Source organism: Marmota flaviventris, chromosome 15 (assembly GCF_047511675.1).
Source record: "Marmota flaviventris isolate mMarFla1 chromosome 15, mMarFla1.hap1, whole genome shotgun sequence".
NCBI lineage: Eukaryota > Metazoa > Chordata > Mammalia > Rodentia > Sciuridae > Marmota > Marmota flaviventris.
In genome coordinates, this window is record NC_092512.1 from 2,689,291 (window position 1) to 2,811,186 (window position 121,896).

The 121,896-nt window shown below is 58.3% G+C and overlaps 3 protein-coding genes across 6 annotated transcripts; 1 reads left to right on the top strand and 2 right to left on the bottom strand.

The window, feature by feature from the left end:
- Window positions 1-37,782: 37,782 nt before the first annotated feature.
- Window positions 37,783-41,922, bottom strand: C15H8orf90 (chromosome 15 C8orf90 homolog). Its single transcript, XM_071602385.1, has 2 exons — window positions 41,856-41,922; window positions 37,783-38,249 (listed from the first exon to the last, which is right to left on the bottom strand). The coding sequence occupies exons 1-2, from the start codon at window positions 41,920-41,922 to the stop codon at window positions 37,783-37,785; spliced, it is 534 nt and encodes a 177-aa protein (XP_071458486.1).
- Window positions 41,923-47,561: 5,639 nt separating this feature from the next.
- Window positions 47,562-108,689, top strand: LOC114102825 (maestro heat-like repeat family member 5). Its single transcript, XM_071602404.1, has 30 exons — window positions 47,562-47,641; window positions 57,196-57,377; window positions 58,238-58,383; window positions 58,903-59,031; window positions 63,553-63,712; window positions 64,455-64,507; window positions 73,315-73,422; window positions 73,699-73,815; window positions 74,343-74,468; window positions 75,440-75,592; window positions 76,133-76,255; window positions 76,940-77,019; window positions 78,002-78,137; window positions 78,883-78,978; window positions 79,934-80,038; window positions 81,265-81,400; window positions 81,679-81,848; window positions 84,842-84,991; window positions 85,644-85,798; window positions 97,856-98,015; window positions 99,288-99,469; window positions 104,071-104,208; window positions 104,555-104,669; window positions 105,386-105,529; window positions 106,420-106,596; window positions 107,106-107,261; window positions 107,767-107,889; window positions 107,973-108,075; window positions 108,222-108,296; window positions 108,589-108,689. The coding sequence occupies exons 1-30, from the start codon at window positions 47,562-47,564 to the stop codon at window positions 108,687-108,689; spliced, it is 3,879 nt and encodes a 1,292-aa protein (XP_071458505.1).
- A 2,512-nt stretch (window positions 108,690-111,201) lies between these two features.
- Window positions 111,202-121,560, bottom strand: Ptp4a3 (protein tyrosine phosphatase 4A3). Of its 4 annotated transcripts, none has more exons than XM_027950774.3 (6): window positions 121,475-121,560; window positions 117,866-118,770; window positions 115,245-115,337; window positions 113,473-113,603; window positions 112,712-112,786; window positions 111,202-111,680 (listed from the first exon to the last, which is right to left on the bottom strand). In XM_027950774.3, the coding sequence occupies exons 2-6, from the start codon at window positions 117,968-117,970 to the stop codon at window positions 111,563-111,565; spliced, it is 522 nt and encodes a 173-aa protein (XP_027806575.1). In that variant the 5' UTR covers window positions 117,971-118,770; window positions 121,475-121,560; the 3' UTR covers window positions 111,202-111,562. The 4 variants fall into 4 exon arrangements, with proteins under 4 accessions (XP_027806575.1, XP_027806585.1, XP_027806601.1 ...); XM_027950784.3 differs by having other exon boundaries at window positions 117,866-118,064; window positions 121,475-121,493; XM_027950800.3 differs by lacking the exon at window positions 112,712-112,786.
- Between the last annotated feature and the right edge of the window lie 336 nt (window positions 121,561-121,896).

Genomic DNA, 121,896 nt, shown 5'->3' on the forward strand with positions numbered 1-121,896 from the left:
AGCCAGGGGTCACCTCCACTCCTAGCCTGACCTGGTGGCTTCCTCATCACAGGACAGTCCCCTCTAGTGGGGACTGCCTGCCGAGGACAGGGCGGTCACCTAGGTGTTCACTGCTTGGGTGGATGAAGGACGGGCCCGGTGTCTTCAGCTGCCTACCTGAGCCCTGCAGGGAGCTGCTCTGCCAGCCCAGCCGGGGACCGTGCACCCCTGCAGGATGTCCCAGCCTGAGGGCACACAGGCTCTGTGATCAGGCAAGGTCCCCAGACAGCTGGCAAGCAGGGAGGGGCACCAGGCCCTATTCTGGACGGAGCTGGTCACTGGGGGGTGAGAGGAGTCTCTGGGTTCCCTCGAGAAGCCCCTGGGCTCAGAGGGCCACCAGGTTAAGGAAGGGGAGAGAAAGCGGTCAACATGGAGCCGCGCCCCTTTCTGGAAGGAACCTTCAGCTCTGGCCAGACACAGGCCTGGGAGATGACCACACCGCGAACAGCCGACTGCACCCCCATCTGGGGTCCACTTGTGCAGCCTGTGACCCCTTCACACCTCTCACAGCCTTGGTTTCCCGTCTGTGAAAGGGAGGAAACCTCGCTGTCCAGCCCCTGCCCGGGCTGGGAGGAGTGGCTATGCCTTCTGCCCCTGGGTGCTGGACGTGCCGGCACCGCCCACTTCCAAAGGGCCTTCCTGGGACCTGAGGATCCAGCCTCCTCTCCACCTTGGCTCAAGGCTACAAGGTCAGGAGGATCCAGAACCAGGTCCCTGACCCCAGTCTCAGGCCAGAGCTCATGTGCCTCCTGGGCCACCCCAGCCCCCAGTGCTCCCCAGGGAGGCTGCAGTATCCCCTGACAGCCTCCAGCCAGACCTGCGTGAAGAGATGGCTGGGCAGACACCAGCTCCCACGCTCAGGACCTGTCCAGGCATATTAAATGGTCAGTAAACTTAATACCAAGAACAAGTTTTAAATTGATCAAAGTTTATGACCAGTGCTGGCCGCATAATCAGCGCACCACTGGGCCCTGTCCTCCCTGCCCAGCCCCCACTCGCACTGGCTTGTGCTTCTCTCAGGCCCCTGCAGAGCTCAGTGCATGTGCTGGACACCACAGGTTCCCTGGACGGCCCCAGGAGCCTGCCACCAGCTCAGCACCCTGAAGGTGACGGGGGTCACTGGCTCCCCAGGGATAAAGCACTCCACCTGCAGCACCCGATGTGAGGGTGGTGTCTGGACGGTGTGGGGGAGGACGATGCGCTCCCGGCAGCCGCCCGAGGGCTGCCTCTGCAGGCGCCAGCCCTACACACTCCAGCCCTGCAGCCCTGCACACTCCAGCCCTGCAGCCCTGCACACTCCAGCCCCGCACACTCCAGCCCTGCACACTCCAGCCCTGCAGCCCTGCACACTCCAGCCCTGTACACTCCAGCCCCGCACACTCCAGCCCTGCACACTCCAGCCCTGCAGCCCTGCACGCGCCAGACCTGCACACTCCAACCCTGCACACTCCAACCCTGCACACTCCAGCCCTGCAGCCCTGCACACTCCAGCCCTGCACACTCCAGCCCTGCGTGCTCTCAGCTGCCACCAGCAGGGAACCCACTCCCGTTTTCCAGGAGCACCCGCCAGGGGACAAGGGGCTTCCTATGAAGGGGACAAGGCCTCTAGCACCTTCCCTAAAGATTTTGTGATGTGTCACTCAGAGCCAGGCCTGTGCTGGGCCCTGGGGGACGGGGCTTCAGACCTGTCAGTTTCCTAAGGGAGCCTTGGGCCAGCTGCGGGCAAGATGGCCCAAGGCAAGGCGGCCTAGAGCAGACCCTTTCAGACGTCCTGGTGTCTTCCAGCCCCCGTGGCTCTAGGCACTCCTTGGCAGGTGAAGGCATCACTCCAAACTCTGCTGTGTGCCCTGTGCTGTGCTGGGCACTGCTGCCCTGTCTCAGGGGACCTCAGTCCCCAGCCTGAGATGCGCCCACAGGGGGCATGGGCTGCCCACCCCCAGAAGTGAGTGCTCAGGAGGCCGGGTCCCCTGGGCCACTGGGCAGGCCTGTGGGGCAGGGGGAGGCTGCATGCACGTGTGTCCTCCCTCCCGTGCCTTGTGGCCATCGCTTGTCCAGAGGTATTTATACCCAGGCCTGCACTGGAGCTTCTGATTCAGACCATGGCATGCTGAGCTGCACTCTGGGCTGAACAGATCACATGTCCCCAAATCCCAACCTACGGCTCCACTCTGCTTCCAGACCCTCCCCTCCTCAGCCCCACCCTGTGGGACATCTCACAGGCCACCACCTCCCTGGGAGCGAGCCTCTGGGCACTGGGTTAGCCCACCGCCCCTGCCAGCCCTCCCTCCTCAGCCCTCCCAGGTCCTCTGGGATTCTGCCACACGTGGCTCTCATCACCCACGGAGCCCAACCCAGCGTCCTCTTCACAGGTGAGGAGGGCCAGGACGGGCACAGGTCACTGCCAGGCCCCAGTGCCAGACGTGAGAGTCTTCATGCCCTACCGTGGACAGCAGATGGGAAGTCCCCAGGGGCCACCCGAGGCAGGGTGGAGCCTGCAGGCAGGCTGGAGAGGTGGCCAGTGGCAGCCTGGAGCTAGGGATAGCCCTGCAGGGTGCATCTACCAGGAGGATGAGCCCAGGAAGCAGCTGGGCCAAGGTCCCAGTCCACCCTCCGTCACAGGGCCTCGGCTTCCTGCAGAGTGGGCTGAGGGGCCTTCGAGGCCAGGCACCATTGGCTGGTGCTGGGGCAGCCAGGTGCCCACTCCTTTGTCCCCTCTGAGAGCCCCGCCCAGCCACCACCCCCTAGCCCTCCTGGCAAGCCCAGAACCACAGCACATCCAACCCCGTGACCCCATGGCGTCCCAAGCTCCCAGGACACGGCACCTTGAGGACCCAGGAGTCCACCGGCACTGGACACCAGGCTGGCACGGTGTCTGGCCCTGGCCCTGGAGGGGGCTGACTGAGGGCAGCGTGAGAGCCCCATGCAGAGAAGGCGCTTCCCACCTGGGCCTCCCAGCCAGCCCAGCAGCGCAGCAGGACACATGGCGCCACTCAGGGGGTGGACTGGCCCAAGGCCAAGCTGCCAGGAGAGGGTTTCTGACCCCTCTCCAGGCTCACCACAGCCCCAGCACCACCAAGCCTGCTGCACCTTCCCTGAGACCCCTGGGTCCCAGCGCCAGCCCCTCCCTGCATGGGCATCTGGCCATTTTCCACGGCTTCCCAGCCTGAGCTGTCCAGCCCGGGCTGGGCCTGCTGCTCTCTGGGACACTAACCACCGCAGCTCAGCTGCCATCTCCCAAAGCGGGATTCCGTGGGGCTCCAAGGAGGAATGCAGGAGAACCGCTCCTCCTAGAGGTGACTCGGAGGGCACCTGGTCCCCAGGTCCTGCCTGGGAACAGGGAGAGAATTACAGCCCTGCTTTATTAGGACACATAAATGTCCTCCATGTTTGATGCCCCGGCTGCCACCACGCGGTCATTAAGAGGGAGATCATATTTCTTCCTTCTTCCCACGGGTCCCACTCCGTGTGCACATGGCAGCAGGCTGCCTTCTGACACGGCTCCTCTAAGCAGAACTGCCAGGAGCCAAGCCCACCCACGTGGCTGGACGCCAGGACTGACCACGATGCAGGGCAGTGACCTGAAGCCAGGAGAAAGAAAAGGCAGCGTCCTGTGTCCCCTCCCAGGCAGCTCCCCACCGCAGCCCGCTGTTCCTGAGGGCTTGGGTGAGCAGGCAGGTGAGAGGCGCTTTCTCTGTGGGGTGCCATCTCTTCTGGGCCAAGTGTCCATGCCAGATTCCCAGAGGAAGAAACCAGGGTTTGGAGTTCACCCACCCAGGCCACCCAGGCAGAAGCCATGGGAGAGCTGGCTCCTCGTGGGACTGTGGACTCAGCACACGGCTGGTGCCAAGCAGGACAGTGGCGGTCAGCCTGCGCCTGCCCCACCTCAGTTCCTGCTGCTGAGGGTCTCTTCCACGTCAGCCTTGCTCATCCTCAGCCAGGCGCGGGGTCCCACCCTACCCCAGCTTTGCAGATGCAACTGCGGAGGTCCAGGAAGGCAAAGGGCAGCCCAAGTCCCCCCGGGGATGGACACACCTAGACCGTGTCTCAGGTCTGCCCTGGGCCCTGCTGTGGGTCCAGGGCTGACCAAGTCCAGGGTCACAGAAGACTTGGGTTCTCTCCCTCAGCCTGTGATTCTCCACTGAGCTCGTCTCAGGAGTGTCCCTGAGGGACACGGGGCTGGCATCTGTCCACACACACAGGAAGAAATGCCCTGAGCCCCGGGCCTCATCAGCCCGGCTTCCCCGAGAATCCTGAGCACCTCCATATTGTTTGGTCAGCTTTTCACCACCGCGACCCAAACACTGGCAAGAACCATCTGAGGAGAAAAACTTTATTTGGGGGTTCATGGTGTCAGAGTCTCAGTCTATAAGTGGGCCACTCCATTGCCCAGTGCCAGCATGATGCAGAGCCCCAGAACAGAGGGCCCAGCAGAGGACAGCAGCTCGACACGGCCACCAGGAAGCAGAGAGAGCGCCACTCACCAGGGACAAAACGTCTACCCCAAAGGCACGTCCCCGGACCACCTCCTCCAGCCGCACCCCACCCATGTACAGCTGCCCCCAGTTAATCCTGTTAGTGGGTTCATGTGCTTCTTGGGTTAAGGCTCTCATAACCCAGTTGCTTCACCTCTAAACCCTCTTGCGTGGTCTCACACATGAGCTTTGGGGACACCTCACCTCTGAACTATAACAAATGGCTCATGGGAAACGGAACAGAGAAGCTGGAGATGCCTGGGAGCCAAGGCTGTGCACTGGCTAAGGAGGCGGGAGCCCGGTCCAGAAATGCCCTTGCAGGGCTGTGGGCACCTTGTCCATCTCAAACCCCACAGCGGCCATCCCAGCAGGAAACTGGCCTCTGAGCCGCCTTCCCCCAGCCTCTCGCCGCTCGGAGTCCAGCATCCGGTCCCTTTCCCGAGGCTGCCAGGGGCAGGGTCAGTGCACATACTCTCCTCCCTGGGCTGCTTCCACGTGTGGACCAGGGAGCACCTCTCCTTCCAGGTGAGCCCAGAGTGGCCCCAGGTCTGCCCCGCCTGCCCTCAGGGGGATGAGGCCTCCACAGTGGCTCACGGGCAGTAACCACCTTCACAGTCCTGGACCTCAACCCAGAGCCTGGCCTCTGTAAGAGGTGAAAGAGAGGCACCCAGACGCAGGACCACGGTCCGGCCAGGCCCTGCTGCCGGGGGCATGTGGTGAGAGCTGCCCGAAGCCTCCATGGGAGAGAATGTCCCTTTGACAGGGTGACAGAGCCTGCTTGTTTGACCTTAGAAAGGTTTGTTCTGCCAGGAGACGATTTTCAAAACCCCAAGGGAGGCCAGGACACAGCTTTTAGAAGGACTAACACAAGCCCAGGCCTGACCTTGATGCCCAGCCCCAGCCAGCTTGGGGAGGGACACAAGTCCTCCAGCAGGAGCTGTTCAGATACCAAGCACTTTACCTCTGGAAACTATCAACTCACAGAAAACCGAGATCACCTGATCCATAGACGGGGACACTGAGACACAGAGAGGGTAAGTGGGTCTCCTGCGGTCACACAGTAGTAAGTGGAAGAGCCAGGGCTTGGACTCAGGCTCCAGGCTCCAAGGCCCAGAGTCTTGTCATACTGCTGAGGACAAAGTCCAGCGACAGAGCGGATCCAGCACTGGGACCCTGGACCCCGCCTGTTAGGTGTCAAAGCACCCTCATCCACCAGGGGCCAGGAGCACACCACGCCTGCAGTCGGCAGGCCCCGAGACCCCTGTGGGGCACGTGGATCTTGGGTCCAGGAACGAGGTTAACTTCAGAGAGATCTCGGAGCCAGAGGCGTGGGCCCAGGACTCTGAGCAGCCTTGGGGACAAGGCGGGAGAGAGAGGGCAAGCCCAGGACTCGGAAGCAGGGAGGGCAGAGCCCGCAGTAGAGGGGGGTCCTGCCCCCTCAGGCAGAGTCCCTCCAGACCCCCCAGAGCAAAGCTGTGGTCACAGCCAGCTCCATGGACCTCAGGAGGGACAGTCCCTGTTGGGGCCATATGCCAGGCAGGCTGCTGGACACAGGGGCCACCTGCCTGTCAGGCCTGACTGCCCAGCGCTGTACCCACAGGCCATGGATGGCCCCTGGGAGCCCTTAACCCCGCCACTCGAGCTCTGGAGGGGCTGAGGGGTCTGGCTGCCCCTCTCTCCGCACGGAAGGCCAGGAGCAGGGTGGAATGGGAGAACCCTCTCCTTCAGAAACAGTGCTGCGTGCTCCCCTCGCCCCACCAGCACCCTCCCCTCGCTCTGTGGCCCGACAGACAGCACCGAGCTCCGACTGAATGAGAGCCAGCAGCCTGGAGAAGGTCCAGCCCTCCCCGGCCGGCTCGCCCCGCCGCCGTCTGAACTGCAGTGGGCTGCTCCCCCGCAGGCGCCTCAGCTGCCTGGAGAGCGTGCTTATGTCCCTGTCTGGGGGACACTCCAAAAGTCCACCTGCAGGACAGGTCTTCTCTCCAACCCAGCCAGCCCTGGAAAGCACAGGCGGCACCTGCAGGCGGCGGCCACCTGGGCCTCGCCCAGGCCATCTCCTCTGCAGAACGTCTCCTGGCCACCAGAACAGCCTGTGCCCTGCTGGGGCTCTCCGTGGCCCAAGCAAGAGCCACCACCCCTCCCAGGTCCCCGAGCACCGTCCTCGTCACATCACTGCTCTGACTTGTTGGGTTTCGAGGTTGGTGTCCAGCTCAACCAGTCCATGAGACAGTGCCCGACAGCTGCCAGCCCTGGTGCACAACAGAACCGGCCAGGGACCCCCGAGCCACTCCTTTGGGGTGGTTAGGAGGGTCTGGCCCACTGTCCATCTGAAGGAAGGCCCCACGTGCATCTGCTTATGGTGAACACTCGCCCCCACCTCATTTTCCTAAATAGATTCTTGGCTGGGACCAAAGAGACCCTCCAATCAAGCTGGAATATTTTTAAATGTAAAAGACAAATTTAGAAGTTACATGTGTGTCTCAGGCTAACGTGGAACTCACTGACAATATGCCCAGCACCACTGAAACCCTCAGCTGAATTAACTCTTCTGATCCCAGACAGCCATCCTGGGAGGGGAGGTGTCCTAACATCCTCACGACAGACGAAAAACTGAGGACAGAGATTGAGTGGCCTGCCCAAAGTGGACAGTGAGCCCTTCCCCACTCCCCAAATAGTGGTCACCTCAGCAATCTGCCCCCGCCCCATCCCACCTCGGCTGGCTGCAGCCAGGGCCCCAGGAGGGGAGGCAAGGCTGACTGGCAGGCCTCCACCCACCCAGGAGGGACTGCAGGCCAAGCCCCTGTAACTGCCCATTCTCGGACCCTCACAGCAACTGGCCAGAGGGCAACTTGGAGGGTGTGAAGGAATGAGAGCTGGCTGGATGAGGTGGTAGGTGGAGGGATGGGTGGGTGGACTGACGGATGGATGGACAGATGATGGATGAACACATGGATGGATGGATGGATGGATGCATGGATGGACGGATGGAAGGATGGATGGATAGATGGGTGGATGGGTGGATGGATGCACAAATGGGTCCTTAGAAGAAGAGTCCGGCCAGCCCAGGTGGAGTGCTAGGTGAGCCGTCATCACCCTGCTAAGCTTGGTCCCAGTGGCTGCTGCGTGTGTGTGTGCACACTCATGCACTCGTGTGTGGTTGGTGGAGTAAATGTGGAAATTAATCACGCTTTGGGCCTCATGTGAATCGTCTGGGGATTAGTTTGCTCCTGCTCCGCACACAGGCCACATCTCAGTCGTCAAGGGCAGCATCAGAAACGTCAGACGTGTTTCCCTGGGAGCCCAGCTTGGGGTGCCAGCTAGGGCCCCGCCAGACTCCACCGTTTGGGACTCCGAAGACACCCAGGGCAGGGAGGGGCCTCGCCTCTGAGTGAGCCAGGCTGAGTCTGGGTCACCACCCTGCGCCACTGTGGGGGTACACAGCTGTGGCCCACAAGGACGGGCCTGGTGCCCACATGGCCTGTGCCACCATGTAGGTGCCGAGTGCTCAGGACCCCAGGGCCTGCCTGATGCCGTCTTGAAGTCATTAGTGATGATTTAACAGGGGCCTGGAGTCTCACCTTGCAGTGGCCCCCACATCCACGGCTGACCCTGAGGAGGGGCAGCTACAATGGGGGCCGGGGTCAAGCCCACCTGTCCCAGCAGCGTGACCTCCAGGGCATCGGCCTCTCTGCCGTGACTCAGGCACAGCCAGGTAGAACAGCAGCCAAGGAGAGGCCCGGCCTCCTGCCCGGGGCCGGGAAGCCGCAGGCTCCCGTGAACAGCCTCCTGCTGGCTGGCCGGGCCTGCCACTGGGCCTGTGCTCAGGCCCTGGCTCTGTCCTCGTGCCAGGAGAGCAAGTGTGTCCGGGAGTGACAGATAACACCATTAAGGAGGCCGAGCAGCTCCATCCTTCCAGAGGAGAGAGATGAGGCTGTCAGGCGGCCCGAGCCTCCAGGCCGTGATTAACGCCATCAGGCGACACATGGGCTGCAGCGGAAGGTGCCAGGAGATGATTGCTTACAAAATGTACCAATTACCTTCACACCTTCCTGCCTACCCTGCCGCCAGGCAGGGAAACACATCGGCTGCCAGCTGCTCCAGCCTGGGCTTGGCCAGGGCCCTGTGGCCGGGCCACCTGAAGGGTCCAGGTGGACCATCCTGTCCCCACAAGCCCACGGGCAGCTTAGGAAGTGGTGTCCTTGTCCAGGCAAGCATTTGCTGTCTGAGCAGGCATTGGGAAGGTACCAGAGGGTCCCAGGACCCGCATGGCAGGAGCTGTACCCTGCAGGCCAGACGACGGGAGCCCTGCGCTGGGCACGGGTGACCGGCCACCTTGGCCACCCCAGAGCTAAGCTGTGCCTGCACGCAGGTGGGCGTGCACGTGCGCCCTGTCTGCAGGCGACCCGCAGGTGTGGAGTGCTGGGGGGCGGGGGCGTGCCTGCCTCTCAGTGTGCCTAGACGCGTGTTGAGATGCACACACACGTGTGCGTGCGTGCATACGCATGCTCAGGCTCACTTCCTGCACCATCAGGCCTGGTGAGCGTGAGGGGGCAAAGGGAGGTGCTGGTGCGCAGGAACCTCCAGAGGGGGCACCTTTGCTGGATCATGCCTGGGAAGGTGCCCAGGACAAGGCCAGGAGAGATGGAAACCCACCAGGGGAGGGCATGGGGCAGCCAGGTGGCCATCTGGGGGCTGCCATAGGACAACTGGGAGCAGGTGCACAAGGGGCTTGACTCAGGCCATCTCCACTCAAAGACGCTCCCCTTTGGGTCCTCCTAGGCCAGAGCAGTGCAGCCCCCACCTGCCCACCCACCCCCTCTGCCATTGTCGGGGTGGCAGCACTGGGCACAGCAGGCAGAGATGAGTCCCAGCAGGGACAGGTGGGCACCACACTGGCCACCCTGCACTGTTAGCAGGGCACAGCTGGCCACGTGGAGGAAGCTCAGCTGACGACATCCCTCCCCAGAGCTGACCTCTAAAGGAAGGGTCGGGAAAGTCAACTCCACAGCCGCCGACACCAGTCACTGAGTCTGGGGACCAGTCCTGTGAGCCCTGCTGTGGGATCCCCACCCTGCAAACACCCACCTGCGGCCAGCTCCCGGCCAGCTGAGAGCAAGAGCTCCTGACAACACGACCCAGGTGGAGAGACGCCAGAGGTCGGGGTCTGGGGCGGGTCCTGGGCAGAGTCCTGGCCACCTCCGCAGGCTGGTAACTGACTTCTGCCTGCCTCAGTCTCCCCCACATGGAAATGGGCTCAGCAGAGACCGCTGCTCAGGACCACTCGCCTCTTGTGGGTGTGGCCTGTCATGGGCAGCTCATCCCCTGCCCTGCAAAGGAGTGGCCTCTTTCCCCCAAGCCCAGTCCAGGCCTGGTCACCCTGTGGGCTTCTGCCCAGGGGCCACCACCCCAGGAAGTCTTCCCCGACTGCCCTGCTGTGCCCTTCTTTCCTCCGGCTGGGCAGAAGGTCTCGAGTCCCACACAGAAGCTGCGGGCTGGGAAGGAGCAGGAGTCTCTTTCCAGCCCTTTGTGCGGTGAGGTGGTGGGAGTGTCACCAGCCTGCAGAGGGCCTAGACTGCGCACAGGTGGAGGAAGCTGCATGCCCACCTTCGCCTGCCCTGGGACACAGGGCTCCTGGCTCTCATGTCTTTGGACTTTTACTGAACTTTACCAACAACTCTCTGGGGCCCCAACTTATGAATAGCAGATGGTGAGATTTCTCAGCCTCCCAACCTCAGCCAATTTCTCACAGTAAAATTCTATATCCCTGTCTAACTTTCTATTTATCCATCCACCTATGCAATCATCTGTCCAACCATCCATCCACCCATCCATCCATACACACATCCAACCATCTGTCCATCCATCCATCTATCCAATCATTTATCCACCCATCCATCCATCCATCCATCCATCCATCCACCTATCCATGCATCCATCCACCCATCTATCCATCCACACATCTATCCATCCACCTATCCATCCATCCATCCATCCATGTACACATCTATCCATTCATGCATCCATCCACCATTCCACCCATCTGTCCATCTATCCCTCTACCCAACCACTCACCCATCTAGTCATCCATGTACCTATCCATTTGTCTACTCACCCATCCATCCACCTGCCCATCCAGCCATCCCTGCCTCCATCCGTCTGTCTGTCTATCTACCTATCCACCTGCCCATCCATCCATCCATCCATCCAATTGGTGCTATTTCTCTAGAGAACCCTGGCTAACACACACCCACTGACAGGTGAGAAACTGAAGTCAGAGGTAACCAGGTAAGACCTCCAGTAGCAGTGACGTTAGTCAGACACTGAACCATGAGCTGGCTGCACAGCCTGCCTCAGGACCTGAGGCTCCGAGCATCTCACAGGCTGGCATGACGTACGTGGCAGAGCTTGAGGGACCATGGGCAGATGGTGCCAGAGCCTGGCCTCCAGGGGCAGCAGCCTGCTCCCCACACTGGTGGAGCAACCGCCTCTGGCCTCAAAGCCTTATCTCCCTCCAGCAGCTGTGTCTCCCCCCACCCCGAGCAGGGCCCAGCCCACACACACCCAGACCCATCAGAGCACTGTTCAATAGATTGGATTGAATTTACAGCCAGCAGAGGCAAGCGGCCTGCAGGTCATGGAGATGGGACATTTATCTTTTTTGACTGTTCTTGGAATGTCAACAGCAAATGTTAAGATGAATAAAAATATTCCCAGAAAAACAGGGGAGCAGCTCTCCAGGGATGGACTCTTGAGAGGAGGGGTGGAGAAGGGCCCCGGAGGAGCCAGGGAGTGGGGCAGGGGAGCTCCCAGCCCAGCCCTCCCATGGCCACATGATCCCTCCCATCCAGGTCCCAGGACGCCCAGGAGGAGTCCAAAGGCAAGCAGTAATGGCCGAGAGGAAGGGACCAGGAGCCCCAGGGCCCCTGTGGCTTGGCTCTGCAGTGTCCCCCAAGGCTCACGTGTTGAAAGGGGGTCCCCAGTGCAGCAAGGCTCAGAGTGGGTGCTTCGGCCGTGGACTGGGTCTGTTGGGCTCTGACCTCCTCGGATGCTTTGGTGGATCTGATCCATAGAGATGATGACCAGGAGGTGACCAGCCTAGAGGAAGTAGGTCCCTGGGGTGCCCGGGACGGGCCTGTCTTCTCCCCCACCCCTGCTCTCTCCCCCAACCCTTCTTGGCCGCCATAGCTGGGTGCTTTTCTCGGCCCCACCTTCCACCGCGGCCTTCCTCCCTATTTCTGCCCTGGAGCCAGCCAACCATGAACTGAAACCATGAGACACAATGCCCCTCTCCTCCTCTAAGCTGTCCTTGAGAGGTATCTTGTCCCAGCCACAAAAGCAGACTAACACACCCAGCCAACTGCCCCCCAGTGTCCCACCCACTTCCACAGGCAGCAGCGAGTGCCAGGGAACTGACCCCCCAACTACCCACACACTGCAGGCTGGTGGCCCGCCCGGCTCCTGGGAGCTCCGAGGGGACTTAGGTGCCTGTCCCTCAGGATGGCAGCTGCCAGGACTCCACACCTCTGCAGGATGCCCTCCCTGTGGCATCAGCTCCTGACCCACAGGTTTCGTCACCCAGAACCTACGAAAGTGACCTGACTTGGAAATGGGGTCTTTGCAGGCCCAGGAAGCACAGCAGCGTCAGCTCTTTCTACAGGTGGCCCTGTCCTGCCTGGGAGCCCCAGAGTCACCCCCTCCCACCCTGGCTGTCCCTCACCCCGCACTGGGCAGGGGTCTTCCCAAATGCCTATCTCATCCTGCCACGCCCCTGACAAACCTCCTACAGCTTCCTCCAAGACCCTCGCACAGGAGCCCCGCCCTCTGGTCATTTCCCCTACTCCCCCGAGGAGCAGGACAGGCCTCCAAGGCAGTGGACAGGCCTCTGGCAAGGCCCTGCAGGGACACTGGCGGAGAAGCCCTGTGGTGTGACAACCATCCCAAAGCCAAGGTGCTGGGAGCAGATGTCCCTCTTCTGTCCACAGCCTGTGGGTCGTGGGTCGGGCAGGGCTCAGCGGCTGACTCTTCTGGGGTCCCCAGGATGCCGCCCAGCTCAGCAAGCGGCCCACGGGCTGCCGGCCTCACTCCGCCCTGGCCCTTGGCCACTGTCCACAGGCTCCGGGGGTAGCTGGGCCGCAAGCTCATCACCCTGCAGGCCAGCCTAGGGTCACACATGGTGACAGTCTCTGGGTCCCCAAGCTACAAGATAGGGCAAGTCCCAACTCTCGGGCCCATTCCAGTATCTTTTGTGCCATATTTGCTACTGTCCCATGGACCAAAGCCAGCCCAGGGTCAGGCCCAGAGTCCCGGGTGGACAAACAGACATGGGGACATTTGAACTGAGTGGGCCGAAAGGAAGAGGTGCACAACCTGAGCAACCATCCACAGCATTCCTGCACCACACAGGGACTGCAGCGACACCAAGATCTGCCCACTGTGCTGACCTTGTATCTGCCCTTACACAGAAATACGATGCCCCACTCCCACCCAGCCCTGACAGAGTGGGGACCTCTAGCTGGGTGGTTATCAGACTGCTTTCCCAGATGACGGTTTGTCTCCCTGGCTTATTCACTCTCTGGCCATCGAAGCCAGCCATCGAAGGCCACACAGGTCACCCCAGCTCCTCACCACAGCCCAGGGGACTTGCTCAGGACAGGAGGTTCTGAGACGGGCAGCCCCGGTGGCCCTTCCCCTGGTACCGTGACCCCCCGCCCATGCTGGAGCCCCGCCCCTCACCCGACGCTCTGCCACCTCCCCAGCCAAAGGCCCCGATTCATGGTCCGGGGCAGTGTGAAGCCTAGGTCCCTAGTCAAAGCCCAGGCCCTCGGGGCAGAAAGACGTGGGGGCGAAGCCGCAGACCTTGTGCTTGAACCTCATGGCAACGGAGGCCGGTGGCCGAGGGCATCTGCCCAGAGCCATGGGATAGAGGCTCAGAGCCTCCGCCACAGGCTGGTCTTGAGGCCACGTCCTCAGGGCCACCAATCCAGGGAGCCCTCCCTGAGCTGCCCATCATGCTCAGCTCTTCCGTGCAGTGGTGGCCTCACCTGAGGGGCCACGGCTTCTGAGCCTGTGTCCAGCCTGAGAGCCTGGCTTTCCTAGCCCAGCCTGTGGCAGGACATGTCCCCTGGGCAGCACCAGCACTCTCATCTGCATGTGGGCAGGACCCCCCCTCTGCTGGCCCACAGGCAGACACAAGGACCTAGACCATGAGAGGAGAGGCCCTGTGGGCCTGGACAGGAACACAGGAGCTGGGCAGCACCAGTGAGGACCACAGGAGGGGGCCCTGCAACCAAGTCCCTGTGCGTCGTCACGCCTGGTGCTCAGGCCGAGATGGACATCCCACCGGGAGTGTGGCCTTCCTCTCCCAGGGTGGTGGCTGTGCGGGGCCTTCCTCTCTGCTGCACACCCCCACTGCCCTCCACCTCCCACCATGAGCTGGGCAGCATGAGGCTCTCGAGATGCGGCAGCCCGAGCGCAGCTCTCCAGGACCAGAAACTAACCTGAACCTCTTTCCTTACAAATGGCCCCGTCTCAGGTGCCCCATTACAGCAACGGAAAACGAGCTCCGACGGGTGAGAGGTCACACGATGAACCGGAGTCGGCCTCGGCTGTGAGGGAGGACAGCCGGCAGGGACATAATTGGCTGGAGTCACCATTCCTTACGTCTGACTCCAGGCAGGGGAGCAAATTTGCTTTGAAGTTTCTAATAATGATGCAGAAAGACGGGGCTCTTGTACCTCTGTCGGGCTGAGCCGGCTTTGAACAGGACCCAGGCTGCCTGCGCTCAGGGTGCCTGGGCAGGTGGTGGGAGGACCGGGAGCCCAGGCAGATGGCAGAGGTGTTTGTTGAGGGACTGAATGACTGAGTCTCTTCAAGGGTTACCACCCCAGATCCTGGAGTGACCGTCCCCTCCCGTGGACAGCAGGGCATGCTGCCTGGCCAGCCCAGGGGTCTCTGTCCCTTCCACCCCCATGAAGGGTCCTGGGAGCCGTGGCCATGGGGGCACGGCCACAGGCTTCGTGGGAAGTGCGGGGAGGTGGCCACAGAGTGGGCCGTGGAGCTGGAGGGCGGAGACCCCTGGCTGGACAAACGCCTGGCGCTGCCCCAATTTGTTGTGAATAACTGCGCAGGTCACCCTGGAGCCAGGAAGACACATGAAGCCATCCTGCGTCTCCTGTGGAAATGAGGCAGGGTTAAGTGGGGACGGCCCCAGGGAGGACGAAGTGCTGTGGCCCACTTACGGTGGCCTGCTTACGGTGGCCTGCTCACGGGGCCCCTGGGGTCTCCTCCCCTGTCGGGAGGGGAGGCAGGTCTGCCTGCTCTGCTGGGGGACAGAGGAGTGGCAGGGCGGGTCCTCGCTGTGCAGCACTGGGCTGGGGGTCTCAAGGACAGGAGCCCCGGGAAACCCCCCAGAAAGGAAACAAAGAGGGACCAGAACTGGAACCCCGTGGCCGAGGAGTGGGAGCTGGGCAGGGCCCTGCTGGAGCCCGGGAGGGGAGGACCTGCAGGTGGGAGAGGGCCAGCTCCCAGGGCTGCCTCCGGGCCCGGCTGCGGGGCAGGGAGCACAAAGCTGGTGGTCACACAGCCCCCTGGGCCCCTGCCTGCCTCTCTGTGCCAAGGGCCACAGCCTGCGGATGCCACCAGGGAGCCCACGCCATGCCCTCGGGGGTGAAGTGGGTCCCCAGCTGCCTCCTTCCAAATGTCGGTTTTGGGGGAGGAGCACTGGCCTTGGCTGGCCCCCGAGAACACAGCTACCCTCCCGGCCCTCCCCAGCCCAGTGCCACCCCTCTGCAGGGACTGCAGCGGCAGGACAGGGAGTCCCTGCTCTCAGCCCACCAAGGGAGTGAGAGGCAGGTCCCCTCCTGCTGAGGCTCAGAAGAGCCAGCAGCTGGCTCTGCGGTTCCCTCCCCTTTCTGTCATCTGCAGGCCTCACTGTAACGCCATATTGCAGACGGTTAGGGACCGAATGTGGTCCCCATACTCACACGTTTAGCCTGACCCCCAAGACATGGCACCAGGAGGGAGCTTTGGGTCAGAGGTCGCACCCTGCAGAAGGGGCCTGGGAGACTCCTTGCCATCGCACAGGAAGCACTCTCCCCAGGCAGCCAGTCTGCCTCCACCTTGGACTCCCACCTCCAGGACCATGGGGACAAGCCACCCGCCTGTGCGTCCCTTGCCACTGCGCCCGACAGACTGACACCAACTCACAGTGGGCTTTGCTTGAGCAAGAAAGGGGCTCCTGAGAGGGCTGGGCTGGGGGTCCTTGTTACCCCAGCCACCTAGCCAGGCGGGGCATGCAGGGGAGGCCGAGCGCCGGACGCGGCCTGCACGCCTGCACCCCCTCAGGCCTGGTGACAGCGGAGGGGTGCAAGTTTCTCTCCTCCCATTTTTCAGATGAGCAAATGGAAACTCCACAAGGGGAAGTGACTCCCCGGGGTCCCAGGGCTGCATGGGACACAGCAGCTGCTGCAGCCCCTTCCTCCACGCCCACCTGCTGCAGAGGGTCCCCTCACCACCCAAGCACCAGGCCCCTGGAGGGCTGCACCCCGGGCTGGCCCAGGCGGTGCTGCAGCCTGGCACTCCCCCCAGGGCTGGGCGTCCCAGAACCAGGCCCTTTTGTGCCTCCCTCCACCATTAGCTAGATGACCTGGTCTGTGGGCAGCGACCAGGACTCAGTGGCACCACTGAACCACCTGAGGGCTTGGGAGGGGTCCCTTCCTGAAGACCCCCCTCAGTGTGGGAGGCAGGCGAGGAGAGGGTGTGTGGGGGCCCACAGGTGCTCAGGGCAGGTGAGCCCAAACCTGCGGGGAGCAGACAGGCCGCAGGGTCCTTCAGAGACCAGGCGGCCCCACAGAGACTGGAAGCAGGGCTGGGGCAGGCAGGGGAGGTGGGGCGCTGGGGGCTCAGGCTCTCTTTCAAGGTGAAGCAAGTGTGCTGAAATTAACTACTGCACCGTGACTAGCCAAGGTGAGACGTGGGTCACAGCTCCATGAACCTGGCTTTCCTGGGGCCGAGCTCAGTGTGCAGGCAGTGGCTCTCCCAGGTGGGCTGGCTCCCCAGGGGCTCCTGGGCAAGTCTCTCAGGAGCTGTGGCCCTCTCACCTGACCTTGACACCTCCCCTCACCTCCAGGCCACCAAGGGCACCATGGGTCATTCCTGAACATGAATAGCCACCTCAATGCCTGGAAAGAAAAAGGTTAGGGAGGGGAGGGAGGGAGAGAGGGAGGGTGGGAGGGAGGGAGAGAGGGAGGTGGGAGGGTGGGAGAGAGGGTGGGTGGGAGGGAGGGAGAGAGGGAGGGAGGGAGGGTGGGAGAGAGGGAGAGAGGGAGGGAGGGAGAGAGGGAGGGTGGGAGGGAGGGAGAGAGGGAGGGTGGGTGGGAGAGAGGGAGGGAGAGAGGGAGGGTGGGAGGGAGGGAGGGAGAGAGGGAGGGTGGGAGGGAGAGAGGGAGGGAGGGAGGGAGGGAGAGAGGGAGGGTGGGAGGGAGGGAGAGAGGGAGGGTGGGAGGGAGGGAGGGAGAGAGGGAGGGTGGGAGGGAGGGAGAGAGGGAGGGTGGGAGGGTGGGAGAGAGGGAGGGAGTGAGGAAGGGAGGGAGGGAGAGAGGGAGGGAGGGAGGGAGGGAGAGAGGGAGGATAGGAGAGAAGGAGGGAGGGAGGGAGAGAGGGAGGGAGGGGGTGGGAGAGAGATAGGGAGAGAGGAAGGGAGAGAGGGAGAGAGAGGGAGGGTGGAGAGAGGGAGGGTGGGAGGGAGGGAAGGAGGGAGAGAGGAGGGAGAGAGTGGGAGAGAGGGAGGGAGGAAAGGAGGGAGGGAGAGAGGGAGCGAGGAGAGAAGGAGGGAAGAAGGAAGGAGAGAGGGAGAGAGGAAGGGAGGAGGGTGAGGGAAGGCCGGCCTTCTCTGAGGGGCACCGTGGCGGACTTGCGGTGGACTGTGTTTGCTCCTTCCTCCTGATGGCATCAGCCTTGGCACACCAGCAGGGGAAGCCAGAGCCCCTTCAAACAGGGAAGAAAGCTGCAGGGCCCGTGGCCTGGGGAGCTTTCCTAGAAGAGCCATCTAGGAGGCTTGGTGTCCCAGGCCTTGGTGTGGCAGGACACGGGTAGGCGAGCACTGGGAGGGGGCTCAGTGGGCGGCGGGGCCCGCAGCACCCACGCAGGACAGCGCCAGACAGCGCCATGCCTGGGACAGGGGGCAGCAGGGCAAGCCAGGAGCTGGTGGCCTGTCCTCATCTCCCCCTGGTGAGGACTTCCGCCTGGACTTCTGTGACCTCTCCCTCAGCACCGTCCTTTCCCTCCGCCAAGGAGGCAAAGACACACTCTTCAGGGGAGGGATTCTTTCAGACTCTGGCATCCATTCCCAGCGCTGGGCAGAGCTGGGCCGCTCCTCACAGGGCCCCTCTTCCCACCCTCTCTGGGGCAGCTGTGGCTCTCGCTGCCCAGGGCCTGCAGAAGCCCCAGGCCCTGGCCCCGAGCTGGTGTTGGATGGAGACTGCAGGGTGGAGGGAGGAGGGCGTCTCCTCCCACTGGATGGGACCCAGGAGACCAAGGTCAAGGCGGGAGGCCTTGCCAAGGGCAGGTGCAGTGTGTCCTACATGGGGCAGATGAGGAGGAGAGGAGGACCACAGAGACAGGGAGGCCCCCCAGGAGGGGTCAGGTAGGTCAGGTAGGGAAGAAAAGCGATGGAAGTCACAGCCTCGCCACTGGAGGGCACCGTGGGACTGAGGGAGGTGCGTCCAGGCAGAGGGGACCTTCCCAGGCACCGGCTGGCTGGGTCTAGGGATGCTGTGGGATGCTCCCCACCAGGCGGGAGGACCACAGAGGCAAAGGTGCGGAAGTGGACTGTGGTGAGACAGATGGAACAGGGCACCTGGGGTGGACACCGGGCAGGCTGCACACATGGCTCCCCGCTGCCTCTGTCGGCCCCTCCAGGAACCCCTCCCTGAGCCTCCTGGGCAGGAGCGTGGCGGGGGGCCTGGCATTCTATCAGCACACACTTGGTGGCTGCCCTGTGCCCCGGAGAGACGGAGGTGGCTCCCGCGGGCTGACCTGCACCCCACAGAGACCTGGCACCCGGGAGGAGACCAGCACTGCACTCCTCTCTCACCCAGGCCACCTGAGCTTCCATATCAGGACGTTCCTCAGGCTCCTCAGGGACGAATGTCCATCTACCCACTGGACAGGAGTGCCAGAACTCAGTGCCCTGGTCCCCGAGACCTGCCCAGGCCTCCCTCCGGGCTTCTGCTGGCTACTGGTGAGCCTCATGGCCCTCAGTGGGGGGATCCGCCACCTGGATCTCTGCTGTGCCGTCACAGGCTCTTCTCCCTGTCTCGGTCTTCACAGGGCACCTGCCTCTCTGCGTCCATGTCTGAATGTCTCTCCTCCTGGGAGGACTGCAGCCCCTGAGGACCAGGGCCCACTCCAGTGCTCCAGCAGTAACTCACTGGGTCTTCAAGATCTACTGCAAAGCACACTCACGTTCCAGGCCCAGGGGAGCACTTGTGGGCAGGGGGCCACCTGTGAAATGTGCGTGGACCTGATCGGCACTGAGGCCATCGAGTGGGAAGGTCTGGTATCTGGGAACTCGCAGTGGCACTCCTGCTGGTGGGATGGCCTGCCACAAGGTCGCACAACACCGGAGATGGTCACGCCACACCAGAGATGGTTGTGACGTGACCAGTTAAGAGCCAACAGCCTGCCTGCCCCCACCCACGTCCTGTTTTTCATGAAGGAGCAAGCACCAGACAAGACCCCTCCCACACTGAAGCCCATACCGACCAATCCCCTCTGCTCTGTACCGCCACAGATAAAGCAAGCGCGGGCTCCACCTTCGCTAGAAGCTGCACGTCTCTGGTCAGTTGACCTGTCACTGCCCCCCGTGCTGGACTATCTTTCTGTGTCCTGTGGTTAGTTCATAGTACTGTTTTCTTAGCTTTTATTTCTCAGCCAGCCCATCCCTCTGGAGGGGAACCCTTTTCTTCACCCACGAGGGACATGTGCAAGACGTAAGGCACTGTTCAACCCAGAACAGCCCGTGCCACCCACGGGGCAGCTGCACCGAGGGCTGTCCAGCAGATGTGTGTCCACGGAGTAAGGGGCACAGCTCTCACCCCCGTGCTGGAGTAGCCCAGGCAGCTCACCTGAAGAGCGGGGTCTTCTTGTCACGGCGTGGAGAGGCGGGCACTGGGGTGGCTGCCCGCAGCCCTGCAGGAGGACACCTCCGGCCCTTCCCCTGCCGCTCTTCCCTGCAGGGAGAAGGAGCCAGATGCGGACCCTCCAGGCAGCCTGTAGGCACATCACGTCCCAAACAGACCCAAACCTCCGGAACACCCCGCGAGCGCCAGGGCAGTCAGAGTGATTTATTAGCTGCCAGGAACTTTCCATGGTCCTAATGCGGTGTTTAGAATCCATTTAACTGGGCAACAAAAACATCCAGCACCAGAAATGGTAAATAATTATCACATCTACTGGGCTTTTGAAGCCAACTCCGGCTCGTCCCCTCCACGCCGCTCCAGGGCCACGGCCAGTGCTTCCCCCTCCATTTGGAACAAGTGCCCAGTTCATCAAAGAGAGCGCTCCCTGGACTTCAGGGAGGGACATGGAGGCCCCTGCAAGTCTGCGATTAGAGCACAAGAGGGAGGATGGAGGTAATTAATTTTTTTTAACTTTAAATTTTTTTCCCGTTTCCTCATCAGCTCCCGCAAACCCGCATGAATTATATCTGCTTATGTAAATAAAGCTAACCAGTGATAACATTAATTAGCAGCATAAAACTTTGGCTCATCCGGCTGGAGATAGCAGATAGTTGGGGAGAGGATTAATTTCTATTTTAATTAGAAATGTGCGTTTTCAGCCTGTGGCCTCCAGCAGTGAAAAGTGTCAACGTCCAGGGGCAAATGCTAGCTCCTTCCAAATGTGGTAGCTTCCAGAAGGGCCTTTGGGACACCTGCCTCCAAAGGGGATCCAAAGCCAGCACAAAGGGACAGGAGGAGAGATCCCTCGGTGGAGCTGCTGGACCCGCACTCGCTGGCTGCGCTAGGGGCCTGCCCAGCCACCCATGCAGAGCCGCGAGCGCCCGGTCTGAGCTGCAGTGTGTCTGGGAAGAGGGGCAGGTGGGCCCGTGGGCAGGCATTTGTCTCTAACAAACTTGAAGCCAAAAGAAGCCCCGGGGTGAGAGGCCGGCAGCACCCTTGGGTGACACCTGGAGCCCGGGCCTGGAGCCTGGCCCGCAGAGGTGCAGCTGGCCGGCCAGTCCCATGCAGTGACTCGGAGCCCAGCGATGCGGGCGCCCTCTGGGGCTCGAGAAGCTTGTGGGCCTGGGTGTGTTCCACCAGTGCACGCATATGTGCCGTTGCACAGGAAGGAGAGCCATGGCTTGTGCACAGTGCGTGTCACGGGCTGAGTGTGAGTGGGTGATGTACGCTTGTGACCTTGCACATGTAGCACAGGGCCTGACAGGAAGAGCAACAGATGTGGAATGCCTGTGTGCGTGTGCACATGGGGTGTGTGTGTGTGTGTGTGTGTGGAGTGCCTATGTGTGGAAGGTGCGTGTGCATGGAGTGCCTGTGTGTGTGCACGGCAGTGTGTGTGTAGAGTGTGTGGTGCCTGTGTGTAGGGATGTGAGTGTGTGGAGTGTTGACTGGACTCCACCCGATGCAGAGGGCTGTGGGACGCACTGAGGCAGGGCAGTGGCAGACCTGGAGCAGAAGCTAAGTGATGTAAGGACCCCTGTCCCCTGTGTCCCCTGCAGGAACAGCGTGGGCAGGAAAGTGCTGTGGGCTGAACTGTGTCCCTGAATCCCCGTGTCCGCCCACACCCCTGCACCTCAGAATGTGACCATGTTTGGGACCTTCAGTGGGGTAATGAAGGCAGGGTGAGGTCCCCAGGCCCAGTCTACGGCATATGTCATGTGGCCCCAGAAAGCCCACTGTGAGGTCTCCCCGCTCCAGGGAAGAAGGAGCAAGTGCCCACCCGCAGGGCCACGCCGCCACTCCTCCCAGCCCACTGCCCACCACCGAGGTCAGCCAGGGACGGTCCCAGCATGCTCTGCTCTCATATGTGCACACCCGCGTGCGCTGGGCACGTGCACAGCCTGAGTGAGCGTGGCGGGTGCAGCACACCGTGTGGGGACAGAGGCCGGGGGCCTGCTCACCTGCATTCACACCCTCTGGCCCTGTCCTTCCTCCTGAAGAGCAGGGTGAGGCTGTCCACCTGAACACCATCCGTGAAGACTGGGTGCCAAGCGGCCCCCGGGGGAGGCCAGTCCACGTCAAGAAGATGGCCCTGCTCCCTTCTGCTGGGCACCACCCAAGACCAGGGCCTCTGGGAAATGCCCTGCCTGCCTGCACTCCCTGAGACCCACCCTCAACCCCTGTGGCCCCCCATATGACAGGGCCACACGATCCAGCTGGGACCAAAGCTCTCGAGTGCTCCCACAGGACCAAGTCACCCCTCTGCTCTAACGCCTTCTGGGGCTCCCCACTGCCCCAGCAAGGAGACAACAGATGTGAAGGGAGAGGCCACTGGGAACCTGGTAGAGAGTGACCGAGGTTCCTCGTCTAGGCTGAGAGACGGCACTGTGGCCAACCAGCTGTGGCTGACGAGCAGTCTGCCAGGGGCCCAAGGGGGACAGTCTGTTTGTCACCTGGGAAACCCTGTTCTCAGGCTAGGAGCAGAGCTCCTCAAGGGTCCCATCAGCCACTCAGTGAGTGTGCATCTGGCACCTGCCCCAAGCCAGGGATGTAGGGATGTGAGTGTGTGGGAACTCGCTGTGGGGTAGGGAGGCTAAGGACTCAACGGGGTCCCACCGGGATGGCAGCCACAAGAAGGGCCTTGCTTTGTGCCTAGGGGACTGTGACGCCCCTCCTGGAGCCACCAGCGCCTGGCTGGGACCTCCCTCCACTGGCTTGCACTGTTCTCTCCCCGGTGAGGGGCGCTGAGCCTGCCCACAGTCTGTAGCTGGGCAGCTCTGACCCCAGGGCATCCACTCCACCCTGCAGCTCGAGGATCTGCCCTGGCAGCTGAGAACGCCTGTCCTCTGCGGCTTCAGAGGCCTGGCAGCCCCTCGGGGGCGTCTGAGGTCAGCTCAGCCCTGGGTCAGGTCCAGGGAGGCAGGAGCCCTGGAAGGACTGGAGTCTGGGGCCACCCTGTCACGAGAAGGCTGAGGACAGCCGTGCACAGTCCCTGTGTGACCTGGTGCTCCGTTGGTATGAGGTCAAGGGAGAAGTGACCGTCCGGCTCTGCCCCACCGTGGGCGAGGAGGCCAGCCACCAGGTAGCTGTGAGGGGACAGCATGCGCCCCTAGAAGCTTCTCTGCCTCTGCTCCCAGAGCAGCTCCCGGCTGCCCCTCAGCAGCTCCTGGGGGGCTGGAAGGAAGCCCTCTCTGAGCAGCCAAGCAGAGCTTCTCCAATCGCAATTCACGTCTAACTAGGTTCTGAAGAGGAGGTTGGCTGGAACTGCAGCAGGTGTGAGCCAGGGTAGACAGGAACAAGGACTTTCCAGCCACCCGTGGGACCCAGTAGGCAGAGTCCAGAGTTGGCCTCAAACGCCACTTGGGTCACACAGACATTGACCCTCTGAACTCCGAGCCCTGCCCAGATGGAGATAGGATACCAAACATACACCTCTGGACCTGAGATCCTGAAGACCAGTGAGGGTCACCGGGAGTCGCTGGGCTCCACACAGGTGCCCAAGGAACATGAGCCCCACACCTTGGCCCCTGTGGGGGCCAGGCCCTGTTCCTAAGGCTTCAGATCCAACCACCTGCCAAGGCTAGTTCCCCATTTCACAGATGAGAAAACTGAGACACGGAGAGATGAACAGAGAGGGAGACAGACCAAGCAGGCTGGCTCAGCCACACCCTCTGTGCCAGGAGGACAGACAGGAGGGGTGGAGAGGGGACCTCGATGGTCTGGAGCCAGGCCACCCCAGCTGGGCTCTGAGGGGCCCTTGGAGTGAAGCCCAGGTCCCAGGGAAACTGAGGCCTGCAGCAGCGCACAGCCACCGTGCGCAGAGGGCCAGGCCCAGGGGAGGTGCGCTGGGGCCAGGAGTGAGCCAGAGAGCGCGACTGACCTCAGGTCAGAAGCAGAGCCCCTCCTGGGGTCAGGCGGCCCGTCCACCTCTGGATTTCCTCTGTCGGACCCAGCGGTCACCGGCCTCTCGGGGTCTCTCAGGCAGGTCTTTGGGGCGACCTGAGGCTGACAAGGAGCAGCTGGCCTGCAGTAGGGCCCAGCCCGGCTCCCAGTGGCCCTCTCCACGGTCCCAAGCCCCGCTGCCCCAGCTCAGTGGCTCCGCGGCCCTGCCCCTCCCGGGCAGCAGGTGCTCCCAGCCGGTTGGATCCAGAGCTGGACTGTTTGTGCAGCATGTTCCACATCCCAGAGTGAAGAGCTGCTGGCTCTGACATCCAGGGACAAGCCCACCCGGCCCCGCCCTGGTGGGAACGGGGGACGTCGCCTGAAAGTGGATCTCAGGCACAGACCCACCTCAATCCCCAGGAGACAGAGGCTCAGGGCCCGCTCTGAGGGCACCCAGGTTACCAGTTCACTCTGCCCATCAAGACGAGGCCGGGACAGGTAGTGGTGACCTCCGCAGCTGTCGCCACGCCCATGTCCTGGGCCCCCACTCCACGGCACAGAACCCCCACGTGCTCCTGGCCTGGGGACCGGCAAGAGGAAGAGGAGCCTGCCCACAGGTCCAGGGTCAGGCCAGCTCACAGGGCTGCAGCCGCCCCCCTGCCTGGCCACGTTTGCCTGGAGCTCCAGTCAGTGTGGGGAAACCTGGAATCCAGGGGGTCCCCAGGACAGGCGCTGGGGACGGTCGCAGCAGAGCCCCTCCCTCGGGACACAGGGTGTTCCCACTGCAGGCTGAGCCCTGCCCCCCAGCTCCCCGGCTGCCTTTCCCCCTCAGGCCAGCCCTGCAGCCCCCTCCTTGTGCCCCCACCCAGCTCAGCCCTTCCTCAGTCCATCCACCCAGCCGCCCCCTCTGCAGCGAGTGGCCAGGAGAAAGCAGTCCCCGTGACCGCAGCCGGGACGCCAGCTCAGGCAGCATCACCTGAGAAGAGGAACAGACGCTCGGGCCTGAGCTCCGGGCAGGCAGGCAGGGCTTAGGGAAGGCCTGGAGAGGGCACCAGGCGGCCCGTGTTGTGCCAGGCTGCAGACGGGCCACACACAGCACCAGGAGACAGCGGGTGGGGTTTATGGGGCCTGGGGAAGCCCACCAGAGATCAGGGATGCCCCCAGCAGAGTTCAGTGCCAACACACCTCCGTCCCTCTGCATGTCACCAAGCAGGGCTTCTGCCTCTTGGAGTATGGGCCAGTGGCGGCCAGCTAGACAAGTGGCACTCAGCTTTTCCATAGTGGCCTCAGTTCTGCCCACTAAGAGGAGTTTCATAGCTTGGGCTGCAGAATCAGCAACACCTTCAGCACCAGCTGCTCAGTTAGCTCCTGTGACCAGCCTCCAGGGGCGGCTGTCCTGGTGCCCATGCAAGAGAGTAGCTTTCTGCAGAGGACGCTGCTTGCCAAGAGAGCCAGGGTCCTTCCAGGTGACATGTAGTTGGACTTTCTGGCCCAGGCTTGCTCTCATCATTCCCTAACTCAGGGAGGTGGCCTTTTACTGTCCTGCTTTCTTTAGGGACACCTAGGGAATGCACGACCCGGCTGGAATCCTTGCTCACCATGCAGCCCTGGACAAGTCAGGTCCCCTGAGCCACAGCCTCACCCTCTCCAAAGCACACAGATAAGGTGGCCAGGAGGAGTGTCATTCCCAGCCAGGACTGTGGCGTGTGTAGAACCTCTACCCATGCTGATGGAGTCACAGCAGTCCCCGTTCCAGACAGAGATGAGAAGCCAGGGACACGGAGGACTCATCCAGGCTCTGCAGCAGCCAGGGCAGCAGTTCTCAGAGAGGTCTCTTGGACACCATGGCTGCCTCCCTTCGTGTCCAGGACCCAGGCCCAGGAGGGCTCAGGGGCAGCAGTACAGCCAGGGCTGTGGCCATGTGGGGGACAGCCCTGGCACTGTCACCCAGGAACGGGTTGCTAGTGAAGCCTGGATCTCAAACAACGGCACAAGAGCTCCCAAGGACCATGCCCTCACCATGTGTAGCAGGTTCCCTGGAAGCTTCGGGGGAGAGGGGTGCAGCCACCTGCCAGGGTCTAAGGAGGGCCAGGGGAAGGGGCGCCAGGCGGCCCTAGGTTGCAGAACAGTCAGGACCTTCCCTGGGATGTTCCACTCCAGAAATTCAAGCCGGCATATACTCAAGGTCAAGATTTAATAAAAAGCATTCTGTACTTTTACAACCCAGGTCACAAGCCAGAAACAGTGGCACACACCTGCGGTCCCAGCCACTCAGGAAGCTGAGGCTAGGGGATCACGGGTTCGAGGCCAGCCTCAGCAACTTGGGAAGACCCTGTCTCAAAGCAAAAAAAATAAAAGGGCCGGGGAGCAGCTCAATGGTAGAGCCCTCGCCTAGCATGTGTGAGGTCCTGGCTTCAATTTTCAGAAACAGTCCTGTGAGAAGCTGGCTGCCTTGGGGTGCTGTTCCTGAAGATCCCGCCTACCTACAGCACAGGTGGGGCCCCGCCTTGGAGCAAACTCATGCCGCAGGTCATTGCCTGGTTCCTCTGGCACCATCTGTGCCAAGCCCGACTAGTGAGACAGACAGCACCGAGGATCATCCTGGACGGCTCTGACCTTGCAGACCACCTGCAAGCAGCTCGGGGCATCCCAGGGCTGCACAGATCGCATTTGAGAGGTGACACACCAGGTGAGCTCCATGAGGCAGGGGTGACCCTGGCTGAGCCAAGCCCAAGTAGGTAAGGGCCCTGAAGCACCTCAACTCCACTCCAGGGACCATGGGGTGTGCGAGCCAGGGCACAGCAGGCGGGGCCTCTCTGACAGCGCGACTGCCTCCAACCGCGGACCCGCAGGTCCAGGGTGCAAGAAGCCAGCAACCGAGGGCTAGGAGAAGGGCCACAGAAGCCACTGGTTCAGTCTCACATTCATCTGACGTACAAGATCAGATCACCCATGCCAGCCACCCTAGAGGGAAGAAGGGGGCCAGGGACATTCTGAAGGCTGGGGAGGACCTTGGGGTGCAGTTTAGCAACGTGAGCTTCCTACTCTGGTCCTCAGGAGCCATTGAAAATTCCTGCACACAGAAGGGCCACTGCAACTTCACCTTGTTAGAAATCCTGGGGTGCCCCAGGAGTCACACAAGTGGGAAGCAGCTCAGCAAGGCAGACGCTCCTCTGCAGGAGGGCCAGCGACCGAGAAAACCAGGCAAGCAAGCGCACCTGGGCGGGGGGCCACCTGCTTTTATCCCTAACGCAGGGTGCCCCTGACCTGTTGGGAGGAGCTGATTTTAAAACTGGGGACGGTAAAGGGAAGGGCTGTGGTTACAAATGGCTGCGATTGGATCTCACGTCCCAGTTCCACCTAAATACCATATTCTGAAAATGGACCACTGACTTCTGTTTCTCACAGTCCATTTCAGGGATAGAAACAGCACTGACAGCCTGGTGCCCGGAGGACAGGTGGGACAGCCTGCCTGGGGCCAGCTCGGACGGCTGACGAGGGCGCTGAAGGCTGTCCAGATCCCAGGCAAATCAGTGTCACTTTTTGAAAAATGTAACTAAAGGACTTGTTAAAGTGTCAATTACACCATTTACTGCAGTTTATCTTTGGGCAAAAACCCATAAATATGACACTAAAATACACAATTTGCATAATGTTTTCATTAATTCAATATTTTCACTATTGCCACAAAATGAGAGTGGCAGATTACAACAGTAAGGACCCCCGGAATGCCCACTGGTAGTGAGGCGCGCCTCCTGATGACAGGAATGAATGTCACTCTGTGTCCCCCAAGCCCAGACAGTTGTCCTGCTGGACTGGCAGCGCCTAACCACAGGGGTCCAGCAGAGCAGCCAATCACAACAGCCTGCTGATCCAACAGCAGCTGATTGGTCCAGGGTATGACCACATGACCAAAATGGACCAATCAGGGCCCTTCCCAGGGAGTCTTGGAAAAACTTTCAATTGGACCTTGGGAGCATTTCAGCCTTTTCCTGGTGGAGCAGACCCTACCTTGCCCAGCAGAGAAAGGATGAAGACCATGTGCCTAGGCCGGCAATGGACGCCAACCAGCTGGCCTCAGCTCATGACTGGGACACAGGGAGGGCAGCCTTCCCGAGGGTGGGCTGGGCTGGTGGCACCCCTCTGTCCCCAGGGAAAACAGGTCACTCCCAGATGGGCCTCCACACACCCCTGCACACCCTAGGAGGATCTGCAGAGGACGCGGGTGTCACTGCATTTTTCTGTCTGCATCTTTGTAACCAGACAATCTGCCACATACCAGCCGAGTGACCCCAGATAAGTCCTTTCATCTCCTAGAGCCACCGCTTTATCACTCTTGAAAAGGATGAACATGGCCTTCATTCTCCCCTCTGGGCTGGGCCTCATCCTGAGGGCTCGTCCAGCTGCCCACAGATCCTTCCCAGGAAAGGGCTGAAAGTCTCCCAGGACTCCCAGGGAAGGGCCCTGACCATGCCTGCAGGGTGTGGAAGGACCTGTAGCAGAGGGCATGATGGTCTCACCACCCCTCCCAGCACTCTGGCCAGACCGCCTGGTCCTTGAGGGGCGCTCACTGGGAAGTGGCCCCATCTTATGGACTGAACTTGGGAAGAGGCATCTCCACACACACTGGTGACCAGGGGCCGTGTCTCAGCCATCCGCCCACCCAGCCGTTTTCCGTGAGGCCCACAAGGTCTTCCCTGCAAGCTCAGACTCACCACATTAGAGGTGCCAGCTAAGGTGCTGCGATCATCACTGAATGTCTAAGGACCTTGTCGGTGGACATGACTGAGGCTTAGTCCATGGCTGGGATCAAGGCTCAGATCATGACCAGGAACTAGGCTAAGTTCACAGCCAGAATCAAGGCTCAATCTGTGTCTAACAAGTCATGGGGCTCAGTTGAAATCATGGCTCAGTTATGACCAGGATCAGTACGTACCTGGGATCAGGGTCAGACTACGAGCAGGGAAGGGGCTCAGTGTTGTACAGAGTCAGCACCATCCTGTGACTGGGAAATGAAGGTCAGCAAGGGTGGAGCCTCCCCACACCCCGCGCAGCTCAGTGTCTGAGTTGACTGTCAGGGCAGTGTCTGCAAAGGGCATCCTGAGAACCTGGCTGTCACTTCTGACGGCAAACCGCGCTTGTTTTGCCTGGTTGTTTTTCTCCCTCTCCCTACTCTCAGCCCTGCCAGGCAGCAGAGGAAGGTGTAATTAAAAATCAGGTTTGTTAACATGAACACGACGTACATAATATTTAAAACATCCGAGCGCCTTTAACTCGCTACCAACGTGCATTTGCTCATTAAGCAGGAATTTTTTTTTTATGGCAGAAACACTGCAAATAGCTCTTATTAAAATGCTCAAAACACCATCTGGTCCTTCGCCCAGACTCCGGAGCGTGGTGGAGGTGGCCCAGCCTGCCTGCAGACCTGCAGATCCCAGGGTGGTATGGCTGTCCACCGGCTCCTGAGCGTCCTGCGTCCCCTCATGCAGCCTCGCACTCTTCCCCCTCCTTCCCCACAGCAGAGATGAGGACAGGTGGAGAGGCAAGAGCGCTCCTGGGACAGCTGGCTCACAAGGGGACACGCAGGCTGTGAGCCTGAGGCGTTCTGGTGGGGGACCCAGGATCTCTGGGAGCAGGGGGGGACAAAGGGGCTGGGCAGCTCACAGCTAATGCAGCCAGAGCTGGGACTGGGCCGTCACTGTCTCACTTGGGACATTCACCAAGGGACACCTTCCCTGGAACTCAGTGTGTTGAGCAGGAGCTCACCCATCAGCCAGGAGGCTGGGGAGGGGCTGTGTGGAACATTTTGTGAACATACATCCAACGTACCAGGGTCCTCTGGGAGGGGCCCACAGGGCCTGTGACCTCCCTCTGGGGACCTGACAAGTACCCTGGAGGGGTGGCAGAGTTTTGTGTCGTGGCCACATCTGCTGGCCCTCTGGGCTCCAGAACTGCTGGCGGGCAGCATGGCCAGCAGGGCTGGGAAGCCTCAGGGACCGCTCTGCCCCGCAGACTCCTGCACCAGAGGAGAGGCCAGTGGGACCCTCCCTGGGTCTCTTGCTCCGCCCTCAGTGTCCCTTGCTCTGCTCCTCCTCCACCCCCGTCCACTCCCCACAGACTCCCACCACTCCTGGCCCCCGCTGCCCAGGCCTCCTGCCAGGACAGATGCGCTAACAGAGAAGGACACCCCTCACCCAGGCCAAGGTCAACCCTGGGCTGGACTCCATGGAATGCAGGCTGCCAGGGCCCTCCCACACCCATAGCGACATCCCCAATCAGGGCACGTGTGCAGCCAAGCTGAGAAGTCACCTTGGGACCCTTCTCCACACCTCCCTGGAGGCAGCCCCTGTCCACCCGGCAGCACTGGCACACCGCGGGGCCTGTCTGCCATCTCCCCCGAGGGGGACGATCGGAGTCAGTGAGGGCAGGAGGAGGCTGGGGAGACTCTCAGGGAGACCTGGCAGGAGCACAGGGAGCAGGAGCCTGCAGGGGACCTCAGAGCAGCAGAACTTGGGTCAGAAAGCCCAGGCCCCAACCCAGTGGGACTAGTTCAGGTTGGAACCTTGGGCAGCCTCAGCGTCCTCCTCAGTAAAGTGGGCATGAAATGACAGAGCCGCGGATGCAGAGGCTGCCAGGCCCCATGGAGCTTCTAAAACTGTCATTTATGTACAGAGAAAGTGGCCCAGGCACCCATGGGCGCACACGCACCCATGTGCACTACCACACGCACTTGTGTGTGCACAGCAGCAAAACCACGAGCATACTCATGCCCATGCAGGTACACGTGCCCCGGCCTGCGTGTGCATGACACACACAGACACGTGCACACGTGTGCACACAGGGTGCTTGGCACTCCACACTATTGTTCTCCTGTCCCTTTTTCCCTCTCATGTGTGGCCTCAGTGTTAGCAGACGTCAGGGCGACACCCTGATTGCCAGAGAGAACGTCCAAAATGCCAGTTCACAGCTGGATGAATGAAAACACGGGAACATGCTAAACTTCACGGCTTGCAGAAACCCTCGACCTCCCGGCCACCTGTCCTCTGGGTCCTGTCCGGGAGCCAGCCCCAGAGCCCACAGGGTAACACCCACCGGTAGAACCCCAGCCTCGTCTCCCCAGACGGCTCCGCACTCCCCACAGACCACCTGAAAGCCCGCCCAGGGCCCCCCAGCCTGGAGATGCTGAGCCTGGAGCCCATCCTGGCTTGAGGGGTCCCAGGGTCCCCTCCCCAGCCCCTTCCCCAGCAGTAAGTGGCAGCGCTTAGAAAGTGTCAACTTATTCCCAGCTGTTGTTGCCAAAAAAAGGAAAGATGAAAAAACTCTCCGTGGTTTCAAGGAAACTCACAACAACTGCAGGGAGACGAGGACGTGATGGATGTGCTCATTTCCCCAAATACTCGGCAGAGGCCAGGGGCCGCCCATCTGTCATCCGCTTCCTGGAGAAGCCGGCGGACCCCGGGGGGCTGGCGTTGCTCCTCCTCGGGCCACTCGGGCTTCCTCAAAGGAAACCGTCTTTTATTTCTCTTTATTCCCAGGAATAATGGCTCTTGACATAAACAGCTCCGCTAGCAATTAGCCGTGATTAATGTGGAAGTCTGCAGCAGGGGCGGAGGGGCCGCGAGGCTCGGGCCACGTCGCACACTCATGGCTGTGGCAGAACGCGCGGTGGGTTTACTGGGGCCAGGAGGGAGCTCCGGGGCCTTTTCCAGGGCTTTCGGCCTGGGACTGGGCTAACAACGATGGCAGGGCTGGGGTCAGAGGGCTGCGGCCCACAGGGGTGGCTCCTCGCCCGCGCACACACACTGGCCCACAGAACACGCAGGAGGCCCACGCCCTCAGCAGCTGGGAGGCCTGGCCAGCCTCAGGGCTGAGCCCAGACAAGGGCATCTGTAACCCACAGAGGGTCCTTCGAGGGCCCTGCCACCGCAATCCCAGATGGGAGACTGGGAGCATGGCCAGGCAGGGCGCCCTCAGCAGGGGCTTAGATCAGCACCAGAAACTGCCCGCCATCGCTGCAGCCGCACTCCCTCAGCTAGGAAGTGGCCAGGCAGGGGGACCCACTTGGTCTGGGGCTGTGGCTTGCTCCTGCATGCCCGAGCCCCACAGCCACTCTGGGGCTCAATTCACCAACTCTAGGAGGGCCTTTAGGAGACAGCCTGCCTGTGTCCCCATCTGGGCAGAAACTGCACGGCCTGAAATAAGCCACCTCTCCTCTCTCGGGCCCCTATCTGTCCCCAGGTTCCTGTTCCTCTCCAGAGCCGGGAGCATTGAGGAGGTGGGATACCAGTTTAATTCAGGGCTCGTTAGTGCCCGGTGACTCAAGGGCCTGGGAGCTCTCCCCACCCCAGCCACAGCCCAGCCACGGGGGCCTGAAGTGGGGCTCAAAATCCCTGCCAGGACGGCTCCTCTTCCTCTTCCAGAAGATAAGAACCCACCCTGGGCCAAAGGCCTGTGGGCCACCTCACAAAGGAGATATCGACGGCCTGCCTAGACCAGGGGCTCCAAGGGCACCTCTCCTGCGGCCACCCAGCGCCTCAGCCACCAGCACAGGAGCCCTCCGACCTCACTGAGCCCGTGTCCCCAGCATCTCCTGCAGGCCTCTCGGGAGCAGCCTGCAACAGTGCCCAGGACCCGGCCTCCCCTCAGCACTGGCCAGCCTTGAGTGCCCTGACTCCTCCCTCCCTCCCTCTGAGTCCATTTTAGCTTTCAGGAAACCACACTGGCTCCAGCTTCCCACAGCCCCCGAATCCTTGCCTTCTCCACCATCCCTGCGCCCCACAGATCCCCAGCGGGCTCACCTGGATACTGCATCAGCCTGGCCCCCTGGCCCTGTGTCCAGCCAGGGTAGCAGTCCGTCCTCTGGACCAGCATTCTCGGCCTGGCTTCGGCCACCTCCTCTCTGCCTAAGCAGGCTTGGAGACATTTCCCCCCTATTTGGTCCCCCGTGAAATTTTATTCCCACGGACACCGCCTGCGTACCTGTGCTGCCTGCTGAAGACACAGCGTCTCTGAGGGCCGCTGCTCCCTGGGGCGATGTCCCTCGGAAGGCGTGTCCTAGTGCGTTAAGGGCCTCCCCAGGTCAGGGGCAGTGGCACACCCCGGCTCCGGACTTGGCTCCATTCACACCTGCCTTTGCTGCTCCCTGCCACCTGGAGTCCCCTGCCACGGGTGTCCCCAGCCCTCCTTCCTCTGAGGGCTCTGCTCAGACCCCCTCCGGAGCCTGCCAAGAGGCCTGATCCTGGACAAAGCTCCCAGGCCTGCACCCGAAGGGCAGGCCGGCTCAGGGACTCTACAGAGGGGGACCTTCCCCCAGGCAGGCCCAGGGACGGGGAAGCCACACCGATCCCTCCTCCCTGTGGCCACCCTGCCCGCTCCATAGGCTCACAGCCCCTGCTTTACAAATGAGGAACCTGAGGCACAGAGCAAGGAAGTGACCTGCCAGAAGGGCCCAAGCTGGCCAGTGCTCTGGGGCACCTGCTGACCCTCTTGCTCGTTTCCCACAAGGACCAGAGCCTCACGTGTCTAGGCCCCACTTCACAGCAGCCCAGCCTGCCGGGGCCTGCGTCAGTCAGAAGAGGCTGGTCACGGGCAGAGGGAGAACCCCCAAAGCCTCAGGGGCTAACTGCTCACTCGTACTGTAGGCCCCATCCTGGGCCAACCCTGGCAGGGGGACAGGGGACTCCATGTGGCCACCAGGCTTTGGCCCAGAAGCGACAGGTATCATCCATACCCACATCTCACCTACTGACCCCACCCAACCTCAGGGGTGGGGAGGGGTGGCCCTGCCTGGGGAGCCCCATAAAGGGGAGCAGGACCTGGCGACTGCTCTGTGCACTGCCCAGAGCCCACAGGCCATCCACACCTGACCAGCACCTGGGCCTCGACCTTGGTATGAAGGTCTTGGTCCAGCAGCTGTGTGGCTGGTGTCCAGTCCCTGGCCTCGTTCTGGCCCTGCAGCTGGCCCGAAGATGAACACGGCTTTCATCTGGAGGTGGGGGAGGGACGTCAAGTACGTCCTCCCAGCAACTCAATTAATCCTCCATCAGAAAGTCTAACACAATCAATTTGGGGAGCCGATCAACATCATAACACAGTAATTAGGAACAACTTTCAACTCTGGGCTTCCTTTGAAGATTGTAATTGCAATTAATTAAACATCCTCATCGCTCCTCGGAGTTCATCCCGAGGAAACTGAAGGGGGGGGTCCCTGAACCCTGTTCCCAGCAGCTCAGGAATCAAAGGGGGGATCTGTCTCCTTTGAATACCAAAGATGTGAAGTCACCTGGGGCAGCTACGCAGTCGGAAACAACCAGCTCAGCTTCTGCATCCACACCCGACTCCTGCCCCCCAGCTCTGCCGGGGGTTCCCCAGCCCTCCACTCTGCAAGGTGACATGCCCAGTCACAGGGCACATTCAAGAAGCAATAGTTGAGCACCTGCTGCCTGCAGTCCCATGTGGCTCCTGCAGCACTGCTGCTCTTCAGGGATGAGACATGGTGAAGCTGGGTCTTCTGAGGCTCAGCCAGGGAAGGGCAGGTGGCCCAGGAGGAAGAACGGGACCCTGCAGGGTGGCTCCTCTCTCTGAACAGAGGAGGGCAGTCAGCCCAAGCAGAGACAAGGGGCTAGCAATGGCCACTGTTGACAAAGCCCAGAGTGGCAGGTGTCCAGCTCATCACCCCAGCGGTCTTGCCAAGTGCAGACCACTCCTCAGAGGGGCCCAGAGGCTTGTCCAAGGCTCACAGCTGCTAACAGGAGGAGCAGCACGCGCTCACTCCAGAGCCCTCGATCCGAGCCCAGGGACATCAGGGGTTGGGGAGAAGCCAGTGGCTCAGAGCTCCAGGAAGAAGCTAGACCAGCCTGCCGGGGAGGCAGAGTGGACAGTGGAGGAAACTGTTGCCCTCTACCTGCTGGGCTCTTACTGTCCCAGCAGGCCCAGGGGCCTCACCCACGTCCCCCACAACCCCAGGAGCCCAAAGAGGCTCTGCAGTTGTGCTCTAGGACTCTGGAGGCCTAAAGAAGCCATGGAGGCTGAGGGTCATGGAGCAGGAGGTGGAGGACCCAGTGCCCAGCCCAGTTCTATTGTCCTCCCAAATCTGGGCCGCAGCCATTTGCCCACCTCGGACACCAGGACCCAAGGTCACAGCCAGGCCCCGGGGCAGTAGCCACACTATTCCAGCCTGGAGCGCAGGCTTGGTGGGAAAGGATGGCAGAGTCCTCTGGCTAGCCAGTGGGAGGAGGGTAGGGTGCAGGGTCACCTCCCAGAGCCAGGGGCTGACGAGGAAGGTCCCTCCAACATGGAAAACGGATGTGAAGTCTTATTCCTATGCTCCCAGACAGACAGCAAGAGACTTGAAAGCCAGGCAGCTGCACGAAGCACCAGCGCTGGGGTGGGGTGAGTACCCCAGAGCGGTGACGGAGGAGCTGAGAAAACGCACGGTGAGCATCCCGGCAACCACAGCAGAAAGGGAAACAGGGGCTCCCGGCTCTCTGTGTGAGGAGAACAGGAGGAACGCCCAGGAGTGTGGCCCAGGCCCTTGTCCAAGGAGCAGTGACAGGGTGTCGTCTCAGAGCCCGCCCACCCCACATTGGAGAGCTCTGAGAGGCTGGGGGGTCGTCTCTGAACCCAACACCTCAGCACCAGACCCCGCCCAGTACAGACACTGGACTGTGCTCACGCAAAGTCCGAGACCCCATCCTGTGACCAGCTCGGACCTCGCTGCTCCTGGTGAGCAGCTGTCTAAGGCGATGTCACCGAGGTCCACCCCGGGGCCACGCTGCCCAGCCTCTGGACTGTGCAGACACAGCCGGCTTCCATCCTCCCACTTTGTGGCCACACAGTGTTCTGGGCCTTACTGTCACAATCCATCCGAGGTCCTCCTGCCCTTGCCACAGGGGTTGCTCAGGCCACACAGGCCTACACCCCGCACTGCAGGCTACTCCTCGGGCCACGGCGGTCAGGTCAGGGATAGGCACGTGACCAGTCAAGCAGGGGGCTCCTGGGCTGGCAGAATGTGTGGCTGCTCCTTCTGAGACAGCTCATGGAAACCAGGGACTTTGTCCTTCTCAGAGGCCAGGGGAGACTGTAAAGGTGGGAAGTGCACCAGCCACATTGCCACTGCGAAGGAAGCCATCAGACTGACTGCCACAGCAACACTGACTGGTGGAAGGCAGGGCCTCTGTGACAACCTGGAACCCCTGGATCAAACTTTCCCTGAAGCTCATGTCATTTCTAGACATTCCAGTTTCCTGACTCATCCAGTCCCCCTCATGCTTGAAACCAGGGGGAGCATCTAATAATACACTTGCTCAATCTGCTCTGGGCCCCCAGACCCCTGGCTCAGGTCCTTTGTATCTTGGAGCACCCTCCCCTGAGTCCACTTGACTGCATGTCCTTATCCCCCCATTCCTAGCTTAAAGGCCACCTTTTCCAACAGGTCCTGTGAAACAGGCTCTGCGCCTGTCCCTTTCTTCACAGCATGTACTACATCTCCTTCTGTTTAGTTTTCTATCTGATACTCGGAGTCTTGGTGGCCTGCACAGATGCTTCTCGTACCAGTGGTTGTAAAGGACCAAGGGTTTTGTTTCCAACCTGTCACAGACCCATGCCTTTGTGAACAACTTTAAGAATAAATTTCTAGGAGAAAAAAAATGAAGAAAACACGAAATGCAAACCCCGAATTTTTGCTATTACACTCTATAGTCACAAAATCACTCTATCAAATGGTTGTTTCTAAGTGCCCACTCACACCGCTGCTGTCTAGGGAAGTGGGGGCTCGATCCCCAATCCCCTCCAGGCAAGCCAGCCTGCAGAAGAGCTGTTGTCCCTGGGAGGCCCACCCCTTGGTGGCAGGATTAGTGATTATATGCGTGCTTCCTGTCCCTAGGAAGTCTGGCTCTGAGGCCACCTCTCCCCTCCCCAGTGGGGCTGGCTGCTGGCTGTCCAGCCCACAGGTAACCTGCTCCTCCCCTGCTGTCTCACTGTCCTGCCTGTTTCCAAGGAAGACCTCCCAAATAAACCACTTGTACTGAAATCCAACTCTGGGAGCTGCTGCTGTGGAGCCCAGGGGTCTCATAGCACAGAGCCTGTGGTGCCTGATGTCATGCTTGCTGCTGCCCCATGGGAATCAAGTGCATGGACACCATTACAAGGGAACTGTTTGGGCATCCCTACAGAATCGAAGAGAGGAGTCCACAGGTGGAAGGAGCCCAGAGCAGGGGCTGGGGTCTCTGTGGAGGCCCTGACAGCAGAGGAGGAAGAACAGGAGACTTCTCTTCCACAGCCCCAGGCCTCCTCCTGCAGAGATGAGCATTCCCTCTCAAACCAGTTCTCCAGCAAAACCAAGCAACGGTTTGGAAAAATCTTTTCTCACCACCACTAGGAAGCTATAAATAACTGTAACTCCTGGATTCCAAGAAAGAAAAGAAACAGCTCCAATTCCACTTGCCTCCAGCCCTGGACTCACCCCCACACCTAGAATCCACACTCCCCAACCAGTAAGGAGACTGGTCCTTCCCTAAAAGCCTTCCTGCTCCTTGTCCTGCAGGTCAGAGGAGGAAGCTACAAACAGGGTCATCAGTTCCTGCCTCCAACCTGCCCAGAGTAGAGACAGGCCCCTGCCTGGTACTTGTCACCCACAGAGGGAAAAGCACCCAGGATGGTGACCCGGCCATCTGTGCCATTCCAGGCTCTGTGAATTCTCTCTGATCGCCAAGGAGGGACCCTCTCTCCAGAGCAGAGGCAGGGTAGCAGGGGACCAGCAGGCCTAGAAAGGGCCAAGTGAAAGCATCCTCCTTGCCACATCCCCCCACCCCATCCCCAAGCGCTGTCATGGAAACCGGAAAGCTGCCTAACATCTACCCACAACAGTACTGCTCTAGATCCCAGAGGTGGGCACTGGGGGTGGGCACTGGGGCTGGCCCCCACGCCCCTCCTCAGGGTCCTCCTCCCTCCTCCCGTCACTCCCTGCGGACCAGCCTGCCTCAGGGACCATTGCCACCGGGCTCTTTCACTCTCCCCGCGTTTGAGAGCCACTTGGGTTTCCCGTGGGTTTCCGGTCCCACCACAGACCACTCTCTGGCCTGGCCGGGCCTAGCCTCAGCTAGGATGCAGTCAGCTCGCGCTGGCTCCACCCGCCTCCCCGGGCGCAGCTGGGATGGCGCCTGCCCAGGTGTGCACGGAGAGCACTCGGGGCTGGTGGGAGAAGCGCACTTTATTCACTCCCGTGGGCCGCGGGGGCTCGCCCAGCCGGGACGGCCGGCCTCGGGCGGGAAGGCGGCGGGGCCCGGGGCCAGCAGCACGAGGCCGGACGGCTGACCGGCGCCCGCGCTGGCGTAGCTGAGCGCCAGCTGCTCCAGGCGCCGCTTGCGCGCGGCCGCCTGCGCGGTGGCGTGGAGGGGCCGCAGCAGCGCGGGCGGCGGCGCGCCGGGACCCCGCAGCAGGAAGTCGAAGCCCGCGCGGTCCTGTGGGTCGTAGAAGAGAGGCCCGCGGGCGGGGTCGGGCCCCGGCGGCCAGGCGAACGGGAAGGGCAGCGTGAAGTCCTCGGTGAGCACGCGGATGGCGAAGTCGTCCTCCTTGCCCAGCGCGCGGTAGGCGCGCCCGATGCCGCGGAAGTGCGCCTCCCAGAGCTGCGCGTCCCCGCCGTAGATGTCCGGGAAGCGGGGCTCGGGCGGCGCGGCGGGACCTGCGGAGCGGAGACAGTGAGCGCAGGCCAGGCCGGGGCAGTGACCGCGGCGCAGTGGGCGGAGCTGCGGGAGGCCAGGCGCCGAGGCCGGAGAAGCTGGGAAGGAGCCACCTGTGAGGTGGACAGGCAGACCTTGTGGCTGGGCAAGGTGAGGGCCATGCGGTGGCCCAGCTAACAACGCCAGCGAACCGTGAAGGGCAGGAGGGAGCTGTGGGCGTGCAAGAGTCTCTGCCACTGTTTTGTGTACAGAAGGTTCCAGATGGGAAAGAGGCTAGTTTGGCCAGCCTGACCATGCAGGGACTCCAAACAGGCACAGGATATTGGGTTCACCTGCAGGCGTGGCATTTGGGGCAGCAGGAAGTGGCCACTCAGTTGAAAGTTTGTCCTGGCTGCTTTGAATACAGAGTGGACTGTAAGGGCCCTGCCTGGAGGTCATGGCAAACCAGGTGAGGAGGAAGTGGGTACCCAATCCAGGACAGGTAGAGGGAGGTGGGAGGAGCCTGCCTGACAGCCTGCTTCTCAGCCTTGACACAGCTGACCCTGGGACCTCTTGGGACAGTCAGGTTGGAAGGTCCCAGGAGCAGGTCTAGATCTCTGTGGCTTTATGTGAGTCAGGTGGATCCCAGCAGATCTATGAACCCCAGGACCCACTCTCAGAGAGTAATGTGTGCGTGCACATGGCACTTGAGGGGTTTTGGTGGCCACCACCCTGGAAGCCCACTCATGGTCTCTAGAAGGCAACCCAGGTCACTGCCCATGGTCCACATGCTGTGGGAGCTGCTGGGCCCAGCACAGGAGAGACCCCTTCATCTTTCTCTCAGTTGCCTACTCATGAAATGTGCTTTGCTCTGGGGACAATGAAGTGGCCAAGGCAGCCCTGGGTCCTCCTAGAACACAAATGGATGAAGCCCTATGTGGCTCCAATCTGGACCCCCAGGCCTCCTCCCAGCATCCCTAGGAGACGGACAGGAGTCCAGGCCCAGAGGCACAAGGAGGCTGAATCAGGAGCCCTGGGCTGGACAGTCACGGTCCACTATGCCACACCCAACTCCAGAGGCTGATTCGGATTCTCCCACACACGGATACTTGTTGAGCACCTACTGTGTGCCAGACACCACTCTAGGCACCAGCTGCAGCCACAGCGACACTCAGGTGTCCTCCTTTCTGCCCTTGAGAGCCTGCACAGCCTTCTGGGGGCCTGTTTCCCTTCTAGAAGAGGGTGACTACCACGCCTATCCTGCTGCCTTGCGAATGAGATGGCATTGGCCAACCTGTCCCAGCACCAGAAGACACATTCCTGCGTCGGCAGCTGGGACAGCATCATGGGACTGTGCCAGGACCCTCCAGCAGGAGCAGGGGAAGGACCACCCAGAACCCTGCCAGCCCAAGGCTCGGGGTCTGCCTCTCAGCACCACGGACAGCTCCTGCAGGGCCATGCCCAGAGCTCCACCCCTCAGGGCCAAGCTGTAGCTGTCCTGTCCACCTGGCACCTCCTCTCTGCAGGCTTCTGGCAAAGTGGTTGGAGGCCCAGGGCTGGGGGCCACTGACCTGGACTGCCATTCGGTACCAGCCAGTGGAGGGGGAAGCCGGAGGAGGGGCTGTGGGTGTTGCTCTGGGTTGTGGTGGGAAAGGCTTTGGAGAAGGGCCAGGTGGATGGGGCCCCAACGAGGGGAGAAGGGCACTGTGCTGCCCCCTCATCACAGCCCTGGGGCACAAGGGGAGGGCCTGCATTTCACGGTGGGTCTGGGTTGTTTTGCAGTGGGTGGAGGGGTCAGGATGGCAGAGGCAGGATACTAGGCCAGGTGAGAGGGCTGGGGAGGGTGGACTGAGAGTGCCCAGATTCTGAATTGTCTTGAAGCTAGAACCAGCTGGACCTGCGGGTGTGGGAATGTGGGGCAGGGGGAGTGTCAAGAGCAGGACGCTGACAGCCTCAGCCTAGGAGGCAGGAGGCACTGTTTACTGAGATGGGGATATGCGGGGGGGGGGGGGGGGGGCAGGTTGGCCAGGGAGTCAAGTTTAGACTTGGGCGGGTTGGTGCCCTTAGATGGGCAGGGGAAGAGGGGCAGCAGCGTCTCTGAGGCTCCAGGCTGGAGATGAACCCTGAGAGATGGCATTTGCAGTCATGGAAGTGGGTGAGATCACCAAGTGGGTGAGCGGACAAGAGCCTGGGCCCTCTGTCCTTCCCAGGTCAGGGACAGGAGCCAGAAGGGGACTTGGAGGGGCAGTAGTGCCAGAGCATGGGGTTCTGGAGGCCAGAGGGGGCTGAATCATGTGCTGCCAATGGGTGACGTCAAACGAGGCCTGAGAACTGACCTCGGATTTAGCAGTGGGAGGCTGTGAGTGACCTTGACGGAGCTGTGTTAAGGAAGTGCTGGAAATTGAAGCCTGATTACAGTGGGTTCAAGAGCAAATGGGGGAGATCTGGAGGCAGCAGGGATGGCAACCTTTTCAAGGAGTTTTGCTATAAATGGGGAGCAGAGAAATAGGGCAGCTGCTAAGAACGCAGTCAGGTCAAGAGCGAGGAGGCACAGCAGCGGGCTTTCATGTTGATAGGAGCCGAGTGGAGAGGACAGGCCCCGAGGGGGGAGCCACCCAAGGCAGGAGCAGGGAGGGAGTGGGGGCCTCGGGATGTTGGCCTTGCAGGGAGCAGGCGGGGAGGGCAGAGCCAGGGCACCCGGGGTGGGAGCCTGAGTCTTCCTCTGATGGCTCCAGTTTCTCAGGGAGACAGGACGGCGGCCAGCAGCTGTGCTGAGGAGGGGCCCAGAGAGAAGGTGCCAGGCTGTTGCTAGGAGAGGGAGGCTGGGCAGACAAGGACAGGCAGGGAGCCGGCCTGGCAGAGGCACCCCGCAGGCTGGCCATCAAGAACAGAAGGTGAGAACCCCGCTCTGCCAGCTGTGTGGGCACAAGCAAGGATGGGCGGGCTTTGGGGGTTTGCCAGACAGGTTCAGGAAAAGGAGAGTGCTCCTGGCGAGGGAGGTGTGCGAGGAGAGCAGGCGAGCCAGCGGGGGTGGGAAAGAGGGTGGAAGCCCAGGGCCCTCTCCTGCCCGGCAGCTGGAGCGCCTCTAGGGGCAGGGGCTGGACAGGAGTCCCAAGACAGACAGGGAGGAGTGAGCCTGGTGCAGGTGAGGCTTGACCAGGTCGAGGTGGGGGGCACAAGATCCTCGGGAGACATAGCCAGGCCCCGAACCAGCCAGCGGAAGGGGAGAAATCCACAGTGCCAGGAGAGAGGCAGGGCCAGTGAGCAGTGGCCTGGAGGGTGGCCGGCCACCCCTCCCTGTAGCTAGGGCCTGATTCCAGAGGGCCTCAGGCAGGGGGAGTGGGGAGAACCTGGCTCCTGCAGGCCAGGGCTTCAAGGGCTGGAGGGGAGCAGCCCCCTCCCCTGGGAGCACTGCTGGGCGGGGGAGTGGGCTCTGGGGAGATGGAGGACCACCTGAGAGGGTGGGGTTGGTGCCCCACCCTGGCCAGGTCCTGCTGCACCGTCCTTTGTGACTTGGCAGAGACCCCCTGCTGGAGGGGAGGCGAGATGCTGCTTTTGTCTCCCATGACCCCAGATCCCAGGTGCCACTGTCCCTGTCCCCATCCTCCACCCTCCCCCGAGCATCTCACCTGGAGTGGCGACAGGGGGAATGGGCAGGCCTGTGGGGCTGAGGTCCCCAGAGCAGGGGGAAGCCATGTCAGCAGCAGGGCTGAGGCTTCTGTTTATCTGGCTGCCCAGGAAACTGGGAGGGGGCTTCTAGGAGGAGAGAACCTTCCATTTAAAGGGGCCCCGCCTGAAGGTGGGCCCTCGGGGGTCAAAGGGCGTCATGGCCTCAGGGGCACTGGCCTCTCTGTGGGCAGCCTGCCCTCCCTGCCCTCTGCAGGGCTCCTCTCAGGCCAGCTCCTCATGCTCATTTCTCCTCGCCACACCCCGCAGAGTAAGCTGCTGGCCACCTGACCAGCATCAGCCCTGCTCAGGGGCCATCAAGACCCACCTGGCCTCAGAGGCCTCTGGGCTGGCCCCACAGGCCCTCCTAGGCTGGTGGCCCCAGGCCCTCCCTTCCTTGTCCATGTCGGCCTGGCTCCACATCTCCAGCCTGTGCATGTCCCCAGGGCAGCCAAGGCCTGCTCTAGCCATGATTAGCCTGCCCCAAACGTGCCCATCCATGAGTGTCCCAGGACCCAGGAAGCCAGCCAGCCGCTACCAGCTTCAGCAAGTCTAACAGTGCCCACGATTGGGGAGCCTAGGCCCCTGGCCTCAGCCCATGGGGTGTGGGTTCCCCCAAGTGGTGGGAGAACAGGGCCTGCCACCACCCGGGGCTCTGCGTGCCTGCATCTCCACACCTCTGTGAGCAGCCTCCCCTGCGAGACGAGCACACCCGCACCCTTGGGTTCCTGCTCTCACTGCGCCCCCATGGAACCCTGGCCTGCTCCATACCTCAGAGCCCAAGGGCCTGGCTGGCCTTCCACGGAGCTCCCCTCGCTGGGTCTGGTCCGCTGTGCTCCCATGGGCTCCCACGGGCACCAGCCCCCACACAGCCCCATCTCTGGTCTGGGGCCCCATAGCCAAGGGCTGAACCAGGTGACCCGCTCCAGCACCCTTGGCTGAGGTTCCTTGGCTCAGGCCAGCCCCAGGTGGAGAGGGAGGCCATGGTGCCCTGTGAGGACCCTCAGCTGCCTGTCTACTCACCCCTGGGAGCCCCTCAGGAAGGCCTTCACCACCTCCTCTGGCTCAGCCACCATGAGAGGCTGAAATCCCTCTCCAGACGAGCCCAGCCCACCTCCCACTTCCATCAGCCAATCTGGGGCACAGGAAAGGAGACCCAGCAGAGGCTGGGGCTCTGGGTGGACCCTCGCTCACTGGGGCTGGGCACCCACCTCACGTCCCTGAGCCTCTGTTTTCCCCTCTGTGAAATGGGACTGAAAACAGCCTACCACAGGTTAGCAAGAAAATAAAGGTACCTTGGAGAAGGAACGAGACAGCAGACACAGCTGGAATCCACCCTGGTCAGGAAGCACTCCCAGCCTTGAGGACTGGCTCCCCGGCCACCTCCGCCTCCCCCACCCCCACAGGTCTCTGTCCCCGCACGCACGAGAGGACAGGGAGGCTGAGACAGGACAGGAAAACGCTCAGCCAGGAAGTGCTGGAGCCATAGTGGGGCCTGGGCCCCTGTCAGGGCCTCAGCAGAGACAGAAGGAGGCCGAGAGCCCCAGGGAGCCAAGGTCTGCCAGTGCAGGCCAGGCCGCAGGCCAGGCTGGGGATGTCCACGGTCGTTGTTTTGGGTTTGTTTGTGGAGAGCTGCACTTAGGTGCCCAGTGCACAGACAGAGCAGTGTCGGGCCGCCCATTCCCAGGACCGACACGTCCTGAAGCCACGGGTCCATGCCTCTGGCGGCAGCACCCCCTGCCCACCCCAGCTGGGCATCTGCCACTGCACACTCTGCTTCCAGAAGTCAGCTGGCTTTAGACTGGCCCTCCAGTGGGCCAGGCCATATGTCCACTGCAGCCCGTCACCCCACTTGGCACGTCCTCCAGGTTCCACATGCTGGCAGCCTGGGTGGTCCCTGGCTTTAGGGCCAGGGGGTGCTCCAAGCCGCGTCCACGCCTGGCTCTGGGTCCACGCTGCAGAGAGCGTGGCCGCTCTGCTCTTGGAGAGTCTGATTTCAGTTCTTTCGGATGCACACCCAGAAGTGAGATCGCTGCATCAGATGGCATTTCTATTTTTAATTTTTTGAGAAACCTCCGCACTGTTTTCCATATCAGCTGCACCATTTTACATTCTCGCCAACAAGGTGCGAGGCTCCCTTCATCCTCGCCCCTTCGTCTGGCTTTCTGGTGGTGGCCTTCCAGGGGTGGGAGCGGACGTTCCTCGGGGTTCCATCACAGGTCCCAGTGAACACTGACACCTGTCCCCGCACCCATTAGCCCCTTTCTCCTTTGCAGAAGCATCTGAGTCCTTTGCCTGTTTGTGGCTGGGCTGCGTGGTCCCCGCTGTGGGCTGCAGCAGTTCCTGACCTGTCTGGCCGTTGACCCCTCTCCAGGTGCAGGGCTTGCCCATGCCTCCTCCCAGCCATTTGTCCACTGTCTCCTTTGGTGCAGGAGCACTTCAGATCCGTGTGGTCTCCCAGGTCTATTCCTGCCTTTTCCGCCTGTGCTTTGGGTTTCACATCCAAAACATCGTTGCCAAGGTCAATGTCAAGCAGCTTCCCCCCCCCCCCCCGTTTTCCTCTAGGAGTTTGACAGTTTCCGGTGTTGGTTTGAAGGCTCGGGGAGGGTGCAGGTTGGTCCACTGGATGCTTATGCCCCTGAGAAGGGAGGCGCTGGGGTGGCAGCCAGCTGGAGGAAGGGCCCAGGTGCATGCCATGCCCCTCCTGTCACCTGTAGTCCATAAAGTCTCCGCTGTCTCACCTTCCAGGCAGGCCCAGCACAGCTGCAGGGTGTGGTGGCCGGGTGTGGTGGCACCTACCCGTATTCCCAGCTGCTCGGGAGGCTGAGGCAGGGGGATGGCAAGTTCAAAGCCAGCCTCAGCAACTTATCGAGGCGCTAAGCACCTCAGTGAGACCCAGTCTCTAAATAAAATACAAAAAAAGGGCTGGGGTTCAATCCCCAATACCAAAAAAAAGAAAAGAAAAACACTATGGAGGCCCAGAGAACTTGGGGTGGCTTCAAAGGGGAGGTGGCCTGGGCTGGGGTCTCTAGGGGAAACAGGAAAGTCCAAGGAGTTTCCTTAGGAAGGCACAGGTTCCAGGAAGAAGGCACTGCCCAAACAAGCCCCGAGAGCAGCTGCCTGAGCCTGGGGACCCCAGGAGTTGGCGAGGGCCTGGGGCAAGGGTAAGAGGGCTGCCCTGGCCTGCGTCAGGCCGCCTCCTACTGAAGGTTGGCCTGTGCAGAGGTGTGGCAGTGGGACCAGTGTCCAGACCTCCAGGCCCAGCCTCAGGCAGCAGGATGCCGGGTGCCCATACCCAGGGTGCCTCTCTACTGGTCTCTGGCTGGAGGGAATGCGGCTGGAGAGAGCAGGTCGCTGCAGGACCTTGGGGCTGGTTAGCAGGCTCTGCTGGGTCCTAGGCCCCTGCGTCCTTCCTGCTGGGGCCCTCCCACCTGGAGTCCTGTCTGGCCCCACAGCACCACCTGCTGGCTGCTCGGGGAAGCAGATGAGACCGTGCTGCAGGGTGGGAAGGGCTCTGCCCCACCACATTGGCTGGAACCCTTGGGGGAAGGTGCCTCGTGGTCCAGTGGCCTCATCCACAGACTTCTTCCTGGGGCCTGAGCTTAAGCCCTGCTTCTCCCACTGACTGCTGTGTCACCTCAGCCAGATTATGACCCCCCTGAGCTTCACCCCAACCCCAGGACAGCAGGCATGTCTGGCCTTCAGGCTGATGTGAAAAGTGGCCACTGGGCAGGGACTGTATGTCCAGAGGAGGTTGGTGGTGCTCACTGCTGCCCAAGAGATTCATGGAAAGACAGGCACGCAGCTGGCCCAGCCAGGGCCCTATGGCCAATATCTGTTTTCAGATGTGGTGGCAAAGAGGAGATGGACAATGTCCCCGACTTGTGTCCCTGGCCAGCTCAAGTCCACTCCCTGCTGCCCAGTGCAATGCTAGAAGCCCTTGCCTGCATTCTGCTTCCCTGGGGACACCCCAGATATGGGAGGTTGGTGGCCCTTCTGCCCGCTGGCATTTCACCTGCCTGTGACTTGCGGGGAAATCTCCTTACTCTGAAACATGCCTTCCTGTGGAAACAGGCGGCCTCACCTGCCCTCCACGGTCCAGGTGTGAGTGGGTCTGGGAGCCGTGAAGGCCCACAGGCTCATGGAGGGCCTGAGGCAGGACCTGCGAAGCTCCAAGACTCGTTCCTCTTGGGCTCGGCTTCCCTCGGAGCCCATTTCCACCTGAGATAGGCCATGGCCGCCCCAAGGGTCCTTGCTTCTAGTCCCAAAGCCTCACTCCTGGCTGCAATTCCACATTCCTGGGGCAGGGAGCCGCCTTCCCATTGGCCGGGTTTATCACCCCACTCGCCTGTGACTTGGCTCTGCCAGTCTGTGGTGTCAGTGCCACCCTGGCTGGTTTCAAGTCTCTGTGAGACGCCATGGGACACAGCACTGGGGAAGCCACCACGATATGGTGTTCTGCCCCCACAGATGCCATGGACACAAGTGACCTCAACAGCATAGATGGCGCCCAGGAGCAGGGAGGGAGGAGGCGGGCGGTGTCTGCTGAGGTTTCCACGGCTGCTCTTGAAAATCCAGGTATCAGTCTTGCGATCCTGTCACCGCCGGCCCAATGCCACCAAACAACATGGCCAGCAGGGGCCACGTGGAGGCACTGGGGGGAGGGCTGTATGAACTGAGGCAGGCATCGGGGCTGGCCAGACCCCAGATGCCTGCTCGGCAGCTCTGCAGGCTCAGCTGCCCAGGATCCTCCTCTGTGAATGGACTTACTCTAACAGTCACCCACCGTGCTCAGAGGCAGAGAGGATGGCAGTCCACGGTTCCCAGGCCGGCGCGTTCGGGGCTTGCTCGCGCTATTTTTTTGGCTGCACACGGTGCTTCCTGCTCCCGAGTCCAGCACTCGCCGAGGCCGGACACGCAGGCTCCTTCTCCATTGGCTGCCAGCGACATCGCTTGGTCTTCTTTGGCCGAGGTGCCTTTGGGCTGGGGCATGGGTGACCTGGTTTGTCCATGGTGCTGGTACCGGAACCTCAGGTCCCCGAGCCTGCCAGGCGCGGACCAGTGCGGAGCTTCTCGCGACCCCAGTGCAGTCCGGGAGATGGACGGCTCTGCTTCCCTGCAGCAGATGGGAAACCAAGGGGCAAAGAGGCTGAGTGGCCGGCTCCGGGTCCCAGGGTCCGTAGAGCGTGGCTGGACTTAATCCCAGGAAGCCGTCCTGCCCTGCTCCCTCTCTGAGCCCTGGGCTGTCTGCTCCCTGTCCGGGTAGTGGGAGAGGACCTCAGAGGAGAGTTGAGGGCCTCGAGTTCTCAGAACAAGGCCTCAAAGTCACCCCTCCATCCCTGGACTTGCCATCGGCACAAGGTCCAACAAACAAATGGCCAAGCTGGGTCCCCAGCTCTCACAGGGGACAACTGAGACCCAGAGAAGGAAGGAATAGGCCCAAGGCCTCCGTGGGAGCACAAGTCCACGTGGACACACACAGATGTGAGCACACGGGTGCACACACACCTGCCACCCTCAACAGCCTTGCCTCAACAGGCTGGGCCTGGGAAGTACGCCATGGACACTGGAGCCATTGTGACCTCAGGGTGAGGTCAGGCCTGGCCCGACAGGTGTGAGCACAGAGCTGGCGGCTGGGTTCTGTGGGTCCTCCAAACTGCACCCTGATCATGGACGGGCAGCACTCTGAAAAGCCACGCAGCCGCATCATGGCTGCTGGGACGTCGTCAGCCATGCCCCGCAACCCCAGGTCAGCTCAGCCGCCCGGGGGGCACGTGGGAGCCTGGGGTGCTGCTGGGTCTCCATCTTCTGGGAAAGTGACTCCCTCCCTGTAGGGCACAGGGCACAAGGCCCCGTCCAAGGAAGCACCTGGGATGATCCCAGCCCTGCACCCAGGAGCAGTGGGGAGGGGCTTGGGTGGGCCCATGACACCGCCACCCCGCGTGTTGGAGAAGGCCAGAAGGGACGGGACCTGGACTGAGCCACAGCTCTGTCCTTGCCATGCCTGGAAGCCACCTGAGACAGGGAAGGGCAAGGGTCACAGGAGACTGTGGGAGGGACGGAGTGTCGGAAGGACAGCAGCGACAGGCCACTGCTGCTCTGGGTATTGAGTTCTGGTGGGCAGAAGGGAGAGGACAGGGCAGGCAGTTTCCTGAGGGAACAAAAGGGAACAAGAGGAGACGGTGGCTTCTCTAGGACTTCCAGGCCCCCCAGCTACCTCCGTGTCCCCAGCAACCCAGGCAGATGGGGCATCCGCACCCTCCTGGGCCTGGCACCCTCCGCGGGGGCACCAGGCAGGCTCGCGTCCAGGGCTGCCCCTGCCGTGGGTCTAGAGCAGGGCTGGTGTCATGGCCGTGTGGTGCTCCAGGAGCACGGTGGTCTGCATAGCTGTCTGTCGGGTTGTGGCCTGTCACCTCCTGGGCCGCGGCCCAACTCTCTCTGCAGATGCCTGCTCATGGGGTGCTCTGTCGTTTTCCTGTTTTTAACAGTACGTTTCTCTCTGGAGGCCGTGCAGGCTGTGACACGTTTGGAGTGGGCAAGGAACAGGCTTCACGTGTGCTTGTGACCCACACTGATGGCCACCATGGCCAAGGGAGGCCAGCCCACAGCCGCCATCTGGAAGGGCGTCTCCCCTCAGGAGGGGCTGGGTCTCTGAAGGTCCTGGGAGGGTCAAGTGTGTGCAGGCCTCGTGGAGATGGTGGGCTGGAGGACCCCAGAGCTGCCCACCCTGGGACCCAAGTGCTGTCAGCACACAGGGTCTCCAGGACGTAGCTGCGGAGTCAGGGTGGGTCTGAACATGTGTCCCCATCAGCAACAGTGGGGCGGCAGGTGAGGCCCAGCGGAGGCTGCGCACCGTGCTGCGGTGCATCCAGCAGGGGTGAGCTGCGGCTCCCGGGTGCTGTTCACCACACCCAGCCCCAGGGACAGCCTCCTGACCGGCTCTTGAGGTGGCTCAAGCAGGCCCTTTCCACTCCGGCATCTTCTTGCATCACATGCAGCCAGCGCTGTCCTGACTTCTCTGTTCCCGTCTTCCTCTTCCCGGGATGCAAGCCCGGTTGTGAGAATGGGGTGTTCGCTTTCTGTCCTCAGGCCCTGGAATGGCACCTGCACCCAGTTGGCACTTACTAAATGCACTGATGAATGGAGGCAGGTGCTGCATAAGGCTGGGATGCCCTTAGTCTGCTCACAGACACACTCCTCTTGGCTCTAGAGGAAGGACGTTCAAGACCAAGGTGCTGGCCCTGGGCTTCTGCTGAGGCCGCTACCTGCTTGCTGACAGTCCCCTTCTTGCCGCTGGGCAGAGAGCAAATTGTCCTGTATTTCTTCTTACAAGGCCACTAATCCCACCACGAGGTCCCACCCTCGCGGCCTCCCCTGAACCTAAGCACCCTGAGGCCCCAGCTCCAAATGCACTTGTACTGGGGGTTGGTATGGATTCAAACAGGGACACAATTCAGTCCATAGCAGGGACTGCCAGATGGGGCCACCCAGCCCCACTCAGCTCAGATGCCCCCTCCCCTTCTCTGCTCCCAGAACTTGGCAAATGCTTCTGTGGACACTGGGACCTTCACAAGGACAGGTCACCAAAGCCCAGACGGGCAGGAATGCACCTCCTGGGGATGAGAAAGGAGAGGGAGGAGGAGCCAGCAAAGCCGAGCCCAGGGGTCACCCATGTACTGTGCAGCTGGCTGCAGGGGACAGACCACCAGGCCCTGGTGAGCTGGAAGGGCCATCACAGCTGCCTCCGAAAGGCAGGATGGGCTGGGGGCTGCCTTGGCCACCTCACGCATCATCAAGCCCTCTGCTCTTCCCACAAACGTGTGCCACTCACTCTTGTGGGTGTGGGGACAGCGTAGAGACCCCTGCCCCTGGGACTTCCATCACAGTGTGGGGCACAGTAGCTTAAATCACACAACAACGGCCACATGGTGAGGGGTGACAGGAACAGTCGCAGGGAGGCGCGCGGGTGGGGGCGAGGTCACGTGGCCATTTCAGGGAAGTTCATCAGGAAGGGTCACCTGGGCAGAGACTTGAAGGAGGGGAAGGGCTGGGCCAGCAGCTCTCTGGGGAACACTGTCCCCCGACTGCAGGAGAGGCCAGCACAAGGCCCTGAGGCAGAGCGCGCCTGGTGGCCAGCGACACCCAGAGCTCACTAGACGGCAGCACAGCTTCCAGGGGAGCCGGAGGAAAGAGATCCCAGCGCCTGGGCTTCTGTTCTCACACATCCTCTCTTCACAGTGAGGTGACGGATGATGAAAGCCGCCCTCTGAGTGTGCGGCTCTGCAAGCTGTCACAAATGCGTGCGGTTGTGTATCCAGTGCCACAAAGGCGCTCCAAGCCCTCTGCACCCCCACAGGGACCTCCCCAGCTGCCTGTCCCTGATGGAAAGCCGCCGACCTGCTTTCCGTCCCTGTGGTCCCACCTTTCCCAGTGCCGTGGGAGATGAAGCCACGAGGCAGTGGCTCTGGGGTCCACTTCTGCCAGTTGACACGGCCAGTGCAGAATCGTGCGGGTCTCCTGCAGTGGTAACTCACTTCCTCTCCCACTGGGTCGCTCTGCGGCTGTGACTCGGTTTGTTCCTGCTTTCGCCTGGCCGAGAGCGCTTGGGTTCTGGTCACTTTTGGTAAATAAGGCCAGCCTGAAGTGCTCCTGTGAACGGGAGGTTCCATTCCACCAGAGCAGCTGCCCAGGGGCGGGACAGCCCAGTCCCACTCAGCAGTCTAGCTCTGTAGGGCAGGGCGCTGGGCGCCTTCCCACCCTGCCTGAGGCTCCGTCCCGTCTCCCACCGGCACTTTGCTTTCCTGATGTTAGCCCTTCTTGCAAAAGTGCCCTGATGTCCCACTGCGGGTCTGATTCCTTCACCTCGGGAGAAACAGTGCTGAGGACTTCCTACAGTCTCCACCTGGAGTCTCCCCTGGCGGACATCTGTTCAAGCCTTCTGAGGTTTGTCAGGTTGCTAGTGTGTGCCTTTGGTTGGTTGTGAGAGCTCTTGGTGTACTCTGGACAGAGCCCCTTATCACAAGGCGGTCTGCAAATAGCCCCTCCAGGTTTGCAGCCGTCTTTTCATTCTGGATAGCTTTCAAACGCAGCCCTTGATTTTTATCAAGTTTGTGAGGTTTTCTTGTAGGGACAGAAGGGCTTTCAGTGTCACATCTAAGAGATCTTTAACTCATTCAAGCTTGAAGACTTGAAGACTTTTCTCCTATATTTTCTTCTAGAAGTTTCAGAAGTTTGGGTTTTACTTTCATCTCCAGGCCCTATTTTGAGTTGATTTTTGCATATGGTGTGAAGTATGGGCTGTGGGTTATTTTTGTATGGATATATCCAATCATTGTAGCACCATATGCTGAATCGGCTATCCTTTATTAATTGAATTGCTTTTACACCTTTTATATAACTCAGCTGTCCTTATATGTGGGGATCTTTTCCTGGACACCATGTTTTCTCCCAGTTACTTATACTTCTGTGCTTTCATCAATATAACCCTGCCTTGATTACGTAGCTTATGATAAGTGTTAAAATGGGTGATCATCTTGAAATCCGTCCTCCAAATTTCCCTTTTCAAAATCATTTTAGCTACTGTTTCTTTTCCATATAAATTTTAGAAACAGTTCATATGGATAATATATATGGATTTTACTTGGAATTGCATTGAAAAGTTATGTGATTTTGAAATTAATGTTTTAATAATAATATCAAGTATTCCAATCCACGAACCTGGTATGTCTCTCCACTTATTAAAGTCTCCTTGGTTTCTTTCATCAATAGTTTGCAGTTTGCAATATACAGAACTTACAATCCTTTGTTTGATTTAGACCTAAATACCTCATGCTATCTTTAGTGCTATTGTACATTATCACTTTTGTTTCGCTTTCCAACAGCTCATTGTTAGCTTATGGAAATATGACCAATTTTTGTATATTGACAAAATTTACAAATTTCCTGAACTACTTTTTAGTTCTAGTACGTTTTGAGTCTAAGAATGTTTCAATTTCTCCCTTGATTTCTTCTCCCATTCATCATTCAGAAGAGTATTGGTCAATCTCCATGTTGAAGGGTTTGGTCAAGTTGATTTCTAATATCATTTCATTATAATCTAAAAGGATGCAAGAAATTGTAATGATTTTCATGTATTTGCTAAGAGATGCTTTGTGGCCTAAAATATGGTCTATTTTGAAGAGAATTCCACTAACTTTTTAGTTCTAGTACCTTTGTGTAGATCCTTTGGGATTTTCTACTTAGATAATAATTATTTTACTACATGCCTTTTATCATTTTGTCTTGACTTCTTGCTCCATGAGAAGGCTACATTACGACGCTGAACAGCAGTGGTCAGCTCACCCTTGCCTCAGTCCCAATCATGTGGGGAAACATTCAGTCTTTCACCTCTAAGTATGCAACTGTAGGGTTTTTACAGATGCCCTTATCAGGTTGAAGGAATTTCCTCAGTTTCTGTTTTTATTGTGATTAGATGTTGAATTTTGTCAAATGCTTTCTCTGCGCTTATTGAGATGATCATATCATTTTCTTCATGAGTCTGTCAATATGGTGAAGTACACGGATTGATTTTCAAATCCTCAGGCAGCCTTGGGTTCCCCAGAGAAGCCCCACTTGGGCATGATGAATGAGTGTATGTCTGTATTTTGGATCCTTTTGTTAACAAAGTTTGTGTCTGTTAATGGAGGATATTGGGATCTACTTTTATTTATTTGCAGTATCATTGTGTGTTTGGGTATCAGAATAATGCTTGCCAAACTGAAGGAGTTGGGAAGTGTACCCTCTTCTTCAATTTTCTGAAAGAGTTTTGGTATCAGTATTATTTCTTCCTAAATGCTTGATAAGATTAAAGGAACATCTGGACCTCAAGTTTTCTTTGTGGCAAGATTTTTAAATACGAATTAATTTTTGTAGTGGACATAGGGCTATTCCGATGTGAGTCCTGGGAGAGCTGTGCTATTTTGTGGCTTTAAGACATTTGCCCATTTTATTTCAGTTGACAAGTTTATTGGCGTGAAGTTGCTCGTGATATTTTCTTGCCACCCTGTTGACATCTGTGGTGCCTGTAATGATGCACCTCACTTATTATTGATGTTAATAATTTGCAACTTCTCTTTTTCTTTGCCCCCTAAATTCCTGCCAAATGTTCATCAATGTATTCTTCTTTTCTTAGAACCAGCCTTCGGTTTCCCTGACTTTCTCTATTTTTTTTTTTTTTTTTTTTTTTGTCCTCTGTTTTACTGATGTCTGCTCTACTTTTTATTATTTTCTTTCTTTGAGTTTAATTTGCTATTTTTAGTTTTGAAGGTGGAATCCTAGGTCATTGATTTCAGACTTTTATTCTTTTTTGGTATACACGCTTAATACTGTAGATTTCCCTCCAAGGCATTTTGATACGTTGTGTTTTCATTTTCATTCCACTCAAATTACTTTTTATTTTGCTTTTGAGTTCTTCTTCCCCTATAGGTTATTGGAAAGTGTGTTATTTAGTATCCAAATTCCCCAGGATCTTTCTTTCCATCTGTCTCTGTTATTGATTTCTAATTAAATTCTGTCGTGGTCGGAGACCAGGTTTTGTTTGATTTGAATCCTCTTAAACTTCTTGAGACATTTTATGGCCTGTCCTGGCAAACGTGCCCTCTGTGTTGAAGAGAGCGGTCCTCTCCTGCCGTTGGCGGCACTGACGGTGGCGCAGACCCTTGGGATCCTGCTGATGTTTTCTTCACCGCTCTGACCGTGGTTGAGAGGGTGTCGAAGGGTTGAACTGTGGTGGTGGATCTGTCATTTCTCCTCGCACCTCTAGCTTCTTTGCCTCGTGTGTTTGGAAGTTCTGTTGTGAGGCGCATGAACATTCAGGTGTAATGTCATCTCTCTCTCTCTTTTTTTTGTAATCTGATTTTATTGGTCACATGATCAACCCCTCAGCCTCAGGAGTTTCACATAGTTTTATGCGTTCTGTAAAGTATGGGCTTTCCTTCTACTTTTTCATTCAATACTGACATGCTTAATCTTTTATCATATTTAAACTTCTGCCTCTTTTGTATTTTCCCTTTATAAATGCTCTATTGAACATAAGTAGTCATCGTGACAGATGGTTCCTTTATCATTCTGAGTGAATTCTCCTTTCCCTGATATATAAATACCTCATATATGTATATTTATACTTCTAAAATACAGTTTGTCTGATAGGAACAGAGCGATGCCCGTTTTTGTTAGCTGCTGTGAGCAGGCCCATCTCTTTCCATCCCTTTGTCATCATTTGGTGTCTACTAGATTACATATATTAAATGTCGGCAGCGTGCACTTGACTCTGGCTTTTTCCCCAATTTGACGATCCCTGCTATTAATGGTGGTGTTTAAGTCCCTTACATTTAGCGAGACTGGCGATAGGGTTGGTCTTAGTCTATGTCCTCTGTGACTGTTACCCTGGAACGTCCCTTTCTGTGGTTGGGTGGTGGTTGTGGAACACGGTACCAGCTGACCTCGGACCACCGTCAAGTCACATTGGCCACTTAGAGGACAAGAATCTTGAACATCTTATTTTAATGTCCTTAGACCTTTGCTATCGTAGCTGTTTGCTGCTTTTCTATATTTTTAGAAACCCACGATATGTTATTATTTTTAGCTGAAATTTAAAAAACAAAGCACAGTGTGTTGGATTTCCCGCCCCCTTGCCCACTTCAGCGTGCTCCCCTCTCGTGCAGCTCCCTCTGACGTCACCCCCTGCCTGGGTCCCCTCCAGGGGGTCTTCAGTGCAGGTGTCCTGGGATGCGTTCCCAAGGGGTCTGGTGTGTGGAAAGGTTTCTGCTTCACATGGAGCTTCTAAAGGCTGCTTCCCTGGTAGAGGGTGCTGGTCTGGCGGGTCAGTGGGGTCTCCTCCCTGAGCGCTATGATGCGCCGCTGCCTTCCTGCCTGCCTGTTGCTGACGAGCTGTGCTGTCTTTGGTCCTTAATATGCCTTTCTCTTTGGCTTTTTAAAGATTTCCTCTTATCATTAGTTGTACACAATTTTATTTTTTGGGTGGAGGGATACTAGGATTGAACTCAGGGGCACTCAGCCCTATTTTGTATTTCATTTAGAGACGGGGTCTCACTGAGTTGCTTAGTACTTCCTTTTGCTGAGGCTGGCTCTGAACTTGCCATCCTCCTGCCTCAGCCTCCCCAGCCTCGGGGATTACTGGTGTGCGCCACCTCCCACCATCTGCGATTTTATTCTGATATGATTTGGTGTCTCTTCCTTCGCATTTCTTACTTGGAATTCTCGCTTTCCTGGATATGATTTATACTTTTCGTAAAGTTTGGAAAGTGTTGAGATATCATCTCTTCAGATTTGATTTCCGCCCCCTTCCTTCTCCTGGGGAGACTCAAATTGCTCCTGCACCATGCCCTCTGGGGCGTCCCACAGTGCGCTGACCCTGGGTTCCAGTGTTTCCAGTCTGTATTCTACTGGTGTTTCATTATTGGATTTTTTCTGTTGATCTTCAAGTTTATTCAGGTTTGTCTTTCCCTCCACAGGGTCTTGTCTCTGATAAAGTCATCCGTCTTAATCGGCAGAGCATTTTCAGATTCTTCTTGGTGTTTTCCGTCTCTCAGCCTCTTGTTTCACTCCACCAATCGGAACCTAAGTGTAGCTGTTTAATGTCCTTGTCGATCACTGATTCTGCCTTTTCTAAGTTGCTTCTGACCCGTTGCGTCTCCCCTTCGAGGGGGTCTTATGCTCTTGCTTCTTTGCACATCTGGTAAACTTGATCAGATGCCAGACAGTGTGAGTTTTACCTTGTTGGGTTTTGGATACTCCTTTACTTTTTAAATACTCTTGAGCTTTGTTCTGGAGCACAGTGAGATTATTGAAAACAGTTTGTCCTTGCTGTTAGAGCTTTGGAAGGGAGGGCGAGGGCACCTTGTTCGGGCTGCTTTTCTCCCGTGACTGGGGTCACACCACGCAGAAGACCTCTAGAACGCCCCATGGGCTTGGCGGGTTCCCGAGCATGGTTGATGGAAAAGGAACCCCTCTCAGTGCCGCCGAGCTCAGGCATGGCGCTCGGCTCCTTGTGTGGCTCTTTTCCCGCTGCACTGAGTGCAGATACGAGGGTGGGTTTCTGCAGACCTCCCGAATTCTCTCCCTCTCTGTGCTGCTCCTCCCACGGCTCTGCCCTGAGAGCTCCAGCCACGTTGGCCTCGGGCGCCTCCAGCTCCCCCTCTCACAGAGGCTGTGGCTCCTGGTTCCCTGTCCCTGCGCTGGGAGCGGGAAGCCGTCCTGGCACTAGCTGTGGCAGTGGGAGCCCCTCGCAGCCCCCTCCCAGGGGTCATCTCTGTGCTGCCGAGGTGTGGTGTCTGACGGCCGTGATCCGGGGTGTTTTTGCGGTTTCTGTGTGTTGAAGGCAGGAGCAAAGCCGGGCCTGGTGGCTCCAGCTTGGCAGGGAGCCTCTGTGCCGCGTGCTGTTCTCAGGACTGAGTTTTCCTTGGCGTGGAACCGGGAGCCACAGGAGGAGTCTCAGGTGGACCTGACACACGTTCCCACGTGGTGGGCAAGTGCAGGCATGAAACGTCAAGTGGCAAGCAGCTTTCTAACATGCTGCACAACGGCCTCGTCCAGTCGGCCGACTGTCCATCCTGTGCACTGACGCGACCAGGCCTCCAACAGCCTCCCCCTGGGAGGCACCTGGAAGTGGGAACTGAGGGGGATGGAGCCAATGGGTCCTGAGGAGGGGCCGCAGAGCCTGACCTCTCCCTGGGGGGAGCCAGGATTGGGCACCACCCCAGAAGCAGGGATGCCCTCCCTTGAGCCCTCTGTGGCGACGAGTCCCTCTGGGGAATCCTCCCCCACGTTGCAGGAGGACAGGGGGAGCGGGGAGAGGAGAGAGACCAGCACCAGCTTGAAGGGGCCCCACATCTGTCCGTGCTCCCGCTGAGAGCCCCGAAAGCTCTCCTCACCTAGGGACCTCACCCCGGATACCTGGGCGGTCAGGGACGTCTCCCATGCCGTCCTGAAGATATGGGGTCATCCCGGTCAGTGCCAGAGCCAGAGCTGGGGGTGGAGTGCCCTGGACCCTCCCACACCACCAGCCTTTCTGTCACCAGCCCCTGCCAGGAAGCCAGATCCCACCAGGCTGCAGGTGACTACTGAATAGTGTCCTGAGACCTCGACCCCCGCCTCCTCCCAGGGCTCAGCCAGGCCGAGAGTGGAAGGCTAGACCCCTGGGAGCCACCTCCCAGCCTGATCCAAACCCAGCGACTCAGCATCCTGCACTTCCATCTTGAACACAAACGTGCGCAGCCGTCTCTCCAGCCCCCCCTTCCCTTTCAGAATCTCCTCCCACGTCCCAAGACCCTCGAAGGAGTCCTCCTGCAGGAAGTCCCCAAAGGACTCTGCCGGCAGAGACAGGCAGTCACAACACACCACTATCCTGCTCTGCAAGTCCAGGAGCAGCCAGGCTGCCCTGATGCCCAAGGAGCACACGATGTTCATGGAGGAGGCCTACAATGCGGGTGATCACCAGGCCTGGGACTCGGCCAGGGCAAGGAGGGGTGCACGGGGGTCGGCTTCCAGCAAACCCTACCCTGTTCCTCCACTGGACGCAGTCCTGAGGGTCAGGGCAAGAGGGGGGTCCTCTCCAGGACTTGGAGATGGCGCGGGGTGCGCACTCACCGAGCTTCCAGCAGGGAACCCTGCTCCTCCCTTGGCTTCCCAGTGCCCCCTTGGGGCACCATCCAACACCCCCCAAGTACCCATCTTCCATCCTACCTCCCATTCCCCTCCGTTCGCTTTCATACCTCAGAGCCTCAGCGCAGGCCTGACCTCTCCCTGCAATGCTTTCCCCCTCATGGAGGGTGAGAGGATCAGAGGATGGGGAATGGAGGGAGAGAAGGACAGATGAATGAATTTATGGTGGACAGGAAGATGGACAGGTGGATGGACCCATCTATGCACAGATGATAGTGGGCAGATGGATGGACCTATGCACCATGGGTGGGTGCGTGGGTAGATGAGTGCAAAAATGAAAAGATGGATAGGTAGACGGACTGGTGGACTAACATATAGGGATGAATGTGTGGGTGATGGACAGATGAGTGGACAATGGATGAGTGGATGAAGAGGTGGGCAGGTCAGTGAGTGGGTGGGAATCCACGTGGGTGCACAGGACAGGCAGACTGGAAGGCATTCCTGCTCTGTGCCCCTCTCAAGCCCCGTGAGGACATTTGGGCAGCGAGGAGGCCCAGGACTGCCCAGGCACCTGGTCCTCCTGGCGTGCAGCTCCCTCCTTGCCCCCCGACCTCCTTCCCCTGCCCACCCAGCCCTGCGGCCACGAGGTGAGCCCCACCCCTCACACCCTTCTTGCCGACTCCAGCCATCTGCTTCAAGATGCTCCGGGACATCAATAGCTCAGACCCCCTGCACCTGAAGTACATCATCAAGAAGATCAAGGACATGGCTCAGGGGTCCCCCTACCTGGTGATGGAGACCATCCATGACTACTTCGCAGACAACCCAAAGGTGGGCGTGCCCGGGCCCTTGGGAGCAGACATGAGGGCGCTAGACCCCAAGGGGCTCCTGTCCTCCATTGTACTCATTTGGGGCAAGACTCAACGTCCTCCTGTGCTGAATGGGCTGAGGAAGGAGGAGGGAGTGGACACGGCTTGGCCCTCAGAACACTCTGGTGAGGCAACACTCTGATCCTCGCAGACTGGGGAGCTGAAGCTGAGCGAAGTGGGGGCAGAAATGGATGGAGGGTGGGTGGACAGAGTTGGGGGCTGCATGGACGATGACTGCCCGGACGGGCGTGGACTCTGCTCATTCCCACAGCAGTTACCTGAGATGGGGACGATCCCCTTCCGCGTGGGCTCTGGTTCCTATCCAGGCCCGCACGGAGCAGGCATTTCCTAAGGGCTGCCCAGTGCATGGCCACACACAGCCACTCCTGGCCTCCCCTCTGCCTCCCTCCGTCCAGTGCTCCTGCTGGCATCCCGGGTGTGACCAGACCCAACCGTCCAGCACCTCCTCTGCTGTCCATAGATCTCCAACCGGCACAAGTTCCGGCTGTTCCAGGTCCTGAAGAATGTCATTGGCGCCAGTGACGTCATGGAGGACATCTGGAAGAGGCGCTTCATGCAGCTGGCCCTGGAGAACATGACCAAGTCCACGGTGGGTCTCCCCCGTCCTGGCCAATGGCTACTCCCCCAGGGGCTTTGGGGATGCAAGTGGCTCCCCAGGGATCCCAATGACGCAGCGCTGCTGGGTCTCATGGTCCCCCAGATGGTGTGTGTCCACTCCTGTGTCCTCACCACTGGCCCTTCAGAGGGACAGGTCCATGCATTCTGGGGCTGAGGAAGCTGAGACTCCCTGACCATCCCTTTGTGGCTGCCCACACTCCAGCCTCTGGGAGACCTAAGTGCCAGTCCAACCCATTCCCCAGGCTGCAACTCAGCCCTCGGCTCCTGCCCCTGGGCTGCTGCCCATGGAGGTGTGTGGTCTGGACCTGAACAGCCTCATCCCCAGGCCAGCAGCAGTCTCCAGTGATGGCCTCCAGGGCTGTGGGGACAGGGGTGTATCTCAGACCAGGTAGCCCGGCAGCCCCATGGTGGGGTCCTCACCCACACAGGCGAGTGGTGGCCAGAGGGCAGTGGCCAGGCCCCCTGCAGTCTAGGCCACAGCACCACCAAGCCGTGACTAGGCCACTTGACCCAGGATGTCGTGCCAGTGACAAGGAGGCCGATGCCACTGGGAAACGGTCTTTAGTGCAGCGCCCAGGCCACACAGGGCCACAGGGGCCTGTCCCTCGCAGGCCAGGCAGCGGGCAGCAGCCATGCCTTAGGCCTGTGGGCGTGGGCAGCACAGTGTGAGATGGCCCCTGGGCCACCAAGGGGCTGGGGCTGGCCGGTGTCCGAGGTTGGGGAAGGATGGCACGATTGTGATAGATATCCCCCTGCCAGGAGGTGAGGGGCCTGTGTCCTTCCTGGGCCGTGTTCACAGCCTTACAGGGAGCTCATTAGGACAAGCAGACGTCAAAGGCCAGCGCAGAGCCCACCCGGGTGGCCTTCCAACAGGCGCTCTGGCCCCATTCTACAGAAGGACAGGGAGGCTGGAGTGTGGGACTGGCCAGGGGACAGCCTCGTGGGTAGACAGCAGGTGCACCCCAGAGAGCTTGAGAACCGTGGGCGGGGAGGACAGAGGGAAGGACAGAGGGGACCGCGGCAGGTCCACCAGCTCCTTTCTCTGTTTAAACGTGTGTGTGTGCACGTGTGCATGTGTTGTGTGTGTGTGTGTGTGTGTGTGCACGTGTGCATGTGTTGTGTGTGTGTGTGTGTGTGTGTGCACGACCTTGCTCCTGTGGCGTGCTCGGGGTCTGTTTAGACATGTGTGGCTTCTGTCATGATAAAGCGCTGGCAGGGCGGGTGCAGGGAACTGAGCGCACAGGACAGCTCGGGGTCTGGCTTCAGTCTCCCTGGGGGTGGACAGGACCCCTCCTGGGGCAGTGCTGGGCATCATCCTGGGGTCTGCCTTGCCCTGGGACTCCCACTACCCTTTCCATTAGGAGACCCCATTGCTACACCCCACGTCTTCCTCCTTCCCAATTCATTCCCTCCTCTGCCATATATCAAATTTATTTTTCAGGCAAAGATACATTTTTTGGAGGGGAGGGGGGCCTGAGGATTGAGCTCAGGGGCACTCGACCACTGAGCCACACCCCCAGCCCTGTTTTGTATTTTATTTAGAGACAGGTCTCACTGAGTCGCTTAGCACTTTGCTTTTGCTGAAGGTTGGCTTTGAACTCATGATCCTCCTGCCTCAGCCTCCCAAGCTGCTGGGATTATAGGCTGCTTTTTTAAAAAAAAATGCCTTTTATTGTTGTTCTGCTGCCAACTTTTAACATTCATTTTTCACTGTTGCATTGTAATTATACGTGACAGTGGATTCCTCCCACCATGTGCACGTAACATGATTTGAGCAGCCTTGTTCCCCGATTCCTACGCAGAAGACACTCATCTCCAGCTGCTTCCTCCAGAAGAGTGTTTGGGGAGTAAACCGTGAGCTACGAGTTTCCAGAACCCTCTGTGTCCTATGGGGCCCTGGACTCTAGATCGCCGTCCCTTCGTCCTCAGCCCTCTGTTGAGCCATGGAGGCCCAGGCCGTCCTGACGCCCACCCTTCTGTAGGACCTGCCCTCCCCGGGGGCTCACAGCACCCGAGTTCTGGAGTTCCACCAAGGCGCACCTCTCCCTGGGTCCACGCAAGGTTGTGGGCTTGGCTCTCGGCCTCTCCCTCTCCTGGCTTAGCTCTTGGACTTGGAATCTCTCGACTGTCTGCTTCCAGCTCCGAGAATATGATCGCTGTTGCCCTTTTGAAATTCTCCCAAATGTAGTTTTCAATGAGGGTTTTTCTTTTTTTAAGCAAAATCAGATCCAATCCATCCTCTTAAGAAGCCCTCACAACCGTGTGCTTTCAAAGAACTGCAAAGACCTCTCCATTTCCTGAGAGCAGGGAGGGGCCCTTGGACACCTGCTCCTTCAGATGCCACCTAAGGCAGGGTCTCTGCTGCGCCCCCCTCCTCCAGCTGCCGTGCAGGATGCAGATGACAGAATCCCACGGCAGCTGAGAAGGCCGGTGGCCGCCCAGGGCCAGCTCCAGGCACAGGCTGGCTCCTGCCCAAGGGTGGCTCTGTTGGGCCTGGGGCAACCAAGAGCCCACCCTGCAGGCGGAGAGTCCCGGCAGGAGCACAGCCTGGGTTCTGAACTCTTGGTGACGTTACAGGACGTGACATGTCCTGAGCGTGCCCGGGAGTGGGCCTTAGACACAGCGAGGGCTTGGACAGAGGGCCAGTGGGAAGGCAGCACCGGGCAGGCGGCTCCACAGAAGCAAGGCCCTGAGGCAGGGTGGAGGACAGTGTGTTCTGGGACTTAAGGGGACCCAGAGTCCAGAGCCTGGGCACAGAGCTCCCCTCCGTTCCCTGGGCCTCGTTTCTTTCTTTCTTTTTTTATTTGTTCTTTTTGGTTAGACGTGACGGGGAATGGGTTTGACGTACCCTACCTACAGGGCGTACAGCTCCCATTCTTGTGGTCGGACACGGTGTGAGGTTCACATGAACCCAGGAAAGGGGTGTCTCATTCATTCTACTGTCTTTCCCATTCCCATTCCCATTCCCCTCCTTCCCTCCCTTCCCCTTGGCCTGATCCAGTGAACTTCCATTCCTCCTCCCACCCTGCTTATCGTGAGTCACACCCACATATCAGACAGAGTATTCTGCCTTGATTTGGGGATTGGCTTATTTCACTTAGCATGATAGTCTCCAGTTCCACCCATTTACCAGCTAATGCCATTATTTCATTCTTCTTTATGGCTGAGTGATATTCCATTGTGTGTGTATATAGACCACATTTTTTAATATTTATTTTGAGTTGTAGTTGGACACAACTATGTGGTGCTGAGGATGAAACCCAGGGCCTCGCACATGCGAGGCGAGCACTCTACCGCTGAGCCACAACCCCAGCCCCTAGACCACATTTTCTTTATCCATTCATCTGCTGAGGGGCACCTAGGTTAGTTCCATAGCTTAGCTATTGTGAATTGAGCTGCTATAAATATTGATGTGCCTGCAACACTATAGTATGTTGATTTTAAGTCCTTTTCATATATGTTGGGGAGTGGGATAACTGGGTCAAAGAGGTTCTATTCCAAGTTTCTGAGGAATCTCCATACTGCTTTCCAGAGTGGCTGCACCAATTTGCAGTCCCACCAGCAGTGAATGAGTGTGCCTTTCCCCACATCCTCGCCAATGTTCATTGTTACTTGTGTTCTTTAAAACTGCCATTCTGACTGGAGTGAGATGAACTGTCAATGGAGTTTTAATTTGCATTTCTCTAATTGCTAGAGGTGTTGAACACTTTTCACTTTGTTGACCAATCGTATTTCTTCTTCTGTGAAGTGTTCAGTCCCTTAGCCCACGATGGATTGGGTTATCTGGGGTTTGGGTGGTAAGTCTATTGAGTCATTGATATATCCTGGAGATCAATGCTCTATCTGAGGTGAGTGTGGTCAAGATTTTCTCCCCTTCCGTAGGCTCTCTCTTGACATTGTTCGCTATGAAGAACCTTTTTAGTTTGACTCCATCCGTTTACTGATTCTTGATTTTCCTTCTTGTACTTTAGGAGTCTTGTTGAGAGGTCAGTTCCTAAGCCAGAATGATAGAGTTCAGCCTCCTCTTTCCTCTTGCACGCTCAGGGTCTCTAGCCTAATGCCAAGGTCCTTGATCCCACTTTGAGTTTTGTGCAGGGTGGGAGACAGGGGTCTAATTTCACTCTGCTACATATGGATTTCCAGGTCTCCAGCACCGTGTGTTGAAGGCTGTCTTTTCTTTCTCCAGTGTATCTTTGCGGTGCCTCTGTCTCGTATGAGGTAGCCGTACTCATGTGGGTCTGTCCCTGTGTCCTCTGTTCTGCACCACTGGTCTACAGGTCTGTTTTGGTGCCAGCACAGCCGTTTTGGTCACTATAGCTCTGTAGTGTGGCTTAAGCTCTGGTATTGGATGCCCCCTGCTTCACTCTTCTTGCTGAGGATGCTTTCCCTACTCTATCAGCCTCCGTTTTCCATCCCCCAAATGCTGTGTCGAGCAAACCACAGGCGGGAGGTGCCGGGCTCTCTGCCTGCCCTGACTCCCCCTCCCCCCCAGGAGCTTGAAGACATGTACCAGAACGCGGCCAGCGACGTGCTGGTGGCCCTCTGCAGGCACTCGTGGCCGGAGGTGGCCCAGCACCTGGAGACGGAGTTCCTGACAGGTGTCTTCCCGCATCGCAGCATCCTCTATGTGATGGGCACCCTGTCCTCCCATGGTATGTGCTGCCTGCAGGGGGGGGGGCAGGGCCTGGAGGCAGATCTGAGGGGAGGCACACCCACCCTGAGACAGCGAGGCTCATGTGGGTGGCACCAGGCTGCTGTGCCCCAACCCCCAGCAGGTACTGGCGGGAACTGCAGCTGAAGCAGAGGAGTTGGAGGAGAGCTGGCCGTGCAAGGGCCCAGGGGCAGCAGGGAGGAGACAAGAGGCCTCCTAGGACCGGGCCCAGAACCAGGCAGGACTCAGCTTAGCCTGGCCTTGTTCCTCCACCCTGGAACTGGCAAAGGCTGGGAAGGGTCCCTCTGCACCTGAGGGGCCTCCAAAGCAGCCCCTACTCCTGAGGTGGGATTTCCAAATCTCCCATAAGGCTTTCTCACCTCACAAGACTCCCTGAGCCTTATTTCCCCAAACTTGAAGGAACTTCAGCACACCCTAAAGGCCCTACTCAGAGGAGTCCCTCCTGTCACCATTAGACAGCCTGAGGTCCAGAGAAGGACAGGGCCTTGTGAGGCCACACACAAGGGGCCAGGGCCATGATGCCAACCCAGCTCCCTGGACCTGACCAACTCCAGTCTGGCTCGCGGTCCTCCTGGTTGCCTCCCCTTGCCCCGGAGCCAGGCCAGGCAGAGGCAGGACAGTGTCCCCCGACTCAGTGTCTGAGGGCTGGAGGAGCAGGGGCCCCAGGGCCAGCCCTGGCTGTGAGCTCAGACTTGGCTGCAGCCCACCTCCGTCTCCCACAGAGGAGCTTCTGAACCGGGAAGACAGGGCGCGCTGGGAGAACCTGCTGGCCCAGGTAGGCAGGGAGACCGCTGGCCCTGGGCCTCTGTGGGCAGCCAGGCCAGGTGGAGGGTACAGTGGGGAGGGAGGAGGAGGGAGGGGGAGGGAGGAGAGGGGCAGGGAGGGAGCAGGGAGGGGACTTAGCCACAGTGGGGACTGGAGCCTGGGTCTCTGGTCCTGAGGCAGCGCAGGTGTCCACACACAGGCCCTCCACTCTGCCCAGGACCTGGATCCACCATGGCCAGGCACCAGAGAGGACACAGGGGCCAGAGCTGAAAGGGGGAAGCAGACTGGGGTGCGCCATCTCAGGGCAGCCCCATCGGACACACCCCCAAGTTGGAGCTCACAAACCTGAGAGAAGGGACATGGGCCACGGCAGACCTGGGTCACGTTCAACCAATCACAGCTGTGTGGCCCGGTGGCCTCGTCAGCCTCACTGTTCCTGAGTTCACCATCCGTCAATGAGGATAAAAGTCCTGGCTCAAAGGGCCGCCGCCGTGAAGACCGTGGGCGCTGAGCACCATGAAGCCTTTGCCAGGCACCCACAGGGCGAGCCGGGCTCAGCGCTGGTCACGCTGTCACAGCGCTGAACAAGAGTCATTAATGGAACAGACACAGAAATCACTAAGGAAACCGAAGACCTGCACAACGCAATTAACCAAATTGATCTAATTGACATTCCTTTCAAATGCAAATAGAACATTCTGTAGCTCACCACACACTGGCATCTATCAATATTTTCAATAAATTTTAAAGGGCTGAAGTCAAACAGTACTTTCTCTGAGCAAAACATGAATTAGAGGTCAATACTAAAAGGTATCTGGAAAAACTCCAATGCTTGGAAATTAAATGACACAGTTCTAAATAATCCATGGGTCAAAGAAGAAATCACTAGAGAACTAGAAAATATTTTTATTTTAATTGAATGATAATGAAAACACAACATAGAAACATTTGTGAGATATGACAAAAAGCAATGCTGGGAAATTTGTATTTTAATGCCTATATTAGAACAGGAGAAATGTATAAAATTATTTAAATCTTCATTTTAACAAACTATGAAAAAAGAGCAAATTAAACCCAAAAAAAGTAGAAGGAAGAAAATAATAAATACTAAACCATATGTTAAAGAACTAAAAAAGAGACAAACAACAGACAATGAATAAAACCAAAAGTATCATCAAAAGATTAATAAATTAATAAACTGATCAAGTGAAAAATCATACAATGTCAGTTTCAGGAAAAAAATAAGGAACATTACAAATCCTTTAGATATTAAAGGATGATAATGAAATATGATTCCAATAAATCAGACTAAAGATGCAATGAATTCCCTGAAAAACATAAATTACCAAGCTGACACCAGAAGAAATAGAAAATCTGTGTAGTCCTATATGTACTAAATTGGTAGTATAATTTAACACCTTCTGGTTACCAAGCCACATCCATTTTACCTTCCACGCAACATGTCAAACACTGAAGAGTCTTACAAAAGAGAGTCTATTCACCAGGCAAGAGCATGGAGATGGGAGAGCAAGTCTGAAATTCACCTGCCTGATTATAGGGTTTGGGGCTATTTATGGGATGAGGCATAGGGAAAGCAACTGGATCAACTTAACAACTGTCAACACCGTGACCCTCACATCAGCAATGTCAGGTATAGTCAACTAAAAGCAAGTGACTAAGAGCAGGTGAGTCCAGAGGGTCTACTCAAAAGCTAAGAGCAGGTGATTTTTTTCCAGGTCTTCCCTCTGTCTCATTCCCACAAAGAAAACTCCCCGCCCAGACACTTCACTGGTGAATCCTATCAGTAGTTAAGAAAAAAATAATACCAATTCTACACAAATTATTTCAAGAAAATAGAGGGAGAAAGAAGTCTTTCCAAGTCATTTCATGAAGCCAGCAAATCCATGATACTGAAACTAATGACATAAGAAATAAAACTACAGTGCTGCAGTTGTGGAGCACTTGCCTCCCATGTGCAAGGCACTGAGTTCAATCCTCAGCACCACATAAAAATAAATAAATAAATAAAGGTATTGTGCATTAAAAAATAAAAGAAGTAAAACTACAGTTCATTTTCCATGAAGATTGATTCAAAGGCTTTTAACAAAATATTAACATGCTGAATAAAAGGATAACACACCATGATTAAGCAGCGTTTATCTGAGAGACACAAGGTCGACCTATTGTATGAAAAGCAATAAATGTCATTCAACACACCAATAGAATAAACTAGAAAAAGTCTGATCATATTTAATAAAAATTATGAAGAAAAAGCATTTGACAAAATTTTATACTTATTCGTGTTAAAAAGCTCTCAACAAACCATGAGTAAAAAGAAACTTCCCAATTGACAAGGCTTCCGAATCTACAGCAAACACACTTACTGACAAAGACTGACTTTCCTTGCTAAGATCAGGAGAAATAGGGCAAAGATGCCCAGTTTTTCCACATCATCAGTATTGCACTACAATTTCTAATCAATGCAATAAGGTAAGAAAAAGAAGAGAAGTCATACAGATTGCAATTGAAAAAGTAAAACTGTCTTGCTTTCCAGATAACATGGTTGCATACACAGAAAATCTTACAGAATCTAAAATAACTGAAAATTACTTATAATTGAATTTAGCAACATCTCAGGATATAAGATTAACATATAGAAATAAACTGAATTTGTATTTATTTGCAACAAATAATTGGAAAATTGTTTTTTTAAATGGCACATCAGCATGAAAGATATGAAAGACTAAAAGATATATCGGATGAAATATGTACAAGATCTTGACAGTATTACAAAAAGTAAATTTTTAATGGAGATGTATGGTGTTCATGAATAAGAAAATTAAGTAATGCTAGGATATCAAGCCTCCCAAAATTGATATGACAGTCCAAAATTAATTTTTTAAAAGCCAATAAAAGTCCCAGAGGCTTTGGTGCAGAATTAAATATATTTTAAAAGACCATCATCCAGGTCCCTGCAGGGACACTACAAGATTATAGGGTAGAAACTGTAGTACCTTGGATTCCCCACTGCTAGAGAGGAAGACACACAGACAACATGAGAGACAAGGGAAGGAAGAGCCAGAAACAAACCAACTGCTACAATAATGGAGTCCACTGACAGCAGATGAAACGTCAGAGAAGTTCAGAATGTACAGGATTAAAATGATCTGCAAGGAAAGAATGATATAAAAGAGCAAACTCAGGCAGCAACTGACCACTCCAACAAAGAGATAAGAGAGTAAATACAGGTAGAAAAGATTACTTCAAGAAAAAGATAGTCTCTGAAAAAAAAAAACAGATATTCTTGAAATGAAAGAAAGAATAAACCAAATAAAAAAATTCAATAGAAGAAAGCGTCAACAACAGATTAAATCACCTGGAAGACAGAACTTTAGGCAATGAAGACAGAATATATAATCTTGAAAATAAAGTTGACAACAAGTGAAGATGGTGAGAAACCATGAATAGAACTTCCAAGAATTATGGGATAACATCTAAAGACCAAATCTAAGAATTATTAGGATAGAGGAAGTCACAGAGATACAAACCAAAGGAATGAAGAATCTATTCAATGAAATAATATAAAAATTTCCCAAACATGAAGAGTGAATTGGAAAACCAAATACAAGAGGCTCACAGGACACAAATGTACAAAATCACAACAGATCCACCCCAAGGCACATTATAATGAAAATGCCTAGCATACAGAATAAGGATAGAATGTTAAAATCCTCAAGAGAAAAGTTTCAGATCACATAGAGAGGGAGACCAATTCGAATCTCAGATTTCTCAACCCAGACCCTCAAAGTCAAGAGATCCTGGAACAACATAGACCAAGCTCTGACAGAAAATGGATGCCAACCAAGGATCTTATGTCCAGCAAAACTAAGCTTCAGATTTGATGACTAAATAAAACCTTCCATGATAAAGAAAAGTTAAAAGAATTTACAGTTAGAAAGCCTGCACTACAGAGCATTCTCGGGAAAATGTTCCAGGAGGAGGAAATGAAAAACAACAATGAAAATCAGCAAAGGGAGGAACTACTCTAAAGGAAAAGCCAATCAAAGGAGAAACCAAGTGAAGTTAAAAAAAATAAACCAAAATATCCAGAAATACAAACCACGTCTCAATAATAACCCTGAATATTAATGGCCTAAACTCATCAATTTAAAAACATAGACTGGCAGATTGGGTTTTTAAGAAATACCCAACAATATGCTGCCTTCAAGAAACTCATCTCACAGGAAAAGACATCCACAGACTGAAGGTGAAAGGGTGGGTCAAAACATACCACTCACATGGACCGCGGAAGCAAGCAGGGGTTTCCATCCTCATATCAGATAAAGTGAACTTCAAACCAAAGTTAATCAGAGGGATAACGAAGGTCATTTCATACTGCTTAAGGGAATCATCACAAGACATAACAATCGTAAATATCTATGCCCCAAACAATGGAGCATCTACGTATATCAAACAAACCCTTCTCAATTTCAAGAAGCAAATAGACCACAACACAATAATAATGAGTGACTCACACTGGATAGACTTCCAAACAAAAACTAAACAAACTTTGGAACTCAATAATTCAACCAGTGATTTAGACTTAACAGACATATATAGAGTATTTCATCCATCATTAAGTGAATACACTTTCTTCTCAGCAGCACATGGATCCTTCTCTAAAATAGACCATATATTATGCACAAAGCAACTATCTGCAAATATAAAAAAACAGAGATACTACCCTGTGTTATCAGATCATAATGGAATGAAATTAGAAATCAATAATAAAATAAAAGAATAGAAGCTATTCCAACACCTGGAAAATAAATAATATGCTATTGAATGAGCAATAGATAGCAGAAGATATCAGGGGAGGCAATAAATATAATCTATAGGTTAAATTTTTACATGGAAATTTCAAAGGACCTAAAGTAGTTAAAATAATCCTTTTATATAAAACAAAGTTGAAAGAATTCCACAACTTGATTTTGAGATTTTTGTAAAAGTCTAAAACCATAGTAAAAGATCATTGGCTCTAAGGCACAGAAAACAGAAAGATGAGGCACTGGCTCTGGTGAAACAAATAAATAATTAGAAAATCCCTCATAAAACCACACTCACATACTCTAATGATTTTTAAAGCTGCCAAAGCAATTCAACCAGGAAAGGAAAGTCTTTTGAACAAGGTTCATGAACAACTATCTGTTTCTGAGGGGAAAATGAACTTTATTGTCTACCTTAAACCACTTTCAAAAATTAATTGGGAGGCTGGGACTGTGGCTCGGCAGCAGAGCGCTCCCCCAGCTCGTACAAGGCCCTGGGTTGATCCTCAGTATCACATAAAAATAGATTAAATAAAGGTATGTGTCCAACTACAATAAAAAATAAATATTCTTTAAAAATTAATTGGAACCAAGATCTAAATGTAAAGCCAAAACTTAAAAAGCACCTAGAAGAAAACACAGGATAAACTTGCCAACTTGGACTAGGTAACTATTTCTTGGGACTCATAAGGCAATAATATAAAGAATTGACAAGTTGGATTCCATTACCATGGAAACGTCTGCTTATCCAAAACAGAGAAAGAGGGGCCGCAGACATGGAGGAAGTACGCACAGACCCCGTCCATCCGTCAAGGGACTGTGCACAGAGTGAGAAAGCGCTCCCACAGCTCAGCGGGAACACTGAGCTGCTCTGCTCTCTCAGTGAACAAGATGCAGACGGGTGCTTCCCGCAGGAAACCATGGAATGGCCCTGAGCAAAGGAAAGATGACCACAGTGTGGTCCCCGGGGAGCTGGAGAGTTGCCATCACATGGCCCTTGAGAGTTCAAACAAAAACGTGAGGGCACCCAACGTTGGCAAGAACAGGGAGGCGGGAACCCTGCCCGTGGGACTGTCATGGTGCTGTCTCTTTGGGAACCTGACAGCTGTCACTCAGCAATTCCGCTTGTAGGGATTGTACCCAAGAGACGCAGAGGCTTGTGCACACAGGCTCCCTCCTCCTAGGAAGTCCCCACCAGCCTCATTCTGGGCAGGCTTTAACCCAGCTACCTGGGAGGCAGAGCATTTCCCCGGGGAGGGGCGGGGGGATGCTGAGAATTGAACCAGAATCGAAACATCCCTTTTCCAGAAAGAGGAGGCCCCTCTGCAGTGGGGTCGGTCAGAAACCTTGGGAGTGACAGGGGTGATGGGGATTCCTAGGAAGGGCGTGAGTGAGCTCTCTGGGGTGAAAGCACCCACCCCACATCTTGATGGTGTGTGGATGACGTGGGTCTCTGCTCAGATCCTTGAGCTGTGCGCTGAAGACCTGTGCATCTCACTGTAAGTTAGAAATGGCTTGATTTTCAAATACTTAAAAATTTTGAAAATCAAAATGCTTGGAAACAGATATATTTCAAAATTCAGAACATTTCAGATTTTTTTAAAAATAAAACAAAATGATGTCCATCCTGTATATTCCTCAGACATCTAGAAGAAGGGTCTGGAGCAGGTGCAGAACCAAATGCAGTGATAACTCTTCACGTAGATACCAAATACTCACAGTAACTCCCATGGATCGTGCTGCATCCGTTTGGGTCAATTTTTGCTACCCAATGAGGTCACTGCAGAGCTCTGGGGTGGGCTTTTGTTTTCTGAGTTTCAGGACCTGGGGGGCTGGTACTTACAGCAATAGACATACAGAAAGGGGGTTGACAGGAGCCCCTGGCACTTCTGGGCTATCTGAGGACTTCCCAGTGGGCAGAGTCTCATAAGGATCCCGCAGTCACCTGTCCTACAGGTGGAGAGCCACTGTTTCATGTATCAATGTGAACAAAAGACCTGACAGAGCAACATGGACGAGGGAAATTTATTTTGGCTCCTGGTTTCAGGGGTTCGGTCCATGGTCAGCTGACGCCATTGCTTGAGACCTGAGGTGAAGCAGCACATCAGGGTGGAGAGGCCTGGTAGAGGGAAGAAGCTCAGAACACGGCCACCAGGAAGCAGAGAGAGAGAGGGAGAGAGAGAGGGAGAGCTCTGCTCACCAGGGGTGAAATACAACCCGCGTCGGGGACCTGCTGCCTCCAGCTGCCACCCAGCTAATCCAAGTCGTTGATTAACCCGTGGTTATGTCACAGCTGCCTTAACCTAATCATTTCCCGTCTGGACTTTCTGGAATTGTCTCACACGTGAGCTTTTGGGGACACCTCATACCTCAACCATAACAGCCACCCAGGGTCTGCTGCACCCCTGCATCAGCAAGTAAGCCAGAAGTGGAGCACAGACTCTACCCTAAGTGGGGAGCAGTCTCCATTTCAGGGACCCAAGGATCTGCACCAGGGAGGGCTGAGGAGATCTCCCCTGCAGGGGGCACTCTAAGCTTGTCTTCTGCCCAACAAGACGTTTCTCCATGGTAAATTATTTCTTCAGGATAAATTCCTAAAACTAGACTTAACTGGGGGAAAATGCGTGATATTTTAAGCTTTGATTGATGTTGACATTAATATTTCCAAAACCTTAAAAAAAAATCTGCAGATCTAACCACCTTCCCACTAAAGACACTTCCACGAGGTTAGTCTTGCCAACCTTGAGGTTAGTCCTAAGAGCTGTGAGCTGTCGCTCCTGTGGCCTCTCGATGGAATGCAGAGACTCTGGTCAGCACAAGACCCAAGAGGCCTCACCAGCTCTGCAGTCCGCAGCCTCACAGAAGGGCAAGGGCGCTCCCTACAATAAAGAAAAGAATGTAGCAGACACGTAAACCAGGCATGCCGCTGCTGACCACCCCTCCCAGCATCAGGGCCAGTTCCACTGTCATCGCCACAAACACGTGAGCAAAGATGTGAGGATGGCCACAGCGTCACTCAGCAACAGGAACCTTCCAGCCCATGACAACCTAGGGGACAGGGTCCTGTGTGGTCCCTCACTGACATCATGCAGCATGTGACTTGCTCGGGTTTCACTTTCCGTCAACCTTGGCCACCACGGTGCGCATCTTAACAGCCACTCCCTAAATCTGAGCAAAGCTGGGTTTGTGGACCTTCATCCTGCGTCTTCTCCTCAGTCTCAAGCGGATGGCTTGCCTTTGCTTGTGGGTTGATAAAGTGCCATTTCTTACTACTGACATCTGCCCCCGGCAACAGATGACAGCAAAAGAAACAGTCTTTCTGCTTCAGTTGTAACGGTGTTCCTTAACACGCCTCCTTCAGTGTTGACCATCGCACTCCTCAGTCTTTTAAGATCTGGGGTTTGAAATTATGCAAGGGAGGGGTGCCTCCCTGACCAGGAGAATCTGGGCGCGGGGGGACCCTGGACTTGCTGAGTCCCAGAACGTGGGAATGTCAGAAATGGACAGATCTTCTGCCTCCACCTTATGAAGCCGTGTGACCTGGGCTCCCTGAGTCCTGCGTCCACTCACCCACTTGATCTCTTGCTGACCAGAGTGCACGTGAGAGCATGTTCCATGTGCCAGGCACTTCCAGGCCCTGGGACACAGTGTGTCCTGCCCCTGCAGAGGGGCGTCCTCAGCCCACATGAGCATCTGTCATGGTGAGACGGGCCAGAGCCGGATTCGGGACCACACCCTGCAGCCCTCCCCTGCCCCCCGGGCTTCTGATTTTCCTGCCTCGACCTGAACACATCCAGGGGCGTCCTGAGGAATGTCCCCCACCCCTGAGTGCTATCAAACAAAAGAGTGGTCTGGAGACCCAGAGGAGGGAGGCACCAAGGGCACGGGTTTCAGAACTCAGGACTGCCTGGGGCTAGGCGGGCTGGTAGAGGCCCCAGCTCTGGGAGTGGAGGGAAGGACAATCTAGCCTACCCACCCTGTCTGCTCACAGGTGGCTGCCAAGTCCATCCCGTTCCTGAACACAGACATGTGGTCCAGGGAGCTGCTATCGGCCCTCACCACGCCCAGCCGTACCCAGCAGGAAGAGTTACCAGAGAAGGTGGGCCCTGCTCCCGGTAGCCCCCACCCCACCCCACCCCCCACACGCACTGTCCACAGGACACACAGGTCCTGGGAGGAAACTGGTGGACCCAGAGGAAGCGGGTGGGTCTGGGCAGCAGGACTAGAAGCCCATCCTGCTGCAGGCCAGCGGGGCAGCTAGCCCCAGGCTGTTGGTGAGGGCTCTGAGGGCCCAGGGGCAGGTCAGGGAGGCTGCTGAGGATGAGGCAGTCGGCCAGGAGGGTCCAGCCGCGGACAGGATGCTCCCTCTCCTCAGACCTTCCTGTTCACCTTCTACGGGATGGTCCTCCAGGCAGAGGAGGAGAGCACCACGGTCAGGGCACACCTGCGGTCCCTCCTGGAAACCTCCCACCAGTGGTCCAAGCAGAGGGAGGTGAGGACCCAGTCCACTCTGTCCCCACAACTGGCCACACACTGGTGTCGGCCCCCATCCTGGCTGAGCCATCTCCCTGCTGAAACCCCGACCTTGGTTTCACACTGGACTCTGATCCTGCTCACAGCTTGGGCCCTGGCCATGCACTGAGCCCTGGACCCTGATGACAGGCTGAACCCTGGCCACAGGCCCAGTCCTGGCTCACCCCGGACCTTGCCCACAGCTGGGGTCCTCCTGCTCCACCCCACACATCTGTCTCTTCATTCCCACCCCTGATCAGGCCTACTTAGAGCTGGTGGGAGAGATGACCAGTCTCCAGGGCCCCCCTCTGCCTCCTGCCTCCCTTCATCCACCTGCCAGACCCCGTAAGAGATGTCCCCAGGGGTCAGGCCGAGTCACATGTCCTGAAGAGCGGGCAGCTGGGAACTAGATGCCCTAGGATCTCGGCTGAGTGCCCCCATCCCGTTCCGGTGAGTGGGCTGGGTGTGGGGCCAGGTCCAGCCTACAACATTGGGTCCCCCACACAGGGCATTGCACTCACAGTGGGGCTGGCCGCCAGCCGCCACCTGAATGACGTCTGGGCCATCCTGGACCAGTTCAGGCAGAGTGGGCCCATCAAGTGGAGCCTGCACAGCTTCTCCCTGAAGGTACCTGCTCGGGCCTCAGCACAGGGCTGGTCCTGGGCCTCCATCCTCCATGAAGACCAGAGCCTCCGAGCAGGGACTTCCGGGGCACGGCAGGGCCAGGAGCACGGGCTCTGGGTCACACAGCCTGCCTCCAGTCCCACCTGCAGCATGGCCCCCTGTGCCTCAGCTTCCTCCTAAATACTGACCCCGACCTGGCCTGGGGCTGAGGTGAGCTGAGGCACCCACAGCACGGCTGGAGCAGTGTCATGCGCAGCCGGGGACAGCGCTGCCAGCTTGAGGTCGGCCCTCAGGCATGTGACCATCCTAAGGGAGACAGGCCAGGGGCAGCCAGGAAGGTGGACGCAGCACACCATGTGACCAGGGCAGCCCTGGCCACAAGGAGGGAAGGGGTTCTCTGCCTACCCTTCGGGTCTGCTCAGTTGTCCAGATGCCCAGTGAGGGCCAGGACGCCCTGGGGTCCCACAGCTGGCAAGTGGCACAGCAGGGCCTGGAGCCTGTGTCTCCAGCCCTCAGAGGTGCCTCGTCACTAAGGGCAACACCTCCACCAGGGTACTCAGGTGACACCCGGGGGGGGGGGTCTCACCCAGAGGGAGCAGCCCTGTGCCTTCCCAGCTCTCTGTCAGGCACACCCTCCCAGGCCCCCACAGCCCAAGGGGGTACAGGTGCTAGGCACTGCCCTGTCCAGCAGAAAGAGGGGCCAGGCCCTGGGCTCCTGGGGAAGGGGCCACCACAGAGGGGGAAGGTGGAGGCCTGGACACTGGCCATTTCCTACAGCGCTGAACAAGCCTGCGCACAGCCCTGGGTGGCCCACAGGGTCGCTCAGCCCCTCGAGGGGCAATTCTATGCTCCCTGGTTTCCTAAGATATGCACAAGCCCACCACCCTGGGACACCTGCCCCCCAGCAGCCTATGGGGCAGGGTCCTTCCTCTCAGCACCTGCCCTGGTGCCTGAGCACCATCCCTGCCCCCACGTGCCAGGGCCCGACCTCGGAGGACCTGCGCTGGAAGTGGGCCAGCAGCACCATCCTCCTCGCCTATGGCCAGGTGGCGGCCAGTGCCAAGGCCCACATTCTCCCGTGGGTGGACAACATCTTGTCCAGGATGATATTCTACTTCCGCTACAGCTCCTGGGTAGGGGCAGGGCTGCTCGCTGGAACTTCCCGGCCCCTACTGCACCCTCAGCACAGTCACAGAGCCCAGGGATCCTGGCATCCACAGGGCGGGCAGCCACCTCCCCACTCCCACCAGGCCCTGCCCCTGGCTGCCCCCAGCTCCTTCTCCACTGTCCTCCAGGCTCTGGGGAGGACCCCACCTCACTCTCCGGGTTACTTTGGTGGGCGGGGCTACGGAGAGGCTGACTCTTCCTCTGCACCAGCAGCCTGCAACCAGGCGGCACTGCCCAGCACCCACTGGGTGCCCGCCATGCCCCAGAACCTCCCACAGGCTGTGGCCTAGTTTAAGTGTTGTCGCCTCGTTTGCATTTTTTAAACAAAACCACAGCCCCCTCCTAGAGACATCCCCAGGTGGCTCCCAGCTGGTGCTCTCTGCTGCACCCTATCAGCAAGGACCCCACTGCCCCTAAGACATCAGCCTCACCCCTTGCTGGCTCCCATGCACTCCGGGGCCCTCTTCCTGACCGGTGCCCCTTGTCCTGGGCCTGGCCCCATGCAGGACGAGACCCTGAAGCAGAGCTTCCTCACTGCCAACCTGATGCTGATGGGGGCCATCAGCCGGAATGAGGGTGCCCACAGCTACGAGTTCTCGCAGATCTCCGAGCTGCTCGAGGGTCTGATGGTGCGTACCAGGCCCCGGCGGAGGCTGCTCCTAGACCAGGCCTTCTTGGTGGCCGCTGCTGGAGGAGCGGGGTGGGTCTCCAGAGCACTTCAAGCCCCACACAGGCTCTCACACCTGGAAATGCTCCTGTCCCCCGTCACCTGGCTGTTACAGAGACCTGGAAGTGATGCCACCAAGGCCCAATAAGGCCAGCCCCATCCATTCTGCAGTGCTGGCCCGCCTGGGGCCAGACCAGGCGCTAGGGATCGGGCCTCACAGGAGGCCAGGGCAGCAGAGGAAGGGCACAGGTGACTGACGGGGCAAGAACAGCCCAGCTCCTCACTGCTGCTGGGTGCAGACAGCGAGCTTTGCCCACCTACTTCACAGGTGACACAGGTGGCACTGCTCTGTCACCGGTTCAGCCCCTCCCCCACGAGGCACCTGACTCCCCACGCCCCTCTGGAGTGCCTCTGGAGACTGGCCTCAGGTCAGGCAGCTGTATCTGGCCTGATCCAGATCTGACCTGCCAGGCCCCAGGCTATGCTATGGCTCTCCCAACAGGGCCCAAGCCACAGAGGACCCTCCGGGTGGGTGAGGGCCAGGGTCACGGGACACAGGCACCAAGGCATGGAGGCCGAGCAGGGACCTGGTATCAAAGGCGGGCAGGCAGAGCCTGAGCGCGGGCCCTGGCCTGGGGACTTGCAGGTCTTGATGGAGAAGGAGCCCCGGGACGCGCTGTGCACGGAGAGCAGGCCGCAGGCCCTCCACATCATCAGCAGCCTCTGGTAGGCCCCCAGCCGCAGCCCTCCCCACAGCAGCCCCCGCCTGGCTTGACGTTGGCAGGCCTGGGCCTAAGCCCTGCATGGAGGGGCAGCCCACGCAGGCTGCAGCATCTGGACACAGCCTCTCCCTGGGGGAGCTGACCCCCCAGATGCTCACAGTCACAGCTGTGACTGGCAAGACCCCAGGGTGGGTAGGGTCCAGAAAGCAAAGAGGCACACGTGGAAACAGCCTACACCTCCGTCAACCCCAGGAGAGGGTCAAGGCAGACTCCAGGGGCTTGGAGTCCAGGCCACAAGACAGAGCCCCACTGAGGGCCCCACCCACAGACCAGTGAGGGTACACCTGGTGTCCCTGTCCTAGCTGGGTGGGGATGCCTAGGAGTGGGACCCAGGGAATCCAGAGCTGCCTGCTCTGGGGCTGCAGAGTACAGGCAGGCGGCAGGCGACCCGGACAGCCCAGGGAGAGGGCAGGAGGAGCTGGTGGACGTCCACTGTGAGACTGGTTCAGCCCCTCCCCCGCGAGGCACCTGACTCCCCACGCCCCTGTGCCCAGGCCTCCTAGAAGCATGAGACCCTCCTGCGCTCTTCAGGCACATCCTGGGCTCTGGGGACGCAGGGAGTGTCCCTGTTCTCCAAGAGCATATAATTGGGGAGGGACTGTCAGTACCCAGACCACAGGTGTCTCTGATGAAGTGCGGGGGCCTGCAGCAGGGAAGTGAGACAGGGAGGGGTCACGATCCTCGCGGGCTGAGGCTGTGTTGGGATGCCCCGGGAGGGGCCTGAGCCAAGCCCCTGCAGGGTGAGAGTGAGCCCTGCACACCCTTGGCTGCCAGGACAGCCAGTGCAAAGGCCCTGCGGGTGGCACACACCTAAGTTGTCAGAGGGCCAGCAAGGGCACCAGAGCGGCAGGGTGCGCACGAGTCTGCAAGAGGCGGAAAGCTAAAAGGTCTGCAGTGTCGGGCTCTTGCCCTCTGTCTTCCAACAGCAAGCTGAGGCCACCCATGGACACGAACAGGAAATCACGGCTCCTCTCCACCTGCCTCCGCAGTGTGTTCGCTCTGCCGCTTCTGGACGCCCTGGAGAAGCACACCTGCCTCTTTCTGGAGCCACCCAACATCCAGGTGAGGCCCCCGCAAGGGCATGCCCAGCAAGGGGGCTGGGCAGGAGGGTCCTGACCACCACCAGGCAGGGCCGGGGACCCTGGCAGTCTCCTAACTGCACCACTTTCCCACCTGTGAAGTGGGGTGATAAGAGTAGAACGGGTGGTCTTCAACCCAAGTGACTGAAATGAGATACTGGATGCGTGTGGCTGTGCAGTAGCCTGTGAGCAGGGATATGAGCAGCTTCCCTGCTGATCCTCAGCGCGAGCATGGGGGAGGCTGGCTACCCCAGCACTGACCACACTGCAGGGCCCTGTGGCTGGCTCCACGGCAGAGTTAGGCTTCTTTACTCTCTGAGCTCCCCAGCAGCCCAAGGGGGGAGAGTTGCCTCTCTCTAAAGGATGAGTTTCCCAGCCTTGCAGGAGCCCAAGAATCCCAACTCGGCCACTAAGGCCTGCAACCCCTGGAGCCACCTTCCCCAGGGACAGGCTCAGTCTCACCACGTAGCCACTTAGCCTGGCCCTGCCCCCTCAGGCCTCACCCAGCCCACTGCTGCCCAGCCAGGCTGAAGGAGGGGCTCCGGGACTGTGCTCAGCACCTGGCCCACTCACCGCTCCTTCCTAGGTTCTGTTAAATAATAGAAGCTGTCCCTGCAGAGGGACTCTGGGCATCGCTCATGGCCGCCACCAGGCCTGGGGCTGTGCAGGCAATAGGACCCCCAGGGGCGGGCAGACCTGGGACCTCCACCCCTCCCCCACACGGGCAGACCCTGTACAGCCAGACCACAGAGGCGCTGGACTGCATGCTGCAGAGCTTCATCACCCAGAGCCCCACGGCCAAAGAGCTGCACTTTCTACTGTCGGTGAGGCTGGCTGGGCAGCGGGGGAGTGGGGGGAATGTCCTCAGACCTGGGCTTGGAGGCCCCAGGAGGGCGGCTCAGAGGAAGCAGGGCCTGGATGGGGGGGGTCTTCCCACACTAGGCATCACAGTGGAGGGGAGGGAGGGGCAGCAGGTGGAGCCCGGGGTGAGGTCTGGTGCGGAAGTGCACCCCCAGGGCCCTTCCCCTGCAGCAGTGACCCCGGCCTCAGCCTGTGGCTCTCACCTTGGCTTGCCCTCCAGGAGTCCTGCCGGGTCAGGAGGGAGACCATCACGGGGCAGTGACCACCCAGGCATAGGGGCTGGCCAGACAGTCAGAGGTCAGGGCCAGTGGGCCCTCATCAACTTCTGGCTTGGGCAAGGAGCTGGGCTGAGGTGAAGCAGGGTCTGGGGGCCTGGGAACACAGGTAGAAGTCAGGAGTGGGAGGTGGGCAGGAGCAAGTGCCACCTGCCTGGCAAGTAGCCTGACAGCCCCCTGGGTGTTCCAGAGGGGCCGTGGCTGCCAGCACCGGAAGTCATAAAGGCTCCCCAGGCTCCAAACACAGAGTGTCCTCACCCTCCTCAGAACCCCAACTCAGGGAGCGCACTGCGCCCCACAGACAGGCTGAGGTGGCTAGCCCAGCCCAGCCCAGCCGCAGCCTGGCCAAGATGCCTAGCGCCCTGTGACCCCGGGTCTAGAAAGGGCTTAGGGCACATGGCAGGTTAAGAAACCGGAGCCCCAGAGGGCTTCCTATGGGAGAAAATGGCCACGCCCGTGGCAGGACTCCTGGGAACAGAAGGACTGGGCAGCTGTACGGCTGGTGGCCTGGGAAAGACAGAACCAGCCAGCGAAGCCCAGGAGCCTAGCCGAGGGCGGGGCTGGGGGCGGGGCCCGAGCCAGTGGTGGGCGGGGCCTCACTTCCCCGGGCTGCAGATGGCCCCCGACCCCGCCCATCCTGCAGCACCTGTACGTCTGGCTGGCATCGGAGAAGGCGCATGAGCGGCAGCGGGCTGTGCACAGTTGTGTGACTCTCCTCAAATTCCTGAACCACAAACGCTGCCTAGATGTGAGTACCGGGCCCCAGATGCCCTCTGCAGCGGGGCTTCTTGCCCCGGAGCCCAGGGACCCTGCAGCCTGCAGGGGAGCTCTGGCGGAGCTCAAGGGCCTGTGTCCACACCTCCAGGCCAGAGCGTATACTTCAGCCCCCTGCAACCCCCACAGGGCTCCATGGCAGCCCAGGTAATGTCCCCTTTACAGAGTGTCCTCACCCTCTTCAGAACTTGAAGAAACAGGCTGGGGGAAAAGGACCCTGGTCAAGGTCTCTCTGCTGGGCTCTGAACCAGGAGGACACTGCCCCTGACCCAGGAGGCTGCTCTAGCCATGCAGTTTGTGGCCTGGGGCAGTGTTTCTCTTCCCCTGGCCTCTGCATCTCACCTGTAAAATGAGTGGAAATGGCTCCTCCTTGAGAGGTGTGGTGGGAGTCAGGTGAGCTGTAGGTTGTGAACAGGCTCTGAACCCAAGCCTGCACCTGGTGGGGGCCCAGGGGTGCAGCGTGGAACACCCCTTCCCACTGCCTGCATCCAGTGGGCCTCCCCTGCGCCATGGCCCCTGAGGTCCTGGGCTGTGGGAACCTGGCTCACTGCAGCCGCCGGAGCTTCTGCCTGTTCCAGCCAGTCACCATTAACTACAGGAGGCTGGGGACCGCCCCAGGGCAGGGAGGCGCAGGACTGCAGAGGGCAGGGTCGTGCCACCAAGGAAAGGTCATTGCAGTCCTAGAGGGATTTAAAGTGGCTTCAGTTTGCTCAAAACCCACGTCCACACCACAGGACTGGGACCAGGGTAAGGCAGGTGAGGGGTGATGGCCTCAGGCCCTACAGGAGTGCCAGGAACTCCACAATCAAGATTAACCCTGCTTTAATGTGATTAGTGGGCCCCGTGATTGATGTGACCGTGGCCCATAGGCTGGCCACCTGTTTTCATCAATGAAGTTTTACTGGAACCAGGGCCAGGATTGGGGTCAGGTAGGGTTAGATCCTGTTTTTACTTAAGGTTGTCACACTTTTTTGTTTGTGTTCATTTTGATTTCTTTACTATCGTGTTGACAGTAACATCATCTCTCTTGATTGCTAAGTCTTCTGGCAGCCTTTTATTTCGCCCACTCCCTAGCCTGGCCCGGCCACACAATCTGAAGGGATCCTTCCGACCCTTCGGCTGGGCTGGGTGCATGCATGGCCGCCTGGGGACTCTGTGGGTAGGTTCTGCCTTCAGTGGTCCCCTGCACTCTCAACACAGCCAAAGGAGAGCCTCAAACACATCGGGCAGCTAGTGGGCATGCTGGGGATTCTGTGCCAGGACCCGGATAGGGCCATCCAGCGCTCCAGCCTGGAAGGGGTGGGCCATCTCTACCAGCTCCTGATGCGCCAAAAAGGTGAGCCTATGCGGGCCACCATTGGCACACCTGTCCCACCCCAACCACGGGCTCGGGTGGACTCACACCAGTACCTTGAACTTCTCTCCCTAAATCTACCCCCAAACCCAACCCTGATCTCAGCCATAACCCTAGAATGGCCTTGCCCCAACTTCCAAGCCCAGGCCACAGGCCTGACCCATTTACAGATAATGACCCCATCCTAACTGCCCCCATCACAACCTAGGCCTGGGCCCACCTCTGCACTGCCTCACCTTGCTCTGTCTCCGTCTGGCCAGCAGGAGAAACTTTTCAGGTGGAGTCACTGACCTCCAAGGAGTTCTCCCAGCCTGGTGCAGAGGGAGCCCCCCTCTGGAGCAGTGAACAGAAAGCCACTTCCCCGGACCCCCAGGAGCTGGCATCCCCAACGGACAGCATCTTCCACCTGGAAAGCTCCCAAGCCCTCAAGGTCAGAGCCCTAGAGTCTGGGCAGGTTGCTCAGCGCAGGGGCATAGCAGAGCAGGCCACAGCGTATGATGGGAGTGGGACCCTGTCTCCTGTGGTGCTGGAGTGGAGCCCGCAGCACGGCACCTACCATAGAAGGTTTCGGGGCATTGCCGTCCCTTCTCAGACTCCAGACACCTTCCCTGGTCTGTTCAAATGTTCCCTCACTTCACTATTTGAACAGTCCTGTCCTCACACAGTCCAGTGTGAGCAGGGTGCCGGCATTGCCTGGGCAGGGCCAGGTTCACGGAGCCTCACAGGTCCATCCAGGAAGGCTGAGCTGGTGGCTTGTCCATGTTGGGGTTGAACCCTGCTAACAAAGACCTCTGGAACTGCCTCCCTCGTCAGCCCTGTTAGACCTGAGCCCTTTAGGTCAAAGGTGGCATCTCACTGAGGCTTGCGGTAGGGCTGGCCTCTAGAAAACACCACCAGGGAGTCTGTCCAGCTAGAACCAGATGGAGAAGGGGTGCACAGGGCTCTCGGCACCACAGCAGGGCTTAGTCAGAACTGGTGCTCTCAGCAGCTGTAGTGAGCTGAGCGCTGAGGCCCATTGTTTTAGTACAAAAATCTAAAGACCTGGGGCTAATATGTTAAGTGTCCACGCCCTGAGTGGGAAAAACCTGGCTTGGCTACAGTTTTATACCAGAGAACCTGAGCTGGGACAAAGGCAGGGCAAGGAGGGTGGAGTCCCACTGGTTGTCCTCCATCACCATCACCATCACCACCATCACCACCATCTATCATCATCTCCATCACCACCATCACTATCATCACCATCATCACCATCACCACCAACAACATCACCATCACCATCATCACCATCATCACCATCACCACCAACAACATCACCACCATCATCACCATCACCATCACCACCACTATCACCAACATAATCATCACCACCATCACCATCACCACCATTACCACCATTATCATCACCATCATCACCATCACTGCCACCATCACATTCATCACCATCACCACCATCACCATCATAACCATCATCACCATCACCATCATCACCATCATCACCACCATCACCATCTCACCATCACCATCACCACCATCACCATCACCATCACCATCACCATCATCACCATCACCACCATCACCACCATTACCACCATCACCATCATAACCATCATCACCATCACCATCATCACCATCACCACCATCACCATCACCATCATCACCATCATCACCATCACCACCATCACCACCATCACCATCATCACCACCATCACCATCTCACCATCACCATCACCACCATCACCATCACCATCACCATCATCACCATCATCACCATCACCACCATCATCACCATCACCACCATCACCACCATCACCATCATCACCACCATCACCATCTCACCATCACCATCACCACCATCACCATCACCATCACCATCATCACCATCACCACCATCACCACCATTACCACCATCACCATCATAACCATCATCACCATCACCATCACCACCATCACCACCATCACCACCACTATCACCAGGCCAACAGAGAATGTAACTGAGCCACTAAGAGCATAGTGTTCAAGACCTGGAGAAGGACAGACTGCTCCATGCTGCTTGGTACCTTCACACAGAATGTGGGTGTCCAAGTCTGGTTCTCCCTGGACAAAAGGCAGAGCAGGAAGAGGGGCAAATATGGAAGGGTTTACTAATCATAGGATAGCAGATCTAGGAAGGTTCAGCTGGAGAACAGATACTCTGGGCCTAGGTTCTCATGTGACCCTGATTACTCTTGTGACCTTGGATATATCATGCCTTTGTCATCATCACTATCATCATCACCATCATCACTACGATAATCGTCATCATCACTACCATCACCATCGTTGCTATCTTTACCATCATCCCATGATCATTACCACTGTCATCACCATCACCATCATCATTGCCATCACCACCATCATCACCACCATCACTATCACCACCACCACCATTACTATGACCCCACACCATCCTCGTCACTACCACGACTACCTCTGCCCTCACTGTACCTCCCTGAGTAAAAGCAGGATACCTAAAGTCTTTGTCAACCCTGAGGTGTATATTCTAGGATTCTCAGAGTCAAATCACCATTCCAACCTGACCTTTTGGGAGACTGGACATGTTCAACATCTGTGCTGTCCAAGGCAGTCGCTGGCCTGTAAAGCTAGTGAGCACTTGAAATGTGTCTGGTGCTTCTAAGGAACTGAACTTTAATTTTATTAGATAGATTCAAATAGTCCATGGGTGACTGGTGGCTACTATGTTGAGCAGCAATGTTCTAAAGCATTCTAGAAGGTTCTGCCTGTGCAGTGCCCTGGCCCAACTCCACCCTCCAGGAGGCTATGGTGCAAGGGTCATACTCACCACCTTGCATCCCCTAGTGCCCTTCCTCCCTCTGGGCAGCTGTCATGGTCAGCTTGCAGAGGTAAGCCCCTCCCTAGACCTCGAGGGTCTCTGGGAGAATACTCGTGGCCAGCAGAGCTGAGGTCTTAGGGAGGCCCTACATGGGCTTGGCCTGGCCCTACCCAGGCTGACCCCACCATCGCCACCCTGTCCTGTGGCTGAGGGTGGGCCCTACACCTCTCTAGGCCTGGGACTTGGTCCAGGTGATCTCAAAGACCCTGCACACTCTGAAGTTCAGTGTCTCTTGAGAACTGGAGCCTGGCCATGGAGAGCTCCCCTCCGGGCTGAGGCCAGCAGATGAGGGTGCCCTAGGAGGCAAGGACAGGCAGAGGAGAGGAGGAGACCTGCTGTCCTTTGCTGTGCTCTGGGTTGTAGTTTGTGCAGGGAGATGTGACAGCAGTTAACTGCAAATGCCTGGTGGGGGGCACGTGGAGGAGTGGGTGTTTGGAGACCCAGGGAGCCTGGGCAAAGGACAGGGTAGACGCAGAGGTGGGGGAGTGGGTGCCCAGACACAGGACCCAGTGATGGCCTCTCCATTCCCACAGGAGATCATGAGGCATCTTTTGATGGCAGAGGTGACGGACCTCATCTGGACGGCCATCAGTGGCCTGGGCTCCTCCAGTCCCTTCCGCGTGCAGGCGGCCGCTGAGCTGCTGCTGGCTGTCATCCACCAGCACGGAGCCAAGCTGGAGACCGTGAGGGGTTGGGGCACCACCCAGGGCTGGGCACTATCCAGGGGCACCCTCCAGGCCAAGACAGGAGCCCCGAGCTTGGGCCCAGAAGGGGAAGCCAGAGCCACCCTGTACAGAGCCAAAAGAGGGAATGCCTGAGGGAAGGGTCCAAGCAAGCGTGAGGAGCCTGGTGGTGGCTGCAAGCCAGGGAGCAGACGTGCAGTGGTTGAGCCTGCTGTGACCCTATGGGGGGAATGGGGCAAAGGGACAGACCCAACCCTCCGGAGCTCTCCAACTGACGGAGATAGGATGGCCAGTAGATGCAAAGGTGCAGAGTGGGCCCAGAGGGAAAGGAGGGGTCCCCCCAGCCAGAGGACAGCTCATGCCAGGTCCTGCAGGCCGTGATGTGGGAGCTGGGCCTCCACAGCTGTGTAACCGACCTCGAAGCAGAAGGGTCAGGATGCTCCAGGCACCAGAGCAGCCTGCACCGGAGCAGTGTGTCTGGGGCAGGATGAGGGGGTTGCTTGCCAGACCTTGAGGGGAGTGCTAAGCTCTCAAAGGCCCCCAAGGCAGTGGGCCTGTCTCCTGTCAGACCAGTTGCTCCAGGGAGGCTGTACCTCCCCTGTCAGAGTCCCCAGGGCAGGGCCTCCCCACTGACCTCTCCCTCCTCACACAGGTTGCTAACATGGGCCGGGGCATCCACCTGCGCCTCTGCTCTGTCCGCATCCCCCAAGCCAAAGACAATGCCCTGTCCGCCATCACCCTGCTGGCCAGGAACCACACCCCCGAGCTGGTGGCTGCCTTCCTGGACTTCTCCATGCCCTTGGACAGGTGCCCGGCCCTCCCTCCCTCACTACCCACCACCATCCTCCCCAGGCAGGGGCATGGCCTGTGCCCTCCTGGGTGCCCTCCTGAGTGCACAGGGAGCCCAGGTGCTGGGCACAGGGAGGGAGCACTTGCCCTCCTGGGAGGGACACTGGGGAAGCGCTGCTCACCACCTGTCAGCATTCCATACAACACGTCCTGCCCCAGCCCCCCACCCTTCACCTGGTGAGGGGGTCCCAGGACCCTGAGTGTTCCTGGAAAAACCCCCAAACCTCGCCATCCATTAGCAAAGTCCCCTCTGTCTCCACATCGTCTCTAGACGTTCTCTCCCTACTCTTCCGAGGACCCCCAGCAGCCACCACAGCCTCTCAAGTGAGGCCGGCTTTTCTCCCACAGCCTTTGGACCCTGGATCTGGAGGTGGCTAGGGTCCTTGTTGCATGGCTGCTCCCCCCAGAGTCCCAGCTCTGCTTCCCATGTCCTCAGTTCATACCACCTGCCACCCATCCACCACACACCGCCCTGGGCCATGCTCACTCCTCCAGGGTGTAGCTCCCAGACAGGGACACCTTCTTGCGAGACTCCTGCTGTGACACTGGGGTTTTGCTCTTCCCTCCCCGACTTCTGCCCGGGTCTCCCTCTCCTGGCTATCTTGCCTTCCATCCTCCCGCAGCTACCACTCCCATGGTCCTGGCCCAGACTTGGTCGTCACCAATTTCAAGACTTTCTTCCCCTGACCCCTTTCTTCCCCCTCCCACCTTTATGGCTTCTCCCTTGGGTACCCAACAAGCTGCCACCCTTCAGAAGCTGTAGCTGCCACTGTGCCCACCTCTCGCAGCCCCTCTCCTGGCTCACCCTGCTCCCTGATGCCGTTCCACCACCCAGCATCCCCTCCCTCCCTGCACATACCCAGGCCCTTCCCTCAGCGGCTCACCTGGCCGCCCTCTCCGCTGCATATGCGGGAGCCAGCAGAGGAGAGGTCACAAGCTCCCAGCACCCAGCAGTGCTTTCTGGGAAGATTGCTGGTGCCCATGTGCAGGCACCTTTGGGTTGTGTGTCAGCAACTTCTCGCCTTATTGCATCGTGATCAGGGGGTCTATCATGCTTCTCCTTCATTGGGTTGGCTGGTCCTGAAAACTGCGTTGTGAGTGTTCTGTGGGTCCTCAGGAAGAAAGTGCATTTTCTGTTGCCTGGGGTTGAGTTGGATATGCATCTGCAAGGCTTACCTTGCCAATCATGGTGTCTTCGTCCCCTACATCCGACTTCCTTTCTGTCCCCTGTCCCCTGGACTGACATGTGTTGAAGTCTAACTAAAGGAACATTCATGTGTCTCTGTGTCCTTCCACCTCCTGTAGTTACTGACCTCACACATGTTGCTGTGTTGTTTAGTGCATGCATATTCTGTTATTTCTTACTTACGAATCATGACCCTTAACTAATTAAAACAAATAAAAAATTAAAAAAAAAAAAAACATGACCCTTAACATTAAAGGTGCTCTGCTCTGTCCTGTTGAGTGCTTGGGGGACTTAGATTCTACTCTGTCTGCTATCAGGATCTAACTACCCTGACTTCGTTTCTTCCCACCTGGCCTGGTGTACTTTGCAGAATCCCTGTTTTAGGTAGCGTATTATATAGTGCTTTGGTATTGTAACCCAAATTTAAAATCTTTTTTAACAGGTGATATCCATTGATGTGTGGATGATCAGTCTTTCATAACATTTTGTCGTTGTATTTTGCTATATTTGATATGATTACTTTTCTATAAGATGTATTCTTTTTTTAGTTTAGGAAGTGTTGTGATTTCATTCCAGTTGTTATTTTTGTGCTCTGACCTGCTGGGTTTACTTTTTCTTTTTCTATGTGTGTGCTAGGGACTGAAGCCAAGGCCTCATGCATGCATGCACACCACCACTGAGCTACAGCCCCGTCCTCCTGACCTGTTTTAATGCCCCAAGCCCCCTATTTCATTGTTTGACCTCTTAATACCTGGCTTATTCCTCTTATTTGATCTGCTTTAACCCTATCCAGTTTCTACACAACAATCAGTGACGTTATTCCATTTTTCTCTTTATTCCTCCCCATACTTCCCTTTTTTTCAGTTGCACTTTATCAAAGGATGTAGATTTGCACCCAATTTGTGCAGCCCACCTCAGCGTTCACCTCCAGTGTGTGTAACCACACTCACCATCATCCCTATGCTGACGTTTTCTGGCCATCTTATGGTTTAGCAAAGTTCGTTCCCTGACAGATTTCCCAAGAAAAGGCACCTGGTTTCCGGGCTCTTCATGTCCTTCTAGGTTGGAAGTTGTGCATTTGAAGGGCAGTTGGGCTGGGTATAAAACCCTTGGTTCACCCTTGCCATCAGCAAGTATTTTAAGTGCTGTTGTAACATTGCCTTGTATTGTTTTTTTTTTTTTAAGTCTGATAACAATTTTTTACCTTTGTAAGTTATTTGATCTTTTAGCCTAGAGACCTGGAGGATTTTTTTAATCTTTGAAATCTAACTATTTTATGAGGAAATGTCTGTTAATGTTCTGGGCTAATGTTCTCAGGTACCTAGTGCATTCTTTGACTCTGTAATTCAGGACTCTGTGCTGTTACTGATATTTCTGGGACATTTTCTTGCTTACGGCTCTCAATACAGCTTTACCCACTGTTGCTTCTCTTCTTTGGGGATTCCAGTAGGACCAATGCTACTCTCCCTATATTAGAGTTCTATGTCTCTCTTCCCCTTTTACTTCTTCCATAAACTCACAGTCATCCTCTTAGCTGTTTTTCTGCCTTCCTAAATGTCTCTTATTAAATTTTCACTTGAGTCTTCTCTCTCATGAACACCATTTAATATTTGTTTATTCTGAGTTTTTTTTTTTCAATTCTTCCACTTTACTGAATTCAATCGATTCTCTTTTCAGTTCTTATTGAAGTTTTTTGTTCTTTGTCAAATTTATGATTCAAGGTGGTTTTTCATGTATTCAAATGCTTGTTTGAGCATATTAAACTACATTTGGAATGGGTGTCTTTAGGGGTTCTTCTGTATCATGATTGTTCTTCAGGGGGAATTTCTTCATTTTATAGGTGTTGATTCTTGTTTTATACTATAGCTCTGCAGATTTGCTAATTTTGTTCCCATTTATGCTTGTGCTAGTGGAGTGTTTTATAGGATTTCAAGTCAATGGCACCCTCTTCTGTCAGTATAGCAAAGGCCAGATGATTTAGTAGACTTGTTGTGGTGTGCAAATGGGTTGTGCGTGCTCTGATTGTTTGGGTTCTCCTTTCTCTGCAGGACCCTACATTTTTCCATCTCCCTGATTTCCTTTTCACCACCCAATTTCTAAAGGCTACCTCTCCTGGTTTTAATTCTTGGTTTGAGGTTTTGGAATGCTTTGTTTGTTTGTTTTTGCCTTTTTCTCCTCAAAACTGATTTGGAGGACGGGCCTTCAGATTGAGCATACTGTTAAGTTCCTCCGAGTGGCTGGAGCTCTGAGCTCCTAGGACACTTCCCCCCCCCCCCAGTATTAATCCACGTAGGGTGGATAGTCCTCTAAAGGTAGTCTAGCTCAGCCTCAACCCTGTTGCTTGCCCTGGGGTGTGTTTGGGGAAGAGCTGCGTTTGCGCACCGGACTGGCGTGCTTTTCTTTTACGTACCGTGACTTTGAGGTTTGGGCATTCTCTGTACTACACTGGGGTCAGAGTCTCTGTGTGGTATTACTTTTCCCTTCTTGTGTTTCCAGGAGATCTTGGGAGGCGGAGACGCCATCAACAAGGGTGTGTTCATTCACCCAGAAGTTCGTAGTTCCACTTTACTTGAATTGGAATCTCTACCTTATTTCTCAATTCTAAGCACATTTTTCACATGTTCACAGCTATGAAATCAGAGTGTGTCTCTCACGCAGGGTGCCTTACAACTAAATCTGTATCAGCTTCTGCCCATCACCTGGGCACTGTCAAGTTGAGACCACTTGAAGTGTAAGCCTCTGCTTGAGGCTTTGGGGACCACATGGGTGGTGTGAATTTGGACATCAAAATGGGTCTTGTGGTTCACACACTCCAGGGAGCCCCTCCTCCCCACAGCGTGCTGAGCGACGCACGGAGGCATCCTGAACCCTTCCTTCTACATCATCATGTTCACTACCACAGACGTTGGGTTGTTTCCCATCCAGGGATAAACAGCACCACCTGGACCTACTTACATATGAGCCCTGTGCACGTGAGCACTTGATTTCCACAATGTGTTCCTCTAGGACACACCCAGACCTCGGGCTTCACGTGCCTCACACATTAATAGATGACGCAAGGTGTCTTCCGGGTGCTTGTACCAAGTCATACCCCCAGCAGTCCTTCTTTGCTTATAGGGTCCTGCTGAGTCACATCTTTACTAATACTTAGCACCCACATAGCCAGTCTGGTGGGTGCTGTTCGTCATCTCATGGTGTTTGTTTTCACTCCCGTGACTGCATGATGGAGCTGGACATCTTTCTGTTTCCTTTCGGCCACTTGGTTTCTCTTTGGGGATGTGCCTGCCCATGTGCTGTGCACTCTTCTGTCGTGCGGTCCCTCCTGCCCGCAGATGTCCAGGCGTCCCTGTGCAATCTGGACACAAGCCCTCTCTTGACTGGCTGTTGGAAGCCCCTTTCCCCAGGGGCGGCTCGCCCGTCAGGCCCGATTGTCCCTTTCGTGGAGGTGCTACCTCGTGTCCCTCTCTCAGCAGCCCATGAAAGTCCTCCGATTTGTCTTTGGCCTTTAGCTCTCAGATCCACCACTGAGTGATTTTCATGGAACCGTCCCAGCTCCCCTGGGCCCTTGGCAGCTCTGTAGAGCGCTTGCCTAGCATATGCGAGGCCCTGGGTTCCATCCTCAGCACCACAGGTAAATAAATAAAGGTATTGTGTCCAACTACAACTAAAAAATAAATATCAAGAAAAAAAAGAGCCATCCTTCCTTTGCAGAGTCTTATTACATAAACATTCCTCAAAGGATTCCATTGTTTTTCTAATTTCATATGAATTCACTTTTTATGTTTTCATGTAAAGGGTGTCAGGTGGGCCACTCTTTGGAGGCTTTCTGGCTTGCCTGACATTAACCTGCTGTGGTAGAGCCCCGTGGTCTAGTGATGAGCTTCCTCGAACACTGATGCAGCCGTCAGTAGTGCTGCATGCTCTCCCTCGTGCTCTGACTTTTAATGCTCCCCCATTCTTCAGCATCAACCCCTCTCTTGTAAACAACATTCGTAGCCGATCTTGGTCTGTGGTTGGAGTGCTTATCCATTTCCATGTAATAGAACTGTCAACGTTTGGTGTGAAGTTCACCGTCTTTTCTCTTTCCATACCAAGAAACCAAACTTCCAAAATCCTCAAATGAATTGAGCCACTCTCTGTTTTAATGCCTTTGCTGTTTATTTTACTGCCATGTTATTTGAAATCTCACACGTTGATAGGACTCAGAGCTGCTGATTTATTTATTTATTTGTTTATTTATTTATTTATTTATTTATTTATTTATTTATTTTGAGAATCAAGGATTGAACTCAGGGCACTCGACCCCTGAGCCACATCCCCAGCCCTATCCTGTGTTTTATTTAGAGGCAGGGTCTCACTGAGTTGCTTAGCACCTCACTTTTGCTGAGTCTGGCTTTGAACTTTCCATCCTCTGCCTCAGCCTCCTGAGCCGCTGGGAAGACAGGTATGTGCCACTGCGCCCAGCTTAAATAATTTTTTAGTTGTTGATGGACCTTTATTTATTTTTATTTATTTATATGCTGCTGAGACTCCAACCTAGGGCCTCGCACATGCGGGGAAGTGCCCTGCCGAGCCCCAGCCCTGCCCCAAGCTGCTGACATCTCACTACCTCCTTTACCCTTCACTCTTTATTGGAACCCAAGCCATCTGTCCCCAGCCTGAGGCACGTCCTTTAGTTTGAGTCTGTCACGAGCAAGTACTCTCGGTTTTTGTCTTGAGAATGTCCTAGTTCACCCTCAGTCCTAAAGGGTGTCGTTGTCAGGTGCAGAATCCCAGGTGGGCAGTGACAGGGGTCTCCCCTGACCCCTGGCTTTAGTTACCACGGTGAAACACAGTCCAAACATAGTGAATAGAATGTTTCAGAGATAGAGATAAACAATCCGAAGTTTTAAATCAGGCATGGTTCTGTGAGGTGTGATGAAGCTCACACTCTCTCCCGGGCCAGAGTGTGAGCCCTCCCCGTGTCCAGAGCTGCACACACTGTCTGCCACAAGTCCCTCAGCAGCCACCCGGGTATCACGGGACTGTTACTGGATCACAGTGCTGGGCTCGGCGACCCTCATGCAGTAGCCTAGCGTGGCATCCTGCTGCCACCTCCACCCGCGTCTCCTGGGCTCAGCACATAGACCTTGTGCACCTCACAGCCTTGCAAGAAAAGGGTGACACGAAGATAGCTTAGATAGAAAGAGCCACACTCACATACCCAGGGTATTGATAAACTTGTCTATTTATTAGTCATTGTGCCCAGTTTACAAACCACACTTTATGTAGACATGTAGATCGTGTAGCAAGGAGCACAGTCTACATAGGACTCAGAGCTGCTTTGGTTTCAGGCGTCCACTGGGGGTCTTAGAATGTAGCCCTGGGGGACTGCACTGTTTCTTTCAGCCCAGCAAGGTCGCGTCCTTCTGTTCCCGCCATTGCTGCGGTTGAGAAGCCAGAATCTGACTGGCTCCTCTGAAGGTGCCGGGGTCTCCTCTTTCCGCGGTGCCCTTGTTCTGCCTTCTTCTGGGCCGAGGGTGGTATTGCCTTGTGTCTCACAGGTTCTCCTTCACCCACGGTGATCTGAGGTTAAATTCTCCCACTGAACGCTTGGTTTCAGACCTGGTGTTCTTTAATTCTAAGGTTTCCATTTGGTTCTGTCTGTGACTTGCCCATAGTCTGCCTCCCAGACTCCTGTCTCCTGCACATGCTCTTAAGTTGCCCTTCATTTCTGTTCATAGTGAAGGCTTGCCCACAGCCCAGGTCTGGTCAGTCCAGCGTCTTAGCTGTTGTAAGGTCGCCTTTGTTACTCGGCTTTGTGTCACTGTGACCAAAGTACCCGAGAAGGAGAAGGAGGTGTCTATTTGGGCTCTGGTTTCAGAGGTGTAGTCCATGCTCAGGGCCCAGGGTGAGACAGGGGGACGTCATGATGGAAGGGTGCGATGCAGAGCAGCTGCTTTGTTTGTGGCAACCAGGAAACAAAAAAAGGCAAAGGAAAAGTGAGACCTTCAAGGGCACCCCACCACCACCTCCTCCACAGCCCACCTCCTCCCGCCAACCCACCAGCCTACGTTACCATCCAATTAGGTCACTAAACTAGGGTGGACTGATGAGGTCAGAGCTCTCACATCCAATTATCCACTCCTGTGGATTCCTGCGTTCACATCAGAGTTTTTGGGGGGTGCCTCATATCCAAACCATTACGTTTCACTCCAGCCCCCAAAAGCTCATGTCCACCTCACAAAGCAAAATGCATTTAGTCCATCTCCAAGAGTCCCCATATAGTCCCTATATAGTCCAATTCCAAAGCAAACTCTTGGCTGTGAGCCCCTGTGAAAAACCAAGGCAAGTTACTCACATCCAATACCTAACGGCATAGAGTGAGCATTCCCGTTTCAAAGGGAGGAACGGGGGCATAGAGATGGGGAGGGGCCAAAGCAGGACCTTAGCCCAGCGAGGCGGACATTTTCCGTCGCTCCCCTTCCAGCCTCTGGGGCTCATGGTGAGGAGTTGAGGTTCCAGAGGGCCCGGGTGGCCGCCCTCCTTGGGCCTTGCTCAGCCCAGCTCTCTCTGCAGCCGGCAGGTTAGTGGGGAGACATTCCATGTTACTGACATCTCTTCACTTCTGGGGTCTTCGAGTCTCAGCTTCATCCCCGCAGCTGTATGCGTCACCCCCTGGGGGCAGCCTGCAAGACTCTGACCCAGGCCCTCCTTTGAAATCTCAGTGGACACCTTCTTGACCCTCTACCTGCACCATCCCACTTTCCTGAAGAACCAGCGCCACATGGACGATGCCAAGGTCCACTTCCAGCTGAAGTAGCAGCTGAGACCTGTGGGCCTCTGAATGCCTGGGTGCTGAGCCTGGTGAGACAACTTCCTAGCCCCCTATGCGAGCAGGGTACCCCAAAATGTCTTCTCAGGGAATTTTCCCTTCTACATCCTGAGTCAGTGATGAGTATGGTCATGCAAATTCCTGGGGTGCCCTCAAATTGTCTTTCCTATTGTCTCTGTACAAAGTCCTTAGTGTCTCCTTGGTGGCTCTGATCTCTTTAACAACCATGCCTTCCTTTCCCCAGTTTTCTGGTCAAACTGCAAGTGTTTGAAGCCCTTCAGCTCTACTTTCTGCTCCTGATTCTTACAGCAAACCCGGCTAAAGGCTGCCGGCAACACCAAAGCCACCACCTTAGTGCTGTGTGGTCTGGAAATTTCCTCCACCAGATTAATTAGTCTGCCACCGTTAAATTCAGCTCACCCAGAGCATGGGCAAAATGTAGCCAAATTCTTTGCCTGGCGCTAACATGAGTGGCCTCTAGTTCAATTCCCAGTAGATCCCTTGCTTCTCTGAAATCTCGCGAGCATAGTCTGTCTCCATTCCTCTCAGCATTCTGGTCTCCTGAGCTCTCACCAGAATTGCCCACGAGTCTCTGCTTACAGCACCCTAAGGGTCCCATGGCCTGCGTCTCTGAACTTTTCCAACTCCTCCAGCAAACCATTTCCAAAGGCTTCTGAACCAGATGGTCAGGTTAGTCCCAGCAACAGCCCTACTGCTCAGTACCAATCTCTACTAGTCAGCTTTTTGTCACTGGGACCAACACACCTGATAAGAACCAGTTAGAGGAGGATAAGTCTATTTTTATAGGTCATTGTTCCAGGGGTTCGGTCCATGTCAGCCGAGGCCATCGCTCTGAGCCCAGGTGAGTCTCATGATGGAAGGGAGGGTGAAGGGGTGCTGCTCCACTCATGGTGGCCAGGAAGGAGACATGGGTGGGTACAGGATGACAGCGAAGATGCCCCCTTCCAAGACTCGCCCCCAGTTATCCACCTCCTCTAGCCACAACCCACCTGCCAACAACTACTACCCCTTAGTCCATTCAAATCGGGAAGATGGTTAGATACAGCTCTCCCCATCCAATCACTCCACCTCCAAGTATTCCTGTATCACCACAGGAAGTTTTCGGGGACATTCCATCTCCAAACCATGACAATCGCATCTGTCCTTGCTCTATGCCACCCATGCAGTCTTGCTTCCTCCTGGGTCTGGTTATCTTTTTTTTTTTTTTAAGAGTGAGAGAGAGAATTTTTTTAATATTTATTTTTTAGTTTTCGGCGGACAGAACATCTTTGTTTGTATGTGGTGCTGAGGATCGAACCCGGGCCACACGCACGCCAGGCGAGCGCGCTACCGCTTGAGCCACATCCCCAGCCCCTGGGTCTGGTTATCTTTGACAGCAGGCTAGATGTTCATTTGGGGGAAAATGTTATAGGAATGATTCACCTAAGGACAGGACACTCCAGCTGAAGGTCGCTTTCAGCCAAATCCAGGACTCCAGACCCCGGAGCCCCAGGCGATTCACACTGGTGGATGTTCACCGGCTTTTCCACAACCAGTTCAGCATCACTGGAGATGGCGGAAGGCCACCTGCTCCACCAACCCACCTCTGGGCTTCAGTCTCTGCCCCCCATCCCGCAAGGCTGGCAAAGGCCCTACCTTTCCAGAATTGTCACACGTCCTCAGGGCCTCGGAGGCTCCGGGGTCCCTGCATCCTGAGGTCTTCATACACTCCACACGGCCTGGCACTCCTTTGCAGTTCCATCATCTCTGGTGCTTTTAGGACCCTTGATTCTAACTCCCCAGGCTTTTTAGCGGTTTTCAAGGGAGGCGCTGATTCAAGTAGTCTGGCAGACCATTCCTGGGGGACCCGAGCCTCCCGCTCTTTTCTGTTTCTTTAATACCAGGGATAGAACCTAGGGGCGCTTAGACACTGAACCATGTCCCAGATCTTTTTATTTTTTATTTTGAAACAGGGTCTCACCAAGTTTCTTAGGGCCTTGCTAAGCTGCTAAGTCTGTCCCCCAACTTGCAATCCTCCTGCCTCAGCCTCCCAAGCCATTGGGATTATAGGCATGCACCACTGTGCCCAGCTCATTCCTTTTTTTAAAACGATTTAATAAGATATGACCCATAGGTTATGGCAGTAGCTCAGTGATAGAGTGCTTGCCTAACATGCATGAGTCTGGGTTCAACCCCAGCACTACACACACACACACACACACACACACACACACACATACACACAACACAAATAAAATTCACATACTAAAGGATTCGCCCATTTAAAGTATACGATTCAATGGGTTTGGCATATGACATCATGAATCACTTTAACTTTGGTAATTATGTGTGCCATAGAATTTGCCATTTAACCACTCTTAAGGGTCCAGCTCAGGGCATTGATCATATCTGCAGGGCTGCGCAGCTGCCACCACTGTCTGAGCCCACAGAATCACTCCAAGCAGAATCCCTGTACCCATCCAAGAGTAGCCACCAGGCGCCGCCCTCTGTGCCGTAGAGGCCCTCAGCCTCCTGGCACGAGGGGGCCTCCTAGCCCTGGGAATTCCACAGAGATGGGGTGCACGTCTCCTCTGGGGTCTGGGCTCTCCCTGGCTTCGTGTCCTGGGGCTTCATCCTCCTGAAGCCTGTCACAGCCTCTCTCCGTCTGTGGCTGCACGTGTTCCTCTGTGGTGATGGGCACATGCTCTCCCCTTTGGGCCATGGTGATCACTACTGCCATCAGCCTTGGCCTGCGTCCTCGGGCTCTGCATCCACAGACCCACCATACTCTTCCAGAAACACTGCCTCTGCCCTGCGCGTGTGCAGACTTCTCCAGAGTCCCTGGAGGATGCACTGGATAATGTTTGCGCAGCATCCCACTGCACTAGGGCTGCGCGGGCCAGAGGCGGAGTGCTCAGAGGGTCCTGCTCCGCCGCTTTGCAGGAGGGACTTGAGTACCGACTGTATCCGAGGCAGATCCCGTGGCCACTCCCTGCAGGAGCCAGGGGGAGCTGTGTGTGATCGAGTCCTCTGAACCACCCGGTGCAGCCCTGGGGGCGGTGTGGCTGGCACACGGCAGTCCTGGGGACTTCCCAAGCTGCCGCGGTGGCTCCCACGGTGCTGTGCCAGCAGCAGGAGGGCGCCCAGCGCTGCCCGTCCTCGCCAGCACTCATTACGCTCCATTTCCTGGACGATGGCCATCCCAGTGGGTGTGGCGCGACGTGCGGTGGTTTCCGAGTGCCTTCGCCTGGTGGCTGATGATGAGCGTCCACGTGCTCCTCAGCTCTTCCGCATCTTTGTGCGGACATGTCTGTTGGGGCCTTGCGTCCATCTGTGACTGGGTGGGTGGCTTGTGTCTGTGCCGTGACTCCAGCTCCAGTGAAACCTGTGGCTTCAGTGAAGCCCTCCCTGAGGCCAGCAGCAACCTCGTGCTGCCGAGTCCAGCGGTCAGCCTCTGTCCCCACGCACAAGGGCTGTCAGCAGAATTTGGCTTGGCCAGTCATGCTCCGCTCCGGGAGCCCTTGTTCTCCTGGCTCCGGGAGCCGGCCGCCTGGCTCACTGTCGTCCCTGGTCACTCCACTGGCCACTCCGTCCCTGGCCGCTCCACTCCTGTGTGCTCTCCTCTGCTGGCTCCTGCCTCATCCTGGCTTCCTCGCCCGGGCTTCGGGGTGACTCTCAGACTTCACCTTCAGTGGCCACCCCGTGTTCCCAGGGCTTTTAATGTCCTCTAAGTGCTGACACTGCCCAGCATTCACACCCAGCCCCAGTCTGTCCCCGAGCACATGCTGGCAGCCCCCAAATGCAACATGCTTGGCCAGGGTACGCCTTCTCTCCGGGCTTCAGGGTCCCCATCTGCAACGGGCAGGAGAACATCGCACGCACTGAAAGCTTTGCACACAGCTCAGGTCCACCCAACCTTCACCCGGGACGCGCGGGCCCTGGCCACGGTGGCCTCCCGGCAGAGCTGGGCAGGCCCCACTTGCCACACAGCCCTCATGGCCCTCTCTGCCCACAGCCATGCCTTCCGCCTGTGGAGGGCCCTGGGAGCTGAGCAGCCCGTGAGCTGCCTGGTGCTGGCCATGCTGCTGGCCTGGCTGCAGGAGCGGCCCCTGCCCACCAGAGCAAGCAACAGCAACCCCAGCCCCAAGGAGAAGAATTACCTGCGCTCACTGGCCGTGAGTCTGCAGCCCCAGCCCCTGGCTTCAGGAGCCTACGCAGTCAGGACGCAAGGCACAGGGTGGTGGGGAGCTCCACAGCCTGGCTTCAGGAGGGCCCAGGCCTGCCCTGGAGGTAGAGGGCCTCCCTCCGGGGCAGCCCCAGTCCAGGGGCTGACCCCACAGACCTGGGTCTCAGGCCCAGCTCTTCTTACTGCCCAGGGCTCCGGCCCCAGCCGTGAATCAGAGCAGAGCGTCCCCTCTGCAGGGTTGGTAAGGGGGTTCCATCTGTGTGTGCCAGGACTGCTTATGTGCAGGGCCACCTTGCAGGGGGCTGCAGGCAGAGGGGAAGAGTGTGGAGCACCAGGTTCCTCCGCCACATTGGGGCTCTGGGGACCATGGATTCTGGAGGGATCTCAGAGGCTGCCTCCTGTCAGAGCCCCCCAGCTCTCCCTGTAAGCCGGGCCCTGCTTGCACACCCCAGGGGCAGGGCACTCACTCCCTAACGCAGCCACACCTGCCCCCTTGGCTGGACTCTGGCAAGGCAGCCGCCATGTCCTGGAACTTTCCAGACAGGGTCCCAGCCCCAGAAGCCCCGTGAGCAGAAGCCGAGAGCACACAGCTGCCCCTCCCTACCCAGGCACCCCCTAGATGAGCAGCTGCTGCCCCAGGGTGTGATGAGCAGGCAGCTGGAGGGAGACCACCCATGCCTGGCACTCACCAGCCCCCCAGCCCACCCCAACCCCAGGCTGATGCCAGCCCCAAGCAGAGTAGCACCCCTATCAGGAGCTGCAGAGCAGCCACCCTGCATCCTGTGTGTCCATCCCCTGCCCACCCCATGCCACTTCTGCTCAGGACCACCCCTAGCCCAAAACTAAACACCCCTGCCTGGGGGCCTGGGGCCTGCTGTCACAGACTCTGCCTTCAAGGGCATTTGATTCCCCAACTTTCACACATTAGGCCCCTGCTGTGTGCAGAGTTGGTGCTGAGAACACAGTGCAGGAGCTCACCTCCAGGGCCAGACCCCCCTGGGATAGTCCCAAGTGCAGAGAGCAGGTGGCGTGGTCGAGGCGGGACAGAGAGGCAGCCTGGCATGGTGGGGCCTGCAGGCCGGGGCGGCAGCATCCCAGGCGATGGCAGGGAGGAGGCTGAGGAGCTCCAGTGTGTGGAACAGCAGGGGGACCAGCACGGCAGCGCCTTCTCAGCCAGAGAAGACGGCCAGGCTGAGGCTACACAGTGGCGGGGCCAGTGGGAGGGACATCATCAGGAGCTGGGGCCCCCCTGTCCCAACAGGCCATGAACACACTCCTGGAGCTGCAGTTCGCACGGGAGTTCAAGGAGGCGGTGCGGGAGGCCTACCCGCAGCTGCTCCTGGCCCTCCTCACCCAGGTCCACTACACCCTGGAGCTGAACCTGGTCACTGAGCCCCAGCGCGGGCAGCAGGCCCAGGAGGCAGCCATGCCCAGTCCCCAGAGGTAAGACCTCCGAGCACCTCGCTGGCCTGTGCAGTGGCCACAGAGGGCCTGAGAGACAGGGGAGAGTGTCCTGGGCTGAGGGACTAGGTGTCACACACCCAGAGGCTTAAAACTGCAGGAATGTGTCACAGCTGTCAGGGAGGTGTCACAGCTCCCAAGGACGGAGTCCAAAACCAAGGTGTCTCAGGGCCACGCTCCTCTGAAACTGGGAGGAAACACCCCCGAGCAGGGCAAGCAGAGGTGGGTGGAGGGCCAGGGCCAGGCAGGCCATGGGAGCGCTGCTGCCTCGGGCCTCCCTCTGCAGCGGCTCATATTTCCAGAAATCCGATAAGCGAGGCTTGAACACCACCAGTCTTTCATTTGTTTGTATTATGATGTGCTTTACGCAGTTTGTCAGCTCTAACAGCCCTCCCCAAGGCACGTCACTGAAAAAACTATCACTCTTCCCGTATTGCCTCTGGGTTAGAATGTGCATGAAGTTCCTTTTTTACTCTGATTAACATGCAAAATGCATGAATCTTCCCTAATAAGCTAATAAAACGTTCTCGTCCCAGAGCGTGGAGGGCTGGGGGGAGGGCTGGCGAACTGCCTGCCGCCAGCCTCCTCTCCCACTGCCACCCGCCCACCCCTCACCCGCCACCTCCGGGAGGCCTCCTCAGCCACCCTCTGTAAACAGCACCACCTGTAGCCCTCCCTCCTCAGCACCCTCGCCATCCAGCACCGGGGTCTCTGGCTCGCTTCCTGGTTTCCTGTTTGCATACCAAAAATGGGAGGTCCTGGAGGGCAGGGGCGCCTGTCACTCCCAGGGCTCCCCCATACACCAGGGGCACCTGTCTCACCCGGGGCTCCCCATGCACCAGGGGCACCTGTCTCACCCGGGGCTCCCCATGCACCAGGGGCGCCTGTCTCACCCGGGGCTCCCCATGCACCAGGGGCGCCTGTCTCACCCGGGGCTCCCCCATACACCAGGGGCGCCTGTCTCACCCGGGGCTCACCATGCACCAGGGGCGCCTGTCTCACCCGGGGCTCCCCCATACACCAGGGGCGCCTGTCTCACCCGGGGCTCCCCATGCACCAGGGGCGCCTGTCTCACCCGGGGCTCCCCCATACACCAGGGGCGCCTGTCTCACCCGGGGCTCACCATGCACCAGGGGCGCCTGTCTCACCCGGGGCTCCCCCATACACCAGGGGCGCCTGTCTCACCCGGGGCTCACCATGCACCAGGGGCGCCTGTCTCACCCTGGGCTCCCCATGCACTAGAGGCATCTGTCTCTCTTGGGCTCCAAAAATCAGGGATGTCTGTCTGTCTCTTGGGGCTGTGGGTAGCTTTTGGCTCAAGTGTGGCTAGACAGAGACCTCAAGCCGCTCTCCACCTCAGTCTGCTTTCCCCTGGTGGCCACTATGGGCAGGTCTTCTCCAGCAAAGGAGGTGGTCCCAGTAGCCACAGGACAAGAAAGGCTCTCCCTAGGCAGAGTCCATGTTCTGGCCCACGCAGGTACATACCCATCCTTGGTCACTGGAATATTGGAGGCTCTGATGGGCCGGAACTGGCTTCCTGGCCTCTGGAGCCTTTCCCAGGGGAAAAGGGCTTAGCTGGGACTGTCCTGAAGAGGCCCAGGTGTGGGGCAGGCCAACCAGTGGCCCTACCTTCAGGGATGCCAGAAAGTCGTTGGGGACAGTGGGGAGACCAAAGGCCACTCTCTGGGCCTCAGAGGGAAGGTGGCCATGTGTGCCAGATTGCCTGGCACTGTCCAGTGTGCAGAAGAGGGAGTACCATCGGCTGAGTAGCCACTGACCATAGGTGCCCTGCTGGGGACTTGGCAGAGGGCACTGGATGGCAGCCAGGCCGACCTCCGTGGCTCCTGACATCCTGCTCACCTGGGCCCAGCCAGTGGGGCTTTAGGCAAGGCACTCTTCCCCTGGCAGGGGACCCCACCTTGCTTTTCTGAACAACAAAGACCTGCACCATCCGATTCTTAGCTGGTTCTGCCTCCAGCCAGTGCCCAGCCTGCCCCCTGGACTTCAGGCTCCTCTCCCTTCATCCGTTACGGTTGATTCTCTCTACCTGTCACGAGGCACCTCATTTCTGTATTTCAAACACACTCCCTGAAATGGCTAATTTGAACTGTCAACTTGATTGGATTAAGAGATGCCGAAGATTAAGATGCTTCTGTGTGTGTCAGTGAGGGTGTGTCTAGGCATGATTGGCATGTGGCATAGCGAACTAAAGTGGAGACCTTCCCTAAGTGTGGGCAGCAGCAGACGGCCACTGGGGACTGTCCAGCTTCTGGATGTGGAAGCCAGTCTAATAAATCCCCTTTGTATAATCATACTTCCTGTTGACCCTGTTCCTCTAGAGATCCCTGACCAACACCCTCCCCTCCCTGCCCTCATCTGGCCCTCGGCGTCTGCCTCTGTCCCACTGGGCCACATGTGCTAAGAAAGGCCTTGGAGAAAAGAAGAAGAAATGTCACCTCCATCGGGACCTCCACTGCCAAAAAGCAAACCAAGCAACATGTTGGCAAGAATGTGGGGATCTGGACCCCTTGTGCTTGGTTAGTGGGAACACAGGATGGCGCGGGTTCCTCAGTTAAACCTGGAGCTACCCTACAGCCCGGCAGTCCCACTTCCTGCCATGGACCTGGGGGAGTCGGAAGCAGGGGCCAGAACAGACGTGTGAGCTCCTGTGCAAAGCCACACTGCTCACAGGGACCACAAGTGGAAGCAGCCAGTGCCCCTGGCGGACGAGGCGATAGACACAAGTGGTCTCCCTGCCACGGGTCCTAGCAAACCCGTGGCAGCCTCAGTTTGAGAAAACGGAAGAGTTCTGGAGATGGACAGATGGTTGTGACAGCCACACAATATCACGACTGTGCTCAATGCCGCGGAATTCTACACTTAAAACATCACAATGACAAAGTTTATGTGATACGTATTTTACCACAAAAATACAACAGAAAAAGAAGAGGAGGTGGCGGGTCTGGGCAGGCAGAGGCTGGTGCCTGCCGCCCTTGGGGAGCACGGGCTCGGCCGCCCCTTTCTGAAGAGCCTTTGCTCATCAGAAGGGGACGGGAGTCGCTGGAGGCAGCGTGGCCATCACTGGGATGCCAGAGGGTGGAGGGCGCTTAGGGCCAGGAGGAAGGGAGGGCCACCCTGCCACACCAGGCGTGGACTCCAGGGCTTCTCCTCGCCAGGCTTGGGGCTGCACGTGGATTTCAGGTGACACATGTCACCCCTCCACAGGGGCCCAGCCTGGGAAGGGTTTTAGGTTGTAGGAACCCCCAGAGGGGTGTGATCTCCCCCACAGATAGGAGGGGATTCCCAAGAATGCACAAACTGCCAACAGGCATTTCCTGGAAGCCCTGCTGTGGTTACAGGGACAAAGCAATTACAGAGGACGAGAAATGGGGACACGCTGCATGCCCCAGGAGCAGAAGCACTTGGAGCCTTGGAGGGAAGGAAATGCCCCTGCACGTCTTGCTCCTGAAAACCACCCTCGCTTGGTGGCTGAGACCAGTGACCTGGAAAACGCCACCTCTCTAATGATAGAGCTGCAGCGAGATGACAAGCCAGCTGGCATTTGGGTTGGCACCACCGGGACTTCAGAGTGCCATTCATCCTCTGACCCTTGGTTCAGTGAATGTACTCAGAGGTGTGCCTGCTCTGAGATGGCAGCCTCTTTCCCGGGCACGTTCACACATCGGGCTGATGTGGTGGCCAGGCACATCAAGATGGGCCAGCAAACTGCCTCTTGTGCTTCACGGCCTGCGTCCCAGGCTCTGCACCATGTTCAGGTGCTGTGTGCAGCGCCTGGGGCAGCTCTGTCCCTGTGACCGTGACATCACTGTGCGGTTTAGAGCCAGAGGCCTGGCTTGGTTGCACTTGTGCTGTCCTTGACCTGGCTCTCTGACCTGAACAAGGCACATGGCTTCTATGGGAGTGAGCGCCTCCTCCCTATTGGAGGGTGACAGTCACCTCGCATGGCACCCATGTGCTGATAAACACATGGCCAGGCCACACAACTGTGGGTCATGTCACCTGGTCTGTCCTGCCCTGGGACAGAGGAGATCAGGCCTGGAAGTGAGCCCCTCTGGCTCTTACAGTGCCACACACCCTCCTCAGATGTCCCCTTCTGTGTTCTTCACCATACTTAAATGTCCCCCGAGGGTTGGCCAGGACACTCCCCACCCCAGGACCTGGGAGATCACAGAGCCTGAGATGGCCCTGCAGCTCCCTCCAGACCTGTCCTCTGAGCTCCGCCCTGTGACCAGCTGTCAGAGCAGCTGCTGTCCTGTCTAGGACACTTCAAGGACACTCGCAAGTGCTGTGCTCCAAGTCAGACCAAGCCCCCGAGAGCCTGGTCCCTCCCCTCCCTAAAGGGCCCCTCCAGTCTCTGACCCAGCAGGTTGGTGGAGCCCTGCCATCTCCCTGTGCCTGGCGAACCCTCCACTCCTGGCTTCAGCTGTTAGAGAAGGGCAGGCCAGGCGGTGCAGGCATTGGAGGCAGGGCTGGAGCCAGGCAGGGGGAGTTGCCACACCCAGGGTAGGACGGCCCAGTGACGGCTGTTGGCCTAGGTGGCCTGACCCTCTTCTTGGCCACAGCACGTCGCTGGAGGCCCTCAAGAGCCTCCTGTCCACCACGGGGCACTGGCATGACTTTGCCCACCTTGAGCTGCAGGGCGCCTGGGAGCACTTCACCTCCATCAGCACCTACGCACAGGGCGTGGGCCTCCTGGCCAGGTACCGGGCACTGGGTGCGTAGGCTGTGGGGACAGGGCCTGTGCCCTCCAGAGCCACCTGTGGCCCCAGGGCTGACTATGAGCAGGACACTCACATTCACACACCGCCACTCTGCAGTCACTCGAGCCTGTGGTGCCCATGTCCCGCCCCTGCCTGGGACCTCCCAGGGCGAGGGCTGTCAGTGCGGCTTCCCTGCCTCCCCAGTCCCCCCCGAGACCCGGCATGAGTGGGCAGCCGGGGGTTCAAGGGAGTGGGAGCACTGCCGTCAGGACGCTCCTGGCCCCAGCTGGCTGGGGTGGTGGAGGGTGGGCTTCAGGAGTGACCGCAGCCCAGGCCCTGCCCCCAGGGCTATGGTGCAGAACCACTGCCGGCAGATCAAGGCCGTGCTCAGCTGGCTGCTGCGCCGCATGCAGAGCCAGGAGGAGCGGGAGAGGAAGGCGGCCGTCCTCGTGCTCACTGAGGTAGGTGAGGCCCGGGCCTCGCCCCCGGGGACACCAGCAGCACAACCCAGCAGGACCCCCACCGGACCTCAGTCTGGCTGGGGAAGCCGCAGAGAGATCCTCACACCCAATCCCCACTTCCAGCTCTGCAGGGTGTCTGCATGCGGTGGCTCCTCACGGGGCTCCCACCCCTCTGCCCCTCAGCCCTTGGCCTTGAGGGACCTTCTCCCCTCGTCCCTCCCTCAACGAGCCCCGCAGATGGAAGGGCAGTGGGTAGATCTGTAGTCAAATGTCGACCTGGCATGACTCGGGGCCCCTGCCCCAGGCCTGGGGTGCAGCCAGCTTTGCAACTGTGGGCTCTGGGTAGTGGCAGCACTTGGGGGCATGGGGGTGTCTCGCTTCCATAACGGACTCCAAGTCAAAGTCTTGTGCTAGCACCCAGCCCAACAGCAGGAGGGTCTGGGCCACCAGTGCCCGGGGGCCAGCCATCGATGCGAGCTGGAGTCAGCCTCACTCCGTAACCTCAGGCGAGGCCTCCGCTCCCTGGGCCTGTTCCCCAGCTGCACATTAGAGGGGAGGCAGGTAGGAGTCGCATGCTGGTCAGCCAAGGTCCCAGGGAGCACGGGTCCATCAGCCTCCTGAAGCCCTACCCAGAGCCCAGACCCAGAGCCCGGACACATGCAGGCTTCCCAGGAGAGGGTGCCAGACCTGACCCACCCACCCCCTGCGGCCCCTAGTTCCTCTACAGCCCTGTCCTGCTGGAAGTGCTTCCCAAGCAGTCTGCCCTGACCCTCCTGGCACAGGGCCTCCGGGATGAGAGCCCCGACATCCGCGTTTGGAGCCTGCAGGGCCTCGGGAACATCCTCTTCCACCCGGAGAAGGTAAGGACGTGCTGGGGCACATCATGGGGTGGGCCTGGCCCACTGAGCTGGTGGCTGGAGCAGGCTCTCACCACAGTGGGCACTTCCGTTTCCTTCCCGGCCTTCCCCTTGGAACTCCATCCTACTGGAATCCCGGTCCTCCCCTGGCTGCACATACAGGTGCCCAGAAACTGTGTCGCTGTCACGTGACCCACTTGGTGAAAGTGGATTTAATATTTTAAACCAAACAGAGTTTAGAAAGCCAGCAAAGCTCGCTTAAAACTTGTTTTCAAGTTGTAAACATCACCCTAGTGTGCACACAGGCCATGACAGGGGCCAGGGCAGGGGACACCCACGTTACTTTCTGACAATTCATTTAGAGAATTCAGGAAGGCACAGCAAACAAGGGGAGCAGACAGAACTGGCTGCACAGAATTTTTTAAATTTCTAAAGAAAGCCTAGAAATGGAACATAACTGGTCACTAGAACGTTCTGGAACCTCCACTTGGTGTACACAAAATGTGGTTTTAGCATGCGCACCTGACTGGCCTCTTCCCGGTCCAGCCCAGGATCCCAACTGGCCTGAGGCAAGGCTGGAAATGGGGGTGAAGGCAGGGTGGGTGCTGAGGAGAAGGGTGGGCAGGACCAGGAGGAGGAAGGAGCTGAGACCCAACTAGTACTGAGGCCTCTGGGTCCACCACTGCAGGACCCCGGGGGCTCTGAGAGGGGAGTCCTGTCCAAAGCCACGTGGTCCCTGGTAGAGAGAGCCGGGTAGAATCCCAGCTGAGTCACCTGCAGCCAGGGTGCCACAAAGTGGGGGACAGGGCATCCGGGGACATGGGCACAGTGCATTTGCACAGCCGAAGCTGGGCAGGTCGGGGCCCTGCACCCACCGCGCTCACCGCCCACAGGAAAGGCTGCTCCGAGGGCAGCTGCCGCCCTTCCTCAACGGCTTCTTCCAGAACAGCGAGCCCGTGGTGGTGGACATCATGGGCACCGTGTCCGACGTGCTGCACCGTTTGGGCACGCACGGCGCAGGGGCCCAGAGCCTCAGCGTGGCCATCAATGCCCGCTCCTTCTTTGATGACGTGAGTGTGGGGGGCAAGGCAGGTGGGGTGCCTCCTACTTGGGCCCTCCCAGGACCCCAGACTCCCCTCCAATTACAGGCATGGATTCCCAGCCCTGGGTAGCAGCTTCTGTGTGCCCAGGACTGCAGGTGGACTGGCATCAAGTCCAGTCCTCCAACCCACTCTCCCCTCTGGTCCTACAGCTGTCCACATGGCCTTCCAACTTGATGACAGGTCATCTTGTCTGGAACACGCTCTCCTTCACTGGGGAGTGGGATACGTCTGTCCCCCCAGTCACTCTTGACACTCAGGTTGTCAGGCTGCAATTGTGGGTGTGAGGGGACAGACTGGATGTTGGCAAGGCCTTGATAAGGAGGGGGCCCAGCCCTGCGCCGGAGCCTTGTTTGGGGGGCGGAAGGAGCCCCGCCCTGGAATCCTGAGCTGGCTGAGAGGACCCTCTAAGGAAACCAAGTGAGATGGGGGTTCCAAGTTGAGAAGAGCGGGAACCCCGCTGAGCCTCTGCCTTGCAGGAGCGGGACAGGATTCGAGCAGCAGCCATGGCACTGTTTGGGGATTTGGTGGCAACCATGGAGGGCAAGGAGCTAAGCGGCCTTCGAACCCAGGTGTACCAGAGCATGGTACCTCTGCTGCTGCACCTGAAGGACAAGTGCCCCGAGGTTGCCATGGTCAGTGCCCCACCCGAGGCAAGACAGGCCGATGGCCTCCACCTGGGCCAGGGCCTGGGCGGGCAGATGGCAGCAGGGCTGCCTGAGTGAAGGGGATCCCCAGGCCCCCACCCGGCCCTCTGGACCACTGCCCTCCCAGCCTGCACACACATACCGGGCTGCACTGACCTTGGGCAGGACCCAATGGTTCCACTCCCTGCTGAGTCCCCAGTGCCTGGTGTGTGGCGGGGCCCAGGTTGCACACTGGACCTGTTGGGATGTGGATCCCGCTGACCCCGCCACCGGGGAAGTAAACCAGTTCTGACATGACCTGAGACGGGCTGCCCACAGTCCAGCCAGGGCGAGAGCACACAGTCAGGCGGTGGCCTGAGCGGCCCACTGTCTCTGATGCCCGCCTGTGGAAGGCGGACCCCAGGCCCAGACAACGCGGGCAGTGTGGACCCCCCCACCAGCTGTCCCCAGACAACGCAGGCAGTCAGTGTGGAACCCCCTGCTGTCCCCACAGCAGGCCAAGTTCGCCTTCTACCGCTGTGCTCTGCTGCTGGGGTGGTGGCCGCGCCACACCCTCTTCTGCACGCTGGCCTGGGAGCAAGGCCTCAGCGCCCGCCACTTCCTCTGGACCTGCCTGGTGAGGCCGGTGCAGCCTCCTCCAGGAGGGCTGGGGCGGGGGTAGGGGTCCCTGGGTGGTGACAGGAGGGTCTCCCTGGCCAGATGCGCGCCAGCTTCGAGGAGTTCAGCATCCACCTGGCCCAGGCCCTCAGCTACCTGCACAGCCACCACCAGCACATGAAGACCTGGGCCGCGCTCTTCATAGGTGGGCAGGGGGTGGCCAAGTGGGCCCCAGGCCACCGAGCCCCACCCGCAGGAAAGGAAGGGTGGAGGAGGGGCCTGGGGTTGAGGAGTGGGTCTGGCCTCAGGAGACCACCCACCCTCTGCCCAGCTGCACCGCATCTTGCACAGGTTACACCATCTGCTACCACCCCCAGGCCGTGTCCCGGATGGTGAGCGAGGTGGACACCAACCTGCTGTTCTGCAGTAAGCAGCCCCAGCCCCAGGCCTGCATCAGCTGGGACCAGGCCTCCAGAGCAGAGCCCCGCCCTGCCTCCCCCTGGAGTGGGTGTTGCCTGTCCCCTCCCTGGGCCCCCAGGATACCTGGCAAGGGGTCACACCCACCCCCCAGCTTACAGAACCAGGGCTCCAGGAATGGGTGGGAGCCCTTCCCCCCCAGCCCCCAGCCCCCCTTGGCAGGCAGGAGACCCCTCGCTGAAGGAATGGGGGGCTGCAGCCAGGCCTGGGGCACCCCTGACTTTCCCCTTCTCTCCTGGAGCTTTTGAAGACCTCAAAAAGGACCCAGAGCCCGGCGTCCGGGAATTTGCCACCAGGCAGCTCTCCTTCCTTCGGGAGGTGTCAGAGGGACGCCAGCAGTGACCAGCACCCCCTTCAGCCACCTGGCGGGCAGCCCTGCCCCATCCCAGAGAGCTTGGTTGCATGACATTTTTCCATTTGAAAGAAAGGTCTAGATTCAACAAAGAAGCATGACCCTGTGGCTCCCAGCTCTCATCCCAGGCCCCTCCCTGTGGCCAAGCCAAACCCAGCAGACACTGGCAGGACTCAGGGACCGGGCCAGGCCGCGGGTGGTGGGATGGAGCCTGCGAAGGCTGGGACAGACCCTGACAAGGCAGCCCCAACACTCAGAGATGGGGTCTACTCCACACAACCAGAGCCCAAGAGTCCTGGGCACGGGAGGACGCCACGTGGGCAGCCCCAGCCCTCACTCTCCCGGCCAGGCGCCCACAGCTGGGGCCAGGGTCTGCCCACTCCCCCTCCTCAGTCCAGTCAGGACTGACCAGGCCCCAGGTCGTGCCTCCCAGGGGAGCCAGGCTCACCCAGGATGAGGTAAGCGGCCTGAAGCAAAGCCCCGGGCTCTCGGGGCCGGCCGCGCCCTCTGTAAAATGGGTCAGAAGTCCTTCCCCCCAAGACCCTCTTAGAGGGCCCAGAGGAGGGCCCCTGATTCCAAACAGCCTCCCTCATCCTTCCCCTCCACCCGCTTCCCCCGTGTGAAATGGGCAGGCGGGTCCTTCCCTCGCCTGTGGGTCCAGAGATCTTCCTGGGGCCTCCTCCACAGGCTCCCAGACCAGCCACGCTGCCCACCAGCCCCTCCTGGGCCCACCCCACACTCCCCTGCCTCCGCACTGCCCCGCCCTCCCAGCTGAACCCCACCTGGCTGAGACGGGTTTGCAGCCCGTCCTCCTCCACCCCGCTGGACCGTGCCCTTCTCAGGACAGGCTGTGCCGCTCAGGGCCTGCACAGAGGCCCCAAAACTTAGAAAAATACAGTGACTTCCCCAAACGTGCCGCAGGTATCACTGAGTTCACACACACGTTCAAGGAAAGGGAGAAATAACCACCTGGTAGAACTGGTGCCCCGCTTTGCCTTCCCAGGGACAGCAGGGCTGCAGCCCAGGCTTGTCCACCAAACCCCTAGAAGAGGAGCTGCCTGAGGGGCTCTGCGGGTACTTCTGCCTGTTCACATTTCCCCATCTTGTCCCCTGATATCATGGGCACCTGTCCTTCTTTGCTTGAGCCCCTGCTAGGGAGGGTCCCCGTGGGTGCAGCCTGGTGGGTGTGGGGACGGCAGGCCCCTCAGCAAGTCAGCAGTCTCTCTCAGGGGTGGGCTTGCTGGCCGCCTCATCAGCTGCCCTCCCCCACCCTGGCCACCGTCGGCAGATCTCTTCTGTGCTTCAGTTCATCTTCCCTTCAGAAAATCCTGCTTCGAGACCCCTGGGGTCGGGTGGGCCTGGACTAAATGGGGTTCCTGGAGCTAAGAGTAACCAGACAAGCCCCTGGGGCTCTCTGAATTGGCCCCTTATCTGGAAAAGGGTGGGCACCGCCAGGTTGAGAGGGATAAGTAGGCCTTCAGAGCTTGGCACACAGTAGGTGCTGCATTATGGCACACCCATGGTAAGGCCAAGCTGGACAGAGCCACCAGGGGAGAGCAAGCAGGGCCTGCATCGCCCTGGGCCCTCCTGCCAGGGCTCTAGGAGAGGTGACCCCCACCAGGCCACCCAGGGCTCCACTCTGAGTCAGGGCCCCCACACTTGGGAAACGAGTCTCCAGCAAGGCCCTCTATGCCACCGAGGCACATGGCCTGCCCTTCTGGGAACAGAGATTTCGGGGGGCTGGGTGAGCCCCTCTCAGGGGCCCTGAAGGCCTAACCCAGAGTGGGTACAGGGCAAGGAGGAGGAGGGAGGAGGGCAGGTCCAGTAGGGACCCTGAGAGGTCAGGGCCAAAGGCAACGTAAGCAGCAGACACAGATGGGCGTGGCCTGGGGTCAGCAAAGGCCCTGGGTGGCCTCACGGTGGGAGCCCAGGGAGGGATGGCCCCCAACTTGGGAACCTACATGCAGGAGCACAGGAGGGTCCCAAGGAGGCCCCAGGCGCTCGGGGCCTCTCCCACATGCTCACTCAGCTGCAGGTGCCTGCGTCGTCCCTCCCCTCCCTAGGCCAGGAAGGGTGCCTCCGCCACCCTGAGCCTTGGTGGCACAGTGCTGGCACCCCCGGCACCCCTCCCTGGACTCCCTTCTCTGGGCCTGGGGCTGAAACGCCGTCACCTGGCTGGGTGGGATCGTGAGGCCGCCTCACTGGACACAGGGCTTGAAGAATTGCCAGGTGACCCCCACCATGTTGTTAAGAGGGGAAACACTGGTGCCCCAACCCCAGAGCCGTACCCAGCAACGCCACCCAAGCCTCAGCTTCTCCCTGGCTTATGGAGGCAGAGGACCAAGGCAGGGTGCAGGGCCCAGCATGACCACCAGGGGGCACCATGGGAGCACACGGCACCCCACACACAGGAACAGCAGGGTCCATCCTGGGACAGTGGACTCCCCAGGCCCTGCAGCCACTGCCCCCTCCACCTGGCCCCATGCTCACTCCACACAAAGCCACGGCTCGCTCTTTATTGCCTTCGAGTGTCCAGAGCACCTGACCGCCCGGGATCCAATAACTTAAGTGCAGAGCACAGGTGAGGCCCCAGCAGAGGCCTGGCCACTAGTTCAAAACTCCATCCACCCAACAAAAGGCAGGGCAGAGGGGACCTGAGGTGGGGTGTAGGAGGGTGCGGGCAGGAGTCCAGGGACGGGGCTGCCGAGCCTGTGAGTCGGCCCAGGCACAGAGGGCCTGGGGCAGGCGGGCAGGCAGAGCAAGGACACGGCCCGTGGGCTCCTCGGACGCGGGCAGCTGAGGCACAGGAGGGGAAGGCGGGCGGAGGCTGCCAGGACAGGAGCCCCCGCCGCGGAGTCCTGAGCTACATGACGCAGCATTTGGTCTTGTGCGTGTGGGGGTCTTTGAAGCGCAGTCTCTGTTTGGGCCGGTATTTCTCCAGGTAGGTGAGCTGTTTGCTGTTGATGGCCCCCCGGCGCTTCCTGGGAGACAGGACAGAAGGTCATCGGGATGCTGGCCACCTGCCTGCACCCCAGGGAGTCCAAGGCCATGGCAGGTGGGGTTGGGGGCTCCACGTGGCCAGCAGGGCACGGGCAAGGCGGGCTACGGCAAGGCTGGCCCTGGCCCTGGCAGCCTGCCCCGGGGGCACCAGCAGGCAGGACAACGGACGAGTGTGTGCCCACACGAGTGCTGGGCACGTGCCCACTGTGCCTGGGTGTGCTGCATGGGGTGTGTGTCCCTGTGTGTGCAAGGGGCCTGTGTCCAGCCCTCACAGGCACTCGCGTGGTGACAGGGTGTGACAGGATGGCAGAAGCCACCTGGGAAGGGACAGCTGTGCTCTGACAGGCTGCGGAGGCAGCAGGAGGACACCTGCCCAAAGCGTGTACACCTCCAACACACGTGCCTGCGGCAGCCAAGGACAGCGTCAGCCCCCGCTGTCCCTGCGTGGCTGAGCGGACAGATGGGAGCCCTCCCCAGGGAAGCCACCAAGCCACAAGCAGGTGGCCTGGAAACCTCCAAGGAGGGGAGGGACGGGGCAAGCCAAGGACAGCAGGACGGGGGCAGCTGGACCCGGGTTGAGAAGGGCGGCCAGGACCGTGGCCTGGTCTCAGGCCACCAGACACCAGCGTGGGCCAGTGTCCTGGGCAGGAGAGGACTGGGGTAGGCTTGGGCTGTTTCCACTGAGGCAGGGCCCACCCTGGGGTCCGCCCTGGGCAGCGAGGGGTACTGGGGCACAGGAGCCGTGTCTGCCAGGGCAGGAGGGGGGCACTGGCAGCCACAGCTGTCCCTCCACTGTGGCAGGTAGGGAACCGGACAACAGGTCACTGCCACAGGGCCAGCCCCCGACTGTCCAGAGCCCACAGGGGGACCCACTGTGGCCCTTGCCAACCCATGTGGCCTAGGAAATTCCATTAGCCAACCCAGGGAGGAGACCCCATCCCAGGCCAGCCCTCTCCCAGGGCAACCAGGATCCAAGCACGCGGCCATCACGTCCCCACAGCTGGCCACTCACTGCCGGATGAACTGGATGGCGTCCTCGTACTTCATCCCGCTCTCAATGAGGGCCACCGCCACGAGAACTGGAGCCCTGCGGGCAGGCGGCAGCACTGAGGTCATCTGAGCCCTGAACCTGGCCTCCCTCACAGGCTGCCTTCTGGAGACGGAGGGCGGGGGACCCAGCCCGAGGGGAGTCCCCTGAGCTCCTACAGAGGGCAAGACTGAGACCAGCTGAAAAGCCTGGGTCCAAAGCCCGCCCCCTTCTGTCTACTGTGCCACCTCAGGTAGTTGAGAAGAACTCTCTGTGCCTCAGGCAGGTGAAACGTGTGGTGGGAGGGTTAAGCCAGGATGCGCCAGGAGACGCTCAGCTCCGAGCGGGCCTCGGCGAAAGCTGGTTCTCAACCCTCACTGTCTGGTCTGCCCTCTGCAAGTGGTAGATCCCCCTGCCTGGGTGATTTCAATCCAATCCAGGCTGTTACACCTCCTTAAGAAAGAACCCACCGCCCCAGCTAAGAGGAGATGTCTGTAACTGGGGGTGGGGCGGGGGACGGGGGCAGCTCTTTTCCGGGCACAGGTGCAGGGACAGTTTCGACCACAGCAGGTGGGAGTCAGGTCAGACTTTGAGAAGCACTTCTTCCCTGCCAGGCTGTAAGAGAAACTGGGGCATCTCCCCTCGGGAAGGTCACATGGATGTGTCCCACATCAGAAAGTGAGACAGACTGCAAGATCTCAAGCCCAGGCTGGGACCCCGGTGCCCTGGCCCCACCCGCTGCTCACCGTCCCAGGCCGGCCACGCAGTGCACGGCCACACAGCTGCCTGGGTCGTCCAGGAACTTGGCCTTCAGCAGGCTGAGCCAGTCCTCCACAACCTTGCCAGGCGGGGGCGCCCCGTCGTCGAAAGGCCAGTCCTGCAGACAAGGAGGCACTCGTGAGGTCGGACCAGAGAGGTGGCCAGGCTGCCTCCCAAGGGGTGCTCGAGGGGACAGGTTCTGGGGCCTGCTGGGGAGGGACCGATGTGCACTGACCTCTCCTCCAGGAAGCTGCCCTGGGACACCCCACCCCTGCCTGAAGACACCCTGCTGGGAGCCCCACAGTCCTGTGCCCCCACTGTGGTCCTGGGGTCACCATCCTGTCCACTGTGTGCTGTGGCAACCCAAGAGGCTCAGAGTCACAGGCTAAGGAGTCCCATCTCTTGCAGCGACACTAATGTGCTGCCACGTGTCTACCGTCCCCAGCCCCCAGGGCACCACATGTGGGATGGAGGGGAGGCTGGCGGGGGAGGCTGATGGGGGAGGCTGGCGGGCCTTCCGGCCACTCCCAGGGGTCAGCTCTGCTGTGAGGCTCAGTGTCGCTCTCCTGTCCCCTGTGCCCTGGGGAGGTGCAGCCAGTGTCCAGGAAGCCTCCAGCCCTGAGCACGCCAGAGTGAGCACAGAGATGTGGACATTGTGGTGAGGCAGGTGCCCAGGCCAAGGCTGGCACCGCCGGGTGCCAGGGTGAATCCACATGGGCTCCCTGGTGCTGCTGGAAAGCAACCCTGGGGCTCATCTCACCCTGCCCCAAGTCTAGGTAGGGCAGCTCCTGGAGGCATCCAGGGCAGTGCTGTCTTGGGTCTAACCCAAATCCCTTCTACTGGAGGGAGGGGCGGCACCCTGTGCTAGAGGTGGTGCTAGGGCCCTGTGGGTGTCGTGGCTGAACAAGGCTGCAGTGGGCTTCAGTTCACACCTGTCTGACCCCAAGTGCCACTCTTCACCATGCCGACTTCCAAGGGTGGTCCCTACACACAGCGACACCTGTCAACACCAGGGTCCTTACAGGGGACCAGGGGTAGCTGGCACTGAGGACAGGAGGCTGGGGCTGCGGCATGGGACAGCCCACACCGAGCCCCATCCTGAGGTGGGGAGGCCCTGCTCCGGGGAGCTGCCATCTGCCGAGCTGGGTGACCCCAGAGCTGGCTCTGGGGCCTGCCCCATGGCCCACCCGCAGGTACACGGCAGCCAGGTCCTCCCCTAACTGGACCCCAGGGGCTTTAGAAGCCAAGGAAACAGCCCAAGCTCCTGCCACAGCCTCTGCAGCGGCCTCCCCAGGGCCCAGCACCAGGCAGCCGGAGGCGGAGGGGAGGCCCCCGGGAGGAGCAGACGCAGAGGAGCCTGGCTGCCCGGTGCTGCTCAGGAACCCGGGCAGGGCCCGCTGAGCCTCGCACCCAGCAGAGGAGAGGCCGTGGCCTCCTCCAAGCAGGGGGGGGACCAGGTCCAGTCCTGGCAGTGCGTCTGCGGGCAGGAGCCACGTTGTGACCAGGGACCCTCCTGCCTCCAGCTGTGTCTCCCCAGAGGAAGCCAGGCAGGGGTTATGACAGGTGGTGGCTGCTGGGACCCGCCACCCTCCTTCTCAAGGTCACATGTCCCAAGACCCTGGCCTCCCTCCAGGTGCCCACATGCCTGTGGCTGAGGCACAAACACCGGGTAGCACGAGGCCGCGTGCCAGCCTCCCCGAGGACACCACCCAGGCCCTGCCTCACGGCAGCCACCTGCCCAGCGCCACGCAGTCCTCACCATCACAGTGATGCCATCCTTCTCCAGTGTGGTCTTGTCATAGGTCACCTCACACACGCGCACCACAGTGGTGGCCCCGTATTTCTTCAGGTCCTGGCAAGGGGACAGGAGGAGATGGGCAGAGGCCGTGGGGTCAGGACCCAGGACCCCTTGACCAGGGTTCCCAGGGCAGACCGTATTCCCCAGGGGTCCCCTTGCAGGGCTGGGTTCCCCCAAGCTCCTGGATAGAGCCGGGTCCCCTCAGCAAGACAGGAGGTGAACAGGAGATGGACTCTGAGGCCCAGCGATGGGCAGGTAGCCTTTTCTGAGCTGCCTTGGCCCCCTGGGGAGGAGGCGTTCCCACCTGCACTCACTGTGACCCGGGCTCAGCAGCTGTGCCAGGCCCCTGAGCATGAACTCCCTTCTCTGCAGCTCAGGACCCTGGCTCTCACCAGCAAGGCCTCACGTTCCAGGCAAACCTACTGCTTCCCGTGGCAGAGGCGGGACCCCTGGCCCACTTCTGAGCAGCCCTCCCGGCCTGGGCTGCACGGACAGGTCCAGTGCAGGGAGAAGCAGGCTTCGGCGGGCAGGGTGCCTCAGAGCAGGCAGGAAGGGAGCCAGACCCTGCACAGCGTGGGGAAGACCCACACAGCCAGCCCAAAGGTCACAGCAGCTCACAGCCAGACATGGGGTATTTATATCCGGGGACACATGACAGGCCAGCACCAACCCCACCTGCTCCCAGTAGATATTTTAGGAGTGGTAAGGAATCACTGGGCTGTGCTGGTCATGAGCTGGGGACACCAGACCCAACTATTCTGATAACACAAGGAGTAGAATAGGATGCGGCCTCAGAGGCCCTGGGCACACCTTCAGTGGAGGAAGCCACTGCCCAGCTCACCCTGACCACACGCCAAGCCACCATCCTGGCCACACACTGTGCCCTGACCAAATCACACACAGAGCTCTGCTTCTGGCTACACAGTGGGTCTTCAACCTGGTCACACACTGAGGCCTGGTTCGGCTCACATACTGAGCCCTTGTCCTGCTCACGCGTGAGCCCTAATCCTGCTCATATGCTCAGCCCTCACCCTGCTCACAATCTGAGCCCTCAGCAAGACAAGAGGGATAGCACCAGACAGGAGAGAGGCCATGTGTCAGCCTCACCTGAAGACACTACCTAGGCCCTGCTCACACCTGAGCCCTCATCCTGCTCTCACACTGAGCCCTCATCCTGCTCTCACACTGCGCCCTTATCCTGCTCACACCCTGAGCCCTCATCCTGCTCACACCCTGAGCCCTCGTCCTGCTCTCACACTGCACCCTTATCCTGCTCACACCCTGAACCCTCATCCTGCTCACATACTGCACCCTCATCCTGCTCACACCCTGAACCCTCATCCTGCTCTCATACTGAGCCCTCATCCTGCTCACATACTGAGCCCTCATCCTGCTCACACCCTGAGCCCTCATCCTGCTCTCATACTGAGCCCTCATCCTGTTCTCATACTGAGCCCTCATCCTGCTCTCACCCTGCACCCTCATCCTGCTCTCACCCTGCACCCTCATCCTGCTCACACCCTGAGCCCTCATCCTGCTCTCATACTGAGCCCTCATCCTGCTCACACCCTAAGCCCTCATCCTGCTCACACCCTAAGCCCTCATCCTGCTCACATACTGCACCCTTATCCTGCTCACACCCTGAGCCCTCATCCTGCTCACACCCTGAGCCCTCATCCTGCTCACACCCTGAGCCCTCATCCTGTTTACACCCTGAGCCCTCATCCTGCTCACATACTGCACCCTTATCCTGCTCACACCCTGAGCCCTCATCCTGCTCACACCCTGAGCCCTCATCCTGCTCACACCCTGAGCCCTCATCCTGCTCACACCCTGAGCCCTCATCCTGCTCACACCCTGAGCCCTCATCCTGCTCACATACTGCACCCTTATCCTGCTCACACCCTGAGCCCTCATCCTGCTCACACCCTGAGCCCTCATCCTGTTTACACCCTGAGCCCTCATCCTGCTCACATACTGCACCCTTATCCTGCTCACACCCTGAGCCCTCATCCTGCTCTCACACTGCACCCTTATCCTGCTCACACCCTAAGCCCTCATCCTGCTCTCACACTGCACCCTTATCCTGCTCACACCCTGAGCCCTCATCCTGCTCTCACACTGCACCCTTATCCTGTTCACACGCTGAGCCCTCATCCTGCTCTCACACTGCACCCTTATCCTGCTCACACCCTGAGCCCTCATCCTGCTCTCACACTGCACCCTTATCCTGCTCACACCCTGAGCCCTCATCCTGCTCTCACACTGCACCCTTATCCTGTTCACACACTGAGCCCTGTCTCATCCTATTCACATACCAAGCCCTCGTCCTGTTCACACATTGAGCCTTCATCCTGGTCACATACTGTGTCCTTGACCTATTCACACACTGACCTGTTCACACCCTGAGCCCTCATCCTGATGACCAGGACACCCCTCCATTTCCCAGGTCCTGTAACCGGGTGACAGGGCTGGGTGCTGACAGCCGTAGTCCATCCCACCAGCTCTGGCCTGTCCACACCTCTGAGCGTAGCTGGCCAAGCTGCTAGACACCCCCCCACCATCTACTCAGGCCCACTCACCTCAATGAAGGTGCTGAGGGTGGCATTGGTGGGATTGTGCGTGATGAGGAAGCGCATGTTCCTGTAGCTCACCTCCACGGGGGCGGGTCGGTTCATACGCGCCATCCCTCCTCCCCAGGAGCAGGTAGAGGGCCGGGACACCCACCAGAGAAACCCCACCAGCCCCCAAAACAAGGGAGGATGAGATCCCTGTACTTATCTGAGAGAAAGAAAGGATTTCTTTAAAAAAAAACCCCACCCCGCACAAATATTGTGCAAATACTTGGGAGGGGGAGGAAGCTGCCCAGTACCTGGATAATTAAAAAAGAAAGAAAGCCTGACCCTTAAAAATAAAGAAGAGGAATAAAAACAGCCCCCCAAAGTAAAATAGGCAACTCCAAACTCCTGAGTCTCGGAGCTGGATAATTATAAGTGGGCAAAAATACTGACCACCAAAAAACTCAACAAACTATGAAAACCCACAGTGAGTCTGGCTGTGGGCAGTGTCTGGCGGGGGACACTCTCTGCATCCGTGGGTGGCGAAGAGCCCCGCTCACTCAAAGGTGGCCCAAACTCCCAAGGACCAAAGGTCAATGAACTTGAACTGAACCAACTCCAGCAGCCCCCGGGGGGGGGGGGGGGGGGGGGCAGGCAGCAGCTGTGGCAGGTGCGGCCTCTGGTGTTCGAGGCCTCGGTCACGTTACCCCATCGGGGCACGGCGGATCCTGGAGGGGGGCAGGGGGCTCAGGCGGCAGCGAGGGCCCCAGGCCTGGCAGCACGGGCCATGGGAGGGCGGGGGCAACGGTGAGGGCCAGAGCAGGGGCTCCTCAGCAGCAGGCCTGGTGGAGATGCTGGGCACGGCAGTACACAGGGCTGACCCCCGAGGGCCTCTCCATCAACCGCAGCTGGGCCTTGGCAGGCAACGTCTGGGGAGGAGAGAGAAGGAACTGAGAGGTCTCCTCGGCCTCAGTCTCCCTGTGTGAGGACATGAGAAAGGACAGCTGCTGCCAGGACTGACCCAGGGCCCTGGGGTGACAGGACACCCACACCAGGACAGGGTGGAGAGGAACGTGGGAAGGGAGGACAGCCCCCAGAGTATGCAAAAAGCAGTTCATGGGTCCATCTGTGGCAACAGAGACCAGGCCCCCAGGCTGCAGCCTAGGCCGGCAGACCGGCCCACGCCAGAGCAGCCGTGGTCTCCTTTGGGGATTCCTGGCCCCTGATGTCGGAGCACAGATCATTCTGGAGTGGCCAACTATGGGGACACAGTAGGTACTCGGGCACAGTGAGGACAGGCCATGAGCTGCCTCAGTCAGCAGCCTCTGTCAGGCCTCCTATGGTCTCCTGCCCCAGGGGGTCTCCACTCCATGGACCACGGACAGCCGGGGCAGCCAGGCACAGAGGTAAACAAGCCCACTCTGCTCCAGACGCTCTGCAGACAGCAGGCCAAGGGCCAGTGCCAGGTGCTTGCCACGGTGGTGACAGCCCAGGTGGCCACAATGGGTCACTGTGGGGAAGGGCACTGCTGGAGGATACAAGGCCAGCCACACCTGCCTCCCTCCCTCTCAGGGTCTAAAAGCTCCAGAGCACCTAGGCCAGGGGTCCCCAGGGGCACCTAGCCCCCTCCCCACCCACAGGCTTGTCAATGGCCTCAGCCTCAGCTTCCCACCTGCACGGTGAGCGTCCAAACAGAGCCTCCACAGACCTCCACTGTGCCCTGTGCTCAGCAGATCTCGCCACATCACCCCACCATGCTTGTCTGCCCACAGTCTCTGCCTCTGCCCAAGAAAGGGCCGGGCACAGTCCTCATCCACCTTAGCCTGCTTCTTACCTCTGCCCCCACCCAGCACCCCTTCTCCAGCCCACCCAGGGAGGCTGGGCTCCCGACCCTCAGGCTGAGTGCAGGGAGAGGCCAGCCTGGGGCCCTGGGCTTAGAAGTGCGACTCTGCCCCTGCTGTGGGCACAGCCTTACTGTCCGGAACTCTGGCTGTGCAGGAGGGGTGCAGACTCCTCACCCCCTCTGCCGGCCCAGGGGCGGAGGCCCCACGGCCCCAGGCTCAAGGCAGGTGCTCACACGCTGCCCTCACCAGGGCCCTGGGAGGATCAAAACTGTGGGAGGTGCAACCCCAGAAGGGAGAAGGCAGAGGAACCCATCCTGGTTGAGGCAGCCAGGCCCCAGCTTGCGCCCACTCAGCAAGCACCCACCCTGAGCCCCGGGAGAAGAGCGGCTGCTGCGACTGCACAAAAACACAGGCCCCTGGGACACGCCTGTGTGCCAGAGCCACACTCCTGTTGACAAGAGGAGAGGAGGAACAGGGCCCAAGGAGGCCACAGACTCCAGGGGCCTCTCCTGAGGGTTAACTGCAGTGCCCACAGGGCTGAGCACAGGGAGACCTGCGCAACGGCACGCAGCCTGCTCCGTGGGCCAGCACCACTGCACAGGCGCTCGAGGGCGAGGTCTCTGGGCAGAAGGGCCTGAGCCTCTCACCACTCCAGGGTTCAAGGTGTCACAGGCCTGCAGGGATCAGGGGCTACACTGGGCTGGGCCAAGGGTCAGGGTTCAGAGTCCAGGCCAGAATGTGGTCACAGATCCAGGTCTAGGCTGGACCAGTCTGGACTAGTTTCTTGCCACTCAGCTCCACACACAGGGCAGGGAGGTGCAGTCCCCTGCCTGAGCAAACAGCTGGCTCAGACCTACCTGGGGGACACCCCCCCAGTACATCCCTTTGGTGATGTCTGAGGCAAGGGCTAAGGGGATCTGAAGCTACGGGCTGCCAGAGTCCTGCACAGCCCCCAGCAGGGCTGACCCAAGGCCTGTGGCCCATGTGGGTAGCCACTGCCACCTACCATCCACCAGTGCCAGTAACTCCAGATCTGAAGAGAGGCAGGACCCCCAGGACCAGCAGTGGGCATGCCACAGGCCGAGCCCCGCCCCCAGCTCTGTACGGCACAGGCCACCCATGCCCCAAGTTGCTGTGCGCCAGCCACCATCACAGCTTCTCTGCTTCTCTGCTGGCTGAGCCACCACGCCCACCACGCCCACACAGGCCCATGAGCCCTGCGGAGCATGAAGGCCCTCCTTCCCTCTGGCCCTCCCTTCCTGGGACCCCGGCTCAGCCTCCTCTGGGCAGTGCCCCTGAGCCCTCTGCTACTTCCAGAACCACTCTGTCCTTGTTTGCCAGATGAGGAAAGGAGTCAGAGAGAGATGGAAGGATACTCTCGGCCCTGGCTAGACCAGGCGTCCAGCTGAATGGGTTTCCTCAACCTCAAACCTAGGACGCAAAAGCTCTAAACCCCAGCACAGAGGAGACCGAGGTTCAGGAAGTGACCTCCTTCATTCGGGAAGAACGGCCGTAAGGAGTTTGGATCTATCAGGCTGCTGGGGCCCGGGCATACGAGGACCCTGTGTGATACTGAGGGTGGGAGGCCTGAGCCTGTGGAGCCGGAGAAGTAAGGCCTCCTCTTGGACAAGGCAGATGGGGACTGGGTCTAGGCGCACGCCCAGGGGCTTTTCCCATCTGGCGCGCGCGAGGTCACCGCGTCCTCCGGGAGGGGCTGGGATCTTGGAGGGCCAGGGAGGGTCGGGAGGATCCGAGGGCCTGGGTCCCGCCGCCCGCCCCCTCTGCTCACCCGCGCCCGCAGGCGAGCCGCCGCCTCCATGCGCAGGGCCTTGGTGCTGCGCCCAGACCCGCGCGGTGCCCTCCCGCGCGGCGCCAGCTCCGGCAGAGGCGGAGCAGCGGCTCGCTATTTATAGCGCCCGGCGTCACGTGGTGGGCGGTGACCGGCCGGCGACCCGGCTCCGGGCCTCTGCACACCTGCTGCCTAAAGATAGCCCCAGCCCCCGCCCACAGCTACTAACTAGGGGGCCAGCCGGCAAGGAGAGGAAGGCCAGGTGCCAGGGCCTCTCTGGGACCTTGGGGGTTCCCGCGGCCCCACAGCCAGCAAGGACTCCTAGCGCAGAGAGGAGGGAGGGCTGCACAGGGTCCCCTTCTAGAAGGTCCAGGGGAGCTGGCCAGGCGCACTGCGAGGACGGCCTCCCAACATGGAAAGCT

Bases quoted from the DNA above. Each gene is read 5' to 3' on its own strand.
- C15H8orf90 (XM_071602385.1), bottom strand. From the start codon at position 41,922: ATGGCTTCCCCCTGCTCTGGGGACCTCAGCCCCACAGGCCTGCCCATT. The intron at 38,250-41,855 runs GTGAGATGCTCG...TCCGCTCCGCAG, and splicing joins TCCCCCTGTCGCCACTCCAG to GTCCCGCCGCGCCGCCCGAG.
- LOC114102825 (XM_071602404.1), top strand. From the start codon at position 47,562: ATGGACGGGCAGCACTCTGAAAAGCCACGCAGCCGCATCATGGCTGCT. The intron at 78,138-78,882 runs GTGAGGCCCCCG...CCACACGGGCAG, and splicing joins TGGAGCCACCCAACATCCAG to ACCCTGTACAGCCAGACCAC. The intron at 104,209-104,554 runs GTACCGGGCACT...CCCTGCCCCCAG, and splicing joins GGCGTGGGCCTCCTGGCCAG to GGCTATGGTGCAGAACCACT.
- Ptp4a3 (XM_027950774.3), bottom strand. From the start codon at position 117,970: ATGGCGCGTATGAACCGACCCGCCCCCGTGGAGGTGAGCTACAGGAAC. The intron at 112,787-113,472 runs GTGAGCAGCGGG...GCCTGCCCGCAG, and splicing joins TGCGTGGCCGGCCTGGGACG to GGCTCCAGTTCTCGTGGCGG. The intron at 111,681-112,711 runs GTGAGTGGCCAG...CCTGTCTCCCAG, and splicing joins GCCATCCAGTTCATCCGGCA to GAAGCGCCGGGGGGCCATCA.